The sequence below is a fragment of the Bos taurus genome, chromosome 26 (assembly GCF_002263795.3).
Source record: "Bos taurus isolate L1 Dominette 01449 registration number 42190680 breed Hereford chromosome 26, ARS-UCD2.0, whole genome shotgun sequence".
NCBI lineage: Eukaryota > Metazoa > Chordata > Mammalia > Artiodactyla > Bovidae > Bos > Bos taurus.
The window spans coordinates 32,658,191-32,802,369 of NC_037353.1; the positions used below are offsets into that span (position 1 = coordinate 32,658,191).

At 43.8% G+C, this 144,179-nt stretch overlaps 1 protein-coding gene and 1 non-coding gene across 11 annotated transcripts; both read right to left on the reverse strand.

Annotated features, from left to right (window-relative positions):
* Window positions 1-27,348: 27,348 nt before the first annotated feature.
* GPAM (glycerol-3-phosphate acyltransferase, mitochondrial) lies at window positions 27,349-94,847 on the reverse strand. 10 transcript variants are annotated; one of them, XM_059881752.1, is made up of 21 exons: window positions 94,653-94,847; window positions 67,168-67,298; window positions 65,804-65,926; window positions 62,558-62,631; window positions 60,201-60,314; window positions 58,313-58,459; window positions 51,216-51,312; window positions 50,453-50,589; window positions 47,774-47,873; window positions 47,251-47,463; window positions 45,422-45,535; window positions 44,222-44,307; window positions 40,719-40,831; window positions 38,880-38,950; window positions 37,629-37,893; window positions 36,953-37,089; window positions 35,414-35,491; window positions 34,628-34,768; window positions 33,154-33,343; window positions 31,787-31,845; window positions 27,349-31,101 (listed from the first exon to the last, which is right to left on the reverse strand). In XM_059881752.1, exons 2-21 carry the CDS (start codon window positions 67,267-67,269, stop codon window positions 30,985-30,987), a joined length of 2,478 nt encoding a protein of 825 aa, XP_059737735.1. In that variant the 5' UTR covers window positions 67,270-67,298; window positions 94,653-94,847; the 3' UTR covers window positions 27,349-30,984.
* On the reverse strand, window positions 69,097-69,166 carry MIR11981 (microRNA mir-11981). The gene has a single exon (NR_162265.1). It is a non-coding gene; the product is annotated as a microRNA mir-11981 (primary transcript).
* Window positions 94,848-144,179: the final 49,332 nt, after the last annotated feature.

The following is a 144,179-nucleotide window of genomic DNA, read 5'->3' on the forward strand; positions in this document are numbered from 1 at the left end:
ATTTTTCAGGTCTGAACTTTCATGGCATGTCTTTCGATGGGTCTTCTCAACCTCTCTTTTGGAAGCAACTCCCCTCATGCTGTCCCTCTCAGCATCCTTCCTGATTTCTCCTCCTCCTCCCCCACACCTTCCTCTTCCTCTTCTTCTTCATCAGCATAACATTGATTGGATGTTTCCTATGCGTTGGGTGGGACTCTAATCTGTCTACATGGATTATCCCATTGAATCTAGCAACAATCCTAGGTAGCAACTGGGAATCTTAATTTCACCAATAGACATGACTCATTTGAAAAGACACTGATGCTGGGAAAGACTGAAGGCAGGAGGAGAAGGGGATGACAGAGGATGAGATGGTTGGATGGCATCACCAACTCGATGGACATGAGTTTGAATAAGCTCTGGGAGTTGATGATGGGCAGGAAGGCCTGGCATGCTGCGGTTCATGGGGTCGCAAAGAGTCAGACATGAAGCTTATTTAGGACAAAAGTACATGTATTGGAGGGGTATTTGGTAACTCACAAAATAAGTAGGATGCCTAGAACCAAGCAGGACTGGATGGTCAGAGTCCCAGCCCCAAACCATAGGCAGAAACTGTCTAAGAACAGCTGCCACCAATGCTGGACATGGGCCACCATGGTTGTCACGACCACCCCCAGATCTCGATACACTTGCTGCCTTGGTCAACTCTAACTTCTCTTTCACCTCTCAGGCACTTCCTTGCTTGAGTCAAAGTATTAAGCAGGTGCATCCAATTTTCCAAGCTAAGACCAAGGCCCTTCCCTGGGGCAGGATAACATCTGGCAATGTCAGCCCACATGGATGGCAGTAGGGCTGCCTGGTGAGATGCATGGTGGGAGATTGCCAAAGCAGAAGGAGCTTCAGATGCTGCCCAGCTCTAAAAGTGGTGAATGCTCACTCACCTTGAAGCAGACAGAACATTCAAGTCCGAGTTTTTAAAAACTCCTTTCCAACACCAATGACACCCCTACTAAAAAAATACGATGAGCAAATATTTAAAGACTACCCATCTGAAGAGGAGGTCAGGTTTTTAGCCTGACAAGGGCACCCACACATTCCAATCTCATTCTGTTGATGAGGATGGGCAGAGAGGTTTTCCAGATGGATGTGTGCAACCTGAGTTTCTCGTGTTCATGTAGCTTCTGATAGCGGCAGAGCCAGACAGCTGAACCTTCTAGGTCTCACTATACAACCTGTGATCCTGGAACCAGCAGCAGTGTCACCTGGGAGCTTGTTAGACATGCATCTTCTCAGGTCCCACTACAGCCTACTGAATCCATATCCGCATTTCAGCAAAATCCCCAGTGATTCATGAAAAGTTTGGAATGTACTGTGGTAGCCCAGTGATTCTCAACCTCACCCACACGTCAGAATCACAGAGGCAACTTGTACAAATCACGAATGCCGAAGGGGCTTCCCGGGTGACTCAATGGTAAATAACCCTCCTGTCAATGCAGGAGACATGGGTTGGATCCCTGGGTCGTGAAGATCTCTTGGAGGAGGAAATGGAAACCCACTCCAGTACTCTTGCCTGGAAAACTCCATAGACAAAGGAGCCTGGGGGGCTACAGTCTATAGGGTCTAAAAGAGACTTGACTGAATACACGTCGATGTTGAAACTTCAGGAAGGCCAATGCAATGCTGAGATTCCACTCTGATTGTTGGGAGGTGTGGCCTGGTGTGGAGTATTTTGAATACGCCACAGAAAACTCTAATGAAAATCCAAGTCAAGAACTGCTTAGAAAGACATGATTCCATCCAATCTAGAGTACCCTTGGATTAAAAAAAAATAAATAACATTCTTAGCAAAATTGTGTCAACCCAGGGAGTCATTTTTCAAATGACTCCCAAAGGCTCCCTGAGCATCTAGAGGTCCATTCCTGGACACGCAATTCTGAAAATCAAAGGGCGCTGATGAGGCTCTGCCACTCTGAACTAATTATTCTAGACTTTAGTGCGTTAATTTATTTTTTCCTACAAGTGTCCAAGTTTAATAAACCCTAGAGGTCACGGGGTCTAACCCTCTCATTTTACAGATGAGAAAACTGAAGCACAGAGAAAGGAAATGAGTTTTCAAGCAAAACCGAGGATCTGAACTCTAACTGCCCAATTCCCCAGGCAGCTCCTTTTCACCACGCACACTCCTTCTCCAGTGACAGGCACTTATGAGGAAGGATGTTTGATGAGCACATGGTCAAAAGTTCATCGCCAAAACGTTTATTATTAATAATAAGGTTAAAAGCTTCAAAGCCAATCCAGTGCTGGTGGCTCCCATGAAAGCCATTTTTCAGTTTGTTCTCATCTAATTACTGGTAGGTACAGTAATTGGAAACAGACTATATCCGACGGGCAGGGTTTCAGGAAATGGAAATCTCTAATACAATTCTGCCTGGGAAGGGTCAGCTGCCACCATCACGTGAGTGCAGCTGGGACTCTCACAAGGTCTGCCCTGGATAGAAGGAAAAGGGAGCACGTTCCAGGAGAAGTGGGGAAACAGACATAAAAGACAAGACGGCTGAGGTTGGGGAAAATTATGGCCCCACCAGGAAGCAAGCGCTAAGGGCCCTCTGGGTCGTGCCAGGGCTCCAGGGGCTGTTACTATGTCCACGTTATAGAAGCCCCTGCATGAGTGTGGTTGCTGGTGGTCTTGAAGTTACTCTTACTAAGTAGGTAATGCTGGTACAAAGTGGCAGGTACTGAACTAAGGGCTCTGTTGCTATTACCCCCACTTGTACCCATTCCATGAGATGGCACTGTGCTCAGTCATGTGCTACTCTTTGCGACCCCATGGACTGCAGCCTGCCAGGCTCTTCTGTCCATGGAATTTTCCAGACAAGAAATCAAGAGTGGGTTGCTATTTCCTTCTCTAAGGAGATACCCTCTTTGACAGAGGAGGGAGTTGAGGCTTCAAATGGCTTAAGTCACTTTGCCATAGTCCCGCAGACGGGTGTTGGAGCCAGGATGGGGACCCAGAGCTCTGTATCCACTGTGCTCCACTGTCCATCCTTCCTGGATGCAACAGTTTCAGCCTGATGGTTGCAGGTGGAGGTGAGCAGAACTGACTAGGTTCCATCGGAGCCGAAGGGCAGAGGCCAGTCAGAGGAACGGAAGAGAAAGGAAGGAAAGGGCACTCACAGAGCGAACAGATGCACCTCTCAAACGCTCAGAAGATGCCGGCAATGTTAGTTCAGCTGACCCGGGAGCTGCCAACCCCAGCATCTGCCAAGGTGCGTGTTGGGACCGTGAGACCACCACCAACACTGGCGCCATCTGGTCTTCCAGTGGCAGAGATTCGCCCCGTTTGCAGCTGAGCGTGAGCTGAGCCGGCCTCCAGCGGCTACCGTTTAACAAGTTCATGGCTCGGTGGTTCCTGCGATGGATTACTGGAAGCCCCATCCTTGGGTGCTGATTTTCTGCAAAGCCGGCTGCAGGTGGTTTCCTTGGGTTGCCATCAGCCTTGTTAACAGGCCCTGATCTGTAGATCATCGCTTTCCCATCTGGTGCCCACCAGCTGGGCTGCCTGTGGCTGGGGGATTGATTTTTCAATCTCTCTCTCTCCTTCCCCCTCCCTCTCTCTCCCATCCTCCCTCCCACCCTCTTTCTTTGCATTTTTATTCCAAGCTGACTTTTCTCAGCACTTCGAAACCCCATGCCTCATTTCAACCCCTTTGGTCCTTATTTTCCACCTCAAATTTGCATCGGCTAGGTGAACATATTCCTTCTGGTCTGATCAACCTGGTGATGTAACATCAGCTAATTCAAGTCCACCCTCCTTCCAGAGATCACACCGGAGGTTCAGGAAAGCCAACGCAATGCTGAGGTTTGGTGGGGGAGGCAGGAGAAAGGCCGTCTGGATGTGGTCATCAGCTGCCCCTGCAGGTCACAGCAGAGTCATCTCCACCCGACCCCCAGGGCCACTTTTGGCCTCATGACCCCCAACAATTGTCCACTGCTCGTTTTTCATTTTAGGTTGAGGAGACACTGAAGCTGTTAGTACGTTGCTTATCAAAACCCCTCAGGAAACCATTTCTTCCCCTAGTCCGGCGGCCCCAGACAGGGCTCTCTTCTGCTCTCGGCTCCCACAAACACATCTGTGTGGCTGCTTCTCTGCAGCTCAGCCAAGCTCCTCCAAGGATCTCTCTGGGTCTACACTGGGCCTCCTTCCCCTCCAAGACTCCTCCCTGCGTCTTCTGGGCAGAGACGGGAGTAGAAAAGGGCTTCTTTTCACATGCTTTGTTTCCTCCAAAATATTTCCCCTCTGATCTGAGCCCTTTCTGGTCCCCAAAGGGTCTAGGCTATTAAAACACAAGTAAGAGGGCTCCTTTTCCTTGTCCTTTCTGCTGTCACAGGAAGGGATATGGGGAAAGGGAAGATGTACCAACCAATGAGTGGAGGGGCCAAGAAGGAAAAGGAAAAATACAAGTTAACATTTTCAAAGTGTGACACTGTCACCGGTTAAGAGACAGTCTCTGAGACATGAGGTATGTTGCCCAAAGACACAGAACACATGATTGTGGAAGGATTTGAACTGGAAATTAGCCTCAAAAGGATGAAACATGACACCTTTAATCCACTGGGTCCGGCTGTGAGCCAGAATCACCTGGTCTCACGTGGAGTCTGACGTTAACAAGAGCCACTGGAAATTTTCTATGGTAATTCTGCACTCTTTGGAAATCATTTTCCAGATGAAAACACTAAGGCCCAGAGAGAGCAGGCTCTGATAGTTTGCTGTTGTTTATAATCTACCTCTGTCCAAAAAGAGTAGATACCATTCATAACAAGTTCACGGCATCACAGCTATACAATGAGGCTCAGGATTCCTTCTTCCAGAAGCCAACCTGTTTGTCCTCCATCCTGTCCACTCCTGGCAAGGGAAAATTTTATCCATCTTTTATGATTTGTAGCCAATGTATTCCCCAAAATCATCTAGGAGGCCAATGGAGTTAGAAGAGAAATGGAAAAGCTTGTGTCCAGGTGCAACTGCAGTGAGAAAGAAGTGATGTAAGTACACAGTCAGAAGTCATCTGTCCACCAGAGGGCGTGCACACGTGTTTGGGGCAAGCAGGCTAAAGATAGGGCTTCCTCAACAGCTGTGGATAAAGAATCCATCCGCCTGCAATGCAGGAGACACAGGAGACTGGGTTCGATCTCCATGTCGGGAAGATCTCCTGAAGTAGGAAATGGCAACCCACTCCAGGATTCTTGCCTGGGAAACCCCATGGACAGAGGAGCCTGGAGGGCTATAGTCCGTGGGGTCACAAAGAGTCAGACACACCTGATCACACACACACACATACACAGGCTAAGGATAACCCCCAAACACTGATATGACCAGTAATTAATTACTGAATTAGTCCTAGGAAACTACTGATCAGTGTCACTGAATCCTCCTATGTGCTCACCCCCACACTCAGACTGGGAATACAGGTATATATGTCTATAAGACCTCTATGCTCCAGGAATTTACATTTTTATGGGAAGACAGATCAAAAATAAAATTAAACATGAAAATATACACATTGATTTTTATATGTGAGAAATGACATCAAGAAAGCAAGCAAGAGAATTCCCTGGTGGTCCCGTGGTTAAGACTCTAGTGCAAGAGGCACAAGTTTGATTCCTAGTTTGGGAACCAAGATCCCATATGCTGTATAGCTTAGCCAAAATAAAAGAGCAACTACACTCCGATAAAAATGAATAAAGAGAATGCAAGCAAGCAAAAGGCTGAGCTAGAAGAGGAGTCAGCAAACGTTCTAAAAGGGGCCAGATGGTAAACATTTTAGGCTTTGTGGGCCAGATGGTCTGTACCGCAACTACTTGGTTCCGCACTTGTAAACCCATCACAGCCAAAGTTAACAGGTGAAGGAGTGGCCAGGGGCCATGAACCAATAAGCATTGTTTATAACACCAGGCTGCGGTCACATTTGGCCCACGAAGTTTGGTGACCCCCGAGTTCATGCGTGGTGAGTAAAGTGGACGTCTCTAAGGAGGTGACATTTCAACTGAGACTTGCAGGCTCTTCAGGAAAAGCAGCCACAGGAATTGAGGGGACAGCCTCAGGGGACATCAGAGGAGCCCAGGTCAGGCGGGCTTGGGCAGCGAGACAGCGGATGGAGGCTGGTGAGGAGCTGCAGGGCTGGAAGCCTCGCCAAGGACCCTATCTGTGGGCTGTGGGAGGGGTGGGAATTTTTATTCCAAGTGCAACAGAAAATCATGGACATTTTTAAGTAACAAACTGACAGAATCTGAGTGACTTTGATCCTAAAAGCATCCCCCCTTTTCAAGCTGCTTTGTGAGACACAGATGGTATGGAAGACACGAGTGGCCACACACACCAGGGAAGAGCTTCTGAGCAAAATGATGGTGGGGCCCTGGTGATGGACAGGGAAGTGGCATTAGAGACGTGGTCAGAGATAAAACTGCAGCTCTGGGGGTGGATTGCACGTGGAAGGGAGGATAGGATAGACTCAATGATGATTGCCAGGTCTCTGCCCTGAGCAGATGTAGGAGATGGACCACATGGTCCCCTTCACTCTGAGATGCTGTACTTCTATACATGAGGGAGATCATGATGACACAGTGGATGGGTAAGTCACCAAAAGAAAAAAAAAATCATCTCAACTGCAAGTTCAGTTCAGTTCAGTTGCTTATCATATCCGACTCTCTGTGACCCCATGGACCGCAACATGCCAGGCTTCCCTGTCCACCACCAACTCCCAGAGTTTGCTCAAACTCATGTCCATTTGCTCAAACTCATGTCCATACCCTCCAACCATCTCGTCCTCTGTCGTCCCCTTCTCCTCTGTCCTTCAATCTTTCCCAGCATCAGGGTCTTTTCCAGTGAGTCAGTTCTTCACATCAGGTGGCCAAAGAATTGGAGTTTCAACTTCAGTATCAGTCCTTCCAATGAATACCCAGGACTGATCTCCTTTAGGAGTGACTACTAGTACTCAAGGCTATTCATCGACTCAGTCGATCTTAATTAAGCACTAACTGTGTCGTTCACTCGCTCAGTCACTCAGTCATGTTCGACTCTTTGCAACCCCATGAATCGCAGCACACCAGGCCTCCCTGTCCATCACCAACTCCCGGAGTTCACTGAGACTCACGTCCATCGAGTCAGTGATGCCATCCAGCCATCTCATCCTCTGTTGTCCCCTTCTCCTCCTGCCCCCAATCCCTCCCAGCATCAGAGTCTTTTCCAATGAGTCAACTTTTCGCATGAGGTGGCCAAAGTACTGGTGTTTCAGCTTTAGCATCATTCCCTCCAAAGAAATCCCAGGGCTGATCTCCTTCAGAATGGACTGGTTGGATCTCCTTGCAGTCCAAGGGACTCTCAAGAGCCTTCTCCAACACCACAGTTCAAAAGCATCAATTCTTCGGCGCTCAGCCTTCTTCACAGTCCAACTCTCACATCCATACATGACCACAGGAAAGACCATAGCCTTGACTAGACGGATCTTTGTTGGCAAAGTAATGTCTCTGCTTTTCAATATGCTGTCTAGGTTGGTCATAACTTTCCTGCCAAGGAGTAAGCGTCTTTTAATTTCATGGCTGCACTCACCATCTGCAGTGATTTTAGAGCCCCCAAAAATAAAGTCTGACACTGTTTCCACTGTTTCCCCATCTATTTCCCATGAAGTGATGGGACCGGATGCCATGATCTTTGTTTTCTGAATGTTGAGCTTTAAGCCAACTTTTTCACTCTCCACTTAACTGTGTGCCTGGCACAAAGCAGGACTTTCTGGCTCCACATGGATGGAGTGGGCAGCTTACTGAGAAATCAGGACAGGAACCGGGGACCGCAGGCCTCCTCTGGCCCGCCACTCCACCCTCTCCAGCCCCGCTTGTCTCAGGTTCCCGGACATCAGACAATCAGAAGGGCGGTGAAGACAGAAGCGGGGGCTGCAGAAGGACAGGAGTGACTTATCAGGCTACGCTGGTGGAAAAGCTAGGGAGTTTTTAAAAGTTTAACTTTTAAATGAAACAGAACTGCCACCTTTATTATCTTTAAGTAAAAGCTAGGCCTGATTGAGTGCTTTAAATGCCAACCCTGCAGACAGCCTACGGAGGGGTTCTCTGCTTCGTTTCTGATATGTTTTGTGCTTTTTTTTTAAGAGGAAAGAAAGGCCCTGGGGAGGACATATCTGCCTAGGGAGCCCTGGGTTCCAGGCCCACGCTGCCCGCCAGAGGGGACGCCCGAGTTTGACGCTCATCTAGCCACGGGCCCTCGTAGGATGTTGGTGGACCATATGCAAAATTGGAGAGGGAGCAGGCGTGCTCCGAGGCCCTGGAGTCTGGCCTGGGCCATAAATCTCTTCTATCGGGTGATGTAACTGCCCACAGTCATTTGGCCCAAATGGTCTGAGGCTCATGTAAATCATGCCCTCTCTCGGGGACCCATGAATCACAGCCCAGAGAGCCGAAGGCCTTTCCCGTAAACTCGGGGCGTGCAGAGCCAACTTCTGTCCATCTGGCAGAGAAGGCCGGCACAGCCATGAACCTCCCCGAGTTTAGGATGAGACCCAGGACTGGCACAGACCCACCTTCATCACCGTCTTCCCTGGAGGCTGTGGACTGGGTCGTCTGAGTCATTTCTGACCACCGCCCCCGCAAACCCACAGAACTCCCCTCCTCCTCGCCATGTCCCACTGACCCTGATCTGACCCTCCATACAGCCTCATCCCATGAAATACTGTCACTTGCACTTGTTGGCTTCATTTCTTCATCTGATGTTTATGAAGCCCCTACAACGTGCCAGACACACAGTACACAGAGCTGGAGATCCGGGACCAAGAAGACAGCCACACATGCCCACCAGGAGCCCACAGTCTGCTCAAGGAGCAGCACTGAAGTCTGTTTAAAATTACAACTTCTTAAAAGGTGCTATGGTGGAAGTTCAGACAGAATAAGATGTGAGAGACAGACGGGGGGACCGGGAAACGGGAGGTGTGAGAGGAGCACAGGCCCGGGTGGCAGGACAAATGGGGCCAGGGAACGCCCGGCTGGCGGGACATGCCGGTGGTCTGGGGTTTTAATCTAGGTGCAATCTTATTTTATTTTAAACTATTTATTTTGGCTGTGCTGAGTCTTCACTGCTGCACGGGCTTCTATTGCAGTGGCTTCTCGCTGCAGAACACAGGCTCTGCTTCCATAACTGTGGTTCCCGGGCTCCCAGGCATGAGCAGGTCAGGAGTTGTGACACGCTGGTTTTGTTCTTCCATGGAATGTGGGATCTTCCCAGACCAGGGATTGAGCCCGCATATTCTGCACTGGTGGGTGGATTCTTTACCACTGAGCCACCAGGGGAGCCCTATCAATACCATTTTGAATGCCATTTATGAAGCGGTGATTGGTTTCCTGCTGCTAAGTCACTTCAGTCGTGTCCGACTCTGTGCTCCTACCAGGCTCCTCCCCCCATGGGATTTTCCAGGCAAGAGTACTGGAGTGGGGTGCCATTGCCTTCTCCGGATTGGTTTCCTAGGGCAGCTTAAACTACAAAAATGTATTCTCTCACAGTTCCAGAAGGTGAAATCCAAAACCCAGGTGTTGGCAGGGCCCTGCTCCCTCTGAAGGCTCTAGGGAGGAACCCTTCCTGCTTCCTCCCAGCTTCTCTGAGCGGCTGGTGATCCTTGACTTTCCCTGGCTTGCAGGCATTAATGCAGTCCGCCACGGCCTTTATGTGGCTTTCTTCTCTCAGTGTCTCTCCATGCTCTCTTCTCATAAAGACACCAGTCACTGGGTTTAAGGCCCACCTTAACCTAGTATAACCCCATTTTAGTTACAAGTACCTTATTTCTATGGAAGGTCATATTTTGAAGTTGCAGATAGGCATGAGTTTGCGGAGGCGCGGGTCGGGGGTTGGGGGAGTGCTCTTCAACTCTCTACAGGATTTTCGGTAGAGAAGTATGATGAGATTCATGCTACAAAAATATGACTCTGGCTGCAGTGTGAGAATGGATTAGAATGAGGAAAACAGAAGCCTGGAGTTGGTGGGAAGCAGTGGGGATTTGATGGAGAGAATGGGACCAAACTAAAATTTGTTTGGGGGACTTCCCTGGCAGTCCAGAGGTTAGAACTCTTTGCTTTCATTGCTGAGGGCCTGGATTCAATCCCTGGTCTGGAAACTAAGATCCCACAAGTGCCAAGCCCGGCCAAAAAGTAAAACCTGTATTAAGGGTTGAGCTGACATAGTTGACCAGGGATTGGATGTGAGGGACAAACATGAGGGCTTGAGAACGCCTCCCTGTTCTTGGACACTGGTCATCAACTGGCTATAGTACTACATGCACACTGAGGGCACAAGTTGCCCTTTCTTCCCCCAGCACCAGTGAGGGCTCAGGAAATACCCTTGGGTAGATGGATGCTCCCAGAGCGAGCATCTCTCTTGCCAGATCAGGCATCCCTTGGAAGCTGAGCACAAGGCCTCTTTCTCCACTTTGCAGCTAACACCTCCAGTCTCTGTCTCCAGCTAGGATGGTGGTTTTTACCCAGTAGGAGAGGCGGAGAACAGACATGTGCTCCCTGCCCTGGCCCCTCTGTTTCCAGGGCATCCCCAGGGACCTCTGGCCGAGTGTTCGGGCAATTGCTGTCGCTGCAGTTTCCATGTCTGTTTGCCCCATCAGCCCAAGGGGCCTCCAGGGTTAGAAGCAGAGGTTCACGTTTAACTTCTCCACTTTGGCAGAGAACTGGTCCCAAAAGGTAGGCAGGAGCAGGAAGAGGATGCTAGGTCCTCAGACCTCGTAGGGTCCCTGACCGGAGAGACCCTGAGTCAAAACATGGGCAACAGAAGGAGGCAGGGGAAAGAAACTGGATGTAGACATCAAAATAAAATCTGTCTCCACTGAAGGTTTCTCCGAGGCAGCTTTCCAGGGGACTGGCTTGGAGAAAGTGTTGTTGTTCAGTCGCTCAGCTATGTCTTACTCCTTGTGACCCCATGCCAGCACGCCAGGCTTCCCTGTCCTTCACTATCTCCCAGAGTTTGCTCAAGCTCATGTCCACTGAGTCCATGATGCAATCCAACCATCTCATCCTCTGCCGCTCCCTTCTCTTCCTGCCCTCAACCTTTCCCAGCATCAGGGTCTTTTCCAATGAGTCAGTTCTTCGCATCAAGTGGCCAAAGGATTGGAGTTTCAGCTTCAGCATTAGTCCTTCCAATGAATATTCAGGGTTGATTTCCTTTAGGATTGACTGATTTGATCTCCTTGCAGTCCAAGGGACTCTCAAGAGTCTTCTCCAACACCACAGTTCAAAAGCATCGGTTCTTCAGCACTCAGCCTTCTTTGTGGTCCAGCTCTCACAACCATACATGACTACTGAAAAAACCATAGCTTTGACTAGACAGACCTTTGTCAGCAAAGTGATGTCTCTGATTTTTAATATGCTGTCTAGGGAGAGAGGGTACAGCTTGCATTCGTTCCTTGACAAGCAACCTTGAAGCAATTTTGTAACCTTGAAAGGAACCAGTGACCATGGGACAACAGTGGCTTCTGGGAGGTGGCCAAAGGCAGGAGAGAATAGCCCATATGCACGTGCGCGTTCACACACACGGGCATCCACACACACCATGCATTGCTCAGCAGGTGGTCGTTTAATTTTGTGCACTGAGAATGCTGGTGCTAGGAAAATTGAACCTAAATTGGTTGAAGCCACCAGATCGAAGTTCCAGGTGACAAGAAATACAGGGGACAGAGGAACAGGCTGTAAGGGACCCTGAAGACACCAACGGCCAGAGCCAGGTGGAGGGAACCACAGAGTAACTGACCAGACTGCTTAAATACGGATGTTGCAGTGGGAAAGAGAGAGGGAGAAAGAAAAGATAGCTCAAGGGAAACTGAAAAGATTTTTGCTGCCATGCGTGGCTGTTACTTGGATGCTGACCAACTGTTAAAAAAGAAAAACTGAGGCAATTGAAGACGGACTAGAATGAGTCCTGATGTTTTCAGGTGTGATAATGACATTATGATTATGGTTTTAAAACAGAGCCATTATCCTTTAGAGCTGCCTGCCGAAATACTTATGGATGAAATGATACAACATCAGGGATTTGCTCTGAAATAATCCATAGATGGTGGAGCAGAGAGGATACAGATGGAGCGGAACTGGCCCTGGGTTGGCAGCTGTTGAATGTAGGTGATGGAAGCGTGGGGCTTGTTACACTATTGTCTCCACTTGTGTGTGTGAAATTTTCTATGATGAACAGGAGTTTTTCTAAAAGATCCTTGACCTGCAGACTCCCAGCTCTCCACTGCCCAGCAGCAGCCCCCTGGCTGCCCCTGGCTCTCCAGGAGTCCCAGCCCCTTCTGGGGAGGGACTCCTGCCTTGCCGGGGCTGGATGGAGTCTACTTAGGACTCCATGACTACCACTTACTTTTTTATTTATTTGTTTGCTAGTGTTTATTCTCTTTGGGGACATTCTCAACAGGGCAGCAAATGATTGGCTTGGCCAAAAAGTTCATTTGGATTTTTCCATTACACCTTATGGAAAAACCCTAACAAATTTTTGGTCAACTCAATACTAGATTTTTTTTTCTTTCAACTACTTTTCACTTCCTCCATGAAGACTTGCTTGATACCCCATTCAACCAAGGTGAGTCCCTCCGCTGAGTCACCCTGACACCCGGCCTGGGCTCCCCACCACCCATATGTTGTAATGGCCTGTTGACTTGTCTGCATTCCCTACTAGCTGTCCTGGCCAACTCACATAAAGTGAGCACTCTGTAAAGATAATCTGACCAACTGAATAAAATGAACTCTGGGCTGCCCACCCTTCCGTGGCCTATTTTGTAGAAAGAACTTTGAAGATCGGGATGCAGAAATCTGCCTCCCCAGCCTTGCTGTGTCTCCACTTTACTGTGTGACCCTGGGCAAGAATCTCAACCAGTCTGAGCCTCTCTGCCTCTATAGTTGCGGTCACACTGCCACACAGAAAGGATAGAAAGCTGGCCACCACCCACTGCTTCTGGTTTCCTCCTGGAAGCTGCATTAGTAACACCACCCCTCTGTCATCCTCACCTTCAGAGGCATCACCATCTCCAACCCACCTGCCCCCTCCTTCACTGGATCCCTTCATGTTCCACGTGGGCTCTGCAGGAGTCCTCAGGCTCTGGACAATTGCCCTCACGAAGACTCTCATGTTGGAAATCGTCTGCCAATGACTTTTTAAATTAACATTTCAGACAAGCCCATTACACAACTAACCCAATGAGGGATTATTTTCAGCCTAGAGAAAAGGGTGTTGGAGACCAGCAAATAAGCAGGGACCTGCGGCTGCAGAGCAGAAGTGGGGAGGAGAAAGTGCAGCCTGGCCAACGTGCCTACAACCCACGTTACCAAAGCAGGAAACCCTCTCAAAATCTTAATGGAGCATCTTGATCCCCAGGTCCTGTGATGCTCAGAGATGCTGGTGGCAAGAACCACACCAACTGACACCCCTGCAGATGTGACCCCTACATCTGCAGTTCTCGGGGCTTCTGTGGACCCCATGGGGATCCTCCAGATAGCTCGGCCCCTATGGTTGAAGGCCAGGGAAAAATAAGGAAGACATTCCTCCTTGGTTGCCTAGCCCAGAGCAGCCTAGAGGTTAGAAGCTCTAGAAGCTGGGGGAAGAGCCAGTTTCATGAGTTAGTTTCCTGGGTCTCAAACAGCAGCAGCTGAGGTGCCCAGTGATTGAAACCCTCCCTGGATGTAGATTCCCCCACCCACCCACCCCAGGCTGTCTGAACCCTCCACCACACTTTCAGGAGCAGCTCACTGCCCTCCCCTGCCTCTTCCTCCTCCTCTTCTTCCTGCTCCCCCCCACACTGGGCATCAACAGCCTTTCGGCTGCTTCTGAACCCCACCCTGCACAACCACCACCTTCTCACCCACTCACTGGATTCCAAGGTGCTGCCACCACCCTAGCCAGCTGCCTGCTAGAAGCCACGCTCAGGAGGCACTGGGGCGCCCGTGGATTTGATGAGCTCCTACTTATTGCAGGATCCAGCCAGGCCCTGAAGTGCAGAGGAACAGAAAACAAATATTCCAAGACAGGTTCTCTTTCCCAGGAAACTCACCCCTCAGGGAGGAGGCCATAGGCACTTGCAGGCTCCTGGGCAGGCAGACCCAACTATGCACGCTGGAGCCAGTGCAGGCACTGGGGCGCCCGTGGATTTGATGAGCTCCTACTTATTGCAAGATCCAGCCAGGCCCTGAAGTGCAGAGGAACAGAAAACAAATATTCCAAGACAGGTTCTCTTTCCCAGGAAACTCACCCCTCAGGGAGGAGGCCATAGGCACTTGCAGGCTCCTGGGCAGGCAGACCCGACTATGCACGCTGGGGCCAGTGCAGGCCTCTGATGTTCATCACAGCAGCCCAAAGCCCCCACCTGTACCTGTACCTGGCCAAGGGGTCCCTATTCCCCAGGGCTCATACTGGCAATGGTGGGGCCAGAGCTGGTCTATGAGATGCCCAAGGAAACAGCAGCCACATGTGAGCAGCAAAGCGAAAGAGGGGGCGAAGGGGATACAAGGCAGGAGTTCCAGACAGAATGGAATTTCTGAGGGCCCTGAGACACCTCTCTATCAGTGGCCTTTGAAGCTGCACCAGCAACTGCAGGGTGCTAGCGCCCTCTAGTGGATAGAGGGCACAGGATTCACGGGGACCTTCTTCCCTTAACATTCGCAGACAGGCGCCAGCCCGGGGCAAAACTGTGACGGACAGGACAGCAGCCTTCCAGCCTCAGCAGCACTGCCCTGGCCCTTCCTCAGCATCTCTCCATCTTCCCACCAGTCCCAGATGCGGTTCCCATTCCCCCTACAGCCCTTCCCAGCTTGCTCTGTGGATCTCAGTGTTTCTAAGTTACTTGACACCGTAAGATGGACTGTGATTCTAAGTTACTTGACACCCTAAGACGGACTACGACAGCCTTGTCAGAAGGAAGTCAGCTTAGAGCTGGCCAAGTCTTTGTTAGGAGTGAAGTCCCGATTTAACTCAGGCATCCAGGAGGCATTTCTGGGAGACATGGGAGGTCCCATTCTCCTCTTTCGCAGGGCAAGCTGAATTCTAGGGCTCCTGAAACCATCAGCACCCCACCTTCCAGAAGTGAAGAAGTATGCAGGTGGACCATTAAAAGGGAGGAAGCCGGACTGGGGTTCACTGCTTAGCAGCCACCAAAAGGACCAAGAAGACTTCGAGTCCCGGGCACAGAGCCAAGGAGAAAAGTGATAGCCTGACCTCTGCAGACACCACCAGCATCCTCAGTGCTCCCAAAGGGCAGACACCACCAGCATCCTCAGTGCTCCCAAAGGGCAGACACCACCAGCATCCTCAGTGCTCCCAAAGGGCAGACACCACCAGCATCCTCAGCACTCCCAGGACAATCGCTGGTGGCAGGCAGTAAAGGGGGCCCTGCTTCGGTCCCCAGGGCACCCATGTCTCTAACAGTATCAAATCTTTACGTTTATTCTGCCAAAGGAAGGCCACCTAGGAGACGCTTTCTACAGTCACAATTCATCCAGTGCACTTCCTGCCCTCAGGGAGCTTTGCGTCCATCAATCAAATGTCAGATCCATCATCCATGCTCCAGCGCCCCTGAACCTCCCTAGATGGGGCGTGCTCAATCACGTGACTCTGCCCCTCCCTCACAGAGCCCTGGAGGCAGTGACCTCTCCACGGCCCTAGCCCCTGGAGTCAGTATCCAACTTGACACTCAGTCCCATGCCTTCATCACAGGGCAGATCTAGAACATCCCCACCCCCACCCAGTCCCAGCTGCCATCCTCTCTCTGCATAGCAGTTTCATTTCCTCCCCATCCCCCAAGCCACGTGCACAGAGAAGCAACTATACTCTCTAAAGAGCACCAACCCTGATGTTCCACTTCAGCGGCTTCCCTGCCTCCTGGTCTGGCAGCCTCCGGACTCAGGGGCTGCCCGGCCTCTTCCAGCCCTAAGCCTCTTTTGCAAAACTGGCTTTCTCAGCCTCAAGACTCTCAGCTTTGATGTCAACTTGCTCAGAGGAGACTCCCTGAACACACACCTCACAATTACCCTCTCCCACAGCGCCCAGTAGTTTCATTTACTACACTCACTACAATCTGTTTCCTCCTTTTCAGGGCTTCCCTGGTGGCTCAGATGGTAAAGAATTGGCCTGCAACACAGGAGGCCTGGGCTTGATCTCTGGGTTGGGAAGATCCCCTGGAGAAGGAATCTTGGCAATACTGGCAACCCACTTCAGTATTCTTGCCTGGAGACTTCCATGGACAGAGGAGGCTAGTGGGCTACAGTCCATGGGGTTGCCGAGTCAGACAGGACTGAGTGACTAACACTGACTGACTTTAGATCTATCTCAGCAACTAGAATGTAAGCTCCACGAGGGCAGGGATGGCAGCACTGTTTGCCTCTGCGCCCCCAGCCTCTCGCTGCGTACCGTAGGCGCTCCATGAATACTGGAACGGCTGAATGAAAGGGTCCGGGGCCACAGGAGAGATGCAGTACGGGTTCAGAAGAAGGAACAATCACCTCCAGGTGGCCCAAGGGGAAGAAAATAAGATTTAAATATGAGAGGGGGTGACAAAGAAACTCAGAAGCAAAGGAGAATGGAAAGGTGTGGTGGGGGTTGACTGCACGGAAGAGTGAGGGCAAAGAAAGGAGAGGTGGACTTGGGCTCTGAAGGTCTTCACAGAGGAGCAGAAAGGCGAATGGAAGATGCACCGCAAGGCAGAGGTGGGCAGGGGACCGGAGAGAGTGACAAAGTACCAGAGCCTGGACTAGCAGGGCGCAAGTTGCAGAAACGAGGCCACAGACAAGCCAACCCGGGGTTGCAGGAACCACTCCCGCTGCAGCCCCCAATACCTCACCCTTCCTTTCCCTTTCCTCCACTTAGGGGATTCAACCCGGAGCCTCATTTGTGACAATCGGTGAGGCGCTTCATTGCTAAGGCCCACCAGGAAGCACAAACTCCAGTCCCAGGGTCTGCGCGGCTGCGCCCTCCTTTCCGTCCCACATTAGATGCCCGAGATGAAGTTCCAGCGCCACCGCGTGGACCAAGCTGGAACCGCGGCCACATCCTGCATCCCGGTGGGGCCGGATTCAAGCAAAGTGCAAGTCGCTCAGTCGTGTCCGACTTTGCAACTCCATGGACGCATGGAATTCTCCAGGCAAGAATACTGGAGTGGGTAGCCTTTCCCTTCGCCAGGGGATCTTCCCAACCCAGGGACTGAACCCAGGTCTCCCGCATTGCAGGCAGATTCTTTATCAGATGAGCCACAAGGGAAGCAGATTCAAGCAAAGTTGCCCCTGAAACTCCACGGCCTCAGGAAGGCTTAGGAGGTTGGGGAAGCGCAAAGCACCAGGGTTAGGACCCCAGCGTCTTGCCAGAATATTCTGGGAACTGCTGGCTGAGAGAGCGAAAGGGTGGGTGGAAGTAGAAAAAGCAGAGGGGCCCAAGGAAAATTTTCTGAGTCACCAAAAAAGGGAAGACCTTTAACAGAGCTAACAGTTATGAAGCATTTACTATGTATGTGCCAGGCTTGGTATTAAATGATTCGTGAACATTCAGCACTTACTTGTACACTCGATTAAGCGGAGGCAATTCATCAAGAAACAGGCTCTAGCCACAATTACTAAGCCGGTGCTCTAGAGCCCGGGAGCTGGCAACTACCGAAGCCCCTACGCTACAGAGCCAGAGCTCCACGAAAAGAAAAGCCACTGCGGTGGGAAGTCCACGCACCACAGCTAGAGAGTAGCTTCTGCTCGCCACAGCTAGAGAAAAGCCTGTGCAGCAGTGAAGACGCAGCAGCGCCGAGAAATTAAGAAGAAAGAAGAGAGAGGCACCAGGTTGGGGCTGGTGAGCGCATAACTGGGATTCAAACCCACCAAGCTTTAGCCCGATCCTGGACACAGAATCACAAAGCAATAAACGCTTTGGCTACAGTCACAGCACAAAGATAACCCGGAAGCCCCCAGACTACCACAGGGGACATTACCTGTTCAATACTAGTTTGGTGGTAGATGGAGGCTCTGTACCCCCAAGAAAGCTGAGAAGATGGACTCACCTGTGACTTCTGTTCATCACCCAGAGGCTCCACACCTGGGACTGGCCCCCTGCATCATGCTCAAAACCAGCCGTCCCCTCCCTTCCCCTCCCCTCCCCTCCCGGAACACCTGTGGCCTCTTTGTCCTTGATTGGGCAGGTTTAATGCTGGAGGAATATGAGGAAGATGTGTCTGTCCTAGGAGGCAATCATAAAGCCCCACATCTTAGCACATCATCACTCTTTTCCTTCCCACCCTCATCCCTATCCCACCCCTAAATGTGGTCACAGAGGGGACTTAACCACACCAAGTTCAAGATCAAGGAAACTCCAGGGTGCCATAGAAAGAACAGGGGTTTGTGCAGCAGGCTGGCCAATGTTCCCTTAAGAAACCTGAAGCGCTTCCCAAGACTTCTCAAGGCTCCACTTCCCAGTCCTTAAAATGGGAGAAGCTAGTCATACCTGCGAAACTGTTGGCACAGAGATTGGCAGATCGTTTCAAGCTCAATACGTATTACTTTTTTCTCCTCACCTGCACGCTCAAAGGTCTTTCTTTCTCCACTTAGACATGTGCATTTAGAGACATTGTTGTTTGCTTTGGAAAATAAAACTGTATAAACCCATTGACTCAATGACCCCTGACCTCTGTCTAGCAGACAATCCTGCAGGCAGAAATGTAACAAACTGAAATGCGCATGCCCCTTGTAAATAACCTCGCCCCATTGTTAATCCATTGTTCCAAGTTGAGTGCAGACCCAGTGCTGCCAGATCCAAGTTTGTTTTTTTGGTTTTTTTTTTTTTTCAGGTCACTCCCAAACCCCATCTTTGTAAGGCACTGTCTTATCCTCCACACTGCACAACTGAGCCTTCTAATCAGCACATACCTAGAACCTGACAAGCGGGAGCCCCTCGGACCAGATCCAAGTTTTAACCAAAGCTACAATTTAGCTACAATTCTAGACTGCAGAAAAATCTGATGTCTTGAACTTTGACTCCATTCATTTATTTCTAAATTACCAAATGAGGTAAGTCTGCAGGCTGAATTATACCCATGGACACAGGTCTTGCACATGAGCCTTAGTATTAATTATTAGGTGAGATTTTGAAATAATTCTTTTTCACACTGTCTGGGTCTTTCCCTTCCTTCCAGGCACTATTAAAGACTGACTCTGCCAAGTGCCCCCTCAGTCACCACCCTCAGCAGGTTTTGTATTTTCCTGGACCAACTACAATATTGTTAAGTAACCTTTCTTGAGAAGAGTTGACTCATTGGAAAAGACCCTGATGCTGGCAGGGATTGGGGGCAGGAGGAGAAGAGGACGGCAGAGAATGAGATGGCTGGATGGCATCACCTACTCGATGGACTTGAGTCTGAGTGAACTCCAGGAGTTGGTGATGGACAGGGAGGCCTGGCGTGCTGCGATTCATGGGGTCACAAAGAGTCGGACACGACAGCAACTGAACTGAACTGAACCTTTCTTGGGTAACATCCTGGTCCCTAGGAGATGGCACTGCTCCCAGGTGAGCATGTGCTTTACGCTTGGCATCCTCTCCGCTGCCTACCTCTCATGCTGGTGCATGCTCATTTGCACAGTCATGTCTGACTCTCTGCCACCCCATGAACCATAGCCCACCAGGCTCCTCTGTCCATGGGATTTTCCAAGCAAGAATACTGGAGTGGGTTGCCATTTCCTTTTCCAATGGATCTTCTTGACCCAGGGACCGAACCTGCATCTCCTGCATTGGCAGGTGGATTCTTTATACCACTGCACCATCTGGGAAGGCCCCTGCCTACCTCTAGTCTGTCATTCTTGGTTACTGATAACTGTAACACTCCCCGAATCTTTACCACCCTGAGTTCTAATCTCTCTAACCACCATGTGGATCTTTCTCACTGGCAGCCAGCAAAGGGGGCAGGACGGTGTTTACCGATCCAGTCCTCATCACCATCTTCAAACACAGATGTCACACTGGGAAGTAGAGGTGTCGTGTTCTCTCCATCTCTACTTATTCTGCGTCGACAATGCATTGCTGAGTCCAGCTTAACAGTCTTTGAACAGTCTTTGGATAGCACTAGCTCTCGACATCACTTTGTGCTCAGCATCCAGTCAATGAAAAGTCATGAGGACTGTCTCAGTCTAAATTCCCCCCAAAAACAGCTCCCGAGACCACATTCGCTCCAAGTCCTTGATGTGTGAGCTCAGGTCAGGGAGCACAGGTAAGGGACAGGCAAGGTTAGACATGGGAGGGGAAGAAGGATTATTATACCCCAAGAAAAGGAAATAATGAATGGATCACTGCTGTGGCCAACTGGACTTAAACCCCATTGGGACCCTCTGAATTGTTCCAGTGGGGGGCTTTTTATCTTGTAGTTCCCAACTGTCTCTGATTGAGGGTCACTCCTGGGGTGTTGACCCCACCCCACCCCCCAGCAACTTCAGCAGGCTCTGTGGGCTCCCCATGCCCCCAAATCAGGGGCCACCCTCAGCAGGGACATCCAGGCAGACAAGGTGCAGGAATGTGCAGGTGACCTCTAGGTGGCCACAGGCGTATAGGCAGTTTCCTACAGAAGCCTTTGCCAGAACTCCACCTCAGGAAAACCCAGCACCTCACAGAAGCCTGTGTTTACATTTAGAGAATATATGACACTTTCCAAGCACCGCCCACTGGCTCTGGTGGCCTTTCAACTCTCCTGGTGGGCTGCCGTCTATGGGGTCACACGGAGTCGGACACGACTGAAGTGACTTAGCAGCAGCAGCAGCAGTGATAGACATGTGGGATGTTAATCTTTGCCCTAATTTACAGCTGGGAGAAAGTCGTGTAACCAGTTACTAACTCTTAATTTGCAGACCTGATGAACTTCATATAACTAAAGATCTTAAAATTGTATGTTCAGTTTACCATTATGATTGGAAAAAGAATATTTTAAGCAGAAATGTGTTTTTTTTACTTTCAGTGAGTGATATTTTCTATAATATTTAGAGCAATAAATATTTGTGGGATGCACTAAAGCTTAGACAGGGGTTAGAGAAACACTGAGCTTCCCTGGTAGCTCAACCACTAAAGAATCCGCCTGAAAATCCGCAAGCATGAGACTCAGTTTTGATTCCTGGGTAGGGAAGTTCCCCTGGAGAAGGGATAGGCTACCCACACTCCAGTATTCTTGGGCTTCCCTGGTAGCTCAGACGGTAAAGAATCCATCTGCAATGCAGGAGACCTGAGTTTGATCCCTGGGTTGGGATGATCCCCTGGAGGAGGGCATGGCAACCCACTCTAGTATTCTTGCCTGGAGAATCCACATGGACCAAGGAGCCTGGTGGGCAAAGAATTGGATACGACCAAATGACTAAGCATAGCACAGGGCGTTACTTTAAATAGCAAAGCACGTAATACTTCGAAATTATTTTGTAATTTTTAAAACTGATTTCCTAACAGCTTTTAGGAAATTCACCTGGTTCTTGGTGCCATCTGTCTTGGTGTGCTTGTGCGATGGGCTTCGCCGCAGTGACACCCATGTAGAGGGTCTGCCACTTTCTGGCCCCTCACAGGATCCTGAGACCCAAATGCCCTCTCTGACAATTACTTTTTCAACCTCTGTACTTTACCTTTATTTGTCTAAAAGTATTTTCTGGGCCCTGACAAGATTTTATTGTTAATAAAACTGACTTAAAACAGGAACCATGGATATACCGTGTAAACCTACCCTCTTGGTTCAACAGATTAGAGAAACAATTTTCATCAAGAAGGATCTAAATGCAGGTTGCTGGCAATGAAAATTAAGTTTTATCCTGATCAGAGACAATGACTATGTTTCATCACCCATTTTAGACACACTTCTCAAATTAATTTTATTGCTTTATGCCTGCATTGTGCCAACGAAAGAATGTCACCATCTGGCTTTATAAGGATTAAGTCACCAGGCACTGCCACTGCTGACCTTTAACACATTCTGAAAGGAGATCAGGCCAAAGATCAGAAATGAGGCACTCTGTGCTCCGGGAAAACAGACAGAACAGGCCTTCAGAGAGTTAGCTATCTCCAGGAGAAAATTTTATGAACGTAATTTCTTGCACCTTCTCATACTTAGACAAGCTGCCCGTTTTATTACAACCAGCGGCAACCTTCTACGGTGATGTGTGCCTGGTTGCACGCACCCCTTCGAAGTCCAAAATCACACTCAGGCCAATCTCCTCCCTACTTCTTTGGGGCAGTTCCTCACAGCTACCCAAGAGACCATCTCCCAAGATATCATCATTAGGAAGTCCCCAAATAAACTGAAATTCACAGCTCTCACACTGTGCATTATTATTTCAGTCGACTATTGGGAGGAAAAGTTTTCCATGAGGGAAAGTGAATGAGGCTGCAAGGCTCCAACAAAAGAGATTTTGTAAAAATTCCCAGTTCAGAGATGGAAGCAAACTTTATGGAAAACCTGACTTGCAGTTTAGAGCCTTACAGCATTACAAACGTGTGGGCCTGCTACCACCATTACTGTCTCAGGATTGCAGATTTAGAAGTGATTCATGCAGTGTCCTGGAGGGAGGGGACAGCTCCTGACTCCAGGTAGAGGGGCCAGGACTGAGTCTGCAATGAGGGCGGCCAAGCTGGAACTACATCTTCTTCGTTCTGCACAATAGGCAGAGATTTTCCAACTCAGCGAACATAGTGGAAGACGTCAGAGCAAGCACAGACAGCCTGTCCTGTGCTCGATACACCTGTCAAAGAAACGCCATCTCCAGATCCTGTTCCAGTATTATTCTCTCTTCTGGACATGGACCCTCAGAGAAGCCTGAGTGCCTCTACAGAGTGCTTATAAAACACAGTTTTGAAGCTCAAGTGGTCTGGTATTCCCATCTCTTTAAGAATTTTCCGCAGTTTATTGTGATCCACACAGTCAAAGGCTTTGGCATAGTCAATAAAGCAGAAAATAGATGTTTTTCTGGAACTCTCTTGCTTTTCTCATGATCCAGAGGATGTTGGCAATTTGATCTCTGGTTCCTCTGCCTTTTCTAAAACCAGCTTGAACATCAGGAAGTTCACGGTTCACATATTGCTGAAGCCTGGCTTGGAGAATTTTGAGCATTACTTTACTAGCATGTGAGATGAGTGCAATTGTGCACTCATCTGATCTGCCTCTTGAGAAATCTGTATGCAGGTCAGGAAGCAACAGTTAGAACTGGACATGGAACAACAGACTGGTTCCAAATAGGAAAAGGAGTATGTCAAGGCTGTATATTGTCACCCTGTTTATTTAACTTATATGCAGAGTACATCATGAGAAACACTGGACTGGAAGAAACACAAGTTGGAATCAAGATTGCCGGGAGAAATATCAATAACCTCAGATATGCAGATGACACCACCCTTATGGCAGAAAGTGAAGAGGAACTAAAAAGCCTCTTGATGAAAGTGAAAGTGGAGAGTGAAAAAATTGGCTTAAAGCTCAACATTCAGAAAACTAAGATCATGGCATCTGGTCCCATCACTTCATGGGAAATAGATGGGGAAACAGTGTCAGACTTTATTTTCTGGGGCTCCCAAATCACTGCAGATAGTGAGTGCAGCCATGAAATTAAAAGACGCTTACTCCTTGGAAGGAAAGTTATGACCAATCTAGATAGCATATTGAAAAGCAGAGACATTACTTTGCCAACAAAGGTCCATCTAGTCAAGGCTATGGTTTTTCCTGTGGTCATGTATGGATGTGAGATCCCAAGATGAGTGGATCTCCACCCCCATGGGCCAGAATCTTAAGTTATATTGGAGGCTTTAACTGGGTTCAGTCACGTACTCACTCAGTTCAGTTGGTCTTGACAGCATCTTACTCTCTTAAGGTCACATCCTTGTCACAGCTGCCAGCATGGGAATAGTAAGCAGCATGGACATTCCAAGGAAAAGGAGGGGATGAGGAACCTCCTATTGCTGAGATATAGCTCTGCAATCAACCAATGATCTCCTCTCCGTGATCTCCTTGGAACCCATTGCTGAATTTTGGCTCTGCACCATGACAAATTCACAGCAAATGGTCACAAATTCTAGCCATCTTTTCAACCTCAGAAACTCTCCTCCTGCTTAACTCTGGGCAAATGAGAGCTTCTGAGAAATCCTTTGAGCTGGACACATCACCTGAGTGACGTGGTTGCTCTCTGAACTGTACAGGGACACCCTCACAATGGACTTTTAAAGATGAAATTAGGTGGGATGAAGGAAGACAATGCTTACATTCTTTCCCCCCAGCCCGGATGAGATGTACTGCTTTCTGCCTTATTCCTCTGAGCCTGTCAGTCGTTCCAGGACAAGGGCAGAATTTACAAACCCAGGAAAACGTGTGTCCCTATGATGGAGAACAAATCTGAATTCTGCCTCGGCAGAAGCCCTCAGCAAATTGCCTCACCCTGAGCCTCAGTTTCATCAGTGGAAAGATGGAGCTAATTAATGGTACCAACCCTAGAGGACCGAGATGATACCTAGAAAGTGCTGGGCACAGTGCCCAACTCTGTACCCACAAATAAGTCCCAGGTACCAGCATGTCCAACACATGGTTTTGCTGGAACCAATTAACTTCCTTCCACTTTCACATCCTTATGTAACTTGCCAAGTTCCACACCAAACACAAGGATTGTCCTACTTCACCGGATGGGACTTGATCATTTTATTTTCTTGTGCTTTTTCATTTGGTTGGTGGTTATGGGACTTGTCGGGAGCCACGTTAGGCATTACTGACAAAATGGAGGCATGGCCCCAGCCCCCTCTCCTCATTCCGCAGGCATGGACCCGGGATGAAGGAGTTAGGCCTTGCAATTCTGACTTGTTTTTTCCTCTCCTCGGCTGAGTTGACTGAAAAGGAATATTAAGGTGCTTATTGTTCTTGAGAGGAGCATGAGAAGGCACAAAGCCTTCTGCAGCTGTGCTCAGAGAATAATTCATAAAGTTAATCATTGACATTTGTTTAAGGACTTTTACAAAAGAGTGTTCCAGGATGAGCACGTAGGCCGCAGCTTGAGGCCATGGGAGGGATTGCTATCTGAAGCCTATTTGTGAGGAAAATGTTTATGGCAAAGGAGTTTACTGAATTCAGGGCTTAGAAATAATTAAAATAGTTAGAAGTTAAAGATTTAAGGAATGTTGTAAAGTTATTATAGAAGTTAGGAATTTTTAGAGACACTATAGCTAGAAGCCTTTTTAAGAGATAGTGAGCTCAGGATGTTAGGGGCAAACAGGATTTAGGAAGATAAGTAGTAAACTGAGGAATGTAGCATGAGTTACAATGTAATCACAAGTTAACTATAGGACACATTAGAGGAAGTAGATAAAAGATGGTAAGGCTGATTCCCAGAGAATCACTGAAGCAGGAACTGTTTGAAGAGAAACAATGATCTACGGACATAATAAATCTGGGTGAGGGGGAACTGAAAATGTCAAACCTCTGACCATTTTGTAAAAGTATAAAAGAAAATCTTAAACTTGAAATAAATAGGCAGTCCAAGAAAACTGAGAGGCTGCTTCATCACCGACACCGTTCATTTCTTCAGGTTGAATCCCTGGCTGCTGGAGCTGGACTCTGGCAGGGACTGAAGAGTCAGACAATGCTGCTTCTGTTCCAGATTCTGTCATCACTTACTGTGTGAGCACCAGTGGTATTCTCTACTGTAAAACATGAGTGCCGAATGCCAAGTGACTCCTAAGTTCCCTTTCAGAGCTAAATTTTCTTTCCTAAATATGAAATGAAAATGAAGGTGAAAGTGTTATTCACTTAGTCTTGGTTGGCTCTTTGTGACCCCATGGAATGCAGCCTGCCAGGCTCCTATGTCCACGGGATTCTCCAGGCAGGAACACTGGAGTGGGTTGCCATGCCCTCCTCCAGGGGATGTTCCCCACCCAGGGATTGATCCAGGTCTCCTACTTTGCAGATTGATTCTTCACCATCTGACCCACCAGGGAAACCCTAAATATGAAATGGAGAAAACAAATACCACACAGTTGCCACACTTTTAAGTTTACAAAACACTTCTGCATTCATTCCACCTCATTTCATCAAAATCCAGGTGTCCCCATACAACACAGAGGATGCCCAAGTTCACTGGGGCGAGGTGACCAGCTCAGAGGCTTCCAGCACGTGCCAAGCCAGCCAAAGTCAATCCTCTAAGTTCTGTTCCCCAGACCCCATGCTCTTTCTGCTATACATTCCTTTTCTTTAAAAATAATAAAAACTGATCCGAAAGGCCATATAAAATCCACACACAGAACACAACTTTGACAAGTTTTTCTTTTCCTCAATTGAGGGCTGAGAACCGTCCAGATGCCAAGCTTTCTGGTACAAGTCACAAAGTGCAGGCGCTACGCTGGTATCTACAGAGATGGCTAATACTGGCCATCCTATGGCCATCACAGGTGCTGTGGACAACATGATGCTTTGTATTTGGAGGCTAGAATTTTACTAGCTGTGTGTGTACCAGACAAGTGTTTAAAAAGGGAATAAACAGGACTAAAATCAGTGAATACAGGACTAAACATGAAAAGACCAGGCTTCAAAATTAATATCCAGTTAAAGACAACGAGTGGCTGTAAAAGTGGGCATTTTGCTTTGATCAAGGGAAGGCCGTGTTTGGCAGCAACAAGAAAGTTGCTAATGCAAAGGAAAGAACGAGTACACCCAAGGGTGAGGACACAGTCATGGCAACAACACCCAGAGGAGACCAAAGGGGCCCAGGTACAAAGTTCAGACGGAGGGGCTGGCACAGAACAGATGGGATGGCCCTGGGTGTTGCTCGTGTTCACAGCTCCATCAGGCGCTGTCATGCACCCCAAGGGCATGGATGGTGTCGCCAGGCACCCACACTTTCCAGGGGGCACACTGTCGACAGAAGGCTGCATCTAAGCAACCCAAAGCATCCACTGAAAACTGCTCCAATAAAGAACTTGTCGTATTTGTCAAAAAAGTAACCTATTTTGAGCAACTATTATGAACTAGTGGGAAAAACCCAAGACTTCCATTCATACTTTTATAAACTTAAACATATTAAAATGACAGAAGCACCATGTTTAAAGGAATATTCACAGAAACCCAAAGAATATTTCTGTGATGTGAATATTTACTGAGAAGGGCAGTAGCTAAGCTGTAGATATCTACAAACCCAAATGCTTGATCAAATTTGAAGAGCTCTGGCTCAATAATAAAATCATGCACTGCAGGTTCACAAATGTATTTAAGATTGTTTCCTATAAGCATTTTAATCATGGTCTATGTGAAGTCAAACAAGAAGTGTTTGTATAACGAATTATGTAGGGAACTTTTAACTACAGATACAAGACATCAAGAATATATTCACTTTTTGGTTTATTAAAACAAAGCTACACCTCTGTGCTTCTTACAATATATTAACAGGCATAAAAATCAATCCACATTTCCAAATCAGTTCATTCACATCATCACACCATGCTATTTTATGGTACTCTATAATCAGCCTTTTTACAACAATCTAACATTTCTTTGTACAACAGGCAAACAGTTTAACATATTCCATCAAGGCATTTCAGAACTCTAGATGTTTAGAAATAAAGTTGAAAGTCTCTTTCAAATGCCATCATTTTATATTAAACTGAAATGCCAGATGCCAAGTCTCAAGTTCCTAAAAAGAGTGCTTTAAAAAACAGATTGACATCCAAATTAAGTCTTATGAACCTCAGCGGTAGGTCCTGTCATTTCTAAACACTAGAACTATTTGTGGATAAAAAGCTGCATTTGATTGTGCAATGTCTTCTGCCAGGTCTGACTTAAAATCTTAATTTTTTACCCCAATTAATCCTAGTGTTAATTTTGCTCCTTTCAGGTAAAAACCCAGACACATTGAGGGCTGATCTTTCATCGAAGAGTTCTGACCACCTATATGATAGTTTCCTGTGCTTATTGTCTCCAGAGGAGGAAGTACACATCCATGAAACACAATGTTTGATCGTACAAGACGATGCAGATGTGCCTCTGTTGCAGTTGCTGTCTTGTCCTCTTACAGAAATACATAACATAGTGTTTCCCGGAATGTTTTCTGTGAACCTCAGGAGAGGTCCGTAGGGGTGTTGCAAAGGGGAAAAAGGCTCTGGGGTCGCACAGATTCGGAAATGCTGGGTTAATACAGGCTTGGGACCGGCGGGCCCTGAGCCCTTACTGTGCTAAAGTGCACTGTGAGTTTCTAGGAATGAGGGTTCATGTGCAAATTAATTTTATCAGCAACACTTTTTCTACAAAACACCTAGGAACATCTCATAGAGCCTTCGTACACACGGAGAACTCTGGGAAATGGTTTGTTCCTCAGACTGGAAATGCCACAACCTGAGCTTACACTCACCGCGGTCCCTGGTATGTTTTCTCGTCACCCTCATGACTTCAGAGACTTCAGACTTGTGGTCCTTTCTCTGTTACTAGTTCTACACACCTCACGCTACTTCCTTCCTCTTAAGAGGAATTTCTTGAATTTCTTAGGACTTTCTCATTTTGAAAGAGTGTAGCTTCATATTGCTTATTATTGGGTCCTTTTGTTTGCTTTTTAACTCGACTCACAGTCTGTCTTCCCCTGGAGGGCATGCATTTCAGTATTATAGAAATGCAGTAAACGGTAATAAATTATTTACAAGCACCTAGTTCGTTTAATCTTACGTGAAAGCCATTCGCTTTTGGAAAACAAGGAGAATAAATCTTTTAGCAAAACAGTGGTATCTGGAAGCCTTACTGGGATGATGGATGTTTGTTCAGTAACGAGGCACGAAAGAATGAGCTGTGCTAAAATTAACTAGAGGGTGAGCTTGTCTGGATGAGCAGAACTTTGGTTGAGATTTGTCTTCCTTAAAAAAGGTTTTCAAAGCACCAGTTAATTACAGAAAGCATGCATATTTATTCTCACAGTGAGTTAAGTGGTGAGAGAGCTAGCAAATCATACATTGCATTCCCCAAAGCATCTGAGTAGATTTCTAGAAAACAAACCAACTGAAAGGGCAAGTTAGAGCCAGAGAAGCCACTGCTCCTGCTCAGGCTGGCGGAGCAGCAGCTCTTAGTGGAAGTCACAGGCGGGGGCAGCAGAGTCCAGAGAGGTCAGTCCCAACCTTGACTCAGACAGTCTGAGTAACCCTTGGTCTACAATTTCATGGATGAGTAAAAAAGACTAGTGGAACGTTTGCTTACCTAGATAAGGAACACACAAGGGGATAAATAAGCTTCCCTGGCTGTTCCCCAAAACACAGAGCTCAATCCTACTTCGAATGTAAAATGGAATGTAACACAGTGAAGATCCCACCCCACATCAGAGCCGCTGCAACACTGACAAGGCTTAATGGGATGTGAGCTCCTATAAAGAAACATGTTTTAAATGCGGAATTTGAGAAGAGTGGAAGAAAATCACAACGGCATGGCATTATTGCTCCGAGTTTCAAAAATTTCATACAATGTGAAACACCAATCAGTATTTTTCCCTCTCCCAACACACACAGAATACTCACAAGACATTATTAGTGTTTAAAATCCAAGCTGATAAAAGTACAAACTTAATTCTCAGTACCTTTCTATTAAATTCAAAGATTACCTGCAGTATTTGTCTGGAAAAATTCCTAATTCCATAATACTACGGAGAGAAAAAGAAACAGTCAGCTGTTAGAAAACGTTTTCTATCACATGATCTTTAAGAAATCACCATCATTACCACAATTAGTGAACAATTACGATCCCTGCTCACAAAAAAGGCACCTACCTGTTATGAACAATTTTTCATAATTATCTGCCACTATATGGCATCAGGGTTTAGGAAAATAACCCATGCGTATTTTTAAAGAACCATGGTTTTCTTTTTCTCAAAGCTAAAAACATCTACAAATGCCAGTCCGCAGGGCCATCACATATGTGATGTACAACCCACAGGTTGGTACTCTGCCCAACTTGAGTGGGTACCAGCCACTCAAAAGCGTACAACCAGTCTACAGGACGTAAGAGGCCTGGGCCATGAGGCTGCAGCCAGAGTGCTTCACACTTACACAGGCAATCAGGCCAAGCTAATAGGTTAGAACAGTTGCTATCTCCAAGAAACAACTGTACCTGAGAGGCAGGTACTGCCTGAGGCAGGAGGTGGGCGGAGGGTGGCAGGGAAGTGACACAGACACGAAACAGGAGTTGCTCCCAAACACTTGCCTGTCATTTAAAACTCAATGGCACTTTTTCACATGAGCAAACATTTTCAAAGTCAATTTTCCGGCTTAGTTTATCTTGAATTTCACCAGCCAAATTTATTTCCTGGTACAAGCTGACTGGTCAGATTATCTCTATTTCTGACCTAAATTAATATCGTGTTTTCATTTAGCTCTTAAACACTTCTATACCTGACTACAACAGACAGCACAGTGACACCTATGTGTGAATAGCCCATTCATTTGTAAAGCACTTTGTGAGGGAAAAAAATGCTCCCATTTAACAGTTAGCTACAGTTGACATAGATAAAACCGAAAAAAAACAGAAAAAAATGAAAAAAACAAAAAACGGTGAATGGATGACTCAATTATTTTTAAAGGAAGCATTAATCAGAACATATACTAATAAATTACCTGACAGCATTAAGTGTACTAAACAAGATTCAGTTTTAGAATCAACTACATTTGTGTGTCCATCACAGTAATAAGTCCCTAACTGTTATATTTAGAATGTAAATCTTTAATAAACTCCAAAATCTCATTTTGCAATCTATTGATCGTGAACTGCAAACGGAGGCTGGGGCCCCCGTGGTGTGATCTGCAGGCTGCGTGTCACCTCAGTGCCCAGCGATCACAGATCACGGAGGGGAGAAGGCACTTGTCTTCCAGGAGGTCGCGTCAGGACAGGTCAGGCCCGACCACACGGTGGCGCCGTCCACTCTCGTGCCACAGGCGGGGCCTACGAGGAACCGGTCCCGCTCCCTTCACTTGCCAGAGGTGCCCGAAGTTACCTACAGCACCACAAAACTCAGAATATATTCCAGGAGTTTTTGCCGGTTGCATTGAGGTAGAAAAGTGTTGCTGAGTTCTAAAACAGACACTCTCTTTTGTTTGGTCTCTTTGAAAACCTAGAGAGAAAGTTTAGATTAAATTAAAGACAAATGAAAAAGGGTAAGGGGGTGGGGAGACATTCCTGTCACCAACCCTTACTTGATGTGCAGTAAGGTACATAAAGCCATATCCAGGCTTTAAGAAAATGTACGTGTAGGGTGTGTGTGAGCACGGGGTAGGAAGGTTACGGGGGTGGGAGATTATGGGCGCAGGAGTGGGGTTTACTAGTGTACTAGATTTTAAATTTTATGTTAGAGTAAAGTCACAGAAGAGTTCCTTACAAAGACCACTAGTACCTCCATGGAACTCATGTCCCAAGTAATTTGTGACGATAAAGGATAGCTGAGGATACTTCTAGCAATACTGGTAAAAACACAAGAAAATAACTGAAAATCATATGGCATAATTAACATTCCCACCAAAACTGTAGTAGAATCTTGAAACACATGGACACCTTCATTTAGGATGAAGATGAAAACCAGGACAATTTTGGAACATTCAAGTAAATCTGTGCAGAGGGGCCTCACCTTCAACATGCCCCCCCTCCTCCCAATCCCCAGAAATGCCTGCATGATTAATCCTGCAGAAACTGCTTCTCTCAGGGTCCAGCCCAACACGAAGGTGACTCAGACAGCCTAGATCTAAACAGAGAGAGGACAGAAGTGAACACGCGCTCTCGTACCATAAGCGGTGGACACTCACCCCGATATCCTTAAACGTCTTCACAGCATTCTTCACAAGACAGTAAGTGGCGCTCTCAGCTGTGGAGACAGAATCAGGCCCCGTCAGATGTTTAGGCCCAGCGACAAAGAAAACCCCAGTACCCACAGGAAGAGAGTGTAGGAGGCTGGGAGGAGGTCAGAGCAAGTCCGAGGCCTGCGCCATGCTCCCTTTTCTACCAGTCACCTGTGAGGCCGTGAAGGGTCTGCTCTTTCTTTAAATTTACTGTCATCTTTTTGGGGAGGGGGGTGGTGGGGTTGGAGAGAGGGGTAGGGAGAGAAAGAGAAAAAAGGGAGAGAGGAAGGGGAGGAAGCAGGGAAGCACAGAGAGAAGAGGAAGGGAAACAGAAATACCCAAAACATCCATCTTGAAGGCCTTTTGTGAGACTCAAATGAGCCAGAAGGTAGAAGTTCTTTTAAACTGTGCAGGAATGCATAGGTGACTCCTACTGCAGTGAAACCAGAAACAGCGCAAGCCCAGAGGTCAGAAAAAAGGAATTCTAAACCCAGGTTGCCCTTTAACTAGCTGCATGATCTGGAACAGTGTCCTCATCTCTAAAGTGAGGTGATTCTGGGTCTTGATCTCAATCTAGAGATACAGCTATAGATGTAGCTATACATCTCTCTATATACCAATCTGTAGAGTTCTAGATATCTCTAGATAAATATCTAGTCATCGATTATCTCTAGATCCGTCATGGCTTTAAAAATTATTGAATCAAAGTAGCTGCAGTCCTAAAGCATAACTGTAGAGAATGCTACTCCCACCCCAATCACACCTTTTCCATAAAAGACAGAACCAGGTGTCAGCCGGGGGGAGGCCACAGAGGCGCACACTGCTGCTGGGAGTTCCCGGGTTTAGCACTCGGGAATGTTGGACCACACCTAACTAACGCCAAACACACCACACCCTGCCAACAGGCAATTCTCCTACACAGGCCTACATAAATAAGTCCATTTGTTCACCCAAGGACACACTCAAACATCTTCACGGCAGCACTATTCAGAGGAGCTCTGAACTGCAAAACCCAAATATCCATCAGTGATGGATACGAATCAGCGAAATGTGGTAAACATTTATACAGTGGAATACTACAACACAGCAAGAATAGACAACTACACGCAACAGCACGTATGAATCTCGCTTACAGTGTTAGGAAAAAACTGCCAGACATGAGTATATAATCTGTGTAATTCAATTTATACAACACACCCAAAGAGGAGCGATCCATGGAGTGAGAGGTCAGGATAAATTCTGCATTCTTTTTTTCCAACTATCTGCAATGAGCAGATTCCTGTAAACAAAACCGACATAGCTTTCAAAAGAAGCCAAGAGAGGGGCACACATACCGTACACGGCAACCCTCCTCTCGGTTCTTGTGATCAGGTACTTGTGCAGCTTCTGCAGGAATTCAGGCTCGGGGACAGGACCGCCGAAGTTGTGAATGAAGACGGCGGCAGAGCTGTACGCCTCCAGCAGAGGCCCGAGGAGCCTCTGCAGGAAGGTGATGAACTGCTGGTGCTCCTTGGACTGGCTCACCTGGGAGGCGAGAGTGGGAGACCCAGTTGTGGGGGGACAGATGCACCGCCTTGGAGCACCAGCAGCTCAAGAAGGCGGTCCCTCGCTGTCCCACACAGAAGCAGCCTACTGCTCCGTGGGCTCAGAATCGCCCCTGGAGACAACTGCTGGTTTTGAAATGTGTTCTTTATTGTAACCGGTGACTTTCGTGGTATTTGAGGTTTACGTTCATTGAATAGCTGCCTAGGAAAAACGGTTGTACATGAATGACATAATTATGACATACTGTCATCACCGAAAATGGCTGGTCCCCAGGCTGGACCCTCTGGGCTTTGAAGCCTGGCTCAGCAGTCACTCAAGTGCACAAAAGACCACGTGCTAAGACCCCTGACGTCATCTCAGTCCCTCCCAGCCCTCATGGCCCGCCACTCCCACGTGGCCTCTGGCCCAGTCCAGCACCGCAGGAAAAGGTGGTGGTGGTGATGGGGTGCATAAGCCTCCCTGGGGCAAGATTACTGCCCCATTTTGAAACTAATAATACCTAAAAGGAAAAAACCCCCAAAGTCACTTGGACTCTCCTGACTCTGTATGCACATGTATGTCTGTGTGTGCCTGTGCATGCACGCATGCGTGTGTGTGTGTGTGTGTGTGTGTGTGTATTACCCACTGCAAAGAAAGCAATCCACTTAGGGTATTCAGGGAAGTAGGGTCATTATTACTAATTGCTAAAATTAAAATTAGACAAAATCGCTTTTACTAAAGCAGGGACAATCAATCTTTTAAAAATCAAATTTTCTCATAGGATTTGTTTAAAAAAAGGCAAAGAGCCTGATGCATGAAATTCTGGAAGCGATGGCAAGATGGAACACGACTCAAGCAGAGCAACTGGGCCAGCGGCAGCGGAATGTGAACGACTCCTCTCCCTCACCTGGCACAGCACTGCCTTGCCTTGGTGATGCCTGAACAGAACCTCTGCCTCTTCAGCGGTGAGTGCAGGGATGGCTACCGGTCTGTACCCGTGCATTCTGGTGAGAGTGTCACGAAGGGTATCATCTATGACGTTCATCTTCCTGAAAGCTGAGACTTTCATCTCTTCTTCCATTTATCTATACCCCAGACTGAATCGTTTCAGGTATTAATTCAGTTCAGTTTCATTGTCTTAACTGGGCAGAAAGTGCCACGGCCAGTTTGTGAGCTCTCTGAGTACATCACCAGAGGCCCAGTTTTTAAGCACCCTGTCAATCTGTGGCAACATGAGCCTCAACTCAGCACTGTGGTGTCCACCCAGATTCTTCACCCAAGTACCTTCAGGTAGCAATCTCGTTGCTCCTCACCAAAATCGCTGTCTTCATCTTCTTCATCACTTCTCCAAGACAAAGGTTCCGGAAGCTTCTTGTCCCACTGCTGCTCGGCAAGACCAGGACTGATATCTTCCTGATCATCTTGCTATGCCAGGGAAATGACCAACAGTTAATAAATATGCACAGGCACACAAACACCCGCCCGGCTGGACCCCAAAGTTGCCCTCTCTCATGCCCTCCCCTACTCTGTTCTGTCCAGCCAGTCATGAGATCAGCCCACCACCCTCTCCAAACCTAAAATCACTCGGGAGACAGCAGGAGAGGAAAGAAGAAAGGAGAGTGAGGGTGAAAGCTACCAGCATGTCAATTAAAGTACCATCAGCTCTGCTAAACTGGTATCTATTTTCCCAGGCCACACCCTTTATACAAAAGCTGCCAAAATTAAAACACAATCTCAAAAAAGAAAAATGTACACATGAAAGCTACAAGCACATAGATATGCAGAAGATCTGGTCTTGGAACACAGGCTTCTGGATGCCATGGAACCAAGTCAAGATATGCTTTATGCAACACCAGTTACATAAAAGGACCCAAAATAATGTTAGACCATTTCAAAAGACATTTACTCTCCATTCCTATTTTTCTCATCTCATCTTGGACATGACTCTCTCTCTCTACACACACACACACACACACACACATCAAACGGAATCATTGGTAAAGCGGGTGGTAGAAAAGATAATAAAGAATAAGAAACTAAAGGCAAACAAAGGCAAACTCGTCTTCTTACCTCCGCCACTATAAGAATGCCATACTGGATAAACCTGCCCACTGTTTCATGGCAAATTTGGTAAAAGGTCTGGCAGGGCTGCAAAGAAAAGGCATTTCAGTGTAAATGTCATGGTCTCCCACTTATTTTTTTAGAGACAGAAGACAGCGTACAAAGTGGCTGCCAAATACTTCCATGGTATCCCCTGCCTCACTCCACTAGTCAAGCACTAAGATTTCCGACGCCACCCTCTTGACAAGCTCACACTGTGGACAAAGTCTGAGAAGAGACCTTGTTATCTGACTGGCAGGGCGCCCAGTGAGGCACCACCTGCAGACGGAGCTCCTGAGCTGAGTCCCCCGAGCCCCACCCCTCCAGGAGAGTGCGGCCTCCGAAGGGCTATGTGTCCGGCCCCTACACCTATTTTTTCCCATTATAAGACAATTTCCCTGCAAAATCTATCTTACAGTAAATGCTGTGCACAAGGTGGTGGATGAGGAAATGCAATATGTATTCAAGTAATTAAAAAAAAACCCAAGTGAAAGACAACACCACCTTGAGAGCCTTATCTACCCTTTTCTCTCCCATCCTGCCCCCCAGATTCATACAAAACAGATTCCACAACAGGACACAAATATAACATATACAGACAATGCTGTGGAGGAGGGCAGTACTCCCAACACCCGTGCTCAGAAATGTTGCAGGACACATTCCCATAAGTGGAAAACAACAGACTTTAAAATAAGAATTTTACTCATTGATGACTTTGAGGGAAAAAAAAAATCTCTCTACTGCTTAATATGTATGCCTCATTATAAATGTCTGCTGCTGCTGCTGCTAAGTCGCTTCGGTTGTGTCCAACTCTGTGCGACCCCATAGACGGCAGCCCACCAGGCTTCCCCGTCCCTGGGATTCTCCAGGCAAGAACACTGGAGTGGGTTGCCATTTCCTTCTCCAATGCATGAAAGTGAAAAGTGAAAGTGAAGTCGCTCAGTCATGTCCGACTCTTTGCGACCCCATGGACTGCAGCCCACCAGGCTCCTCCATCCACGGGATTTTCCAGGCAAGAGTACTGGAGTGGGGTGCCATTGCTTTCTCCGTATAAATGTCTAGAAGTGTTTAAATATAACATAAATGCTCGTTAGTTCTGGTGGGCCTTAGTTTCCCCATTTGGAGGAGGGGCTGAGCAGATGAGTTTTAAGACTGTTTCTGACTCTCATCGTCTAGGTTTCTCTCATCTGTGGGTGGGCATGTTAATCATTTGCAAACCCTTAACCCAGTGGCTTATGCATGATAAGAGGTTCTGTGCCTCTGGATCTGAGTGACAGAGAACGCTGAGCCCTTGGAGCCATCACAGCACAGGAAGGGTTCTCTGGAGCAGTGACCCCAAGAGCAAACCAAGACAGTAACAACCCAGTGGTCTGGTGGTCAGTGAGACCCAGGAGGAGGATGTAAAGCTTCAGTAATAGACCAAAACTTCTCTAAGAGGAAAGCATTTTATGTTTTCATTAAGATGCTCAAGAATAAGAGAAGAGGACACACTAAAGAGTCTTCACTTACGAGAGAGATGGTGCCTTCATTGGAGAGCAGATAGCACAGGCTGGCAGCCTTGTGCACCAGCTGCTCCTGGCTGACCAAGCTGGGAGACGCGGGTCCTCCTGGGCCCCTCTTCTTCAGAACTGCATAAAGGCTGCAGGCTGAGAAAGTAAAAGCATCAGCAAAGCTGCAGCCTTAGATCTCCAAGAAAAACCTCAGAGAGGCTCAGACTGGCTGGACTACCACAAAAGATCACTGATACATCCAAAATAATTATCTGCGTTCACTGGAGAAATTTAAGAAACTCCCTCCAGAATTTACTTCTTCGGATTCCATGTGCTTCCAACCCTGTCAAACCTTCCATCCCCTCTGCTCTCCGTCTCCCCTGTCCCCCAGCTCACTCCACTGCTACAAGTATGTCTCATCTCACCTAGATTTCCAGCTCCTGGGCAGCAAGACATCTGACCTCTCCTACTTGGTAAATCAGGTAATACTATGTATATAGTAGTTCAGTTACTACTCACTGAATAGCAAATACAAAAATAAGCTATAATCAGTGAAATAGCAGATGACACTTTTATTTTAAAACTATAGCAACACATTCCCTGAAACAAGGGACTATCATCCAAACTGAAGTAGACACCATCACGTGCTTCTGGCCACTTGATTTGCCATGAAAATACTTCAGGGCCTGACATACCTATGATGGCCTCCATGATAAAGACATGGAGCACCCCATTGCTGTAGAAGTTGAGTTCAAAGACTGATGGGATAGTTGTGCTAGGAGTAATAAAAAACTCATCATTCTTGCTGGTGTGGGTGATTGTGATACAATTTCCCAGGAGCTGTATGGCATGCATGACTACATCTTCTGAATTTCCTGAGAAACCCAAGTCAAAATCACGAGCCAGGACTTCCTCCTTCATCACAAAGAAGTCTTCCACCAATGTGGAGAGGCCAATTCCCTATAAAAACAGACAGAAGTGGTCTCATGAGAACACAAAACCCACTTCTCAAAAGATGGAAAGACTGCCCCATGGATTTTTTTTTTTCCCCTTGCCTTGGCTTTCCTAAAGTTTGCTGTCAGGAAAAAAAAAAAAAAAGCCAGAACACCAGTGTAAAGAAAGTTAGAAAACTGGTTAAAAAGCTGTCCCCCAGGAATGTCAAGATATTTCATGTCCAGAGCATACTCTAGCCACAAAACATGATGTAGCATGTAAGATCTCAAAGGAAAAAAGCCACCTTCTGGAGAGAAGCACTACTTATTTCTTAGCAAGAATTTCTCAAATTTCTTAGCTGGTATTTACGTAATGGTACTGCGTTTGGTGTTCAGAACATGACTGTGACAGAGACAGGCAGTCTCTTTCCCATCACAGGGCTTAGACAAGTGTGTTGTAGGAAAGCAGAGCGCAAGTCCTAAATACAAGTCAAATAGCTTGGAAACCATTAGCAATCAGAATACTTTCTATGTGTCGAAAGACATGCCTTATTTCCGTTAACTGTATTCCTCAAAGAATGCCTTCCTGTCAGATAAAACAGTTCTGAGGCTTTTTTCAGATAGATGTCTTCCTCCATTGGGTTGTAAGCCCCTGTGGGCAGAGTCCTTAGATTATTTTACTGTTCACCTCACAGGACTGTGCTTCCCTGGTGGCTCAGATGGTAAAGAATCTGCTTCCAATGCAGGAGACCTGGGTTCGATCCCTGGGTTGGGAAGATTTCCCTGGAGAAAGGAATGGCCACCCACTCCAGTATTCTTGCCTGGAGAATTCCATGGACAGAGAAGCCTGGAGGGTTACAGTCCATGGGGTCGCAAAGAGTCGGACACGACTGAGTGATTTTCACTCACAGGACTAGCTGAAAGGGGGCCAGATCTATCAGTGGACAAGCATCTGAAAAGCTGACACAGCATTTCCCTGCTTCCGGCTGAACTCCAGCGACGCTGCAGACGTACCTGCCTGTGTCTGTAGAGGAGCAGACAGGCCACGATGTGCGTGGACATAATAGCACAGGACTTGCTAGCAGCTGGAAGGCAAACACAAATCTTTTAGTTCTGCTTTTTTAATATAGCTGAAACTTTTTTTTAAAGTACCTAAATCTTGGAAAAAAAAAAGTATCATAATTAGGAGCATATAAAACTATAAAAGACCTCTACCATATCTCTTATATCTGATTCACCAAAGGGAAATCACAATTTGCTCTGGACCAGTGGAAGCTCATTAGAGATCATTGCTCATATAATAGAATTCAGTCTAAGATAGGTCTACCCTCAACCCAGAAATCGATTTTAACTTCCTCTTTTCAACCTGGACCAGAGGCAAGTCAGAGGTAGGAAGGAAGGGTACAGACAGACATCTGAGAATGACTATAGTCCCAAACTCAATATTCCAAATTGGTAGAAATTTATAATCATACATATCAAATATGAGAACGTCTATGGAATAATCTAAGACAAAGACACCATTTATGGGTTTTCTGAGATGATAATGAATTCACGAATACTTCATTCATAATTAATGTTACCTCCAGTGTTTAAGAAACGAAAAAGTTCCCAGTACCACATATATTTGGCCTTTAAAAAGTATATTTAAAAAGCTTTCAAAATACTTGTTTTATAAATGGAAAACAGCACAAAACTGCAAAAAAAAAAATATTTTTATACACTAGTCAGCAACCCATCTGGTCATCTGGGTAGTGGGTTTTATCTTTACTTTCCAGTTTTTCAACATTTAAGGATGTATTATTTTTGGCATCCAGGATTTAAGCAGAGACTCCATCAGACATCCTCAGAAAAGAGGATCTTGGTCCAGCGTAAAGCAGTAGCAGCAGCGGCTAGACAGAAAGGAGCAAGATGAGGTGAGGATGCTCCACACTGACAGCAAGAGCGGAGGGCCCAACCTGATGGGGAGGAGGCACAGGGGAGGGTGAAGAAATCCCAGCAAGAGCGGAGGGCCCAACCTGATGGGGAGGAGGCACAGGGGAGGGTGAAGAAATCCCAGCAAGAGCGGAGGGCCCAACCTGATGGGGAGGAGGCACAGGGGAGGGTGAAGACGTCCCAGCAAGAGCAGAGGGCCCAACCTGATGAGGAGGAGGCACAGGGGAGAGTGAAGACATCCCAGCAAGAGCGGAGGGCCCAACCTGATGGGGAGGAGGCACAGGGGAGGGTGAACACATCCCAGCAAGAGCGGAGGGCCCAACCTGATGGGGAGGAGGCACAGGGGAGGGTGAAGACGTCCCAAGCTGTTGCTGCTTCGGACCTTACAGCAGCCTCTACAATGTAATACAACGCTGCCATCTGCAACTTAAGAATGGCTAATTCTGCATGTAACTCACTCCACTCTGATTCACTCCCACTTGCATTATTAGTGTACAACCACCCCACTGAGAAGAGCAGAACCTCTTTAGGTACAGAGCCAATACTCAATGTGTAGTCCCCACAGGCAGAAAAAAGCTTTACATGCAAAAGACACACAATATTTACCAAATAAAAAGATCACGAGGTCACAGGGGAAAGGGACATGCACCATAAACCCAGAAGCTGTGCCACAAATGGGTTCAAAGAGACTAATTCATGAGCACCTACTAATTATCTGGCACTGTGTGAGATGTTTCATTTAGTTATCTCAAATCCTCTCAGCATGATCTTCCTTCTAATAACTTACTTAGTACCCCCCGCATGTTAGTTCTAGAACCAGAAGTAGAATCTAACTTTGGCAGATTCCAAAACCTGTATGGTTTACACTGCATCACACTGAATCTGAATTACGGAATGAAAGAGTGGAATTCTACTTACTGAAGAGAATGTGCTCAGCCAGATGTGCAATCAGTCTTCGGCGGGATTCATCTGTTGCATTTCTGGACTCATTAATGGACATGTCTGTACCTTCGTCAGCAGCATCACTGGGTCTAAAAAGTTTTTTGTGTTTTTTTTAATTAGACTTCTATAACCCCAATCTTTCACAAAGCAAATGACATGAGATACAAATGTATTAGATACTTTAAACTACTACATATTCTAAATTTAAACCACAAATAGATTATTTCTATGAGTTGTTTTACTCCAAAATATACTTCATTATAGGCTTCCCTGGTGGCTCAGATGGTGAAGATTCTGCCTGCAATGCAAGAGATGTGGGTTCGATCCCTGGGTCAGGAAGATCCCCTGGAGAGGGAATGGCTACCCACACCAGTATTCTTGCCTGGAGAATTTCATGGACAGAGGAGCCTGGTAGGCTACAGTCCATGGGGTCGCAAAGAGTTGAACACAACTGAGTAACTAACACACACATACCTCATTATATTTAAGACAGTCTCCTGAACACATGTTATTTATTTATGACTAAGTAATCTGTTGGTACATCACTTTAAGAACTCACTGGCAGAAAGAATGCATAAAACAAGATGCTCCATTTTAAAAGTTTCAAAAATTCGATATTTGAACATATAAAAAGAAAGGCTTAATATTTCTCTCAGTGACCATTTGATTTGAATTCTGGAAAATTCACATAAGAAACTCTTTTACATGTTACATGAATGTGCAATATGGATAAGCTAAATTACTACCAAAAAGAACATTTCAAGTATTCAAAAACAGAAATCAAATAAGAACTCATATATGATTCACAAAATCAAAAGGATTTTAAGATCCAAATAATCAAAAACCTTCAAACTAATACACAAAAACATTATTTCAAGATCCTTTACTAGACCAAGAGAAAAATTACTCAAGTGAGGAAGTAAAAACAAGAATATAAACGTCCTTAACAAAGTTAACCAATTTTTTCCATGCAATATAAGAAATCTGTGTGTGCTGAGTCATTTCAGTCATGTCTGACCTCTTTGCAACCCTATGGACTTTGTAGCCTCCTCTGTCCATGGGATTCTCCAGGCAAGAATACAGGAGTGGATTGCTGTGCCCTTTTCCAGGGGATCTTCCTGACCCAGGGATCAAACCAGTATCTCTTATGTCTCCTGCATCGGCAGGCAGTCTCTTTACTACTGGCACCACCTGGGAAGTCCGATAAAGAAAATAACAGATATTCAGTATAAAGAAGTTCCATAAATCTTCAGTTCAGTTCAATTCAGTTGCTAAGTCACGTCTGATTCTTTGCGACCCCATGGACTGCAGTGCGCCAGGCCTCCATGTCCATCACCAACTCACGGAGTTTACTCAAACTCATGTCCATTGAGTCAGTGATGCCATCCAACCATCTTATCCTCTGTCATCCCCTTCTCCTCCCACCTTCAATCTTTCCCAGCATCGGGGTCTTTTCAAATGAGTCAGTTCTTCGCATCAGGTGGCCAAAGCAATGGAGTCTCAGCTTCAACATCAGTCTTTCCAATAACTGATCTCCTTTAGAATGGACTGGTTGGATCTCCTTGCAGTCCAAGGGACTCTCAAGAGTCTTCTCCAACACCACACTTCAAAAGCATCAATTCTTCAGCGCTCAGCTTTCTTTATAGTCCAACTCTCACATCTATACATGACTACTGGAAAAACCATAGCTTTGATTAGACGGACCTTTGTTGGTAAAGTAATGTTTCTGCTTTTTAATATGCTGTCTAGGTTGGTCATAACTTTTCTTCCAAGGAGTAAGCATCTTATAATTTCATGGCTACAATCACCATCTGCAGCGATTTTGGAGCCCAAAAAAATAAAATCTGCCACTGTTTCCACTGTTTCCCCATCTATCTGCCATGAAGTGATGGGACCAAATGCCATGATCTTAGTTTTCTGAATGTTGAGTTTAAGCCAGCTTTTTCACTCTCTTCTTTCACTTTCATCAAGAGGCTCTTTAGTTCTTCTTCACTTTCTGCCATAAGGGTGGTGTCATCTGCATATTTGAGCTTATTGATATTTCTCACGGCAATCTTGATTCCAGCTTGCGCTTCATCCAGCCCAGTGTTTCTCATGATGTACTCTGTATATAAGATAAATAAGCAGGGTGACAATATACAGCCTTAATGTACTCCTTTCCCTATTTGGAACCAGTCTGTTGTTCCATGTCCAGTTCTAACTGTTGCTTCCTGAACTGCATACAGATTTCTCAAGAGGCACGTCAGGTGGTCTGATATTCCCATCTCTTTCAGAATTTTCCATAGTTTGGGGTGATCCACACAGTCAAAGGCTTTGGCATAATCAATAAAGCAGAAATAGATGTTTTTCTGGAACTCTCTTGCTTTTTCCATGATCCAGCGGATGTTGGCAATTTGATCTCTGGTTCCTCTGCCTTTTCTAAATCCAGCTTGAACGTCTGGAACTTCACAGTTCATGTACTGTTGAAGCCTGGCTTGGAGAATTTTGAGCATTACTTTACTAGCGTGTGAGATGAGTGCAATTGTGCGGCACTTTGAGCATTCTTTGGCATTGCCTTTCTTTGGGATTGGAATGAAAACTGACCTTTTCCAGTCCTGTGGCCACTGCTGAGTTTTCCAAATTTGCTGGCATATTGAGTGCATCACTTTCACAGCATCATCTTTGAGGATTTCAAATAGCTCAACTGGAATTCCATCACCTCCACTAGCTTTGTTCATAGTGATACTTCATAAGGCCCACTTGATATCACATTCCAGAATATCTGGCTCTAGGTCAGTGATCACACCATCATGATTATCTGGGTCATGAAGATCTTTTTTGTATAGTTCTTCTGTGTATTCTTGCCACCTCTTCTTAACATCTTCTGCTTCTGTCAGGTCCATACCATTTCTGTCCTTTATTGTGCCCATCTTTGCATGAAATGTTCCCTTGGTATCTCTAATATTCTTGAAGAGATCTCTAGTTTTTCCCATTCTATTGTTTTCCTCTATTTCTTTGCATTGATCACTGAGGAAGGCTTTCTTATCTCTCCTTACTATTCTTTGGAACTCTGCATTCAAATGGATATATCTTTCCTTTTCACTTCTCTTCTTTGCACAGCTATTTGTAAGGCCTCCTCAGACAGCCATCTTGCTTTTTTGCACTTCTTTTTCTTGGGGATGGTCTTAATCCCTGTCTCCTCTACAATGTCAAGAACCTCCGTCCATAGTTTATCAGGCACTCTTTCAGATCTAATCCCTTGAATCTATTTCTCACTTGCACTTTATCATCGTAAGAATTTTGATTTAGGTCATACCTGAATGGTCTAGTGGTTTTCCCTACTTTCGTTAAGTCTGAATTTGGCAATAAGGAATTCATGATCTGAGGCACAGTCAGTTCCCAGTCTTGTTTGTGCTGACTGTATAGAGCTTCTCCATCTTTAGCTGCAAAGAATATAATCAATCTGATTTTGGTATTGACCATCTGGTGATAAATCTTACCTTGAGGGAAGTATAGCTGGCAACAATGCTTGCTCCAAAGAAAGTGGAGCAGAAACAGGTTTCTGACTTTGGCTTTCTAAATATTCCTGGAAAAATAAAACACAACCATTTATTCCCACTGTTTCACTTCCATAAACATATATAAAATATAATTTCATCTTCAAAAAGTTAAAAGTGAGTTGTTAATAAAATGTGCCATACTATTGATCTATAACATGAGAAATACTTTCTATTAGCCTAAACTATCTTCAGAAGTGCAGAATGACTCATAGAATGTTGTTAAGCATGAAATCAAAGAACTGAAGCTCCAAAGACAGGATGACGCTTAAGAAAAATCATTTAAAAATTAAGTGCAAAATTTAACTTTTCTCACGTCTTCATGAAATTAGTTGGCATTCCCAATATTAATAACAGTGATAATTGACCAACTATACCCTTTTAAAGGAAATCTGACAACCCGAAGGTCATATTATATTCAAAAAATCTCAATTCAAAAGCAAAAACACGAGAAGCTCTGCAGCATTTAAAAAAAAAAAAAAAAAAAGTGGTAAGAAATGACAAGGTCCTTAACCAGAAAGCATATAGCATAGCAGTTAGACTTCCTTAAAATAAAACCAAGTGGAACAGAAGGAGAGGCAGGACCTCTGTGCCTTATCTTGGGGTTCCCAACTCCCCATCCTCCTTTCTCCTTTCCCAATTTGAAAATCTGAAGAATTTAAAGCTGCAGGACCTCCAAGACCCAGCAGCCCCAGGCTTCTCATGAGGATGGTACTCTTCCTCTGAACATGTGGGTATCAGACTCCACCCAGTAGAACAGAGCATCACCCTGGACCATCAGTGTTACCCAGCTGCGAGACATGTTTTTAAAAATGTCTCCTGAAGGCAATTTTAAGACATAACATATAAAATATTGATATATGTAAAGCAATATGCAAAATTCTCATGAATTATAAAAGATAGCAAAAAATTATGAAACTGGTGTTTCCCAAAGACAGACATTTAGTCTCCTTTGTCAACAGGCATATTTTGGTGGGAAAATTCAGTTAATACTACTCTTGTCTGACTCTTGTTCTACAAGAGAAGAAACTGAGGCCCTAACTCACATGGAGAAGAGGCATCAGAGGCTGGTCTGGAGCCCAGATTTTCTGACACTGAGCTAGACTGATGCTTCCACACAGCTTCAGCTCAATAGACACTCACCTTTAAGGAAAATGGTTGTGCAAAATCCACTCTGACACATCCGTAGTTTTTTCGTAACATTCTGATAACGCCTCTTGCTATGCTCCAGAGGCTCTCATTCTTCTTGGGTTTTCCCTAGTTTGCAATTTTGAAAGAATAGTATGGTAAGCAACAAAGCTAACAAATATGCAAATATTATTATCCAAAGATAAAGTTTACGAATTTTTTTATGGAAACTGAAGGTTTATCTGGAAAAATAATGAACGAAGGAGGAAAATACCTATCCATTTGCTGAGACCTGTCAGAAAATGTTGAGCATTCAAAGATGCTAAAAGATGTAATGATATTATTGCGAAGGTAATTTGGCCAATGAAAAAGGAAACATTTAACACAACTTCTTTTAATGCATTGTTTACATCATTCACAAAAATACAATTGCAAACTACTGAAGGGTAAAGATGACATAATGGCCTGAAAATCTGTTCTACATTCTCAGATAAAATCAAAGAGACCACCTTATTGTGATCTGATGATCCTGATGGTCCAAATTCAAAACATTAAGCAACCAAACACCAAATTCAGCCCCAGAGTGCATTCAGTGAGTGTTTCCTGAATATTTAACATGCATAAGGCACAATGACAGCTGTAGAATGGACACAGGACTCAAATATGACATCATGAGACCCCATCAGGGTGCGGGAGCATATGTTCAGGATGCGCACAGGCAACACAAGGAGGGGGTCTCACAAGAGAGATACAGATAACTATCCAGGTCTATCACTTTATTTTTTATTAGGAGTCCTTGAGTTTTTAGTATGTTTTGAGCAATAAGCTTGACCTAAGTACCATGACCAGGACTTTCACACTAAATAAGAACAAAACTAAACCCCTCTGGAACTTGCAAACTGCTGGGGGGAACAGTAAGTTGGTAAAACCATTCTGGAAAACTGGCAGCAACTACAAAACTGAATGTACCTATGCTTTATGATCTATCAATTCCACTGCTAGGTACATACTCAACAAAATGCATACATATGGTCAAGAGAAAGGTTTAAGAATGATCACAGCCAAAACCAGGAAACCAAACCTTTTTTTCAACAGTAGAATATTCATACACTGCAATATTACACAGCTATGACAATGAACAAATTCTAACTATCTGTAATAAGTTGTTGCTTGAGCAAAGGCAACCAGAGACAAAAAGTCCACACACTACATAATTCCATTTATATAATGATCAAAAACAGGCAAGTCAATCTATTCCGTAAGAAGTAAAGATAACCGGCTACCCATGAGGGGACAGCAATGAGAGAAGGGATAAGGGGGATTTCTAGAGTCCTCGACCTCAGTGCGATTATGTAGGTGTGTTCACTTTGTGCTAATTCAAGCTACACGCATATGATGGATGCATTCTTTCATAACTGTTCAACAGAAAGTTCAACAAAAAAATCACTGCCACTTTTTAAATTAACTTGTAGCTGCTTTGCCAACATGATCCCACCAATTCTTCAGGTTTAACTTAAAACTCTACACATAAGCAACAAGCTCTGACTACACCAAGCCACATATACCCTTCCCAGGGCAAAGATGGTAACTCAGTATCAAGTATTCTTTCATTTCCCAACTCTATGACTAAGGCTGGTGTTGATTAATCTAATGGCAATTCCTCCAAATGCAGGAAGACACATTAGCACTACCAACCAGGCTGCGATAGGAGATGAAAGCCCAGCCTACCATGTCTAATAAAATTAGACAGTACCAAGAATATTCTCAACTAATTCTAAAAGCACTTGTCTAAAAGCAAAAGGCTAAAAAAGCAAAGATGACTTTTGTGCAGGTGGTCTTCTTACCAGTTGTTCGCCATTGTAATGACCCTCAATAATGCGATCGTAAGAGATCCCAACAGGTATTATCAAGATGTCTGGGATCGTATTGGTGGACAGCGTATCTACCACAACTGACAGAAGTCCTGCCCGAGCACAGGAGATTTTTCCACTTCTTGAGCGTGTGCCTTCCAGAAAAATCTCCAAGAACTGCTGCTGTCGCAGTAGTTCAACTATATGCTGGCATATAAGAAGAAAGGAAAACATGAACTCATGAACTCAGAATAAGCTCAGCAAAGTCAAATCTTAAAAACAAAAAACCCTTAAAATTCACTACAGACAAAATATTTTACACAAATAATAGCAAAAGAGCATCTCCAATGTTATATTTTGATGATAACAAAAAGTAATCGGCAAACTCATACCCAAGCAATAATCATTGAAATAATTACTCAGACAACTGTTTTTTAAAAATCTCAATCAAGTCTCTCTTTCTTCTGCTATAATCACTACCATAACAACTTTAAGGATAATTAGAGATTACACATACCCCATGGAGTAAAGCTCTATAGAGAATATCTTTCCGTCCATCTGGCGTCTCATCTAGCCTCCGTCGTATGAAAAAGCCTCCAAGCTTATGGATCAAAGTACTATAAATTTAAGAATGCATTAATTTAAAAAAAAATGTAAAAAGAAGACTCAAGTTCCAGTGTGGATATAAGCCACAGGTGTTGTTTGAGCTGCTGATTATGAAAATCTGGACATTACCCATATAGTTGACACATTTCTGTCATTTACATTATGCATTAGCTTTCAGAATGTCGCTGTGTATAATGAAGCTCTGTTACATCTGTTATATGCCAAAAGGAGTTTCCATGATACATTACCCTGCAAAGGTGCTGGTACAGATTTTAAGAAGATTATAAAATACTGCTCAATTTTAAAACCCTGTCCAGGGTCTCAAGACACTGATCTTTAGACATCCCCAAATTTTCCTATGGCACATTCACTTCAAGATGAATGTGATATTAAAAAAGCTCCTTTGGGGAAATTTTCTCAAATAAGTTATTTCTTAGAGAGTATCCCAGTGAGATAAGGATAAGTTTATCAAACTGGAACCAAGCATAACCATCCTCCCAAAGCATGAAATAAAAATTTGCTTCATTTACGCACACATAGAACAAACAATTCTTATAACCCCATGTCTCTGCCTACAAAACTGATGAATTATTTTGATAGGAGGCAGAATTTTTCCAATACTTGTCAACCTTTCCAAGCTCAGAGCCTCCTCCTCTGTTCAAATAGTGTGATATTAATGTAAATATTAATACACAGTTTTGGCACCTTCTATAGTCAGCAGTCCATTCTGAAGGAGATCAGCCCTGGGATTTCTTTGGAAGGAATGATGCTAAAGCTGAAACTCCAGTACTTTGGCCATCTCATGCGAAGAGTTGACTCATTGGAAAAGACTCTGATGCTGGGAGGGATTGGGGGCAGGAGGAGAGGGGGACGACAGAGGATGAGATGGCTGGATGGCATCACTGACTCAATGGACGTGAGTCTCAGTGAACTCTGGGAGTTGGTGATGAACAAGGAGGCCTGGCGTGCTGCGACTCATGGGGTCACAAAGAGTCGGACACGACTGAGCGACTGATCTGATCTGATAGTCAGCATAAGGAGGACAGTAAGATATCCCTGGAACTTAATGTCTTTGAAAGTTAACTTAACTCTCTGAAAGTTAAACTTTGCAGAACAAATTCTTAAGGAGATGAACCATCCACAAAAATAACCCCTCCTGAAAAGTGCTTTGTGACTGTACAGACTGACATGCAACAAAAGAACACTGCAAATAAACAGGTCAGATTATTTAGAGTCTGTCATAGCTGAAGGAATAATAAGCTAACTGGCACAGAGGTCACGAAAAGGGAAGAAATTACCAGTGTTTATTAGGCAATTCCGAGAGAGCCACCTTGAGAACCAATCCAACATAGAGGGAATGAGGACATAAATTGTTCTGATTATAGAAGACGCAAACTATTATGGGCAAGGCTCTCTAGAGCCCAGATGAAATAGCCCTCTTCATGCTCAGTCTATGCCTAAACACTTTTTGGAAAAAGTGAAAGTGAAAGTCGCTCAATCATGTCCAACTCTTTGTAACCCATGGGCTATACAGCCCAGAATAATGGAGTGGGTAGCCTTTCCTTTCTCCAGAGGATCTTCCCAACCCAGGGATTGAACCCAGGTCTCCCGCATTGCAGGCGGATTCTTGACCAGCTGAGCCACAAGGGAAGCCCAAGAATACTGGAGTGGGTAGTCTATCCTTTCTCCAGCAGATTTTCCCAACCCAGGAATTGAACTGGGGTCTCCTGCATTGCAAGAGGATTCTTTACCAACTAGTTATCAGGGAAGCTCCCTTTCAAAAAAGACATATTTTTTGATGACTTTCTAATTCAACTTTCCAGGTTCCTTGATGCTAGGAAGAGGTATCCATGAGGAAAAGCATAGATATTCTGATCCTTGGAAAAGCATGATACTTGGAAAAGTCTGTACCATCATATCACAGTGGATTAGAGTTAGCTGTTTGTCTATATTCCCCACTGTTTTATATGAACTATTTGAAAGCAAGAACTATGTGTCTTATTCACCCTTGCCTGGAGAACATGTGGGCAAGCATCGGCTGACTGCACGTATGAATGGCTTCTCTTCACTCATGTGAGTCAGATTAGCTACAGAACTCTGAACCGAGGGAATTACGAAGGAACTCCTTGGACTGTGAGGCTGAGGATCAGACTCCCTGGCATGCAAAGCAGTGACCGCCCCCTTGTGAGGCCCTGCCTGCATGACCCGCCAGCCTGCTCCCCTCGGGTCACTCTCACACTCATCCTCCTCTCGCTCTCTATTCCTCACACAGCTGACCTGAGCGATGCTTTGTGCTCCGAAGTTTGAGACTAAACACTTCTCAAATCTATGACCGCTTCTCTGAGAGAACTATTATACCTTTAAGCCTTCATCATCTTTTGTCTGAACTAATACAGTCAGAATTGATCTAAGTGTTAGTTGCTCAGTCTTTTTTGTACTTTTCAAATTTCCCACAACATGCATTTTTTTAAAATAAAGCTAAAAATCCTAATGTCCTCATTACAATAAAATGTATCTAAAGTTGTAATAGAAAAATAAAAATTCAAAACATAATCTTCATACCTTAACTTTCAAAATAAGGTGATCTTACCTGAAGATGGGGATGTTGAGATTATTGCCTGAAGCAATGTACGGCGCTTTGATGTTATGGCAGAAGAGAATGAAAGTGAGCAGGAGATAGTCAATGTGTGATCTATGAACTGGCAGAAATATAAGCGGCAAATTCATCTAGCAAAAGGAAAGATGCCAAATTTAAAATTAAAATGGAAAATTGAATTACAAATTCAAACACTAGCTAATTAGTGACTCATTCTGTAAAAACATTTTTCAGTAAATAAGAATGGCAATTAATATTTCAATTATATATTATCTAGCTAAAAACAACTGCAACAATGAAAAATAATCAGGGAAGAAAGAGAGCAATCAAGAATTCAAGGTGACTCCATCATATATCTTCTGAGAGGAAGCCCTAATTATATAAAAAGAATGTAGGTTTTGGACACAAGGTTGGTTTGGTTTGAAATTCTAGAGAAATGACTTATTGGCCATAACTTGGGACAGTTTCTTAATCTATATGTGCCTTTATTTCCTCATTCATAAAATAAGGACTGTTCTATCTGATTTTCAGAATTATTGCAAGGTAACTTACAGAAGGAATCCTGCATGTTGCTGACAGGTCCTTCTTTACACCACTTGTCCCCCCAGATACAAAGCTACTGTAGTTATCTCACATGGGGGAAACTTGCAAATGTGTGGGACTGCACAAGAGTATACAAAAAAACATTCCCCCAAAATTCCAAAATCACTCTGCAAAATGTGGAGAGAAAAGAATGATAGATTCCCATAATTCTTGCCTCAGTCGCAGCTTTAACCATCTCAAGTTGACCCTTGTGAATCTGAATATTCCAAAAGAAGCTGTTGAACAGTTTCAGCAGCACCCATCCAGTCAGTCTGAAAGGAAGTTTAAAAAGTTTTTTAATGTATACACATATTTATATATATACACATACATAGTTTGACAGCTATCTACCTAAACTTTTGAACCTAAAACCTAAGCGTGATTGTAACTGACTTCAAGTTATGAGCACATGTGCGTGTATATATGTGAATATGTACATCTGAATTATGGACTTAAAGAACTGATTTTACATACGTACTACTCAGAAGCATCCATTTATTGTGTACTAAAATCTTATATTTTACTCTACTTGCATAATTTATACTTCAGAAGCTATAGTCAAGCAAATAGTTAGGTGAGCAGAGTGATCCCATTCCTGAATACAAATCACTCCCTTTAAGACATAAGTACGTGCAGATTCATCAAGAAAAAAAGAGGGTGGGCTCAAATAAATAAAATTAGAAGTGAAAAATGAGAAGTTACAATCAACACTACAGAAATACAAAGGTCATATGAGATCACTACAAACAACTGTATCCAAATACTGATAAAATGGACAACCTAGATGAAATGGACAAACTCCTAGAAATGTACAATCTCCCAAGACTGAACCAGGAAGAAATAGAAAATATGAACAGACCAACTACCAGTAATGAAACACAGTCAGTAATAAAAAAAAAATTCCAGCAAACAAAAGTCCAGGACCAGGTGGCTTCACAGGTGAATTCCGCCAAACATTTGTAGAAGAGTTAACACAAACCTTTCTCAAACCATGCCAAAAAATTGCAGAGGAAGGAACACTTCTGATTCTGCCCATCCTAAGAGGGCAGCATCACCTGATAGCAACACCAAAGACATCACAAAAAAAGAAAATCACAGGCCAGTATCACTGATGAACTAGATGCAAAAATCCACAACAAAATATTAACAAACCAATTCAACAATACAGTACATTAAAAGCATCATATACCATGAAAAGCAGAATTTATCCCAGGATGCAAAATGATTCAACATCTGTAAAATTAATGTGATACATCACATTAACAAATTGAAAAATTAAAAAAAAAATATGATCGTCTAAACAGATTCAGAAAAAGCTCCTGACAAAATCCACCATGCATTTATAATTAAAAACTTTCAACAAAGTGAATACAGAGGGAACATACCTAAACATAAGAAAGGCCATGAATGACAAGCCCGTGGCTTACATCAGACTCAACGGTAAAAAGCTGAAAGCGTTTTCTCTAAGATCAGGAACATAACAAGAATGCACTTTCCTGCCACTTTAATTCAACACAGTATTGAAAGTCCTGGCCATAGCAATCAGAAAAGAAAAACGTATGAAAGAAATCCAAAGTGAAGACAGCCTCTTGATGAAGGTGGAAGAATAGAGTGAAAAAGCCAGCTTAAAACTCAACAATCAAAAAACGAAGATCACAGCATCCGGTCCCATCACTTTATGGCAAATAGATGGGAAAACAATCAAAACAGTGACAGACTTAATTTTCTTGGGCTCCAAAATCACTGCAGATGGTGACTGCAGCCATGAAATTAAAAGATGCTTACTCCTTGGAAGAAAAGCTATGACCAACATAGACAGCATATTAAATAGAAGAAACATCACTTTGCTGACAAAGGTCCATCTAGTCAATGAACAGTATCAAAAGGCAAAAAGATATGGCACTGAGAGATGAACTCCCCAGGTCAGTAGGTGCCCAATATGCTACAGGAGAAGAGTGGAGAAACAGCTGCAGAAAGAATGAAGAGGCTGAGCCAAAGCAAAAACAACACCCACCTGTGGTTGTGGCTGGTGGTGGAAGTAAAGTCTGATGCTGTAAAGAAAACACTACATAGGAACCTGGAATGTTAGGTCCATGAGTCAAGGTAAACTGCAAGTGGTCAAACAGGAGATGGCAAGAGTGAACATCGACATTTTAGTAATCAGTGAACTAGACCAGGAGCTGACTGTGGCTCAGATCATGAATACCTTATTGCCAAATTCACACTTAAATTGAAGAAAGCCGGGAAAACCATTAGATCATTCAGGTATGACTTAAATCAAATCCCTTACGATGATACAGTGGAAGTGAGAAATAGATTTAAGGGATTAGATCTGATAGACAGAGTGTCTGAAGAACTAAGGATGGAGGCTCGTGACATTGTACAGGAGTTAGTGATCAAGACCATCCCCAAGAAAAAGAAATGCAAAAAGGCAAAATGGTTGTCTGACGAGGCCTTACAAATAGCTGTGAAAAGAAGAGAAGCTAAAGGCAAAGGAGAAAAGGAAAGATATACCCATCTGAATGCAGAGTTCCAAAGAATAGCAAGGAGAGATAAGAAAGCCTTCCTCAGTGATCAATGCAAAGAAAAAAATAGAGGAAAATAACAGAATGGGAAAGACTATAGATCTCTTCAAGAAAATTAGATACCAGGGGAACATTTCATGCAAAGATGGGCTCAATAAAAGACAGAAATGGTATGGACCTAACAGAAGCAGAAGATACTAAGAAGTGATGGCAAGAATACACAGAAGAACTATACAAAAATGATCCTCATGACCCAGATAACCACAATGGTGTGATCTCTTACCTAGAGTCAGACACCCTGGAATGCAAAGTCAAGTGGGCCTTAGGAAGCACCACTTTGAACAAAGCTAGTGGAGGTGATGGAATTCCAGCTGAGCTATTTCAAATCCTAAAAGATGATGCTGTGAAATTGCTGCATCCAATATGCCAGCAAATTTGGAAAACCCAGCATTGGCCCCAGGACTGGAAAACGTCAGTTTTCATTCCAATCCCAAAGAAAGGCAATGCCAAAGAATGCTCAAACTACAGAACAACTGCACTCATCTCACACGCTAGTAAAGTAATGCTCAATATTCTTCAAGCAAGGCTTCAACAGTATGTGAACCGAGAACTTTCAGATGTTCAAGCTGGATGTAGAAAAGGCAGAGGAAAGTGAAAGTCACTCAGTCATGTCTGACTCTTTGTGACCCCGTGGACTGTAGCCCGACAGGGACCTCTGTCCATGGAATTCTCGAGGCAAGAATACTGGAGTGGATGGCCATTCCCTTCTCCAGGTGATCTTCCTGACCCAGGGATTGTACCTCAGTCTCCTGCATTGCAGGAGGATTCTTTACCATCTGAGCTACCAGAGAAGCCCAGAAGCAGAGGAAACAGAGATCAAATTGCCAACATCCACTGTATCATAGAAAAAGTAAGAGAATTCCAGAAAAATATCTTCTTCTGCTTCATTGACTACATTAAGCCTTTGACTGTGTGGATCACAGCAAACTGTGGAAAATTCTTCAAGAGATGGGAATACCAGACCACCTTACCTGACTCCTGAGAAATCTGTATGCACGTCAAGAAGCAACAGTTAGAAAAGGACATGGAACAACAGACTGATTCCAAACTGGGAAAGGAGTACGTCAAGCCTATATACTTTCATTTTGCCTATTTAATTTATATGCAGAGTACCTCATGTGAAATGCCAGGCTGGATGAAGCACAAGCTGAAATCAAGATTGCTGGGAGAAATATCAATAACCTCAAGATATGCAGAAGATACCATCCTTATGGCAGAAAGTGAAGAGGAATTAAAGAGCCTCTTGATGAAAGTGAAAGAGGAGAGTGAAAAAGCTGGATTAAAACTCAACAATCAGAAAACAAAGATCATGGCATCTGGTCCCAACACTTCATGGCAAATAGATGGGGAAACAATGGAAACAGTGACAGACTTAATTTTCTTGGGCTCCAAAATCACTGCAGATGGTGACTGCAGCCATGGAATTAAAAGATGCTTGCTGCTTGGAAGAAAAGCTGTGACCAACCTAGACATCATATTAAAAAGCAGAGATATTACTTTGCCAACAAAGATTCATATAATCAAATATATGGTTTTTCCAGTAGTGATGTATGGATGTGAGAGTTGGACCGTAAAGAAGGCTGAGCGCTAAAGAACTGATGCTTTCAAACTGTGATGCTGGAGAAGATTTTTGAGAGTCCCTTGGACTGCCAGGAGATCAAACCTGTCAATCCTAAAGGAAATCAACTCTGAATACTCATTGGAAGGACCGATGCTGAAGTTGAAGCTCCAATACTTTGGCCACCTGATGTGAGGAGCCAACTCAATGGTAGAAGGCCTGATGCTAGGAAAGATCGAGGGCAGGAGCAGAAGGGGTGAGAGAGGATGAGATGGTTGCATGGCATCATGGGCTCAATAGACAGCTTGAACAAACTCTGGGAGATAGTGAAGGACAGGGAAGCCTGCGTGCTCTAGTCCATGGGGTCATGAAGAGTCAGACAAGACAGAGCAAGTGAATAACAACAAAAAATGAAAAGGAAGTAGTGAAACCATTACTGTATGCAGATGACAAAGACACTAGGGAAATCCTAAAGCCATCCAAAAACTACCAGAACTCTTCGATGAATTTGGTAAAGCTGCAGAATACAAAATTAATATACAGAAATCAGGTGCATTTCTATACACTAACAACAGACTATTTGAATGAAAATTAAGCAAACAATCTCATTCACAAATGCATCAGAAAGAATAAAATACCTAGAAATAAATCTAACTAAACAAGTATAATACCACACTTGGAAATATGTAAGACACTCATGAAAGAAATTGAATATGACACAAGTAGATGGAAAGATATACTGTGTTCATGGACTGAAAGAACTAATATTGTTAAAATGACCATATATCCAAGGCAATCTAGAGAGTCAATGCAATCCCTATCAAAATGCCAAAGGCATTTTTCACAGAACTAGAATAAGTAAGTCTAAAATTTGTATGGAAACACATCTGAAATAGCCAAAACAATCTTAAGAAAAACGAAAGTGGAAGCATCACGCTCCCCGATTTCAAACTATCCCCCAAAGTTACGGTAATCAAGACAGACAGCATGTACTGGCACAAAAACAGATGCATAGATCAATGGAACAGAGAACCCAGAAAGAAACTCACACTTGTATGGGCAACAAATTGGTGACAATGGAGGCAAGTATGTACAATGGGGAAAAGAGTCTCTGAACGGTGCTGGGGAAACTGGACAACTACATGCAAAAATCAAACTGGACTACTCTCTCACATTATGCTCAAAAATAAATTCAAAATGGATTAAAGACTGAAATCTAAGACCTGAAACCATAAAACTTCTAGAAGAAAACATAAGCAATATTCACTTTGCAATCAGTCAGTAATTTTTTTTTTGGATACGTCTCTTCAGGCAAGGGACACAAAAGCAAAAATAAAGAAATAGGATTACATCAAATTAAAAAGCTTTTTCAGAGTGAAAAAACTCTCAACAAAACAAAATGGCCACCTATTAATGGGAGAAGATAATTGCAAAAGATATATCTGATAAGGGGTTAACACCTAAATAGACAAAAAACTCAAACAAGACAATAACAACAAAAAACAATCCAATTAAAAAGTGGGCAGAGGATCTGAATAGACATTTTTCCAAATATACACAGATGGCCAACAGGCAGATGAATAGATGCTCAACAGCACAAATCATTGGGAGTATACAAATCAAAACTATAATGAGTTATCACCTCACCCATCAGAATGGCTGTTATCAAAAAGACAATAAATAACAACAAGTGTTGGAGAGAATGTAGAGAAAAAGGAACCCCTGTACGTGGCTGGTGGGAATTTAAATTGGGGCAGCCACTATGGAAGACAATATGGAGATTTCTCAAAAAATGAGAAATAGAACTATCATAATCCAGCAATCCCACTACTGGATGTTTATCTGAAGAAAATGAAAACACTAATTAGAAGCCATATATACACCCTTATATTCACTGCAGCACTATTTATAATAGCCAAGATGTGGAAGCAACCTAAGTGCCCATCAATAGATGAATGGATAAAAAAGATGTGGTGTGTACACACACTCAAAAATGTGCAATGGATTATTACTCAGCCATAAAAAAGAATGAAGTTTGCCGTTTGTGACAATATGGCTGGACTTATGCTAAGTGAAAAAAGTCAGACAGAGAAAGACAAATACTGTATGATTACACGTGGAAACTAAAAATCAAGACGAAACTATAAACATAACAAGACAGATACAGAAAAAAACAGGTGGTTGCTAAAGGAGAGGCAGGTGGGGAGGTAAGAAATAGGTGAGGGAGATCAAGAGCTACAAGCTTCAGTTGTAGAATAAATGAGCCACAAGTATGAAATGTACAGTCTGGGGAATTTAGTCAATAATGTAGTATCTGTGTGTGTTGGCAAATCATAACTAAACTTATAGTGGTATCATTTGGAAATGTACAGAAATACTGAACTACTAATGTTGTGTAACAGGAGCTGGTTACACAACATACAGGAGCTGTATGGTGTGGTAGATCAATTGTACTTCCATGCAAACTCAGAAAAAGCGGTCAGGTTTGTAGTTACCAAAAGGTGGCCCGGGGGTAGGAATTGGATGAAGGTAGTCAAAAGATACAAACTTCCAGCTATAAGATAAATAAGGACTAGGGATATAATATACAACACAATAATATTAATTAACACTGCTGTGTGTTATATAAGAAAATTGTTGAGAGTAAATCCTAAGAGTTCGCATCACAAGGAAAAAAAATTTCATTCTATATCTTTAATTTTGTATCAATATGAGATGAGAAACGTTCAGTAAACTCATTGTGTTTTCATAGGGGATGTGAGTCAAGTCATTATGCTGTATACTTTCAACCTACAGAGTGCTGTCTTTCAGTTATATCTCAATGAAACTAAAAGAAAATAAAAAGACACGAGCATGTGAAACCTAACTCACAACTAGTATAGAAGGCAGCAGCAGTAATACAAGAGCTGCTATCAACTGACAGAGACTGAGGTACCCTGAAGCATCCCAAGCGCCACTTCTCCTGAGAGTTAAATAAGAATATATGGAGGAGTCAGTTTTTAACATCAGAATATGTTAAAAACCTCTTTTGGACCAAGAGCAGTATATTAGGAAAGTCCAATGGTTCCGTCCTATCTGATCAAAACCAGATGACCCCTGATTAAAGTTTTTTGCTTTGCCTTTTAATACCTGATCATTGCCGGTGAAACGGTGGCAACCATTTCTTGAAGGATCTTTCTGGCTTTCTTTTTCACTTTATTCACAGCTTTTGATTGCTGCTGAGCAGAACCATCAGGGTTTAATTCACCAGCCACTTCTGCAATTGCCTCTTGTACTCTGATTTCAAAATGGAAAGACAGACAACGTAACTGGCTCTATGCTACAGTCTGTATTATTTTATAAACTACAGATACAAATCACAAAGCAACCAATACAATACTGTAAAGTTAAAAAATAAAATAAAACAAATCACAAAGCAAAATATAGTTTCTCTTTTAAATGTGATAACACAGAAGAATAAACTCAAGTTAGAAGTGCTTTCTTTGGCTGTTTATTCAATATCAAGTATATTATATTCCTAAATCAATGACTCCCTGAGGAAGCTGGAAGGCATATTTAAAATTTTAATTCAAATTCACTGGGTAACAACCATGTGAATTTAAATGTTCCAGCTATGCTGTGAGGGACACAAAGTTACACTCTGGCAGAAGGGAAGGAAAGAAAGATTATCCTTCTAGATATGTAATTCAGAGGTACCCCAAACCCACTGCCAAAGTAACATAATTTTTTCTTTTACTTATTATTCATTTATATTATGACTCTATGAGTGGGATATCTGCAAAACTCTCTAGGAGGGATTGAAGGTGGACATAAATAGTCACAAGCGTTTTCCAAACCAAGTCAGTAATTTTAAAAGGCACAGCTTTAGATTTAACAGCACAGACCAGTAAGCTATAAGGTAAAAGGGAAGATTTAACCCAATCTTGTAAATCTCCCACATAACTTAGGGAAGAATGCATGAGGTTTAAACCTCCTAAAAATAACTTCTAACATCCTAGTTACAAGTCAAAACATCTGGATGAAATGAAACACACTTGATGGGCTTTACCTAGAAAACAGAATACAGAATAATCCAAAGGAGTTTCTCAAACAATTGTTTTTTTCTTTTCACTGCTGCTGATTTTAGAATAATGTACAGCAAAACTCCCCATCATTCATTACTACAAAAAGACCGATTCCACAGGACTCTGAAATACCATCCCTAAGCCTATCCTTGAACAGCATTTATATCAGTATGACCAGGAATGCTTTCACAAGTAATTCACGTAGTTATTACACCACCATGATCAACTATTCACTTGTTCATTCAGTAAATATCAAGGTACCTACTACACGCCACTACTGCTCAGCCCTTAACAACTGTACCACTGGGTTTGCATTTCTAAGCATTTTTCAATCCACTCTGGTCTCCAGCTCCCCAAATCCAGATAGGTATCTAACACGGGCCACAGCAATGCGGTGGAATAGAGATCAACCTTCACCCAAACTCCCACAGTTTAATGATTTCCCCACTCCATCAGAGTTCAGGTAGGTCTCTCCAATTTTTAATCAAGATCCTCTGAGGGCAAAGACAATTACTTTATTCTCTTCAAATTTCTAATAATGCCTTTCTAATAAAACAATTTGTGCCTACGTGCTTAACAATTATTTGACAGAAATATGAAATGAGCTTCTCTTCTGGCTGTAAAGTAGGAATTGCATGGTCTCCAATATTCACATTACAGAACACTTAACAGAGAACTCTGGAAATATCTGCCTATCTGAATTCCAGCTCGCCTTTCATATTAGAACCCCATTCCACTATTCATGCATAAAACAAGGCTGCTCTTCCCACATGGCACCAAAACCATCTGTTCTCTTGCCTTTCCTTGCTTTCTTCTGGAGCTATAACGTTTAATGTTTGGAAACACAAACTGCTCTTGGGACAGAGTCCCAGAGAAACTAAAGGTTAATAAAGGAAATTACTTCCCCACTCCCATCCCTGCCTTTCCCCCTTACAACAGTATCCCACCCTTACCGACTGCTGTTCAGCACGTTTTCAGTTACGTTGGTGGCAAACATGCCTTTATGGACATCTCGCTCTTGAATGAAAAGCACATAAGAAAGACGTCTTGCCAGCCACCCTCGGTGCCTGCAACATGAAAACGATTTAGCAGAGAAGTACTCTAGGAATACCTATTATTCAGAGGCTTCCCTTTTGTAAAAACAAATCCTCATTTCACCTGTTCCAGAGATTTAGGGTTTTCCTGTAGCAAATTCTCCTTAGTAAGTAGTTCAGGATGCTATGAAGACAGTTTTATTTCTTTTCTTTCATGTACTCTCAGCTAAAATTTAAACTTGGAATTTGTGTATCAATGCTTGAATAGTATTGCTCTGCAAACTAATAATCCAAATATAAAAACAAAAGAAATGTAAGCATCTTACTTTATTAATACCACTTAAAAACTAAATATGTTGGATGCTTTATATGCAAGCTTATATAGCTTATAGCTACAGCTACAGGCTATAAAAAGTAATCCGGCAATCTTTTTGTACCACAAAGGCTAATTTTCTTTTTGTTGTCATTACAGTAATTCTTCTAAGGTGATCACTGACTCACAAATTGAATTGATAAGGCTGATCAGTTGACAGAAGTCAAGGTTAACTAGACAGCAGTCTGAGTACTTGTACTCTGGACTTATGAAGCCAGAAGCTCTTACTGAGTTTTCTTGCTATGTTTTTGTTTTTGGCTTTTTTATAAAACACACTCAACATACCTAAGAAACAGGACAAACTTCCAGCAGTGACAATGACTATGTGTTAACTGAATGAGGGTTAAAGACAGGGATCTCAGAACAAGAATCCTGTAAGATTTCATTATGCAACGATTTGAAACCATTTGTAATGATTATATAATGCCTCATTATCATTTCCTCCATAAAGATATCCAGACAGTAGAAGATTTCAATTACAAATTAATTCTGAAAATACACAAAAGTCTTCAATCAAGAAAAAGTAATTTGGGGGAGAATTGTTTATGAATCACATGTTCCTTCAACTCTCCTTCCTGGCATTCTTTTTCTTCCTCCTTCCCTTTGTCTCAGTTCTCTGAACAACTTGGCCCAATATGTTAAGTGTTTAATTCTAAAATCTTTCAGTGAACAGTTTACTGGAATGTACAAAGTCCACACTCTTGATGAAATCCCTTTGCAACAGACTGAAAGCGGTGTGTGTGTGTGTGTGTGTGTGTGTGCAAAAACTGTTTAGGCTTTGCTCCCTGCAACACAGAGAAGGGCTAAATAGCCAATCCACCTGTACAGGAAGCTTATTACACTGAATAGTTTCATATTGTCTAGTCAATATAACATGCTAAAAAGTGTATGTTTATCTCACATGTTTTTTGTTTTTTTTTTTCCTTGACTGCCTCCAAGTGAAGACAACAAATGAACTCCTCAGTTTTGTATGTAAAATATCTACTTACATAAGGAAGAGACTGAATGGGATTCTTTTGCTTAGGATTTTAATCATGTCAACCAGAGGAAAAAAAATTGCTCTTTCCTTTTAACTTAAGAAAACAAGAGAGAAAGGAAAGGAAGGGTAGCATAGAAATTGGCAAAACCACATCTCTTGATCTTAGTTCTATTAAAAAAAAAAAATTTAGCTAACATATATGCAAGTATATGCTCATTTATAAAAACATTAAAATATGAGCAGTAACATCAGAAAGCCTTAAAATTTAAGTATCTGACTTCTTGGGCCAGTTTTTTCATGAGATTTCACGTATTTCTCATCTCCTGAGCCTCCAGGAATTTACTCTTGGAACTACAAGGACTGGTAGTGGTTTTGGCTCCCATTCTGCTCTTGTCTTGCAGACATTCACCCTCCTTCCTCATCCCCCAGCCTAAATCCACTGAGAATAAAGCCTCTTTTTCTCTCACTCTGATGCCTAGAATTTGGAAGTAAGAATTCTAAAAAAAGACTTAAGCCAGTAATAAATCAAAGAATACTCACTCTATAGATCAGGCAGATTTCAGAAAGTGATACTTTTTTAAGTATAAAATAATAATATAACATAAGACATTCAAACCTACACCTCTCCTCCGACAAATTTCTATCACATTTTGGCACATTTCAGCAGCAACATCATTATATAAATAAGTTAAAGAAACCTCTAAGTAATATCTATAGTCTCATGAAAATATTATATAATACAGCAGGAGAATAGTAATAGGTCTCTCAGGTTCCAATTTTTAGATAAAGTATTATATGTTAGAAGTTAATACCCTATTAACTCTTCAAAAAAAATATAAAGAGATTCATCTTAAAGTACACTGGTTGGTTATTATGGAGTCTTTCTCTTGACATGCATTAGAAATATAAGAAATTTATTTTTACCTTGTATGCGTTTCATTGATATAAATAACATTCCGCAAACCCAAAGACGGGATACTGGGGTTGAAAAATTTATCCTATATAAAACAAAATAAATATAGACATAAATATACAACTGGATTGTTGAGCTCACTCAAATTAATAGTTTTTGAGGACTTTCAAAAATCAGAGATGAAGAAAAATGTGTTATTGAAAAGTACTTTTTAGCTTTCAAAAGTCACAAACTCAAAACTACTCCTCAGCATCTTGCAAGGAAATAGTGCCTCTCCCTTTGCCGAGCCCCCCACCCTCAATCAGAAAGAGTTAAAGTCACGATGGCTTGTCGCTGAAAGGAATACTGGAAATTTCACTGTTTTCAAAATACAAAAATACTATGCTAAGTAGTAGTAGTGAAAATTGCTCAGTCTATGCTAAGTACCATGTATTATTATTTTGAGATTACTAAATCTTCCAATAATCCTGACACATAAGAATTATTACCCTCATTTTATTTTATTTTTTTGCCTTTCTCAGTTTAATGGTATTTTAATATTAAGAGACATTAGAAGTCTCTTTTTAGGAACTCTCTTTTCTGCCAATTTTGGTTTAATTCACTCACTTTACTAGCTGAGTGGATAATAATGTATTCTAAATCAACATCTTATCTGTGGCCGTCAGAGAAATGACTTCTGCCCATAATTGCTAACATATTCTTCAGTTTATTTAGAGATTAAGAGGAGCATGATTTTAAAACTTTTCTTAATGTAGTAAATGGCTTTATGAAGTATATGAAAAAGTACAATTGGAAGAATGGAAAATCATAAATAAATATCTTCACATTCCATCATAATCAGACTAGCAGTAGAGAGGGGAGATGAATCCCAACTATGCCACTGATCAGCTATATGACCTTGAGCAAGCTTTTCCTCCGTTCTCTCATCTGAATAAGGAGAATTATAATAATAGGACTTTTGTGAATATAAGAACAGTTTTTATTTTTAATATTATTTGTCTGTTTTTATATATTTTATATGTTTCTTTGGGCTTCCCAGGTGGTTCTAGTGGTAAAAAATCCACCTGCCAACGCAGGAGATATAAAAGATGCAGGTTCAATCTCTGTATCAGGAAGATCCCCTGGAGAAGGGCATGGTAACCCACTCCAGTACTCTTGCTGACAGAATCCCACGCACAGGGGAGCCTGGCAGGCCACAGTCCATGGGGTCGCAAACAGTTGGACAGGACTAAAGCAACTCAGCATGCACACATGTATATTTCTTTTATATATTAAATGACTTGGCAAGGACAAATCATTCACTCTAATAACAGTAATTCTTGAGGACTATAACATACATTATCTCATTCATCCTCAGGGTAACCCATATGCCCATTTTAGAGGAGGAAAACTGAGGCTGGCAGAAGCTAGTAGTCAACCCCAGATCTTGCTTCAAAGTGTGGGGTCTTTCCAGTCCCCTAAAATGATTGTCTACTTAATGAGAAAACATATGACTAAAGGTCACCCTTTTTGTGAATAATCCTGGAAGATAATCCAGAAATAGTTCTGCTAAACAGATAAAGGCCATAACTTTAACAATGTAGGCAAAAAAGGTAAACCTTCCACAAATAAATGCTGAAAGCATAATAGACCCACAAAAGAAGATGTCAAAATACTTAAGTGTTATCTCTTTAGAGAAATAGGACTTCAGAGAAAAGGTAGCAGAAAATCACTATAAAAATACTGTCAAAAATTATTTTATATAAACAGGCCGTGGAAGAACTTAAGATCAAGTTCAGCACCATCAGGTACTACATTTAAGCAAAAATCATTTATCTATTATGCTACTCATCTCTGCCCACCCCAAACCATTACCACCACCAAATAATTTCTGACTGAAGAACACATTAAAGTATTGTTTTGCTCTTTTAACCATTCAAAATTAGAATTAGATGAGATGCCAGATCTAAAAGAAAAGCCACATGACCTTCTACTTAAATCTTTATTTCTACTGGCCTATTAATCAGAACTGGCCTTACTCCTAGACTAGAAATTTCCATGATCCTTCACGTCCACCAAACTATTTCAACAAGGTTATGTGTGATTTAAGAGGAACACTATTTCTATCGTGATGTTCTTGAGCAGACCTGAATATTTAACATAAACCGCTTGTTAAACAAATCTCTCCCAGATTAATAAACTCCTTATGCTGGGTCAGAAATTCTACTTCCTGCCCAGCCAACCCTGAGTGGAAAACTCACACAGCACCAGTAGTTATCCACACAGGTTAGAAGCAACCTCAATAAATGGCAGGGTTAATAAACAGCACTTAAACGCTCTAATAACTAGCCCATCCCAGAGAGAGTTTACCATCCAGGTGACTCTACTGCCTGAGATCACAGCCATATTAGAGTCTACATTCCGGAACGAGCTCACACTTCTTGGCAAAATGCCCTCAGATGCATACTTATCCAATCAACTGAGATACTATGTGGAAGATTTTGCATGGCTTTTTCCCACCAAAATACAAACAACAAACCCATCACACCCTTTCTTAAATCTTCATGCTGACATTTTAATGACCATCCTTCACTATCACAGAGTCAAAAGAAACCCCCTTGCACTCCCCTCCACTGTGGGAACAGACACTTAGCAAAAGGGTAAAGCCACAGTTTTACTTTCTTTTTCTGTCCCACTCACACTCACATGTGTGTGTATGTGCATATGTGTATGCACACTTTCTTTCTCTCTTTCTCGTTCATCTTGCTAGCATTTTAAAGTTCAGTGCTAAATTTCAATGTCTTGAAGTTACATGAAGGATCCCATTAACTCTTTGGAAGAGTTATCTGAAAGGAAGACCTACTCTCCCCCTAAAGTCATACTAAGACAAAAACAAAACAAAATATTGCCTGGCACCAACTATTAGACCAATATTCATTGAATAAACGAATAGAAAGAAAAATTAGATCAACATTTTTACTTGGGATATTTGGTTCATAAACGTGGACCTAAGTTCCAAAAATGCATTAAGTCCATTAAGACTAAGCAAAAATAAAGTTTACACAAAGTTGGAAATCCATGTCACATATTTCACTCTGTTTTTTTGGGCTTCCCTGGTGGCTCAGACGGTAAAGAATCTGCCTACAGTGCATCCCTGGGTTGGGAAGATACCTTGGAGAAGGGAACGGCAACCCACTCCAGTATTCTCGCCTGGAGAATTCCATGGACAGACTCTGTTTATTAAAGGTCGACAAAGGTATTAAAGGTAACATTCTTACCCAGCTCTGAGGAGTACAGGAATAACAGCACCTTCCCACAAAGGGCCTCTTCCGGCTCATTAGGCTTTCTTTCCACTTCAAGGTTGCAGATCTGAAGACAGTAGGCCTGGAACCACACTCACCCTAATAAATATTAAGGAAAAGTAGTGTATGAATGGGCAAGAAAATTCTACTTGTCTACTTGATCTCAAAACTCTAAAAATCTCTTAAAACTAAGCTGTTCGAGACAGAAGAGAAATTTCTGACACATTTTCCTTTTGGTAGCCCGCATTTCTGTTTTTCGTTTCAAGGACTCCGTCCACGACCGACACCTGGAACAGAGCTTGGACCATAAGCAAAAGCCGAGCACCTAAGAATAGCAACAGCCGGCAACACTCAAAGCAGCATTCAAAGGTTTAAACATTAAGTTGGAAAAGGTCAGACAGCCTTCTGACAGTAGCAGGAGGAATAAAGCCAGACCCCTGGAGCCCTATGCTAACAGTTCATCTCCCTCCCTCTTAAATCACACACTCCTACAAAAGAACTACAAAGACCTTACTTAAGAGTAAGCAAGTTGTTATACCATAGCTTAAAATAATTCACTTTAAATGAAAAACAAGGTCAACTTATATAACATTCCTTTATCCTAACAAGTGAGTTTAAAGTCTAGAATTGAATTTACAGCCATACTATCCAATTAGGGTCAAATTCTGCTCTTCTGTCTAAAAAATTTTCTCTTAACTTTGAATTCATCAGTTGCTCAAATCCCAGTGATATAACATTCTCAAAAAGAAACGCAAAGACCACCTAAAACTCCAACCCCCCCAAAAAAGTTTTGTTTTTAATCTGAAGCAGACTGAAGAAATATCTGAAGAAATATTGAAAACATCCCATGTTATGCTGACATAGAGAAAACAATACAAGAACAACAATAACAAAAAAAAAAACCGCCAAAAAATGCCTTTTGGATTGGGATTCATACTAAAATTTCTATTTTCCATTATTTAAATAAACTTCATTTCCACTACAAAATTCACACTTCTGAAATGTAATTATATAAAACAGATACAGAATTAAAAAAAAAAAATTCTGGTTAAATTACACCACCCAAAAGAACAAACAGGCTTTTTTCCTCTGCAAAAGTATTTTGCTTTTTAACATAATCCCCGTCCTTACACTTCTTACCCATTTTTTTTCTTCCCAATAACATAATACCATAAGAACTTTTAAATATTAGACTTCATAAACTAACCTTCAAACAGCTGGAGGCAGTTTCTGTAGCTATTAATGTCTATTTGAATTTATGCTTCCCGTACATCCTCCTTCATTAACACTGAGAAGAACATCTTTAGGCTGGATGCTTTTAACCTGTATCTTAAACTTACCCATTCCTCGGTGGCATGCTTACACCGACCAATGCTGTATTCAGAAGAATTTGGCAAATAAGATACATCTATCGTGCCAAGGGTCAATGCAGATTCATCCATGTCACACAGCGTAACTCCCGAATCATGTGCTGTAAAAAATGTATACCGTTTAAGTTAATAAGGGATCCAGAGGGTAAATAGTAGAACTCAAAATTCTGATTTCTATGTTATTTTGCTTCAGGGTAGGATGTCAAATGAACTAAGGAGGACTTCTTAGTCATTGTATAAAACTGGACTTTGATGTATATATATGAACTCAGGTCATCCAGATTTTAAAAAAATTTTTGTATCTTTAGACTTCATGAACAAAACAGCTATGAATTCACAAGGGTAATTATCACCCTATTTCAGGTATGTGACAAATAATATTTTATTTGTGTTAAGTGAATAGTTCCTGGAAGGATACAAATATGCATTTACTAATTTAAAGTTACATGTATGCACACAAGTAGATAATTTTTGAAAAATTATGTGCTGGGAATTTTTGGTCATACATACCATGCAATGTAAAATGGACAAAGGTAATGAGTGCACCTCTAACGTTTCCCACTTAAACTGAATTAAGTTTATTTTCTTGTGCTGCCTTAAATGAAATGGTATTTGCACTTTTAATACATCTACAAAGCTCTAAAACAAGAAAACACTGTTCTGAAATATCTGATTTATAAGTTTTCATATCTTTGCAATAAGCCTTTTCCCACCCTCAGAAAAAACATTCACTAACAGTGAACTGCTAAAAAATAAATAAATAAATAAGATATTAAAATATAAGAATTTTCTAACCTAATCCTCAAATTATTTCAGCTTTTGATTATTTCTCACCTGGCCTTAAATCAGTTTTTAAAACCTTAAAAACTCATGTTCAGGTTAACACAGTTCCTTGGAGGGCAGATTCCCATTTCTTTACAATCCCCATCTGGATTTATAGTGGTAACTGTAATTCTCAGGATAACTATACACATTCTTCACAATTTTACCTAGGTAACAATCTAACAAATAGGCGAGGGGAAGGAAGAGTAAACCAATGCACTTGGCATGAAAGCTCTTCTTATTATAAAATAAAAGTCAGCTATCAGTTTCAGGCGCAAAATGTAGGTACGACAGGGGGAGCCGGTGGCTGCCTGGGAAAATGAAGACTTGGCTGGCCCCAGTGATGAAGGGAGGACGAGAGGGGGAAACGGTCCTGTGCCAATAAGAAGCCCACGCTTCGCTCCTCCCTCCACACGTTTGTCCAAGGTTGAAAAGTGCCCCGATCCCACCCCACCCAAAAAGAAAAGCCAGCCTATGCGCTGAGGGGAGCCAACCGTGGGTTTTGAAAGCGAGAGAGGCAGGAGGGCCGACTCTGAAGCCAAATACATCCGAGCTCGAATCCCTCCTCTGTTTACCATCTGTGGTCACCAACCAGATGGGTTAACAACAACTTAGACAAGCTGGTTCATTCCCATGCCTTGGTTTCCCCATCTGGCAAATGGGCATGATACGATAAATCTTACCTCCTGGGTTGCGGGAGTTGTGCATAATACCCCTAGGGCGCCTGGCACTGTGTCTGACGCCCAGTGAGTGCTCAGCTCAATCAGTGGTCATCTGTCATGGAACTGTCCCCTGCACCAGCTTGCTTTCAGCGTACCCCTGCAGCCTCAACCCCAAAGTCAATGCCTCCACGTCCCCTTCGAGTGTGAGGGGGGACTGAGCCGAGAGGGACTTCCCTCCCACCCGGGGGAAAGCCCTGCCGCAACCCGGGGTTCCCGGGAGAGAACGAGCTCGACCCCCACGCCGGCACGAGCCGGGCCCACCGCTCAGGGGGAAACCCGGAGGGAGCTCGAGAGAGAGAGAGCGCCGAGGCGAGCGAACTGCCGGGCAGCTGGCGGGAGCCGCACTGGGTCCGGCGAAAGGGCGATCACGCACCTGTCCCGGCGCTCCCGGCCCCAGCAGCCTCCCGCAGCCCGTTCCCGCCCTGGCCGCTCGCACCCGCAGCTCCGCCGGCTATAGCGCTGCAGCTGCCAGCATTTCAAGCCTCAGCCGGCGCTGCTGCGCCGTCGCGCCCTGATGACGCAACGAGGGGGACGAGAGTGACAGGCGCAGCCCACACTGGCCAGTTCCGGGCGGGCAAGGGCTGGGGACCCACGCTGCGGGCCACTCGGGCGTCGTGCACCGCAGGGGGTGGATCTGAGATTAGCAGGTGTGCTCGCAAGTGTGTCTGTGTGGTGTGTGGCCAGGCGTGTGCTGCCTAGTCGCGTGGCGATTCTGCCTGGGCGCGGAGTCACGTGAGTGTGTGTGGGCCTGTCTGCGTCTTGTGAACGCTGCTCTTCGGAAAGTTTGAATCTCTGCCCGGCTCCTCTGGGAGCATGCACGTGGGCCGTCTGAGTTTACTTGTATAGGTGTGGGCCGTCTTCTTTGTGAGATTTGTAAGACTGCAGAACTTACTGGGCATGAGAGAGGTGGGGACTGGAAAGGCCCTGTTGGGTAATTTTCCGAGGAATTCAAATAGAAACAAATAAGGCTTGGAAGAACCTGAGTCCAGATTTCTCGGCCTTGAGTCCTTGAAACAAAATAGCAAGGAGCCTGAAGAGTTTTTTCCACAATATTTGTCTTGCCATTGACAAGGCCAGTGGTTATAAAGAGATTAATCATTTATTGATAGAAGGTAAAAGATAACCTTTTACCTGCACTTGAACAAAGGCATGCCATGTGAAGTAGCAAATGGGGAGGGGTGATGGGCTTCCCTGGTGGCTCACAGGTAAAGAATCCGCCTACAATGCAGGACACATGGGTTCAATCCCTGGGTCAGGAAGATCCCCTGGAGGAGGGAATAGCAACCCACTTCAGTATTCTTGCCTGGAAAAATCCCATGAATAGAGGAGCCTGGTGGGCGACATAGCATAAGAGTGGGACTGGACTGAGCACCCACATAGGCAGCAGATGGAGATACAAAGATGATTAATCCCTGTCCTGGCGCCTCTGCCACCAGTCCTTACCTCTTCTGCACACATGAACCCTAACCCTCTCTGCCAGACAATCTCTGTCTCTGTCCACCCATCAGAAACCATCCAGAGCTCCCCACAGTCCAAATGCCTAAGCCTAGCATCGAAGACTTTCACAGAGAAGCCTCTTCTTTCCCCACCGTTCTCCATCAGGAGCCCCTTCTTTTAGCCTCTCTGATTTTCCCTCATCAAGCCCTGGGCACTGGTACTCCTAATTGTGCTCACACCACTCTCCCCTAAATTTGACAGTTCTTTGCTAAACTAGGTCTCCAAGCCTTCCCTCATCTTGTCCGCCCTCTATACTCACACTGTCAAGTGAAATCTCACAGATTTCCTGTGGTACCACACCTTGGGTCTTTATCAGTTTGTGTAATTCCTCCACAAGATCATGAACTCATCATCAGTGCTTGTTTCCCAGGTAATGCTACAATGTATTCTTGTAGGAAACACTAAGTAAATACTTGTTGAAGCTGAGGAACAAGAAGTGAAAGAAGCATTACTTCACTTGCACTTTCTACTGTTTATAAATCCATCCCCAAACAATTCAAAACAGCAGGAGTGCTTATTCATTTTAAAAAAGATTTTGAGCTTGAAGTCAAGGACCCTGTTTTTATTCAACCCTTCTCCACACAAACACACACAAACACACACACACCTTTGCCCCAAGCACACACCTAAGTATTCAAGGCCAATGTTGACTAGAATAAGATGAATTCTCATCCCCAAATATCATGAAATTTGTGTACAGACTACTGGCCCCTGACATGAAAGAAAGAAAAGGAGGGAAGAAAATAGAGGAAAGTCACAGGATTTGAAGTCACTGTTAAAGAGAAAGTAATGAGAAATGAAGTACAGTATCACAGGAATGAAAATGTAAGCTAGAGGGGAAAATTAGTTGTCTTACATAGACTTCATTTGTATGCAACTCTTCTGTAACACCCGTTGCACAAGAGTTTACTTCACCCAAAGGAGATGTGGATTGTGAAGCACAGATTACTTAATGAGGATTGTTTTGGAAACAAGTGACAACCTTGGCAGTCTTTCATCAACAGAACAGCAATAATTTATAGTAATCTAGATGCAGTCTAGCCAGCCAAGGCAGAGCAACAAGAACTAAATTTACTCTCCTGCTAACACGAGAGCAAAAACAAAACAAGCAAAATATATTAAAAAAAAAAAGCAGCTGTGCAGGACAGTGCTCCATAAGGGAAGGGAGATGAACAAGGTTAAACATTGTGATTGCCTCAGCTTACTGCCTAGAAAGAGTTGCCAGGCTATAGTGCAGACAGAGTAATCCAGGAAGAACTAGGCAGACTTTCTGAGTTGAGGAGTTAGAACCAGGAGACCAGGAAGACCAAAACAGTTGGAGTTGGGAGAAGAGTACCAGAGAGGTGTTCTTGTTCCCACAAGGCAGAGGGAAAAGATGCCCAGTGAACCTACAGGACCAGGAATATAGGGCTTGATTCTGGCCCCTAGACTGGAGAATCTCATAATTTGTAACTCAGAAAGTCCCTCAGTGCTCAGTTGCATCTGACTCTGTGACCTCATGGACTGTAGCCGGCCAGGCTCCTCTGTCCATGGAATTTTCCAGGCAAGAATACTGGAGTGGTTTGCTATGCCCTCCTCCAGGGGATCTTCCTGACCCAGGTATCAAACCCATGTCTCCTGCATCTCCTGCATTGGCAGGCGGATTCTTTACCACTGAGCCACCTGGGAAGCCCCTTGCCTCAGTAGTGGGGTAAAACTAATCCTAGAATAAACACTGCTCTGGTCCTACCTAACAAATAAAAATAAAATCAAACTTTCCAAAGCAGAATGTCCCAAAACAAAGCACAAGAATACTTATAGGAAGTCAGAAATATTTAGCATCCAACAAGGTAAAATTCAAAATGTTGTCCTTCCAATCAAAAGTCATCAGGCATGCAAAATGAAGCAGGAAGCAGCAATGAACCACAGTGAGCAGAAAAGTTAATTAATTGAAAGAATCCCAGAAATGACAGAGGTGATAGAATTGGTAAATACAGACACTAAAAAATACTTACAACTATATTCTGTAAGTCCAAGAAAGTAGAGGAAATATTAAGCGTATTAAGTAGATCTGGAAAACCTAAAAAGACCCAAGCGAACTTTGTGGCCAACCCAACTCTTGAAGGTCAACTGTGGTAAGTTAAAGATGTATACTCCAACTCTTAAAACAACTGCCATAAAAGCAAAATAAAGAGTTGTAGCTAGTACATCAATGAAGAAAATAAAGCAGAATCGTTTTTAACAAGTCACTCAATGAATCCAAAAGAAGGCAGTAAGTGAGTAGAAAGGGGGAGGAATGGATTGATAAAGAGAAAACACATAGCAAGATGGCAGATTTAAATTCATGCATGTAGGTAATTATCTCAGTCAAAAGGCAAAGATTGTTAGACTGGAGAAGAAAGAAAGAAAGAATCAGCTGTATGTCAGCTATTAAAATCACTTTAGATGTAAAGACAAATTGGTTAAACAATTGAAAAATAAGCCTCCAATTAAAATAAATAAAATTATATTAAAAAAGAAAAATAACGTACCATGCTAATGCTAATCAAAAGAAATATGGGTAGCTATATTACTGTCATAAAAAATACATTTCAATACAAAGAATATTATCAGAAATAAAGAAGATCATTTCATAATGATAAAGGAATCAATCCAACAAGGGGGGAAATGATTTTAAATATTTACGTCTAATACAGAGCTTCCAAATATATGAATCAAAAACTGACAATCTTGCAAGGAGAAATAGAAAAATCCATGACTATAAACAGCAGTTCAATCTCTCTCTCCATGACCGAGCAAGTAGGCAGAAAATCAGTAAAGATATTTAAACCTTGTACAATACCATCGACCAGCTTGGCCTAATTGACATTTATAGAACACTACATCCATCAATAGAATATCATTTTTTCAAGTGAATACAGAACGTGTTTTAGTAAAACTTGCCATAAAACAAGACTCAATAGATTTAAGGTTTCAAATCACATGAAACATACTCTGACCACAATGGACATTAGAAATCATTAATTTAGACATACCTGGAAAATTTCCAAATATTTGGAAACTAACATGTTTTAAAAAAACAAAAACAGACCAAAAAACACCCCATGGTTTGAACAAATAAGAATGAAAATTAGAAACTAGTCTGAACTGAATGGTGGTGAGAACACCCCTTATAAAGGCTGGGACTCTTAACACCTTGAAATACCACCTTGAAATCAGTGATTGGAATTGAGAACTGTATTTTCTTCTAATACAGATATTTTACTGCTATAAACGTCTCGCTGAGTATGGCTTCAGCTACATCTGTCAAATTATGACACGTGCTTTTTTTTCCCTCTGTGAGAGTATTATGAGCAACAATGTCAACTGACTTGCCAAAATTCAGTGATAAAATATCTATGACATTCCATGATCTGAGATATAACAATTACTCTATCAGAAACTTTTATAGGAAATAAAGTTTGTCCTGTCTTACTCTTACTGAATCCATGCTGTTCTCATCATCTGCTTTCCTCTAGATTCATTTCCTTTTTTTATAAATATGTATAGAACTCCTACTGCCTGCCAGGCAGCATAGAATGAGACCGTCTAGAAAACAAACTCCTGTTTGATTATTGTGTCCCCAAAGATTCTAAAAGCAGCATGAAGTTCAGTAGACTGTGGCCTCTAGAACTCTGTTGATTTGGGGCAAACACTGAGACCCCTCAGTCTGCCATCCATTCCTTGCAGGTTCCTGGCTATCTGAAGCCTGATTTTATTCAGGGTGATCTTTTGTCCAGCCCTGAGATAATAGTGAATCAAAGTATCTGAGTTAATGATGATACTCTTGCTTTCTACTATTCTAACTGTTCCTGCAGCCGAGATTGTCTTATGATCCAGTTCTGGGCAATGACACCTAAAAGAAAATCAAACTTGAGGATTTCTGGAAAAGCCTTTCTTTCCTGGTAAAGATAACCGATACATTTGGCATATTTCTTTTTCAATCTTTTCCGTATTTGCTCTGCAACTTATTATCCAAACCCCACACTACTAATCACACAAGACTGGTTTTTAAGCCACTTAAATCTTGTTTTCTGTTGCATGTTCTGTCGCTCAGTCATGTCTTACTCTTTGTGACCCCATGGACTGTCACCCACCAGGCTCCTCTGTCCATGGGATTTTCCAGGCAAGAATACCAGAGTGGGTTGCCATTTCCCACTGCAGGTTATCTTCCCAACAAATTGCATTCCTGACTCATCTTTAATTTTTAAGCACAGTCCTGGCTGCTAGAGTAACTCAGGTATATGGAGGGGAAAGAGTGTTGAGAAATAGTCCCTGCTAGTGTATCACCCTGGGGAATGGCGATGGATGTGACCTTGGAGCCTGCCATTTAGAAAATACCTTAGGCCAGGAGAGAATGGGACCCCGCCCCCTTCCCTGATTCACATTTACAACATTTATGACAGAACCGGTACTTCAATTTGACTGAAAATGGCTTCACAATAGACTAAGTTAAAAACTTCAAATAAGCCAGGTAGGAGGCAATCTAGCTTCTGGGAAAGTTGCCTTGGCAACTTCCTTCAAGCTTGGCAGAAGCCTTCAAGCCTCTGCTTGACAGAGCTTCTGCTTGATAGCCCACCCTGACCCAGGAAGGAAGGTGGGCAGAAACTAGGTAGGGTTCCAGGCTTTTGGTCACTAGCAAGGCCTCAGGCCCTGATGGCTCAGCAGGTAAAGAATCCTCCTGCAATGCAGGAGACACAGGAGATACAGGTTGGATCTTTGGGTTGGGAAGATCTGCACTACAGGAGACACAGGAGATGCGGGTGGGATCCCTGGGTTGGGAAGATCTCCTGGAGTAGGAAATGGCTACCCACTCCAGTATTCTTGCCTGAAAAATCCTATGGACAGAGGAGACCAGTGGGCTACAGTCCAAAGGGTCACAAAGAGTCAGACATGACTGAGTGACTATGGATGTTAGGGCCTCAGGGCAGGACACTGGTTCTAGAGTTGGAAGTGGGACACTGGATCAGTAACTGCTAGAACTGGGAAATTAAGGAATTAGCTTCCCAGTTACTTGTGTGTGTGTGTGTGTGTGTGTGTGTGTGTGTGTGTGTGTGTGTGTGTGTTTTCAGTTTATAACTGTTAGCTCATTCTTAAGAAAGGAAAATTATTTCTCCTTCTTCTAGGGGTGTAGCCAGGCTCTGTGGTTTAAGTCCCAAGGTTCTGTTGAAGGAGCCTAAGTCAGTGCCATTAGCAGTCTTTCTGTTCCTGAAAGAAGACAAAATCTGAAGGGACCTTTGCTTTCCCTGTGCAATCAAGCTAGATTGGGTGAGAGGGAGAGGTTGTCTTGAGTAGGAAGGGGTGGGGTGGGGAGAGTCCACGAGGCATGGACGCTGCAATGAAACTCCAAGAGCACCTGGTCACCTGTGACCAATATTAGATAAAGTAATGGGAAGGGCCTCTCCAAGTGAGGAGCAGCTACGTTGAGGCGAGGATGTGAGAAGCATGGGAAAGAAGACCAGAAAAGATCTTTCCAAGAAGAAGGGACTATACCTGCCAAAGCCCCAAAGGAAGACAGAGCTTGGCAGAGAGAACTGGACAAAAGCCAGTGCGGGTTGGAGGGAGTGAGGGAGAAGGTGGTGGAGGGAGGGGTTGGGAAGACGGAAGGGGCCAGATAGAGCAGGGCTTTTTAAGCCATTGTAAGAAGTTTGGAAAATCAGAAAGAAAGTGATGACGTGTCACAAATGTTGAGGAGGAATCCACATGCCCTTTACCCTATAAAGATTAGAGAAGAATGCATCAAAACAAACCCAGGTCTCAGGACTCAGACAGCCTGGAGAGAGAAATGAGCCTTGATTCAGGAGCTTTGGGGGAAGCAGAGGCCTGCCTGGTGCAAATTGGCCTCAGAGCATCTAGGTAAGAGGTAAGTCAGTACATTTTGTAAGCTGCCACTCACAAGGCAATTATTACATGCCAAGCACAGTTCTTAGTACTTCATAGGCATGATCGCAAGCAATTCTTTGTATTAGTCACAGTGCAGTATGGAAAAGAGCCCGTGCCAGACAGCCACTAGAGAACTTGAGTAGAGTTCTACTCAGACAGTTCTTAGAAGAACAGAAAGGACCAAAGGGAACGTGATCTTCTTAGCAATAGAAGATCACTACCTTCCCTGGGGCTGGAGGGACAAAGCCAGGTGCTAACAGAGCCAGGAACCAGAACCAACCAGGCAACAGCTGGGACCAAGGAGAGACAGGCCGCCCACGAAGAGCCGAAATCACACTGGACATGTCCCTAGAGAAAGAGGAGGCCACCCTCCCTGGCTTTAACCCCTTTCCGGCCTCCCATCACCTGCCAGTCCTCCTATTGGCTGAAGTAAACATCAAGGGAGTCTAAGGAATGAAGGTGCAGGGGTTACCTCCCCCACTCGCTCCCCAGCCCCTCCCCAGACAAGCAGTAGAGTCGAGGAGGGTGGCGACTGGATCTGAAAGCAAACAGGCAAATAAGGTGCCTGTCCTCCTGGCAGCCCCAAGAGCCAGGAACTATAAATCCCCATTTTCCATATGGGAAAACTGAGGCACAGGGAGAGGTAGATCTGGTATGTGGAAGAACCCCAATTTGAAATCAGTTGCCTCCAATTCTAGAGCGCAAATGTACGACTGATATGTTATTTAGTCAGTGTAGATGAGAGCTGGAGAGTTAGGACTGGGCCACCAGATCCCAGGTGTGAAAAGCATATCTTCATGTTAAACTGCACTCCATGAAGGAGCTGAGGATAGTGATACTCAGAGGGGGTTGAGTATCACTCAGCTGAGTAAAAACTGAGCTGCTGCCAGTCAGGATATCCCCAGTGGACTAACCCCGAGTCCTTCCAGCAGAATGTCTGAGAGTTATACCAGGACTTTGAAGACAGACCACCTAGGTTCCAGTCATGAAAGTGAAGTGAAAGTCACTCAGTCATGTCCAACTGTTTGTGACCCCCGTGGACTATACAGTCCCTGGAATTCTCCAGGCCAGAATACTGGAGTGGGTAGCCTTTCCCTTCTCCAGGGGATCGTCCCAACCCAGGGATTAAACCCAGGTCTCCCACACTGCAGGCTGATTCTTTACCAGCTAAGCCACAAGGGAAGCCCAAGAATACTGGAATGGGTAGCCTATCCCTTCTCCAGCAGATCTTCCTGACCCAGGAATCAAACCAGGGTCTCCTGCATTGCAGGTGGATTCTTTACCAACTGAGCTACTAGGTTCCAGTCAGAGTTCTGCCATTTACCAGCTGTGCGACCCTGGGAAAGTTATTTAACCTCTCTGAGTCCCTATTCTCTCATTTAAAAAGTGGATTTGCTACATATGTACACCTATGGCTAATTCATGTTGATGCATGGCAGAAATGAAACCAATATTGTAAAGCAATTATCCTTCAATTCGAAATAAAGAAAAAATTTTTTAAAAGGTGGATTTGCTAACAAAACCTTACTTACTGGGTTCCTTTGAGGTAAAATGAAATAATGTATACAAATAATTAGCATATTGCCTGCCAAGTGGTGAGATTTACTAGATAGAGGGCAATGGCGCCCCACTCCAGTACTCTTGCCTGGAAAATCCCATGGACGGAGGAGCCTGGTAGGCTGCAGTCCATGGGGTCGCTAAGAGTCCGACACAACTGAGTGACTTCACTTTCACTTTTCACTTTCATGCATTGGAGAAGGAAATGGCAACCCACTCCAGTGTTCTTGCTTGGAGAATCCCGGGGACGGTGGAGCCTGATGGGCTGCTGTCTATGGGGTTGCACAGAGTTGGACACGACTGAAGCGACTTAGCAGCAGCAGCAGCAGCTATTATTATGATTGTTGTTAGTCTCCTCTTGCATAGACTCAAGAGACAAAAGAGATATCCTATTCCTTTGAGCTGAAATCCTGGCAAAGTATTTGTCCTGAAACCTTCCAAACTCATTTGAGCCATTAAGGTTACTTTGTTCGGGAGAGAATGTCATGGTATTGGTCAGGATGGGCTAGGTTGCAATTCAGTAACAAATGTCTCAGAGTCTTGCAACAAAGATTATCTACCTATGCTACATGGAAACTGTGGGTTATTACAAGGGCTTATAAGGTCACTGAGGGAGGCTCCAACTTGACACGTGCTTCCTTGATTGCTGAGGCTGGGACCAGAGAGTGTAGTGAGCCATGCAGTAGGTCTTAATTCACATCACTTCTGTTCCCATTTCATTAGATAAAGCATCATATGTAAGCAAGAGAGTGAAGAAGTGTAATCCCACCATGTGCCCAAAACAAGGTAACTAAACATTTATGAACAACCCTAGTGACTATCAGAACAACCTCAGTGAATCTTTTGATTGGGCTGGATAAAGCAAAGGCCCCAGTCTGGAATGAAAAGATTCAGGAGCCTCTAACAGGCCAGAACTACCCTATATGACATTATAAAAGTCTGTCTCTTTTGAGAAATGTTTTTGTTGTGGTAAAAGTCACACAACATAAAACTATTTTAACCATATTTAACACTACATTTCAGTGGCACTAAGTACATTCACAATGTTGTACAACTCTCACCATCATCCATCTCCCAAATTTTTCACTAAACCGAAGAGTTTCCTAAACTGAAACTCTGTCCCCATTAAACACAAAGTCCCCCTTCCCCCATCCCATCCCCCACTCCCCCACGCCAGTCCCTGGCATCTACCAATGTACCTTCTGACTTTATGGATTTGGCTATTCTAGGTACCTCATATAAGTGGAATCAAACAATATTTGTACCTACTGTGTATTAGAATGCAGTTTTTAGGTTGACTTAATGTATGCCCTACAATTAGGTTTCTTCTTCCCCCCTCTGCTACACAGTAGGTTCTCATTAGAAATCTATTTTATGCATAGCCATGTGTACATGCTTATCCCAGTCTCCCAATTTATCCCCCTTTTTTCCCTGTTGGTGTCCACACATTCTTTCTCTATATGTGTGTCTCTATTTCTGCTTTGCAAATAAGTTCACCTCTGCTATTTTTTCTAAAAGTTTGCCTTCGTTGTGCCTAGAATTGCACCTCTGAAGACATTATGTCTTTTAGGAAAACCTTTTCTTTCTAAATATTGCTTAAGACCACTTCTCTGAAAATCACTGTCGGTTGTTGGAACATATGATCCAAGATGGTTTGTGGAGCTGAGTTGCTGACTGAAAACAAAGCATCTTGTCTTCTGAAAGAGGGATCCTAGTGTGGGCTAGATTGTGCTTGCCCAGACTTACCGAGGACTTTTGTACTGTTGCATAACCTGCTGAGTAGTGTTGAGCAAGCTCAAGCTATGGGTGTAAGCCTTTTCTCAGCTTTCACAACCAACCCCATGTCCTGCTGGATTGCTTTCTACCTACCTGAGTATTTTTTCTTGGCATCTTTTGCTAGCTCAAGGCCCTCCTTCATTCTCATTTCACACTCTGTCCTTAGCAGACCAGGAACCTAGGAGTTGTTCTTAACTTCTTCCCACATTCAATCCAATACTAACATCTGACAATTTTACCTCAGCTTTCAAACTCATCTCCTTTTATCTTCCTCTCTACCTGAACTGTGTTGTTTGAGGACCTCACCATCTTCCCTGGAAGCATAACAGCTAACGACTAGGATGCCTCAGGTCTGCTTTCTACCCATCACCCTCCCAAACATGCCACACATCAGCCAGGATGAACATTTGAAAGTACAACACAGACAGTGTCAAACACCTCCATTTCTCTGCCTGATCCCCACTCCAACTGATGAAAATCTTTTCAATTATTCCTTTAGAACTGCCAGTGCCTGGCACATTCCATCCTTGTTAATCTCACCACCCTCATCTCTCTCCACCTGCCCTCTTTTTCTCTGACTTCAGTCACTGTGGCTTTCTTTTGGTTCCTAAGAAAAAGGGACTCTGCTCTCCCTTTGCACAAACTACCTTCTCTGCCAGCAGTGATCTCCCCCACAACTCTCTTTTTCCTCCCACTTATGCTTCATAACATAGTTCAAATCTCACCTCCTCATGAAAAGCTTTTTGACCCTCAGACTAAGGCAGGTCCCCTGTCATATGCTTCTTCTCCAGGGAACGTATCACAATTATAATGAACGTTAATTAATTGTAGAATTAGCCATATATAATTAGCCATCGTCTCTCCCTCTTAAATGTCTATCTTAACATCTCCCATCCCCTTCCTTTGTATCCCTAGCGCCTAATAGTGCCGTGTGCAAAACAGATGTTTAAGAATCTATTTGTTAAATGTCTAAATACAAGACACAATTAATTAACAATTAATAAAGGAGGTGTGAGTGGCTATTACACCTGTCAAGAGTCCTGGACAGATAGCTCCAGGGACAGAAGTATTCAAGGAGAGGTATATGAACCTAGAGTTTTAGGGGCTCAGGACTTACGTGTCTTGGGGAAGGCATGTACCCAATCTGATAGGAAGGTAGGAAGCAGATTTCCCATTCCTCTCCCACACCCACTTCCTGAGCCATAGTAGTGGGAACAATATAATGCAAGGGAGAACAGGGGCCCAGCTCCTCAGTGGTAACCAGCAACACAGTGGGAGGTGGCCCACCATGGATAAGAACGCCACGACCGAGAGCGAGGCGAAGCGCACAAGTGCCCTATAAACCTAAAGGAAGGAACTGGAAAACACTTAAAAGGGAAAGCTAGACATGGCTGGAGACAGACTTATTTTTATTTTCTTCTCCTAGAATCAGTCTTTGTCAAAAAGGAAAAAAAAATCATGAAGAGGACAAGGAGAAACAAAACTGCTGCTGCTGCTGCTAAGTCGCTTCAGTCGTGTCCGACTCTTCACGACCCCAGAGACGGCAGCCCACCAGGCTCCCCCGTCCCTGGGATTCTCCAGGCAAGAACACTGGAGTGGGTTGCCATTTCCTTCTCCAATGCATGAACGGAAAAGTGAAAGTGAAGTCGCTCAGTCGTGTCCGACTCTTAGTGACCCCATGGACTGCAGCCCACCAGGCTCCTCCGTCCATGGGATTCTCCAGGCAAGAGTACTAGAGTGGGGTGCCATTGCCTTCTCCGGAAACAAAACTACTCTGCATTTTTTTCTTTTTTTCTAATGAGTTCAAAGTCAGCTAGCAACTTACTTATTAAATCTAATTAGAGGAAGGATCAATTGCAGTTTAACAAAGGCTCATTTTTAGAACATTTTTAAATAAATTTACTTTCATTACTTTTGGGGACATAGACGTTCTAAGATTTTCTTTTGGGAAAGTTATTCTCCTGTGTATTCTAAACATACTCCTTAAAACTATCTCTTTTAACTTACAGTTTTCCCAAAAGAAAATCTGTTCAAAGTAAAGAGTGTTATCAACCCAGTTGCCAGTGATCTAAATTACCTGATATAAAGTGAAACCCCAATAAGCATAATACAGTTGACTGTGGCTTTAACCTAATATATTCTGCTGGTCATCATCATATTATTCCATAAAATATTTGAAATTTGTTGCAAGGATGACCTTCAACATGAAGTAAGGAATTAAATAACAGGCTTTCCGTAATTGAGGGTCATAGGTTGAAATCCTCTCTCCACTTTGTCATTCTGCTGGCTTGGTGTGGGATTAAGTCTGACCCTTCACTCAATTAAGATGATTATACATCACCTGTTCCCATTGCATATTCAATTTTGCTTAGAAGATGGCAAAACATTTCCCCCTTTATGAAATTATGTCAAGTGATTTTTTCTCAGGGTCTCTGTTCTAGCCCTGTGTTCCTATCTTACCTCTGTATGTAAATTTAGCCCACATACATGAATTGTAGAATTCCTAGTAGCCACTAGAAGATATGAGTGGGATTAAACAAACCTTAATATCCACAATGTTGGTTTTCCTATAGATTATTTATACGTGATTTTCTTAGCGAACAGGCCATCTAAATTTCTAGGTCACCTTCTCATTAATTGTTGAATAAATATAATCTAGGCAAAGGGTGAATTATGTCTAAAGTCCCATCAACTGATCAACTCCTGGAATGAAAGAACTTTAGCCTCCCAAAGATAAGGCTTAGCTATCTTTAAGCTCTACAGGGCAATAGTATGCCTTACGTACACAGCAGAAATTTCTTAGTGATAATAATAGCTACAATAATAAAATTATCTACTTGCTCACTCACCACACTTTATAAACCATTGTGATTCAGCTAAATTCAAACTAAGTAGTCAGCTGGCTCTCCTCTTCACATGACCTGCAATCAGGTCATGACCTTCAATGACCTGTTTTTATTTATGAAACCAGAGCTGCCACCTTTAAAAATCCTGTCATTAATGAATTCTGGGCTTCATGGTTACAACATGGCCACTATTCAGACACATCCAAAATGATACTTATTCTGAACTATTAATTACAGCTGGACAAACTATATTATCCAGAACAATGAAGGGTCTTGGGATGCTGAATATAAAACTTAATGTATGGTTTTAATCTCTGCGTGCTTCATTTCCCTCATCTGTAAAATGAGACCAATAATTGTGCAGGCTTTATAGAGTTACTCTGAGGAATAAAAGTTAAAATCCATACGGCTCTAGGACGATGTCTGTGAGAACTATATAATGTTTGCAGTCATGATAAATATTCCCAGGAAAATGTGCGGGTCCTCTAAAAGGAAGGCTGCATTTGATCCAGTTATCAATCCCACTTGCTTTCACAGATCATGCTTGATAAATGTGATCTTTGAGAATCACCGGCTTCCCCAGCTCCAACTCAACAAATTTTCCTTTTCCACTTACAAAAGTTCTAGAATTTTCCTTTGAAACTCACACTATAGATTGAGTCAGTAAAGTCTTTAAAGCAGTAGTTTGTAACTTCTTGGAATCAGGGAAACCTTTGAGAGTCTAATGAAACTCTAGACTTTCTCCTTTTAAAAAAATGTATATGTAAAAAGTTTCTATTCCATTTCAGGGGGTTCGTGACCCCCATCCGTGATCATTTATGGACCCCAGATTTTAAGAATCAGTGTTTGAAAGCATAGCTTGGAAGAGAGCCACCTTCGTATCTTGCTCTTTTAACAATGTCTGAAACCAAATGAGACAGAAACACATACTCGCACATTGTAAAGGAAGTATTAATTACTGTTAGCCAGGAGCGAAGAGGGTCAATAAATAAAGGGTTTTGATGAGGATAAAGATGACAAAGGAGGAGGAGAATGAAGAAGAGAACATGAGAGGGAGGAGGAGTCACCCCAAGTGAATCAAGGTTGATAAACTAAATGCACATTTTTATGTGTAAGTGAGCCACATAAGCAGCAGGGCTTTGAACTGGCAAATACTGTATGACTGTTATTATTGGCAACTCAAGGCAGTTTATCTGATTGTATCACAGCTTTCTTTTCAACCCCAAACAGGTACAATATTATCACTAGGATTCTTCACCCCTGTTCCTTGGCTCACATACAAAAGAAATGCTAATTATGGGAACTGAGCTATGAATTTTGAGTGACCCTAGGGACCAAATGATTATCTGGATGTCTTAAGTTGTGGGAAATTTGTTAGGAGGTTTTAAAATTACATTAACTGTTTTTTACCTTAAGTGCTCCACCTGGAGAAGCATTCAAGTCTCCTGATAAAGAATGATTTCAAAGAGGTAATAGCATTGGCCAGAAGACCTTTGGGGTGAGTCAAAGGCACTGTAAGGAGAAAAGCCCAAGCAAGGCAGGTGTGCCCAGCTGGGGTGGTGTGATGTGTTTGCCACTCTGATTCCAGCTCACTAGGCCCCCTACTCTTCTCCTGTTTCTAACAGTGATGAATGCCGAAACCAAAAAGGAAGAATAATATATTTACAACAAAGGTCACATAACAAGGCCAAGGACTCGGTTACATTTCTGCCCCATTACGATCTTAGATTGCATCCATTCCTCTAAAAGCCATCTTCCCAGGGTCTCCAAGCAATGACATATTCTTACCTGCGCTGACTTCTGCTCCTTCATCTTCTACCATCATCACCCCCTGCTTACTGTGCCCCAGTCCCCAAGGCCATCACTTTGTTCTTGGACCATCCCAAGCTCACCTCTGGCTCAGGGCTTCTGTATTTATTGTCTCGGCCAGGAACATTCCTTCTCTAGATATTTGCATGGCTGACTCATTCTTACATTTAGGTCTCAGCTCAGGTAGCAACTGAGCTGACTCTGTCCCCTGCCTTCATACTATCCTGTTTTATTTAAAGCACTCGTCACTAGCTGGAAATAACCTCTTGATTTGTTTTCTTCATATTGTCTGTCTTCCCCACTAGAATGTAAGCTCCATGAGGGTGGGGATCATCTATGCCTTGGTCACAGCTGCAGCAGCCGAGGCTTAATGCAGAGAAAGCACTAGACATGTATCTGTTGGCCAAAGGAATGAATGATCATCATAATAGCGACATTTATTGAGCCCTTGCTCTGTGCCAGGCACAGAGCTGCAACTTTTTATAAATACTATCTCACTGAAGTCTCACAGCTACTCTCCAAGGTGAGTCTTTCTTATCCCCATGGTACAGATTAGGTATCAGAGAGGTGATGAGGCTTTTCCAATGTCAAAGTGAGTGAGTAACTAAGACCTGATTTGAACCAAGGTGTATTTAACTCCAACGCAGACACTCTAAATTAGGACTCAGTAGGCTTTTTTTTTTTTTCTGTAAAGGGTCAGATCATAAATATTTAAGGCTTTGCAGGGTCTCTGTCACAACTACTTGACTCTGTTGTAGAAAACAAGCATGACAAGACATAAACAAAAGGATGTGGCAGCGTGCCAGCACAACTTTGTTTACAAGCGGGGGAAGGGTTTGGCCTCCAATTTACAGACCCCTCCTTTAAGTCATAATTCTAGCTATGCTTTCCTAGAAGGGGATTAAACAAAAGAGGAGGAGGGGAGTCCAAGAAAAACATCACAATGTGTGCTCATCAAATAAGAAAGACAGCAAGTGAATTAACTAAGTTTAAAAAGGCAAAATAGACAATGAAATTCTGGTGGGAGTTATGACTCTCCTGATTCAACTTTTCAACTGAATTAAAACCATCACTGAAGATAACAGGAGAGTTTGATGCAGACAGGGAAGCCTGGTGTGCTGCGTCCATGGGGTCGCAGAATCAGATATGACTGAGCAGCTGACCCACAACAAGGTATTCTGTTTGAACCACGGTCCTATTTTATTGTAATGACAGGTTATCTCACCTGCCAACATGCGAACAGACCCACATAACCTCCATCCCAGCAGGCCCAAGGTAGGCAAGATTGAAGGACAAAGTAAGCCAAGGCATTCTGATTGCTAAAACTCTTCCTCTCTCCACCACCAAGCCTGAAAACTTCAGTCTTTTCTTCCCAAGCAAATGTCTGAGTTCACTGGCAAGAGGTGAAAGATGTGACTCACAGGTCGCAGCCAACCCAGAGACACCTCTTGAAGCCTCGTTGAGGAAGTGAACATATGGGTTGCCCAGCTGTTTAATCAGAGTGGCTCTGGAGACTGAATATCAGCATTAAAGCAAAAGATCAGCTCTCCAGAACCTTGAGCCTGGGTTGAAAGGTAAGAGCTGAACTTTGGGAAGGTGGGAGGCAGGAACAAGGTGGTTTCTGTAGTGCTTAGCTGGTGTGTGAGCAAAGGCTGGTGTGGGCTGGAGCCGTGGAGGACAAGGCCTCCTCACTGCACAGCTTTTCTCTCGGGCAGCCCTAAGGCATTAGAAACACGGTAGATAAAAATTCTTATTTCTATCTTACGCTGAAGAAAGAATCCCTCTGGAAACAACATATGATTCTTATCTTAGACCAGTAGGTGAATTTTCCTCAGTCTGTATGCAATTTTCTAAATATGGGCTTTAAATGTTTGAAGAATGACAAAGATTCAAACCTTAGTCAGACTCCTGAACCTTCTCTTCTCCAAGGCCTGCATGTGTGCTTTCTTATAAAATCCAATTCTCATAAGAATGCTGCTGAGTCAGTTTAACCAGAGTCCCCACCTTTGACATCTGATTAGGTTCCTTATCCTCTGCCATCACCCCCAGGTGACATCTGACACCTTAGACTTTCAGCAAAGAATCCTATGAGGTCAGTCCACCCAGAACCCCCCTCATCCATGATGTTTCCTCTTGGCAATTTTCTACCCACTGATCCCCAACCTGCTCCTTAGCTATAAATCCCCACTTGCCCAGGCTGTACTTGGAATTAAGCCCAGTCTCTCTCCCCTACTGCAAAATCCCATTACAGTGGTCCCCATATTTATCACAGTGGTCTTGAGTAAAGCCTGCCTTGTCACCTTGAACAAGTGCTGTTGAGTACGTTTTTTTTTTTCTTCTAACACAGAAAGGCAGCTCCAGCATGGTAGAACCAGCATCTGAAGGGGAATCTAGAGATGCAAGATCTGCATTAACAAGCAATGATGTCCTGGGTACCTCTTCCTACTCTCTTTCTTTTTCTGAGCCTATTTTCTTATCAGTAACATAGCAAGTCAATTTCATACCTTTTCATCCACGTTTTTGTTGTCTGTTTAACATCTACTATATGTATTGTTATTAATAGTCATATTTAATTTCCTTTCTACTATTATAAAAATTGATTTCTATCAAATACTTGGTATTTACCAGAATTGTGCCATATGTTTTCCATATGTTCTTATAGTTAATTCTCACAACATCCCTATGAGAAGGAACCCTTCTGATTGCAGACTCACCAGTATGACAGCTCAGGTTCAGGACGGTAACATAAATTGCCCAAGATCAACTGGAGAGTAAGTGGCAGAGTTGGAATTTGAGCATGAACCTTTTTTCTTTGGGAATTGCACTGTCTTCATGAGCCCTGGCGCCCCTGGTCAGGGTCTAAATGGAGAGGAAAAATGCAGATTCAAACTCTCTTACCTAACTTTTTATTACTACACCACAATTTCTCTCGCTGGGTCAGTCTACAAAAGCCCAGGGTGTTTTTCCTGGAGAGATAGTGCTGGACCTGCCAGGGATGTTCAGTGCATGGTCTTTGCCCTTTGAGACACTTAAACCCCAGGAGAGATGATAAAACCCATGACTTTATCCATGCCCCAGGAGTCCTGATAACCCACAAAGTGAGGGTTCTCTCATCCTCAATTCCTTATAGTCATTTTTGTGCTAAACCAACAGCAAGCAATGGCATCTGCAAATCTCCGGATACTGGAGAAATCTTTTCTCTCTGCTAAGGAGAGGCAGTCCCTTTATGGATGGACCAAGTCAACAGTCTAGTGATACAAGCCCTCCTTGAAACAAACAGTTAGAGATTTATTTTTTGAAATGGCATATCCATATTGGCTTGACAGGGAGGAGTTGCAGGCACGTGGTAGGATAAGAGCAGATTCCCAGAAACAGAAGAGCAAGGCTGGCAAAGTTACTGCTTTGTGCAGAGCTGGCGCTTGGGGCGGGGGAGAGAACCAAGGAATGATTTTAATTATTGAATGTCTACTATGATCTACGTGCTTTTATATACACTAAGCATTAGGTCCTCACAATAATGTATAACGTTTCTATTTTACAGATGAGGCTAGCAAGATAGACAATGGGAATTTGCTGTATGACTCAGGGAACTCAAACAGGGGCTCTATAACAACCTAGAGGGGTGGCATGGGGAGGGAGATGGGGGGGGGGTTCAAGAAGGAGGGGACATATGTATATCTATGGCTGATTCATGTTGATGTTTGGCAGAAACCAACAAAATTCTATAAAGCAATTATCTTTCACTTAAAAAATAAATATTTTTTAAAAAGAACATCGTTTCAATAAAAACTAACAACAACAAAAACAAAAAAAACCCAAATAGGACTTCTAGCTCTTTTTTTTTTTTAATCTTTACCTCAGTGCCTGTGTAGACACTTTCCTACTCTAATTCAGATTTTCATGAAGCAAATGGCAGTAGAACATCAGTATATTTAGGCTGTAAAAACTAATACAGTACAGAACATACAGTCAGAGCTCAATAAAATAGGATGAATTAACAACTCCTAATGTGGTTTCTCAAACTTAGATGTCATCTGATCCAATAGTTCCCCACTGAGGATATTTGGAAATATCTGGAGACACTTCTTGTTGACACAAAACAGTGGAGGTGTACTACAGGTATCCAGTGACTAGGATGCAATGCACAGGAAGTCCACAAAAAAATGATGACCTTTAACGTCAATAGTGCCAAGGTTGAGACATTCTAATCCAACCAAACGTGTTTCACTAGGACACCATGACCCAGATATGAAGAGACTTGTCCAGGGCCATACATCAACAGCTGGTTGGTGACAATCCCCTGGAACCTTCTACAATTGTTTCTTGCCAGACCTCAAGGCTAACCAGCCAGAAGGCTGCCTATGGTAAGAGAGATGGGTTCAGTGGGAAGGAAAGGTCATGTTGGCATAATGGCCCAGGTAAACCAAACATAATCACACCAGTTCAAAAGGACCACAACTCTTCAGTCTGGGCCATCCCCTGAATAAGCAGCAAGGAAGGTTCTGGAACTAGGAGACCAGAACTCAGAACAGAGTATTCACCTGGAAGCCTTTACTGCTCACCAGCTTCATCTTCCCACTCCTTCCTTTCCTTAGGGTTCCAAACCAAACACAACCATCAAGTCAAAAAAAAATTGTTTTTTTCTTTTAATAATTAAATAGGCAAGTTAAAAATATTAATGATTAAGTGGTCATATTAGGTCAAGTAGAAATTGCCAAAAACTGAGTCTCTCTAAAACATATTAGTCATTTGCATTGTCATTGTCACCATCAACAATTTTTTGACCTCTTATGTGTTAAGAGACATGCTGGGACCCAGGGGAGAGATGGGCAGAAGGAGAAGAGGGTCTCCACCAAAAACACACAGAAGTCATATCCTTGACCCCAAAACGCACTAAGTCCAAATGTGAGGGTCTCCTTTGCGAATGCCAGCACAGAGCAAAGCCCACATTGCAAAATAGGTCAAACAAAGCACTTCTTACAGCTAACTAGCTAGACCTTGTATGAGTCACTCATTTTAAACACCTTTTAACACAAACATTCAACTTTAGCCCAAGAATTTGGACTTTACCACCTTGTATAATATTACTGGGATTTGGTTTGCCTGGTGGACATTTTCTTCTATCCATCAAGCTTCGGGGGGGATTTTCAATGCCCTAGTAATACCTGGAATGGCAGGGTAAGCAAGTGCAATATGAGACTTCATCTAACCAGAGCAGATGCTTGCACCCCAAGGCCCTCTAACCTAAGAATGTAGACAGAGGGCAGAGGCAACTGTGAGCTAGAGTACCAGCATCTTTTCCAGTCAGTCTCTAAGCTGCATCTCCGTGGAAGATGGGGATCTCAGTTAACACAATTCTGCAAGATCAACTTTTATCTTGAAATTTTAATGAAAAATTAAACATCCTGATAACAGTGAGTACTAATGGCTTTTATTTCCATTGCAACTGCTTTCTGAGATGGATAATTCCCTTTTAGATTTTCATGAGTTTGACCCAGAAATTGGATATTCAAGGCATTAAACATACAGGAGCCTGGGCTGCCAAGAAAACAGTAGAGTCTATTTAAGGATTGGGCTGCCACAGGCAGCTAAGTGTCTTGAGAAAGTGAGTGGAATTTGAATACAGCAGCTCGGCCACTCTGCTGCAGACTGGAAAATCAGATACTAAGACAGACGCCCCAGGGGCTCCTGCTTGGGTTTGGACATAGGTGCTAATTTCAGTGATGAGCAGCTTTTTGGGCAGTGATTCCCAAGCCTTGAACTATTGCTTTTTTATTCAGCCCAGTCAAAACATTCAAATTCAACTCAGCAGAAATTGACAGTCTACAAACATCATCATGTAATAAAAGAAAAGAATGTTTTAACAGCCCAACAAGCAGGACGACAGCTTCTCAGAACAATGGGAAATTTCTAAAATTGAATATCCATGGCCATCTTAAAGAGCTGCTACTTTGTCCTCAGTTCTTATGTCACCATAGACTAGAAAAACCTCAAAGACCAGCACCTATCTTCAGTCTGGAGTCTGGGTACTGTGAGCAGCCACTGGAGTTGTGTGAAGAATTAGGCTTGAGACTCAGCTTAAACAGAGAAGATATTCCAGGGCAAGGATAGGGAGCAGTGAGGGGGTGAAAATGGGGGGACAGCAGTTTCCCTGAGAATAAGCTGCTCTGCTCTATGGAGGCACTCTGCACACTGTAAGGCCACGGTACGTTGCTTGCTTAATTACCCATCTCTTCCATTGGGCTTTGAGTTCCTTGAGAGCAGTGTCTGTGCCTTGTTGCCCCGAGTCACAGAGCTAATTAGATGTGGTTGTGTGGCAAGGGGGCACTGGAAGGAGCAATGGCAAAGCACAAGGGACACAGCGTGCTGCTCCAAGGACCCATATGATCTGAGGATTTGGAGGGCACATTTTCTATTATCTAATTATGCATGCAGTTTCTGCCTGCTGGAGTGAAAGGGGCTCCACCTCCATCCTACCTGGCAGACTCATCCTGAGTATCAGCCCACAAGATAATTAAAATGTGCCCAGAGGAGCTTGGTGGGGGTCAGGATTGCTGCTGCTCGGGGCAGGTGCCAGGGGACCACTGAGCGATGGCTCAGGTCGCATCCCTTGATCCCTGAAGCTGTTTGGGCAGGAGCAGGGCTACAAGTGGGAGCAGCCAGCCTCCTGCCCACTTGCTGCTCGATCCTCCTGTTGCCCTACTGCCAAGACTGAGAAGCGTTCTCAGTTCCAAGGTTTACACTTTTCCCAGGCCCTTGTTCCTCATAGTCACATTCTGGAATTGACTCAAAGGAAAACGCCACTGACGCTGTTACCAGGAGCTCCCAGGGTGAAGCTCCACAACAAGCTCCCCTTCCCTGCAGAGAAGGTCAAGCCCACAGGGAAATGGATGTTGCTTTCTTTCAAGACTCATTTTGGGTGTTTTGTTTGGTTTGGTTTGGTTTGGTCAACCTGATTTCTGGCAGGACGCTGAAGCCCAATAGACAGAGCCAACCTCAGCTGAACTTCCTGCCAGCCCCACTGGCCACTGGATGGAAGCCAGATGCAACACCCAGCAAATGAGCTGAGAGAAGGGGAGGATAGGATGGGGAGACAGCACAGGAGCCCAGGAGTGATGATTGAGCGTTTTCATTAGCTGACTCAGTGTGACACCAGGAGCCCCGTCAAACATCTGAAATATTGCTCAGCGGCTGAAGAACTAGGTTCCACGTTGATGGGATTAGCGATGGTGTGGGTTCTGGGAACTGAATGCTGAAGCTGAGTTTCCCATTGCAAACATCCTGCCATTTTCCTCTTTTGACCTGTTGGGGAGAACTGACCTCAGGGTACCACTTGCTATTTAAAGTCTTATTGGAAATGGTCTTGTCTAGTGTATTATTTACGGGATGGCATCTCTTTTCCTTTCTCAACATCCAGTCTTCTGTGACTCTCCCACCAAACAGGGTCTGAAATTCTGAATCCAGGTGAAAACAGTTACGTGCCTTAAGATATCAATCCTGCTGCCTGCTACCTATTGCCATGCCTGCTCACTTCAGCCATCACTGGCTAGAACACTGATGGCCCTGGGAGGTCCTACGAAGCCTTGTTGTGACCAGCAAGCAACAGGTGGGAGTTGGCTAGCAGACATGAAAGCAGATAAGGGAGAGGGAATGGGCAGAGAATTGATTTGTTTCTGAAGGTCATGGGCACAAGGTCCCCAGTGGGAAGGTGGAGAAGAATTGAAGATGTTGACACTGTTCTTTCAGGAACCTGAGACTGACCATTTCCTTTCATCACTCTTTGCAGGCTCAGGCTTCCCGTCACCTCCCGGAACTTCTGGCTTTGTCTGGAAAAAATGCTAACCAGCTCCTTTACAAGAGCTGTCACTGAAGCCCCGGCCAGAGGGCTCACAAAAGACACTGTGTGCAGTGGGAAGGGAACGTGGTGCTCCTGGGAGGCTGAGTGGGTGGGGAAGGGGGGCAGTCTGAGTGCACTGCTAGGCAGCCGGAGATGATGATGCGCCCGCCCCGAAACACTCGCCCCTCCCCTGCCGCTCTCCTCCCAGCCTGTCCATGCTTGGCATTTCACCTCCAGAGATGACCGCCCCGGGTGGGTTAATCATCCAGGATGGAGGTGTAGGAACCTGGGGGAGGAAGACACAGAGAACCTGTTTTCTGCACCTCCAGTCACCCCTGCCATCCCTGGGAAGGGGTTAGGGATTTTCAGCTGATAGAAACAATCCCAGGGGAGAGAGGATACTGGACTCCAGCGACCAGCCAGCTCTTCCTCTATCCTCCTGGAGTTTGCGCCCGCCCCTCTCCAGCAGAGGAGGCAGCCAGGTAGAAAAGCACTGGACAGGGAGTCAGGAGGCCCCTGTTTCATCTGCCTCAATCCTGCTGCAGGTCAAGGAATCGTCAAACACCAGAGAGCAGCAACTCAGTCAGGAATCATTCAGCTCATCAAAGAGGACTTTCTCAACTAGCTCTCCACCCTCGTCTGAATCAAGTCCTTTGTTCTTGTTTCTCATCACAAATGGGAATGACCTATTTATTTATGTGATTGTTTTGTTCGTTTGTTTACCACCTCTCATCCCCCATCCTGTTGAACTGTAACCTCCCTGAGGGCAGGGAGCTTTCTCTGCCTCATTCTCCACTACATCCCAATGCCCCTCACACAGTAGACACACACTGCTATTTATTGAAAGCAGAGTCTCTATTACCAAGGTAACCCCATGAAAGAAGTCTTAGAACCCTTTTACAGATGAGGAAACAGGGGCTTAGACAATTTAAACAGTAAGTGGAAAAGGCAAACATCAGCCGTGGATCTGAATGGCCCTTCCCCCATGCTCTACTACCTTTGTAACAAAAATTACCAGATGACCAGACAAGGGAGATACCCTTAAGCTGTGGGCATTGGCTTAGGCTTATCAGGCTGTGATGCTGTAGGACCAGACGCCCAATATGGCTGGAAAAGAGGAGGCGGGAGGAGGGAGAGGGGTCTCTTGAGAACAGAGAGCAGCTCAAATTCAGTGTCCCCAGGTTGGTGCCTGGTCTCGCCACGTCAGGTGCTAGATCAGGATCAGGAGCCATAAGTCTGTGCACTGGGCTCACCCTCTACCTCTTCACATTTCCCTGAAAATTATGAAGCGGAAGCAGGATTCACTTTGATGAACTTCTCAGACCAATGACTCTGAACAGTCTCAAGAAATCCAGCGGGCTCAGTAGAGAAAACTCCCTGGGAACCACCCAATGTCAGCAGGAAGAACAAACTCCCATCCTGTGGGGCAGCTTTATGGGACTAAGCCCTGATACCCTCCCACAGCAACTAACAGCAGGGACAACCTGGATACCAACACCTGAGAATTAAGACAACACAGATGGAAACATCTGGAGATTAAGACAGCCACGGAGACAGGAGAAGGGCAATGCACTCGGCATGGCTATTTCTTCATCTAAAGTGCATAGGGAAAAATCAGTTTTAAGAATAACCATTTACTATTCATCATTTAGTTGCTAAGACATATCTGACTCTTTTGTGACCCCCATGGACTGTAGCCAGCCAGGCTTCTCTGTTCATGGGATTTCCCAGGCAAGAATACTGGAGTGGGTTGCCATTTCCTTCCCCAAGAGGTCTTCCTGATCCCATATCAGGATTGAACCCATATCTCCTGCATTGCAGGTGGATTCATTACCACTGAGCCACCTACCATAAAAGGCTTCTTTTCCACTTAATGCCAAAATAAGGTTTTTTGTGTGGTTTTTTTTTTTTTTTTTTGCATCACATCCCCCCTCCTCAGCCACCTCCAGATAAACCTAATAATTAGACAAGACAGAATCCATCCTTTCGTCTCTCTTTCATCTTCACTCCAAGAATGGTTGGTTACGTCCCTCCTCACACCACAAGGAGCCCTGCTTCCATCCGTAGCAAGGAAGTTCTTTGACATCAAGCTCTGTCTGTCTATCTCAAGCTCGAAACACACCACTGAGGTGGGACTATGATGAGGGCAAGAATGGACAAAGCACATCAAACACAGATCCCAGACAAAGTGGGAAACAAATTCTCCTAAACAAGGAACTCAGTCCACTCTTCCTTCTCTGATGCCAATATCACAAGGATCGGTACCACCAAGAAACACTTCTGAAGATCAGATGTGACAATGTTTCAAGCTGAAGCAAATGGATTTCTCAGCAAGTGTGAAAAACCCTCTCAGCAGTGAGCCAGGGAGGAGGATGACAAAGAGACCAAGGGAGCAGCTAGACCTGGAAGGATTTCATGGGGATAGCAGCACGCAGCCCTAATGGCGGCGCATTACCTACCATTGCACTCACACCTCTACAGGTGCAAACATCTCATGCCTTGGCTCTGCCTTTCCATAGAATTCAAGATTCCTGACATCTCTTTCCTTCTACTTCCTTCTTCCACGTCCTCTGCCTTTCCCGGGCAGTTCTCCACCCCAGCCCTGCCCCAGCCCTCCCACCCCAGCCCCATTTCCTAAGAAATCAGAATCCCCTCCCCACCCTACCCCCAATTTTTTTGTTTAAATACCTGTATCCTTGACTCTGTGCTGATTGAGGAATTACTTCCAAACAGCTGATGAGCAAAGCCGATGGAGATTCTGAAGAAGACTGCCCCAGTCTGAGTGGGGAATGAAAGAAAATCTCCTCTGGGTGCTTGTTTGTATGGCTAGAAATGGAAGGACTTTGGGTGCTCAGTAGTAACCTTGGAAAAAAAAAAAATCCCCAGGCAGCAACAAACTCTCCCAACACAGTTGTCAAACACTACAGGAGGAGGAAGCCCCCTTTGATCAAATAATAACCAGCCAGAGATAAGGCCTGCTAGGCCGAGCCCAGCCGGCCAATCACATACTCCCTTCCCACTGCAAGGACAAACAGACCCAGGCTTCTCATTCATCCCGGAGTGAGTTTCAGGGCTTGTGATAATTTAATGATGCTGCCACGGGTGTCTTCTGGACTTTGCCTGGCCGGGCTTTCTGACTAGGAAGTGAAGCTCGCAACTCAGGAACCTCACTCTCACGGGAGGCACCCGGCCAAGGGGCTGCAGCTGAGGACCCCGCGTGATCACGTGACACCCGGCTTCCCACGCTGGCGCTCCCACCTCACCAGCGAGAGTCCTCGCTGCAGCTGGGGTCAGCAGGGGGTGAACATATTTGACTCATTGACTGTGACCCAAAGAGGTGGTGGGGACCCCTGTGACTCACCCTCGTGTGTTTGAGATGCTTCACAGGCATTTCTTAGGGGTCCTTTGTTAGCAGTGACTTTGAGCTTTTCTCCATCCTCCAGCCTTCCCAGTCACCCTCCCCTTCCAATACTATCATTGCTCCCTTAGGCCACAGAGGTATAGATAGAGAGAGGGTGGGTTCTGGAAACTTAACAGGCCTTGGAGTGAGTAATGGCCCTCCAGCTCTTTTCCAGGTCACTATGAGGTTCTTACAGGCCCTGAGGAGATGTAACAAACCCTTCAGTAGTACTGTTATATTAGAGATTAATATCTAAAGGAACCTAAGGAGCACCCTCTTTGGCTTTTTTGTGTTTTTATTTTTTGATCTGGACCAGTTTTGAAAAGTTTTTATTGAATTTGTTACAGTATTGTTTCTGTTGTATGTTTTGGTTTTTTGACAGCAAGGGAGGTTGGATCTTAGCTCCTCCACCAGGGATTGAACTCGTACCTCCTGCGTTGGAAGGCAAAGTCCTAACCACTGGACTATCAGGGAAGTCCCAAGCACCCTTTTGTTAGTAACATTTAGCATCACTACAAACAAAGCCAGTAGAGGTGATGGAATTCCAGTTGAGCTCTTTCACATCCTGAAAAATGATGCTGTGAAAGTGCTGCCCTCAATATGCCAGCAAATTTGGAAAACTCAGCAGTGGCCACAGGACTGGAAAAGGTCAGTTTTCATTCCAATCCCAAAGAAAGGCAATGCCAAAGAATGCTCAAACTACCGCACAACTGCACTCATCTCACACGCTACTAAAGTAATGCTCAACATTCTCCAAGCCAGGCTTCAGCAATATGTGAACTGTGAACTTGCTGACGTTCAAGCTGGTTTTCGAAAAGGCAGAGGAACCAGAGATCAAATTGCCAACATCTGCTGGATCATGGAAAAAGCAACAGAGTTCCAGAAAAACATCTATTTCTGCTTTATTGACTATGCCAAAGCCCTTGACTGTGTGGATCACAATAAACTGTGGAAAATTCTGAAAGAGATGGGAATACCAGACCACCTGATCTGCCTTTTGAGAAATCTATATGCAGGTCAGGAAGCAACAGTTGAACTGGACATGGAACAACAGACTGGTTCCAAATTGGAAAAGGAGTACGTCAAGGCTGTATATTGTCACCCTGCTTATTTAACTTACATGCAGAGTACATCATGAGAAACGCTGGACTGGAAGAAACACAAGCTGGAATCAAGATTGCTGGGAGAAATATCAATAACCTCAGATGTGCAGATGACACCACCCTTACGGCAGAAAGTGAAGAGGAACTCAAAAGCGTCTTGATGAAAGTGAAAATGGAGAGTGAAAAAGTTGGCTTAAAGCTCAACATTCAGAAAACTAAGATCATGGCATCCAGTCCCATCACTTCATGGGAAATAGATGGGGAAACAGTGGAAACAGTGTCAGACTTTATTTTTCTGGGCTCCAAAATCACTGCAGATGGTGACTGCAGCCATGAAATTAAAAGACGCTTACTCCTTGGAAGGAAAGTTATGACCAACCTAGATAGCATATTCAAAAGCAGAGACATTACTTTGCCAAGAAAGGTTCGTCTAGTCAAGGCTATGGTTTTTCCTGTGGTCACGTATGGATGTGAGAATTGGACTGTGAAGAAGGCTGAGTGCCGAAGAATTGATACTTTTGAACTGTGGTGTTGGAGAAGACTCTTGAGGGTCCTTTGGACTGCAAGGAGATCCAACCAGTCCATTCTGAAGGAGGTCAGCCCTGGGATTTCTTTGGAAGGAATGATGCTAAAGCTGAAACTCCAGTACTTTGCCCACCTCATGCAAAGAGTTGACTCATTGGAAAAGACTCTGATGCTGGGAGGGATTGGGGGCAGGAGGAGAAGGGGACGACAGAGGATGAGATAGCTGGATGGCATCACTGACTCGATGGATGTGAGTCTGAGTGAACTCCGGGAGTTGGTGATGGACAGGGAGGCCTGGCGTGCTGCGATTCATGGGGTCGCAAGGAGTCGGACACGACTGAGCGACTGAACTGAACTGAACACTTAGCATCGATTTTAGGGCATTTCATCACCCCCAGTAGGAACCCCTTTCCACTAGCAGTCATTCCCCCTCCCCCAACCTCCCCATCAGCCATCACTCAACAATATGTATTCGGCATCCATCGCTGGAGGAGCGCCAGGGGTGAGTTCTCCACCCTCATGAAACAATGTTATAGTACAGGAGGCAGCAGTTTTAATAGAGTTCTCAGTGCATGGAGCCAACGGCAGGGCAGTAAAGGGGGCTTGTCACAGAGGATCTGCTCCCCTCCCAGGGCAACAAGGGAGAAACCAGCAGCGGTGCAAGGGAAATGGACTCAAGTCAGAGGGCTCTGTGCAGCCAAATCTTCCCCAAGGGAACTTCCTGCAGATATCTAGGAAGGGAAAAGAGGGAAAAGAAGGGAAAAGACTAGGGGGGGGAGAGGAAAAGCAAAATCGTATCTTCTCTCCTTAAAAAAAAACAAAAAAAAAGACTGTCCTATATATATTGGGCTTCCCTGGTGGCTCAGAAAGGAAAGAATTCACCTGCAATGCAAGAGGCCTGGGTTTAGTCCCTGGGTTGGGACAATCCCCTGGAGGAGGACATGGCAAGCCACGCCAGTGTTTTTGCCTGGAGAAGCCCCATGGACAGAGGAGCCGGCAGGCTACTGTCCATTGGGTCACAGAGTCGGACACAACTGAAGTGACTAAGCACAGCATATATATATACAGTCTTGTGAAGAATAATTCCCGTACGATGCAATTCTCCCATTTAAAGTATATCGTTCAACAATTTCTAGTATATTCACACAGCTGTACAGAATCAGTTTTAGAACATTTCATCACACACCACCCCCCGACCAAAGAAATTTTTTTCTCATTAGCAGTCATTCCCCATTCCTGCCCTCCATTCCCAACTCTGCAGCTCTCGGCAACCACCAACCCACTTTGTCTCCCTCGGATTTGCCTCTTCTGGACGTTTCACATAAATGGAATCATATACTATGGGGCTTTTGTGACTGGCTTGTTTCACTTGCCACGATGTTTTCAAGGTTCACTTCATTGCTTTTTATTACTAAATAATATTCCATCGTAAGAATATATGACAATTTGTCTTTCTATTCATCCATTGATGGATGCTTGGATTGTTTCCACTTTTTTTGCTGTTACAAATAATGCTGCTGTGGACATTCACGCTCACATCTCCACTCCCTTTTTCCCCTCAAATTCACAATCTCATAGCAGGGGAATAAGAAGGGAACAAAGCAAGTGAGAGAACTAGCTTTTGAAAGACATTTCTCTAACTGGAAGGTAGATTAGCACAACAGTGGCTCGGCCTCCTATCTGTGTACATTTTCACAACGCGTAAAGCACTGTCGTATATTCTCTCTTGGCATATAGTCTCTCTTCAGCCCTAGGGATGAGGGAGGTTTCATGTCTATTGCCATTTTAAAGATAAGATCATAAAGAATAAGAAAGTTGAGTAACTTGCCAAAAGTCACTCAGTAAAGAACTGAGCCAGAATTGAGTGCTCTGTTCTTTTACTCCAGCTCTTCACACACAAAACAGGCTTTATTCTTCTGTTATATACTCAGACTTGGCTTCCAAGATGCATAGCTCAAGGGTGTAGGGGTGCAGAGGAAGAAGAAGAGAAATGAAAGAAAAAGAGATTTGGCATTATTTATGGAGAAAGTGGAAATTAGGCCAACAAATAGTTGTCATTGTCTGCATTTAAAAAATTTGTATTTAAGGCTCAGGAAGATTAAATATCTTATCTAAAGGCACAAAACTAGTGAGCCAGCCATTGCTGATTTAAAGGCAACTACGTGATTTCCAAACACAGAGCTCTTGGTTATTCAGATGGAAGGATTAACTTCGGAGAGAGCGCTGCAGGTAAGGGTGGGCCTGGGTGATAAAGAGGCCGTACACAGTAGGGAGTGCAGAAGGGGGTAAAACAACACAAGAGTCTGAAGATGCAGAGAAAAGACAACTATGGAGGAAAGAGCAGTAAAGCAAAACAGAAAGAATGTGGAGCGAGTCCAGTTGAAAGGCTGGCCAAGTTCCCAGCTTGTCCCGTGGCCAGGAATGTTTCATCCAAACCCTTGCAGTCACTTGATAAACAATATGAACAGATGTTCTGGGTGCAACAGTGTGGGGAAAATATCAACCAGGGACAGAGCTAGAGAATCCATCCAGCTTCTCATCCCCTGTCCAGTCCCAATCGAAGAGCCCAGTCCTGCACCACCCAAGAGGGATTCCCCCAGAAGCAGGTGGGCAAAGAACTCTGTGGGGGAGAGATGAGGTCAAACAGACCGGGTGAGCACAGGTGATGGCTGGACACAGCTTACCTCCCTGTGAGGTGGGGATTCCAATGCAAAGCGCTTCTCACCTGGGAGTAGGGATGACAGCATGAACAGCAGGGGTGTGGGCATGCCAGAGGTCTGGAACCAACCAGGCTTCTCGTGGCTCTGGCTCTTGACTCACTGCACCAAGACCATGCCAACTGTACTGGGTTTCCTTGGGCCCATTATCTGCAGAATTCAGTACACAGCAGGCAAACCACTGTCAGGAAAAGTGGGTTAGAAAATCTCTTTAAGGTTAGGAAGCAGACCTAAACTAGTCCCAGGCCCCTCAAATCTGTGAGCTGTCTACAAGATCCACTTCTGGAAAATGATGGACTATCTTTGGAAAGTCTGCATCATGGGCCAGGTCCCAATAGATGCTTTCCCTGTCACATTTTCTCTTTACAAAAACCTATAGGGTAGAAATGGGCTTCCCAGGTGACTCAGTGGTAAAGAATCCACCTGCCAAAGCAGGCAATGCATTCCCTGGGTTAGGAAGATTCCCCTGGAGAAGGAAATGGCAACCCCCTCCAGTATTCTTGCCTGGAAAATCTCAGACAGAGAAACCTGGCAGGCTACAGTCCATGGGGTTGCAAAGAGTCAGAACAACTTAATGACTCAGCATACATGCATGCATAAAGTAGGAATATTTATACCCATTTTGCAGAATAAAGGGGTGCCCTGGTGGTTCAGATGGTGAAGAATCTGCCTGCAATGAAGGAAACCTGGGTTCAATCCCTGAGTCGGGAAGATCCGCTGGAGAATGGAATGGTGACCCACTCTAGTATTTTTGCCTGGAGAATTCCATGGACAATCCATGTGGTCACAAAAGGTCAGACACAACTGAGGGACAAACACTTTCATAGGATGAAAAAGTAGAGCTCAGAGAGATTAATTAGTTCACTTGAGGTCACACTTAATGGGTGGCAGAGCAGGAACTTGAGCCTAAGACCATCTGACTCCAAAGCCTATAATCTTTCTATTTCTTGTTACCACTCTTTTCTTAGATTCATTTTTTTCTGTCTCTGACAAGTTGCCACTTATTCCCATTCTTCCTTCAGTGATTTTTCTAGCACTCCCCAAATCATGTGTGTGCATGTGATATATAACATACGCATCTAAGTTCATACTCATACGGATCTGTGAGAATATATATCTGTGTACACATATTCACATGTATGCCTCCTGCTTTTAGCTATGTGTGTTCTGTTGCCTTCATAGAAGGGAACAAGTGCCTTTTCTTTTAACTTCCTTGGGGCTGTGGATAAGTCTGTCCTGAGACGTCTGAATGGATGTCAGCTGTTGGAAAAGACCCTGATACTGGGGAAGATTGAAGGCAGGAGAAGGGGACGGCAGAGGAAGAGATGGTTGGATGGCATCACTGACTCAATGGGCATGAGTTTGAGCAAGCTCTGGGAGTTGGTGAAGGACATGGAAGCCTGGCATGCTGCAGTCCATGGGGTTGCAAAGAGTCTGACACAACTGAGTGACTGAACAACAGCAAAACCAAGTAGAGAAACTGGCTCCTGTGACCAGGGCAATTTCCCTACTGCAGGCATCTTCTGAAGATCTGGTCCTGGGATGGGGTTTTCCTAAGGGTTTCTGAACCTGAAACTCAGGCTTAAGATTCTCAAAAACAGAATTTTCAACAAACAAGGAAAGATCAGAGAATCCTGGCCCAAACCTAGAACCAGCAAAGGCAAACACTGGTCCACAGTGAAATGGTTCTACTAACCTCAGATACGGCGCTCCCAACTTCTGTATCAAGATACGCGATCTTGGGCAAGTTCTTAAGTGGAGTCCTCACCACTAGACCACCAGGGAATTCTTTCATCTCCTCATCTTTAAAACAGGTGTTTCATAGGATTGCTGTAAGCATTGGCTGCGTTAAGATATGTAAGTTCTTAGAAGAGAGCACAGCATGTGCCAAGCTCACAATAAATGTTGACAACGTACCCTCTCAGGTCCACTGGAGACTCCTGACAAATCTGCCCATGGAGCTTCAAGCTGTGGCTCTCCACTTCTCAAGCCAACCTATCTGGCAGTAGTCGGGCCAGACAACTTCTGAAAGCTTTTGTTCACAGGAGCAAGTTTGCACTCTGATTGTAGCCTCTTCTCATTTCAACAGTTGATGGCATAGTCCTGCCTTGAATATGAACTTACAGTGCCTCTGCAGTGAGTCCATGCACTGGGATCGGGTCCCTGAAACCACAGATTCTGGAGAAAGATGCTGCTGCTGCTGAGTCGCTTCAGTCGTGTCCAACTCTGTGCAACCCTATAAACGGCAGCCCACCAGGCTCCCCCATCCCTGGGATTCTCCAGGCAAGAACACTGGAGTGGGTTGCCATTTCCTTCTCCAATGCATGAAAGTGAAAAGTGAAAGTGAAGTCACTCAGTCGTGTCCGACTCTTAGCGACCCCATGGACTGCAGCCCACCAGGCTCCTCTGTCCATGGGAGTTTTCAGGCAAGAGTACTGGAGTGGGGTGCCATTGCCTTCCCCGTGGAGACAGATGGCCAGTCTTCAAACCCCAGTGTTGCCACTTATGTTATTACAGTCACACCACTCTACCTCTTTGTGCCTCAGTGTTCTCATCTGTAAAATGGGGATAATAATGGTGCTTATAGGATGACTGTGAGGATCAAATGAGTTAACTTATGAAAAGTTCTAAAAACAGCTCCTAGCATATATTAAGGTCTATATTAGTATTATCATCATGACTCTTATTTTTACTGTAGAATTTAAAATATTTTAATTGTGGTAAAATAGTTATTGCATATCAGCATCATTTCTATTTTAAAAAAATTTTATTGAAATATCATTGATGTACAATATTATATAAGTTACAGGTGTACAATATAGTAATTCACAATTTATTGTTATTATAAAATATTGGCTACATTCCCCATGTTGTATAATATATCTTTATAGCTTACTTTAAATATAATAGTTTATACTTCTTAATCCTCTTTGCCATGTGATGCAAAGAGCCAACTCATTGGAAAAGACCCTGATGCTAGGAAAGATTGAGGGCAAGAGGAGAAAGGGATGACAGAGGATGAGATGGTTGGATGGCATCACCGACTCGATGGACATGGGTTGGAGCAAGCTCCAGGAGATGGTGAAGGACTGGGAAGCCTGGCGTGCTGCAGTCCATGGGCTCACAAAGAGTTGGACACAACGGAATGAACAACATTTCTTAATCTCCTACCCTTTTTTGGCCCCCCTTTCCCTCCATCATCATCACTTTTAAGTGAGAGTTCAGTAGGATTAAGTATATTCACATTATTGTGCAAACATCATCACATCCTCTCCACATGGAAACATTTTTCATCTTACAAAACCGAAACTCTGTACCCATTAAACAGCAGCACCTCATCTCCCCTCTGCCCAGACCCTAGAATTCATCGTGCAATTGACTCTTTCTGCTTCTATGAGTCTGATTATTCTAGAGACCTCACAGAAGTGGAATCAAACAGTATTTGTCCCTTTGCAGCTACTATATTCTCCTTAGCATTAAAGTCTTCAGGGTTCATTTATGTTGTAGCATGTGTCAGAATTTCCACTTTAAGGCTGAACCATATTGTATGTATAGACCACATTGTGACTATGCACTCATCCGTCCACGGATTCTTGAATTGCTTCCGTCTTTGGCTATTATGAATAATGCTACTATGAGCAGGGGTGTCTAATATTTCACTGAGTCCCTGCTTTGTATTCTTCTGGGTTTATACCCAGAAGTGGAATTTCTGGGTCATGTCACAACTCTGTGTTTAATAGTTATGAGGAACCGGCATATCATTTTCCATAGTAGCTGTACCATTTTACATTCCCAACCAACAGTGCTCAAGGGAGCCAATTTCTCTACATTCTTCCCAACGCTTGTTACTTTCTGGACCTTTTGTTTGTTTTGTTTTTATAGAATCCATCCTAATTAGTGAGAGATGGTATCTCATTGTGGTTTTGACTGACACTGTCCTAATAATTAGTGATGCTGGGCATCCATTCATGCACTTATTGGCCACTTGTATATCTTCTTTGGAGAAATGTCTATTCGAGCCCTTTACGCATTTTTAAATCAGGTTGTTTGCTTATTTGTTGTTTAGTTCTCATCATGATTCCTAAGCACTGACCCCTGTAATTTATATTATTTGGAGCTTGGTAGCATTTAGAAAACAAAAACTGCTTGTTTTCCAAATAGTTTACAGGGAAACAAACCAACTTCTTAAAACTGCTGACAGAAAATGAAAAGAAAGTCCAAGTTATTGAATTCAGTGCCTTTCCTTCTTTGTACTTGTATAAACTCTGAGACATCAGGGTATTAGCATGAAATAGCATTTGCCACCAAAAGAAGAACACTTCCTGCTGATAAATAGATGTCCAGGGAATTTTATACAAATGGCCAATACGCTGAGGCAATTAATACAGATCTTGAGACATAAGAACGTTAATAATAATATAAACTGAAAAGACTGGCAAAATTCAACTCAAAAGGCCCATAATTGGAAGTAATAAAAGCTACCACCATTTCCAAATCTAAAGTGCAAAAAAAGATGCAAGGTCTGTGTGTGTGCAAGACGGATTTTGTATGTTTGTGTGATGTTATGTATAGACTGTGCAAGAAAGAAAGACTATATTGTGTACATGTTAAAACAATCAGGTGATATAACTTAATTCTGGAATAATCGGGCAATTCAAGAATTGGTACTCTGTTTGGTCTTTTGTCAGCTAGTTATTTAAGCAAGCGTTTCTCCCTTGACATATTAATAGATTCTGAACATATTAAAATGTCACTGCATTTCATGGCAGAAAACCAAATGCACCAAATATCATTTCCTGTCTATTCCGTGAAAGCAGAAAACACAACCAATACATTTCTTATCTTTCTAGTTAGACTGGAAAGTATGGGGGCAGAAATCATGCTCTGGGGCTCTTTAATTTTCCTCCACATTGCCTAGCAGAGATCTTCCACATTATAATATGAACATGATTGCGACTAGCTACTGGGCTAAGCTTCTTCAGCGTTACTGGTTGGGGCACAGACTTGGATTACTGTGATATTGAATGGTTTGCTTTGGAAATGAACAGAGATCATTCTGTCCTTTTTGAGATTGCCTCCAAGTACTGCATTTCGAACTCTTTTGTTGACTATGATGGCTACTCCATTTCTTCTGAGGGATTCCTGCCAGCAGTAGTAGATATAATGGTCATCTGAGTTAAATTCACCCATTCCAGTCTGTTTCAGTTCGCTGATTCCTAGAATGTCAACATTCACCCTTGCCATCTCTTGTTTGACCACTTCCAATTTGCCTTGATTCATGGACCTAACATTCCAGGTTCCTATGCAATATTGCTCTTTACAGCATCAGACCTTGCTTCTATCACCAGTCACATCCACAGCTGGGTATTCTTTTTGCTTTGGCTCCATCCCTTCATTCTTTCTGGAGTTATTTCTCCACTGATCTCCAGTAGCATATTGGGCACCTACTGACCTGGGGAGTTTCTCTTTCAGTATCCTATCATTTTGCCTTTTCATACTGTTCATGGGGTTCTCAAGGCAAGAATACTGAAGTGGTTTGCCATTCCCTTCTCCAGTGGACCACATTCTGTCAGAGTGATCTCTGTTCGTTTCCAAGGCAAGCCATTCAATATCACAGTAATCCAAGTCTATGCCCCAACCAGTAATGCTGAAGAAGCTGAAGTTGAACGGTTCTATGAAGACCTACAAGACCTTTTAGAACTAACACCCAAAAAAGGTGTCCTTTTCATTATAGGGGACTGGAATGCAAAAGTAGGAAGTCAAGAAACACCTGAAGTAACAGGCAAATTTGGCCTTGGAATACGGAATGAAGCAGGGCAAAGGCTAATAGAGTTTTGCCAAGAAAATGCACTGGTCATAACAAACACCCTCTTCCAAAAACACAAGAGAAGACTCTATACATGGACATCACCAGATGGTCAACACTGAAATCAGATTGATTATATTCTTTGCACCCAAAGATGGAGAAGCTCTATACAGTCAGCAAAAACAAGACCAGGAGTTGACTGTGGCTCTGGCCATGAACTCCCTATTGCCAAATTCAGACTTAAATTGAAGAAAGTAGGGAAAACCACGAGACCATTCAGGTATGACCTAAATCAAATCCCTTATGATTATACAGTGGAAGTGAGAAATAGATTTAAGGGCCTAGATCTGATAGATAGAGTGCCTGATGAGCTATGGAATGAGGTTCGTGACATTGTACAGGAGAGAGGGATCAAGACCATCCCCATGGAAAAGAAATGCAAAAAAGCAAAATGGCTGTCTGGGGAGGCCTTACAAATAGCTGTAAAAAAAGAGAAGCAAAAAGCAAAGGAGAAAAGGAAAGATATAAATATCTGAGTGCAGAGTTCCAAAGAATAGCAAGAAGAGATAAGAAAGCCTTCTTCAGCAATCAATGCAAAGAAATAGAGGAAAACAACAGAATGGGAAAGACTAGAGATCTCTTCAAGAAAATCAGAGATACCAAAGGAACATTTCATGCAAAGATGGGCTCGATAAAGGACAGAAATGGTATGGACCTAACAGAAGCAGAAGATATTAAGAGATGGCAAGAATACACAGAAGAACTTATAAAAAAGATCTTCATGACCCAGAGAATCACGATGGTGTGATCACTCACCTAGAGCCAGACATCCTGGAATGTGAAGTCAAGTGGGCCTTAGAAAGCATCACTACGAACAAAGCTAGTGGAGGTGATAGAATTCCAGTTGAACTATTCCAAATCCTGAAAGATGATGCTGTGAAAGTGCTGCCCTCAATATGCCAGCAAATTTGGAAAACTCAGCAGTGGCCACAGGACTGGAAAAGGTCAGTTTTCATTCCAATCCCAAAGAAAGGCAATGCCAAAGAATGCTCAAACTACCGCACAATTGCACTTATCTCACACGCTAGTAAAGTAATGCTCAACATTCTCCAAGCCAGGCTTCAGCAATATGTGAACTGTGAACTTCCTGATGTTCAAGCTGGTTTTAGAAAAGGCAGAGGAACCAGAGATCAAATTGCCAACATCCACTGGATCATGGAAAAAGCAAGAGAGTTCCAGAAAAACATCTATTTCTGCTTTATTGACTATGCCAAAGCCTTTGACTGTGTGGATCACAATAAACTGTGGAAAATTCTGAAAGAGATGGGAATACCAGACTACCTGATCTGCCTCTTGAGAAATTTATATGCAGGTCAGGAAGCAACAGTTGAACTGGACATGGAACAACAGACTGGTTCCAAATAGGAAAAGGAGTACATCAAGGCTGTATATTGTCACCCTGTTTATTTAACTTATATGCAGAGTACATCATGAGAAACGCTGGACTGGAAGAAACACAAGCTGGAATCAAGATTGCCGGGAGAAATATCAATAACCTCAGATATGCAGATGACACCACCCTTATGGCAGAAAGTGAAGAGGAACTAAAAAGCCTCTTGATGAAAGTGAAAGTGGAGAGTGAAAAAGTTGGCTTAAAGCTCAACATTCAGAAAACGAAGATCATGGCATCCGGTCCCATCACTTCATGGGAAATAGATGGGGAAACAGTGGAAACAGTGTCAGACTTTATTTTGGGGGCTCCAAAATCACTGCAGATGGTGACTGCAGCCATGAAATTAAAAGACGCTTACTCCTTGGAAGGAAAGTTATGACCAACCTAGACAGCATATTGAAAAGCAGAGACATTACTTTGCCAACAAAGGTTCGTCTAGTCAAGGCTATGGTCTTTCCTGTGGTCATGTATGGATGTGAGAGTTGGACTGTGAAGAAGGCTGAGTGCCGAAGAATTGATGCTTTTGAACTGTGGTGTTGGAGAAGACTCTTGAGAGTCCCTTGGACTGCAAGGAGATCCAACTAGTCCATTCTGAAGGACATCAGCCCTGGGAGTTCTTTGGAAGGAATGATGCTAAAGCTGAAACTCCAGTACTTTGGCCACCTCATGCAAAGAGTTGACTCATTGGAAAAGACTCTGATGCTGGGAGGGATTGGGGTCAAGAGGAGAAGGGGACGACAGAGGATGAGCTGGCCTGATGGCATCACTGACTCGATGGACATGAGTCTGAGTGAACTCCGGGAGTTGGTGATGGACAGGGAGGCCTGGCGTGCTGCGATTCATGGGGTCGCAAAGAGTCGGACACGACTGAGTGGCTGATCTGATCTGATCTGATCTGACTGGGCTAAGCACTCTATATTAAACTCCAGGAGCCCTGCAGAATAGATATCATTACGCCCACTTGACAGATAAGAAAATTGAGGCTCAGGAAATTTAAATGTGTGATAGTATCGTGGATATGTTTTAAAAGAACAGTGTCCTTATTCTTCAGAGATTTCACCAGTGAAATTATAGGAGGTTAGGATAGGAGGAGCCTGGTGGGCTGCAGTCCATGGGGTTGCTCAGAGTCTGACAGGACTGAGTGATTTCACTTTCACTTTTCACTTTGATTTATTGGAGAAGGAAACGGCAACCCACTCCAGTGTTCTTGCCTGGAGAATCCCAGGGACGGGGGAGGCTGGTGGGCTGCCGTCTATGGGGTCGCACAGAGTCGGACACGACTGAAGCGACTTGGTAGCAGCAGCAGCAGCAGGGATTTGCTCCAAAATAATACAAGAGGGGGGAGCTGGATGAGGCTAAAGGTAAAACAGAATTTGCAGTGAGTTGATAATTGTTGAAGCTGTGTTATGAGTGTGTTGATGGTCTATTATATGATCTGTTAATCTATTTTTTTAATGTCTTTTCTATGTAGTTTTTCCCTATTTTGTGTGTGTGTGTGATAAATGGAAAGGCAAGACTTCCCACTACTACCTCATGCTTCCCAGAGCTTAACAGATACATGGTAATGAATAGCTTCGTCCGTTGTTTGCACCCACCATGTATATCAGCAGGATTCCAATCATTAGGAGCCCCACACAGTCTCACATGCCTCTATAGGTTTTTTTTTAATGACTCATCAGTCTACAAGGCCCTTCAATATCGTAAGCTTGTTGATGATCCACCTAATTACTGTACCTGGCATGGAGCCTGGTAGTTGATAGGTATTGGGTGAATGTCAAGTGGATGGAGGCAAAACGTGGGAGTGGGGCAGGCTGAAATGACGCAGAGTACCTGTACACACACCTATCACATTGCCTAATGGGAACATCCTAAGCTCTCCTCCAGCACACATCACCTTTGAACCACCAGCACACATCACCCCCCACTGTCTCACACTGCTCCGTTACTCTCCTGTTACTATTGCCTTGGCCACTATTTAATGCACATTCCATCGCTGAGGGGCGCATGTTTGGTCCTCTGAGCTAGACAATGAGCTCCGAGGGATGGGAACCATGTTCCTCAGATCCCTGTAGCCTCCAGGCTGAGCATGGACCCTGACACAGGGGTGCAGGCAAATACTGCACATCATGTAGCCGCGGAGGTGCACAGCTCAGCTGCACCGTCATGGGAACCTGCTGCAGCAGCGTGGTTGACTGACAGCCGCTAGGTGCCGCCCCCTTGGACCACAGCATGTTCCCACCAATGCCACACTTCCGGGGGCTGCTGCTGGCCGGTGGCTGGGCATGGCAGGGCCCTGGAGCCAGTCCCTTCCTGCCCGCTGTGACATTCTTTCACCAGCTCAGCAGAGATGTTCCAAAGCTGCTCTGTGGTCTGAGGCTCTTCCTACCGAATACGACCGTCCCCGTCTCCTGCCACAGGGCTCAGACCTGCATCCTGGTCCAAGGCTTGCCTATGTCTGCTCCTTCCTCTTTATCCTTCAGAAGCATCCCCCTAATAAATCTCTGGCATATCTACTCCTTTAGCATCTGTTTCTCCAAGGACCCAAAATACCTGAGCTCTGATAATATCCAGGGACTTTCACAGTTCCATACATGTGTAAAAAATGCTATCGACCCCAGGTGACACCAGAACCAATGTAAATAAATTAAATAAATTGCACACTACACTAAGCTGCTCTCTTCTATGCTGAAGTCACAAGCCGCAGTAGAGTGAATCAAGGTTCCCTATTCAGTTACATGTGACCATGGAGACCTTGAGCAGAGCACTTTACCTCACGGTGCTTCAGTTTATTATTATTATTATTATTATTTAAGTGAGGCTAATAAGATCTTCCTTCTGTTGAAATAAATGTCTAGGCTCAAGATGGAGACACTCCTGTCTTGGATGCCACATCAGCAACCTGAATCTTAGGTAATATTAATTTTCCTGTAATGTTCCTCTTGTATAACCACTCGCCACTCCTCAAGCACCAAGCCACCTCCAGGCTCTATATTTATTTCCTTTTTCCTTATTAATGAAGGCCATCAGTGGGCAGAGGATGAGAGGGGAAGGAAAAGGGATTTGAAGAGCACAGGAATTAGAACCCAGAGGTTGGAGGGGAGTGGGGAGCTGTTTCTCATTGGAAACATAGAAGGAGGCTTGGAAGAGATGTGGGGAAGTTTTACGATGCCTGGCATCCAGGTTACACCCTAATCCATATGACCCTGGGCACACCACTCACTCTCTTGCTGCTGCTGCTGCTAAATCGCTTCAGTCATGTCCGACTCTGTGCAACCCCACAGACAGCTGCTCACCAGGCTCCCCCGTCCCTGGGATTCTCCAGGCAAGAACACTGGAGTGGGTTGCCATTTCCTTCTCCAGTGCATGAAAGTGAAAAGTGAAAGTGAAGTTGCTTAGTAGTGCCCGACTCTCAGCGACCCATGGACTGTAGCCTACCAGGATCCTCCGTCCATGGGATTTTCCAGGCAAGAGTACAGGAGTGGGGTGCCATTGCCTTTTCCAACTCACTCTCTTAAGCGTCTCCATATCAGAAAGGGCAACTGGTGGCCTAAATGACCTCCAAATCCCTTTAAGTGCCGACATCTATGATCCTATCTACCCCAGCCAGCATCTTCCGCAGGAAAAATGACTTAAGGTGTTAACTTAATGTGGTCCTTGAAAAAAGGAGAGTCTTTAAAACATTTTACTTCTTAAGGAAAGTTAGTTTGGGGGATGAAGGAGCATAACAGAGTTGATTTCTCTATTCGATTCTTTTCAACTAATCCCTGAGCCCTCTCTCCTGCTCCATCCTCCTCCCCTGCACCTCTCCTTCCTGGAGCCCAGTCATTGGCTGTCCTTCTTCTTCTCTTGCTCAAGTGACTCACCTGATGGGCTGTGAGGTCAAAGCCCCTTCAGCTCCTACAGTCACCAAGGGGCCTTGGCTTTTAGCCCTCTGGCCTCCCACCAAGCGGAAGCTAAGATTATCCTCTCAAGAGATTTCTTCCTGGTCATGCTGTTCCCCCTGGATGAAGAAGATGGATTGAGCCAGGCAAACGAGACATGAACTAAAGGCATTCACTGAACAGTTGGCTCTCATCCTGCTGCTGCAAGTGGCCAGGCAGAGGTCAAGGTTCCCACCCCCACCCCCAACCATTGCGCAATGGCACACCAAGGAGAGCCGCATAGCAAGCACTTGGTGACTTTTGAAACCACAAACAGTTTGGGTCAATGTGATCTGAAGACTTATTGGGCAACCATACTACCCTTGCCTTCTTTTTCTGCCTTGCCACGAGACTTCCCTGATGACTACCTGCTCAGACAGGCAAGAACACCAGCTCCTCAATTATAAGAGAGCACATCACCAAGCATATAGTTCAACTAACTGACCACCTCCTGTTAGTAGACATGAGCAGAACCGTAGCCTCCTCACTAATCATTTCCAGATCTTTTCAAACAAAACCTTTCTTTCAAAAGGTTAATCTTACCCCTGGACTGAGATATGAGGTAATAACAATGGATGATGGGCAGCTGAAAATACCCCTTAAGTGAAAGAGTACTGTAGTGTCGTTTTGACCACTCTGCTTAACATTTTAAAAAACATTGTTCTGTGTTCATGCATTCTGTGAAGACCTCTAAATCAACAGTCTCAGAAATTCTGACTAATTCAGACATTCTGTAACCAAGAGATCAGAGAGTTAAAATCAGACAATCAAACCACTAATTTATTGAGTATCTACATTTCACAAAGCACTGTGCTATGAGCTGATACACTGAAATATAAAGCTTCGCTCTTGATTTGGGGATGGTGAGTGGGTCACTGAAGGAGGTTTAAAGGCATAAAAATCACAAACCTACATAAAAATCATTGAATGAAAATAGCCAGAGGTTATGAACTCCCATTGAAATGAACATGTGAATAGGTTCCTTCCTGGATTAAGTACATGACTGTGAACATGGCCCCACCAAGTTCAATAATAGAAAGAAAGAAAGTGAAGTCGCTCAGTGCCTGACTCCTTGCGACCCCATGGACTGTAGCCTACCAGGCTCCTCCGTCCATGGGACTCTCCAGGCAAGGTTACTGGAGTGGGTTGCCATTTCCTTCTCCAGGGGATCTTCCCAACCCAGGGATCGGACCCGAGTCTCCTGCATTGCAGGCAGACGCTTTACCGTCTGAGCCACCAGGGAAGCCACTAATGAGAGTTGGTAATTTTGCATGGAGCAAGGAGAGATAAAGGACAGACTTATTTAATACTGAATTCTATATGAATCTCAAATCAGTTAGGAGGGAAATCATAAATAGTGGCTGTAAAACTCACAATGACGATTTAAACAAGTTCTCACTCAATAAGAATTCCAAAAGTAGACAGCTCAGAGCTGGAGACGCTATCATGATATTTTATCAACAATTTCTTCTTTGCTAGTGGATTTGTCCTCATATTTTCAAAACGGCTGCTACACTCTAGGCATCACATCCACATTCTAAGAAGGAAAAAGAAAGGGTAGTGTAAACAGCAAAAGTTTTCTAATTTTATTTTCTTTTTATTTGGGAAGAGAAGCCTTTCTCAGATATATGCTTTCATTCTCTTGATCAGAAGAAATAATGTGACCACACCCAGCAGGCTTCCCCTGTGGCTCAGATGGTAAAGAATCCACCAGCAATGCAGGAGACCTGACTTTAATCCCTGGGTTGGGAAGATCCCCCTGGAGAAGGGAAAGGCTAACAGCTCCAATATTCTGGCCTGGAGAATTCCATGGACTGTATACTCTATGGGGTTGCAAACAGTTGGACATAACTAAGTGACTTTCACTTTCACACCCAGCAGCAAGGGAAACAGTACCTTTCATTTTCCAGGTTCCATAGTAGAGAAAAAAGGAAGAAGGTGATTTAAATAGGTTTCACTGGACCAATAGCATCTTCCGTATTCTATCACATAATAATCATGTTATGTATGAAACACACTGAATTTTAAGTGGTCGTATTATAAGAGATTATTTCCCTGGCCTTACTAAATGTGCAACATGGCCCAATTTTTATTGGAATTTTTATTAAGGCTAGCTTTTAGACATAATTATATTTTAGGAATATGTTTTTAAAGAATAGTTAGGTATATATTTTATAGTCATTATCTTTGAATTGTGAAATCATAGATTTTTAAAATTTCTTTGTGCTATCTGGGGTTTTTATTTCATTTTATTTTTTCTAGTTATTTTATTATTGTTATTTTACAATAGGAAAACAAAATTTCTTAAATAAGAATACTTATGAAATGAAAAAGCAGTACATGACATGTTCCCAATTTTCATAAGCATATATGACAGAAGTAAATAATATGTATATGAAAGAAGTAAAAGCCTGGAGATTTCTCTGAGTGCTGGGAATATGGATAGTTTTAATTTTCTTCTTTCTGCTTTTTTGCATTTTCCAAAATAATCACAGTAAAAAATATTAGAAACAAACAGCTATCTCAGGTTAAGCAGTTCTCTGCCTAGTCTTGAAGGAAAGACAGCCTTGCTTATCACTGAACAACAGGATTTGCGAATGAAAATTGCAGCAAAAAAAAAAAAGAAAGAAAGAAAAGCATTCACCAGAGTAACAAGCCTGATTTGCTGATAGCAAAAAGGATACAGGAAAAAGCTTCCCTCATTCCTCTTTTCCCTTTTCCAAAAGCACTTTCTGCTGAGAAATATTAAACCCTTTTAGCATCTTCAGGGGATTCTCAAGTCCGAGGCTCAGAGCCCAACAGAGGGGTGTCTGTTCCTTTCTGGTACATCAGCTGTGAAACATGGCGGATTGTTTTTTAGCAAATGTGGCCACTGGAAGGGACATTTTCCTAGCCTCCTTTCTTCCCAGGAGCAGGAGAAGCTGGGGACCAGAAAGATGGCTGATGGCTCCTTTGCCCTTCAGATGGCCCAGTCCATATTCAAATCCAGCAGCCATTCCCTTCTCTCTCTGGTTCTCTCTCTCTCTTTACTGCTTTCTCCCAGAAAGTAAAAGGCCATCTACAATTCTCCTGAATATGCAGAGGCAGAGGCTGTAATCCCAAAGGCCTGGGAAATTAACAGTCCTGCCCCCACTGGCTCCATCCCAATGATGGACAGCCCATTCCTCAGGCATTCGTTCTTTCTTTCATCTACTCACTCTTCCATCTAACCATTCAACAAGAGTGCCTGGTGAAGGGATGCAGTAACACCAAGACAAACAAAACACGGGACTTCACATTTGCAGGGCACAGGGGCGTGGGGGGCCAGACGATAAGAAAACAGGAAACACAGCAATACATGCTTTCATAAGAAATGTAAAGAACTATATTCATACTGGATAGGAATATAAAGCAGGGCAAGTTTCTAGAGAGTCACAAAAGAGCACAGTAGTCAGGAAAGGGTCTTTCAGGAGATGATATTTGAATTGAACTTGAACAGTGGGAATGGGGGAGCCGTGAGGAGCTCAAGCATGCTACAGACAGGCTGCAGCCGGAGGTGAGATCAGAGCACTGTGAGCACGGGGTCTTATAGGGAGGAGGACAAGCGGCCATCAACAGGGTAATGGAGAACAGAGCGAAGGAGAAAAGCTCTCAGCGACTTTTTCCAGCCCTGCTGAGTGGGAACACAGAAGACTTCTGATTAAAAGTTTCTTATTTCCTAGGAGTATCCAGTCTTAGGAGGCAGAAACGACACCTAACACAACTATGGAAGAATTCAAGGCCAAATTGTGTGGCTCTGGTTCTACGCAAAGGCATCTGGAGATACTGAGATCAATGTGAGCAGAAGCGGTCAGAGGATTTCATGACTGGGGTGGGGAGTGGGCTGGACACAGGTGAGGGGAAGGTCAATCCCACGGTGAAGACTGTGCTGCACACATGCCCCTCCCCCCACTGCAAACTCCTGCACCCCTTCACTGCTCTCTTTTCTATTCACTGGGGTCTCCAAAGCCTTCTCAAACCAGCATTCAGGCAGATGCCTTCAGTTAATCAGAGTTAGCACAGGAGGAGAAATTGCAGCCTAAGCCCAAGACAGTGGGTCAGGAAGACTGGGTGGAGAAGTGAAAGTGAAAAGTGAAGTCGCTCAGTCATGTCCGACTCTTTGCGACCCCCTGGACTGCAGCCTACCAGGTTCCTCCGCCCATGGGATTTTCAAGGCAAGAGTAAAGGTGCCTCCCAAACAGAGTGGCCTAAGGATCAGACGGGAGTTTCCCAAGTGAAGTTGGAAAAGATAGTGGTCCCAGCTAGAAGCAGGGCCCGTGTGAGGACTAGGAGTTGGAAAGGGGGCAAATGATTCCATGTGGCTGAGTTTATAAAGTGCAGGGGGCAGAAGAGGCTGGAGACATGAACACAGAGGGCGGTGAAGGTCCTGGGAAGAATTGGAACTTGACAGGACAGCAGTGAATAGTCTTTGAAGGGCTTATGCAACAAAACACAGGGAGATGGACAATATCATAGTTTAACTTCAACCATCATTCTAACTACTCTACAAACCAGGGACAGTGCAGGAGAGGGGGCTATTGCAGGAACCAGGGGGTGGGGTGGGGGGTTGGGCTAGAGTGGTGTCTGGGGAAATGGAGCTAAGTCGGTGACTTGGAGGAAATTTAGGACAGGGAATTGCTTAAAAACAGTGATTAGACTTGAGCACAGAGAAGAGGGTTGAGGACAGAGTCCGGCTTCCTCACGTGAGTCCACAGGTCCTCCCACTGACAAGGGAGAACTGAGCTGGGTATTCATATCTGCAACACCCCCAGGAAGCATCAGTGCCTGAAGTTTTTGCAAAAGCTGTCTACATCTCTACTGAGAACTTTACACACCAGACACGCAGCTGCTTCTCACTTCCACTTTAGGTGTCAGGCAAACTGAACACAAAGACCTGTGTGTCCCAGGCATCTCCTTGTACAGGCACCGAGCAGGAGCCCAGCCTTTGAAAACCACTTGATATTGTAATTTGCCAATGGATGATCTTTGCAGAGGCTCATCCTAAGGCTCAGAAAGGGTAGGGATGTCATTCAACGTCACACAGCAAGTTGGAGATGAGCAGAGAATTAGAACAAACCAGTCCCAATCCATTAGACGGCTTGCTACTCAGGCTCCTAACCAACCCAGCATCTTAAGTTATTATGCCTCTTCCTGCCTTAGCATGTTTAAGCAATAGCACCACACACAGGAGAAAATGACAAAGCTCTCACCCTCTGTGCGTTGTGCCAGCATCTCTACTAGACTCCCTTGTACATTATAAACACCCTTCAGGGTTTGCCTGAAGAGATAGATGGGTGAGCAGGGATTCACAACATCTACATGCATCCCAGTTCCTCCAGATTCTACCTCTTCCTTCTTTGATGGACTTTTAAAACCTGAAAGAAGGTGGAGCGGGATGTGTTCAGATTCTGAAACATGACATTGGAATGGGACCTCACTTCTGAGAGCGAGCTGTGAGCTGAGGTAACACCTCTGACTCCTCTTTTCTAGAGACTCCCCCAGCAGGCATGTGAGCACTTTCTGTGGGCAGGACTGCCGTCAGCACTGCACACTTGCTACCCTTGCACTTCTGTTCAGGCCTCTGCACTTTATGCAGACAGGAAGCAACAAAAAAAGATTTTGTAAAGTTCACCTTCTCCTGAACTCTAGGCCCCTTTTGACTGACCTCCTCGTGTGGGGCATGCAAATTCAAAGGAGCTGAATTATAGTGTGAAGGGAAACGATGAGACATCTAAAGATCTGGGGGTGGGAAAGATGAGGGGAGGGGAGGTCCTGGCATCTCAGAGGCTGGGAAATCCCCAGTGGGGTTGAGCCCACAAAGTAGAGAGTGAATATTGACAAGCCAGACAATATAGGCTTTCCCCATCCTCTACATCATTCATGCATTCAACAAATACTTTCACAACATCCTATAAAGCCTTCTGGATGCTGGAACAATACTACGAAACTCAAAAGATCAAAATCTGTTCTCATGTAGCTGATGTTATGGTGGGGAAGACAGCTGATTAAGAAGAACATCAGATGTTAGGTAATGATATGTGCTGGGGGAAAACCTAAATCAAGGAAGGAGACAGAAGGGGAGGGTAGTATGTGAGGAGTAGAGGGGTGGTGTGGGGGCAGGGAATACAAGGGATTCTCCTACAGGTTTTACAGGGAGCATGGCTTGCTGCCATCTTTTTTTTTTTAACACAAAATCAAACAAGTAGTTGTTTTTTTTTTTTAATTTTTGAAATATACTTGATTTGCAATGCTGTGTTAATTTCTGCTGTACATCTACTGACATCCTGATTTTTGGAATTCTAGCCTCCAGAACTGTGAGACAATAAATTTGTGTTATTTTAAGACAAAAAGAAAGAAATGAAGAAAAAGGAAGGGAAAAGAGAAAACTCGGAGAACAATGAACCGTCATTATTATCATCCTTCTGTAGATGAAGGTAAAGCAGCATCCTTCAGGCCCCAAGTGAATTAACTAAGAAACCTCTGTTAAGAACAGGGCTCCTCATGGGCTAGAACTTTTACGTAGTTCAGGAAAACCTTGTCCCTGATCCTGACCTTGGCCAGAACAAGAGTGGGTCCCCCTAGTGATTTGCTCCTCTTGGTGCTTGGCTTACACAACCTTGTATTGCAGCTGTTTCTTATCACTTCATCTTCATGGTGAGTGCTTCAGAGTCGTGCTGTATTTATTTTGAATGTTAAAAGCATACATCACATACTTAATATTTGGGGTAATATTAAGGAAATCAATCCTGAATATTCATTGGAAGGACTGATGCTAAAGCTGACGCTCCAATACTTCGGCCACCTGATGCGAAGAACTGACATTGGAAAAGACCCTGATGCTGGGAAAGATGAAGGCAGCCGGAGAAGAGGGAGGCAGAGGATGAGATGGTGGGATGGCATCATGGACTCAACAGACATGAGTTCGAGCAAACTCTGAGAGATAGCGAAGGATGGGGAAGCCTGGTGTGCTGCAGTTCATGGGATCACAAAGAGTCAGACATGATCGAGCAACTGAGCAACAATTGTGTTGGGTGATAAGTTTAAAATGCATTCAGTATCAGACCATCTCTCCCACCCCAGCTGCTATCACTCTGGTTGAGCCCTAAGTCCCTGCAATGTTCTGGCCCCTGGTACCAACAACTCTGACCTCGTATCCTGTGTGACTTCTCCCTAAGGCACTGACCCAGCCACATTCCCCTCTGGGCTAGTCTTCCATCTGCCAGGACGGCTCTTGTCTCTAGAACTTTGTGCTGCTTCTTCCCTCTGCACGAAATAACTCCTCCCCAGTCACTGATGTGGCTCCTTCTCCAGCCTCCTACAAGTTTTTGTCCCTTTCTCGGTGAGGCCTACTCTTAACTCCTCATCTCCTGAACTTCCTGTCACCTTCTCCTTATCACTATTAAATATTTTACTTATTCATTTATGATCACCTCCCTCCATTAGAAAGGTCTACGGCAGAGCTTGGCAAGAGTAAACATAGGTGCTTGACAAACACGTGCTGAATGAATAATCAGTGTGTCTCATCCATAGCTCACTGTATCTATACTGCATTTCACTCCCGTGACCTGACTACCAGTTCTAAGTTTAACTCAGGCTCTGAGACCAGACAGCATCTTTCACAACTAATAATGTTCAAGCAGCAAAGTGTAGTTGTAGTAAAGCATTCTTAGCTCGTGTGAATGCCAAGTGTCCCAGAGCCCACCTGACTCTGCTTACCCCAAACCCAGAAAGACAAGTCCGGGACATAAACACAATCCATTAAGTGTTACCAATAATCATCTCAGCAATGCTGAAAAGTGATCTCTGAACTTCTCCTTGAATGATGCTCTCAAAAGAGGCTTTTCCTCTCCAGATTCTTCTTCCCTAGTCAGACACACAGGCACACACAGAAGTATGGAATGATGGAGCAAAGGAGCAAGGCAGGTTTCAGGGTCCAGAGGGTTAAATTCTAGTCTAGCCTCTTATACTTTGTAGCCATGAGTTTGCACAAGTCCCCTGTAGTCTCTGAACTTCAACTTACAAAACAGCATCTAATCTTAATCATCTCCATATGCTCCTTTTTAGCTCTGAAACTATTAATCTCCTGTGAAATCTAAGTCTCTGTAAAGAGGATGCCAGAAAGATCCAGGATTGCATCTTCTCTCCTCTTCCACTTGACCTGTCTCTGCTCTCCATCTCTTCCCTCTGAAAAGATCATTTTCAGTCACACTCAAGGGGAATTTTGATTACAAGTTTCTTGAAAGGGTCTCTTGAGCTTCAGGTAGATTATCTCTGAAATGCAATAAGCATACTGACCTCTTGGGATGAAACAAACTCATATACACAAAGCACCCCTCTCAGTGCATGACATAGAGCAAGCTCTTGGCAAACATTCATTCTATCCCTTTCAGGGCCCCTCACGATTGGTTTGGATGAGTCCAAGGAAAGAGAGAGTATACCAGATCATTAACTCTGGCCTCCATCTGATCTCTTTCCCATCTTCTCTTTAGAGATAACAGGCCAGGCCAGTTTGCCTTGGTCTGTACGCTTCCTCCTGAAATCACCATGATGTCAACAGGCATTTTTGTGGATCACTCACAATGGCAACCCACTCTAGTACTCTCGCCTGGAAAATCCCATGGATGGAGGAGCCTCAGAGGCTACAGTCCATGGGGTCCCTAGGAGTCGGACACGACTGAGCACCTTCACTTTTACTTTTCACTTTCATGCATTGGAGAAGGAAATGGCAACCCACTCCAGTGTTCTTGCCTGGAGAATCCTAGGGACCGGGGAGCCTGGTGGGCTGCCGTCTATGGGGTCACACAGAGTTGGACACGACTGAAGTGACTTAGTAGCACAATATTTATTTAACTTACATGCAGAGTATATCATGCAAAATGCCAGGCTGGCTGAAGCACAGGATGGAATCAAGATTGTTGGGAGAAATATCAATAACCTCAGATATGCAGATGACACCACCCTTATGGCAGAAAGTGAAGAGGAACTCAAGTGCCTCTTGATGAAGGTGAAGGAAGAGAGTGAAAAAGCTGGCTTAAAACTCAACATTCAAAAAACTAAGATAATGGCATCCGGTCCCACCACTTCATGGCAAATAAATGGGGAAACGATGGAAACAGTGACAGACATTAATTTTTTGGATTTCAAAATCAGTGCAGATTGTGACTGCAGCCGCGAAGTTAAAAGATGCTTGCTCCTTGGACAAACCTAGACAGCATATTAAAAAGCAGAGACATTACTTTGCTGACAAAGGTCCATATAGTCAAAGCTATGGTTTTTCCAGTAGTCTTGTATGGATGTGAGAGTTGGACTATAAAGAAAGCTGAGCGCCGAAGAATTGATTCTTTTGAACTGTGGGGTTGGAGAAGACTCTTGAGAGTCCCTTGGACTGCAAGGAGATCCAACCAGTCCATTCTGAAGGAGATCAGTCCTGAATATTCATTGGAAGGACTGATGCTGAAGCTGAAACTCCAATACTTTGGTCACCTGATGCAAAGAACTGACTCCTTGTAAAAGACCCTGATTCTGGGAAAGATTGAAGGCAGGAGGAGATGGGGACAATAGAGGATGAGATGGTTGGATGATATCACCTACTCAATGGGCATGAGTTTGAGCAAGCCCCAGGAGCTGGTGATGGACAGGGAGGCCTGGCATAGTGCAGTCCATAGGGTTGCAAAGTCAGACACGACTGAGCAACTGAACAATAAGAACCCAGTGGCTTGGTTTTTTGCAACAGGCAGTCTCTCGTTTAATCTTCACAACAGCCCTCTGTGAGACAGATATCATATCCCCATTTTAAAGATGAGGAAACTGAGGATTTGGATGTTAAGTAGCTATTCACAAGTTAGTGAGTGAAGACTGGGAATGAACTTCTAGTTTCCAGGTGCCCTGTTCCTTCCTCCTTCCCAATGCTGTCTGGTGAAATGGGTTGGAAGGAATGAGTGGCTGCCTAGGAAGCTGGGCAGACAGGGGACAAGTTGAAGGAATTAACATCACCCTGGCCCCTGACCTACTAAGGGGAGAAAACTAACACACCTTAACCTGTTAGGCAGCCACATGTCTATGGTATGACATCTTATTTCTAATTTTTCCAATGATCTTACAGAAAATAGGGGTTCAGAGAAATTAAGGAACTGGCCTGAGGACACCCAGACAGTGACTGATGGGATTCCCACCCAGGCTGCCCTGGCTCCATGACACCCCCGATCACTCTGTAATTATTTCCAGTAATATTGGATGCTGGGTCCTAGGGGTGAAGTCTAACAGCTGCATTATTTGAGCACTTACCCCACATGAGCCCTGCTCTGAGTCTCATCATAGGAACCAACAGCAAGGATTTGACCTCGACTTCCCCTCCTCTCACCTGAGCCCACCAGGTACCCTCCCTCTCACCAGCTGTCCCGCTTACCAGGCCTTGAAATGGCTCTGCTTCAGTACCACTGTCCACACTTTCTCAGAGACAAAGGACAGCTCGGGGCAGAGACTGTCTGGGTTCCATCTTTGCCCCCTCTGTGGCACCTGGCTTAAAGTCTCTTTCTTAAAGCTTGAGAATGAATGGCTCTCCTCTCAATACCATGGGAACTGTAATGAGAAGCACATTTTACTTCATTACCAGATTGTTGTTGTCAATTCTGAGATGAAATGGGCTGTGAAATTCACAGTTAAGCAGTAAATACTCAGATTAAGAGTGACTTGAGAGCTGAAACCATCTGATTCAAGGTTGAGCCCTTATCCATGACCTCAATGCACAAGCTCTGGCAGGTCTAATAACCCTTTAAAAATGTCTGTGAGTATTTTTGAGGATGTTCATTTGTCCACCACAAGAATTTGTAGCTTTACTCAGATTCCCAGAGTGGATGAAGACCCCCCTCCCTAAGTACACAGTACACACCCAGTCATCCATCTAACCAATGAGGAATGAATGCCTCCTTAATAACCATTTGCTGCCTGGATTAATGGGCTTCCCAATTGGCTCGGAGATAAAAGAACCCACCTGCCAATGCAGGAGATGCAGAGTCTATCCCTGAGTTGGGAAGATCCGATAGAGGAGGAAATGGCAACCCACTCCAGTATCCTTGCCTGGGAGACCCCGTGGACAGAGGATCCTGGAGTGGCTGTAAGTCCATGGAGGGATCCAAAGAGTTGGACATGACGAAGCAACTAAACAATGACAACCTGGATTAATAGCTAAAGGAAGAGAAGCGTGCAAAGTGCAGACTATTTATTTCACTGGTCTTAGGTAAAGCCTTTGGGGTTCTCCTAGGTGACCAAATTCTTTTCCTCAGTCCAAGTATCATGTAAATCAACATTCACAGGCCAAATCTTAAAAGTGAAAATGTTACACAGTTTTGGACTGGAAACTGGGAAACCTGAATTCTGATTAAAGTCATTGCTTAATCAGTCAAAATAGCCAAAGGTAAATCCTTGAAAGCAAGGTGATTCATGGCAGTTCTTAACCTGTATTCTCTAAAGGAGATCAGCCATGGGATTTCTTTGGAAGGAATGATGCTAAAGCTGAAACTCCAGTACTTTGGCCACCTCATGCAAAGAGCTGACTCATCGGAAAAGACTCCGATGCTGGGAGGGATTGGGGGCAAGAGGAGAAGGGGATGACAGAGGATGAGATGGCTGGATGGCATCACTGACTCGATGGACATGAGTCTGAGTGAACTCCAGGAGTTGGTGATGGACAGGGAGGCCTGGTGTGCTGTGATTCATGGGGTTGCAAAGAGTCGGACACGACTGAGCGACTGAACTGAACTGAACCTGTATTCTGCCACAACCAAATGACAGATGACTTTCCCATTGGAAAACAGGTATGTGTGTTTTTTTTTAATGTACAGGAAAGTAAAATATGACAAAAATTCCCACTCAGTCTGCATGCATCAACAGCATATTCCAGAACAGTCTTTATGACACCACACACCTGCATCCTTCCAGGTCCCCATGCTTCTCACCCACTTCTGTCCTTCCTTTTGTTTCTATCCAAGAAAGCATATGAACAGGTGAGCAACAGAACTCCCTCCCAATTTAATTTAAAAGTTAATCGTTTCCAGATGCAAGTGCTCCGGTGAGTGTGTGTTACAAACTCATGTAATATCCCTCCAGCAGACTGTGAGCATACAGAGCTAAAGAACCACAATATGCGTGGATGGCGAGACTGTGACTTTATAGTCAGGTCACTAGGAGAGCACATCTCAGCTTTGATGTTGGGCTGTGTGACTTCAGGAAGTTAAGTGACTTCTCTGTTTTTTCCATCTGAAAAACGGCAATGATGGCCCCTTACTCATAGGATTGTGAGGAATAACCAAGACTGGTGTGGAAAGGACTTACACAGTCCTGTGCTCAGCCCATGGAAATGAATTTTGGTGCCTGTCTCCTCCTATTCCCCTCTCTGGGCCTCAGTTTCATGGTCATCAAGATGAGAAAGTTAAATTAGATCGAGGTCAGAAGACATGTGTTGGCCTCTGTCACCTCCTGCCTCTAGCGTGGCTCCCAGTTACTTTGGGAAGAGTCTTTCCTAAAATGGAGGAAACAGACAGAAACCCTGTCAGCAAAATGATGCAACAAAAATTTGCTACTTGAAAACGGGCCGATATTTTTAAGTGAATCTTTGTTGCAGCTATTTCTCCCTGAAGGACAGGAAAGGTCTGCCTTCACCCCTCTAGCACCCACAAAGGGAACACATTGTCCAGGCTTTCCACACTTGACAGACAGAATTAAGTGGCTACAAACCCTCATTCTCAAATTAAGGGACCAGTATCCTTGCAGGAATATGGCAGGAGCTGAGGACACGCAAAGGCACAGGGCAAGCAACTCACCCTCCTGAGACACCAGTTTTATTCTAATTCATTTTTCAACTTTAATTTTTCATGCTAAGTTTCTAAAGTGGCTGTATAAAACCTTAGTTTTGCTTTTTAGAAAAAAACACACACAGAAAGAAATAATGCAGTGTCAAAAGTTTTTATGGCTGTTTAAGACCAGGGAGGAGGCATAATCCATGCATGTATTCCACTGTGAGGGAGAAAATTTGAGAAACATAGCACAGAACAGTCTCCCTCAGATCTCCTGTGGTCGTGTATCTGTGTCAGGTCCAGGCCTGCCTTGGACTATCAGAGCTTACTAAAAGTAAACAGATTCATTAAAATACACAGCTGGGGGTGGGGGTGGGGAGTGGGGATGAGGGGAGATGCAAGTTCACCTTGAGAAGAATTAGCTCTGAAGGCAACCAAAGCAGGGACAGCTGGCATACTAAGAGCTCCTGGCACCAGGCTGTAGGATCCTGGGGGAATATCTCCATTCTGTACCCTGGATGAAAGGCTTTCATGGACATCCCACAGCCTGCCTTTATGATGTTAAAGGCAGGTAGGGAATGGGTCCATCCTTCTTATAGTGTGTGAAAGGAAACCCAGAAGCTATAAATGTTGCCATGGAAAGAAAGCTCACAAGTCAACTAAGCATCAAGGATGACAGAAGTCTTCCCATTTCTAGGCACTGCTTACATTTTGAAAGCAACTCATTTTCTTATGTACAATTGGAAAGTATAGGAAAGCATAAACCAGAGGTAAAAGTCACCCACAATCCTTGTTTTAGTCCGTCTAAGCTGCTATATCAGAATACCAAAGACTGTTGTTTAGTTGCTAAGTAGTGTCTGACTCTTTTGTGACCCCATGGACTGTAGCCCACCAGGCTTCTCTGTCCATAGGATTTTCCAGGCAAGAAAACTGGAGAGGGTTGCTGTTTCCTTCTCCAGGGGATCTTTCTGACCCAGAGATCAAACCCATGTCTCCTGCACTAGCAGGCTGATTCTTAACCACTGAACCACCAGGGAAGTCCTACCAGAGACAGGGTAGGTTACAACAATAGAAACTTATTTCTAACAGTTTGAGAGGCTGGGAAGTCCAAGATCAAGGCACCAGCAGATTCGATGTCAGGTGATGGGTGACTTCCTGGTTCATAGAAGGCTATCTTCCTGCTGTGTCCCCATGTGGTGGAAGGGGAGAGAGTTCTCTGGGCACTGATTCCATTCATGAAGGCTGAATCCTCATGATCCAGTCATCTCCTAAAGGGCCCACCTCCTAATACCATCACACTGCAGGGTTAGAATTTCAACATAGGAATTTTAGGGGAACACGTTTAGTCCATAACTATCTCTTCTCCCAGAGATAACAGCTGTTAGCATTTTATATAGTATATATATATACAATATACATATGTGTATATATATAATGTATATGTGTATGTACAATCTAAATTTGGGATCATACTATACCTAATGTTTTATAACGTAACCAATTTTTTTCACTAAGCATTAAATTATGAGCATTTTTCCATGTAAATATTCTGCCTTCTCAGAGGTCTCCAGAAATATCCAATCTGCTTTCAGGAAAAAACAAACAAACAAAGATTTGGTTTTATTTCTAACTAGGTGAGCGCCGAAGAATTGATGCTTTTGAACTGTGGTGTTGGAGAAGACTCTTGAGAGTCCCTTGGACTGCAAGAAGATCCAACCAGTCCATTCTGAAGGAGATCAGCCCTGGGATTTCTTTGGAAGGACTGATGCTAAAGCTGAAACTCCAGTACTTTGGCCACCTCATGCGAAGAGCTGACTCATTGGAAAAGACCCTGATGCTGGGAGGGATTGGGGGCAGGAGGAGAAGGGGACGACAGAGGATGAGATGGCTGGATGGCATCACAGACTCGATGGATGTGAGTCTGAGTGAATTCTGGGAGTCGGTGATGGACAGGGAGGCCTGGCGTGCTGCGATTCATGGGGTCACAAAGAGTCAGACACGACTGAGCAACTGAACTGAACTGAACTGAGTAAGAGACAGAGATGCTGCTCCTTAGATATTTTTGAACCCAAAAATTGACCATCCCAGGGAGGTAACCACCTTCCTCGAGGCCCCAGGACTTTACTCAGATGGCGCCTTAGGAAAGTGGCATCTGTAAGAAGTGAGAAGGCGTTAACACTCAGCTTCCAATGGCGCTTGGCACTGCGGTTGCTGAACCAACTCACCATTTCCCTGCATCTTTCAGTCACTCACAACCTTCCTGAAAAAGTGGAAGCAGCGAGAGGAGGCCCTGAAACCAGCCAAGAGGAAATGCTCGCCGTGTTCCCCCAGCCCCCGCATCTACACCACCCTCACCCTCTAGCGCTTTTACAAATCTGATAAAAATCGCATTTTCCTTCCTTCCAGTTTCTCATGTTTTCTTCTAACACAGGAGGCTGTTTCAGAAGTTGGAAGATGGCCACTTTTACCCCGAAGCTCCCCTGCCCTCCCACCCAACTCTGAGAAGAGTTTTTCTTTTGGAAGCCAATGCAGACCTTTCTCTATTTTGGCCTTGGGACAGAGGAGGAGGGGGTGGTCACACTGGAACAAGGGAACAGGCCAAACCTGTCAGCTTCTCCCTCAGGACCCTCTCTTTCTCCCACCACTTTGGGAGGTTAAAAGGGGGCTTTTTGAAAAGCAGAAGAAAACAGAAAGCCTTTTGGAACAATGCTTTAACTGTTACCAGATCCCTCTCATAATATTGGGACAGGAGCCAGGTGAAACCAGACTGGAATGTTCCATATATTCTCACACATTTCCCCTCCACCCTGCCCCACAAAGTGTATCCACTTGCAAGAGAAAAAACAAAAAACACCCAAGAGTAGTATTGTAGTATTGTTCACCACACTTCCTGGTCCTCGGCTCCCCGCAAAGTGGGCAGATAGGACGGGCTTGCAGAAAACCAGATTGCTTCTCATACAAAACACTGCCAGGCATTTTTTTTTTTTTGCATATGTTTGTTTTAAGGCAGATTCCTCCTCCCTCGGTAGACTTTTAAAACCAAGCCAAAGCACCAGATTTATTTGTAAAATAATAAAACACTGACTCTATCAAGTGTTTTTAGAGAAACTTTATTCCAAATTCTTTGTTTTGCTCATTGGAGACACCAGGAGATGTGCCTCGTTTCAGGGTCAGATAGGGACGTGGTGGCCAGGAAGGAGGTGACTCCTCAGCATTTGTGGAGGAGGCCAGGGCTGTGATAGTGACCTTGGCAATGCACAAGCCTCCTCCACCACCTCACCACCCCAGAAGAGAGTTTTGAAAGAATTTGCTTTTTTTTTTAATATATATATTTCCAAAAAAAAATTAAAAATTCAAAACTGCGTTGGATTCTTGATATCTATCTTGCTGTTTAGTATTTATATTTGAATTACAAATAGGACAAGAGGTGGCATAAGACTTTAAGAGCTTCAAGCCCTGCAGTCTTAACACAGCCTGTGCTTAACCACTTCACCAGGCCTCAGCTCTTCCTACCTCAAACATCGCGCTCCTGCCTCCTGCCTCAGTCACGTCCACAACCCACTCGCGGGGGCAGGTGGGGGGTGCATGCTGACTTCCTGTGACATGTTCCTCCTTCAAAAGGCTGCCCGTGATATTTTCGTGGACCTTCTGCTGTGGAAAGTGCTGGAAGCTGGTGGCGGAAGGAGAAGCGGAAGGTGCACGGGGATTTCCCCTGTTGCCCTGAATGGGAGGGTTCAGAATTAATTCTACGCGGAGATAAAAGAAGGTGGGGCCAGGATCTCTGCGTGCCATCCTCCCACTGCACAAGTGAGGTAAGAGAAACCCAAGGGAGGACTCAGCTCACCTGTGGGCAGAGTCAAAACTCAATCCAGGAATCGCTCTCCTATCAGTTCCTTCCCTTTTAGTTCCATTTGTCTTTGACCAAGAAAAGCCTCCAGCCATGAACTTGATTTCTTTTTGGGCAGGACATGGTGTAACAGTCACTTTCAATGAATTTTCAGTGCCTCCTTCACTGAAGTGCAACCTTTTCCCATGTTGCAACAGACCATAGAACCTGGGACCTTTCATTAGGTCTCTTTCTAGGCTAGACAAATCTTGTCCACACTGGGCAACCCCCTAGAGCTGGAGTCCTCTCTGCCTTCCATACTCCACATCTCATTCTTCGTGGTCTGCCCACATAAGTACTGGTGGGCCCCAGCCAGAATGGGAAGATTCAGGCTTTCCTCAGATCTCAACCCAGACATCTCCTCCAAGTCTGCAAAGTCATGTTCTAGGTGTTTAGTAATTCTTTAGAAGATATCCTGAGTGTCTTGGGCTTCCTTGGTGGCTCAGATGGTAAAGAATTTGCCTCCAGTGCAAGAGACTGGGTCCAATCCCTGGGGCGGGAAGATCTTCCCCTGAAGAAGGGAATGGCTACCTACTTCAGTATTCTTGTCTTGAGAACTCCATGGACAGAGTGTGTCTTACTACTACTACTACTAAGTCGCTTCAGTCGTGTCCGACTCTGTGTGACCCCAAAGACGGCAGCCCACCAGGCTCCCCCGTCCCTGGGACTCTCCAGGCAAGAACACTGGAGTGGGTTGCCATTTCCTTCTCCAGTGCATGACAGTGAAAAGTGAAAGTGAAGTCACTCAGTCGTGTCCGACCCTCAGCGACCCCATGGACTACAGCCTCCCAGGCTCCTCCATCCATGGGATTTTCCAGGCAAGAGTACTGGAGTGGGGTACCATTGCCTTCTCCGAGAGTGTGTCTTAGTTATATGTTATTTTCAAATTTTTATTGTTTCACTTAAAGCAGGAGTTGCAAACACAAATGCCTTAAGAATTGAGACAGGAAATAGGAATGTGAGAGCCAGAAGCAAGTGGAAGCACAGCTAGAGACTCTGAGTGGCAGTGACAACTGGAGAGTTTGTGATCTGTCAATGGGGGCCAGGGGCATCTTTGCAACCACAGCTACCACTGTGCACAGCTACCACTGTGGGCACTGTATTGCAAATTAAAAGTTAAGTTGTTATGTAAATTCTTATTTTAAAATGTGGGCTCAAATTCATAAAGCCCTATGAGAGCCAAACAAGTCATGTCACCTGCTGGCTAAATCGGCCAATGGCCTGCCTGCTCATGACCTCTGATCTAGGGAATGCTCTTCTGTAAATAGTTACAGATTCAGTAAGTAGTGGGAAGTGACCCTGGAAAGAAAATAGGGAACAACTATCAACAGAGTGGAAACACTTGAGCAAGAGTTGGGGGGTTATTAGTCCATGGCACACAGCGGAGGAACTGTGATTAATTTACTAAGAGGGATGGAGAAGAAGGAAATAAAACCAGAAGCATAAGTTAAGGGAGGCCATTGAGGGACCTTAATATTGATATCCAGGGATTTGATTTGATCCTGGAAATTCACAAGGAGCCATTAAATATGTTTGAGCAGGAAAATGATTGGCATTGTCCTGCAGAAAGATCTTTGAAAATCTGGCCATCCCTGCTGCTAAGTTGCTTCAGTCGTGTCCGACTCTTCACGACCCCATGGACTGCAACCCACCAGGCTCCCCCGTCCCTGGGATTCTCCAGGCAAGAACACTGGAGTGGGTTGCCATTTCCTTCTCCAATGCATGGAAGTGAAAAGTGAAAGTGAAGTCGCTCAGTCGTGTCCGACTCCTAGCGACCCCATGGACTGCAGCCTACCAGGCTCCTCTGTCCATGGGATTTTCCAGGCAAGAATACTGGAGTGGGGTGCCATTGCCTTCTCCAGGCCATCCCTAGAATCTCCTTTTCTGAAGAATGAAACTGCCTCCCTCCCCTTAATTAAACCAGTTGACTACAATTAAAGGAAAGCAGTGGAAGCTGCAGCCTCTTTGGCAGTACAGGCACAGCTGAAACCCAAGCGCAAACTTGCCAACTTGACTTTGTTCTTTTTCCCAAAAGCCACTTTCTGGTCATTCTCTCACTTGCAATGTGTAAGCCGCCTCTAAGGGCCACCTAGGAGTTACTTAATATGGGCTCTGAAAGGCCTGGGACAATGGGGATGACGTGATCAGCTCCCTTGAAACCATAAATGTAGAAAAACAGGGATTGCCCAGCAGGATAATGGTTTCAGTGTATTCAGAAAAGGAGGCCCTGGCGCAAAGTCATGGGCTTGAGTGATGCGAAGGAAAGAATTCCGATCCCCACTCAGGATAAGCTCAGGGGCACAGGGGAGAGACTGATATTTGCATTTTTTCCAGTGGCCATTTGATAGGGACCCTCTCCTGGACCCTGATGAAAGATTCAGGCATGTAGTTTATGGTCACTGTGCTGTTATCCCTACCTCAACCCCTTTCACCAGCTGGGAAATAAAGATGTGTGCTCCCCCACTCCCTGGATGGCTATGAGGCTAAGTGAGGTGATTCTTCAAGGCTCCAATTCCCCAAACTCCACCTAGGAGATGAGAAACAGAATCTGGTACTGCCCCTCTCCTACTCAGCAGTGTGGGGACGCGGGCATTCTTGACACAGGAATATTTGAGGTTGAAACTATTCACAAGTGATCCTGAAAGTCCAAGACATGGAGTCATTTGCTCTTTCGAGTCAAGTGAATTGAGTTTCAAGTAGTGGGGGACTAGGTTATTGGATCTGATTCCATAGTTAGTGGTGGAGCCCCATCAACAGGTCAGAGTGCAATGCAGTTTATTGTCACGTGGGTACTAGTTAATGACAAGTTGTGGAAAGTACCCTGAACAGAGTCAATTGCTGGTGAAATAGAGAAGTTTTATTTAAAAGGTGAAAGTGAATAGGGCTTCCCTGGGGGCTCAGATGGTAAAGAATTTGCCTGCAATGTGGGAGACCTGGGTTTAATCCCTGGGTGGGGATGATCTCCTAGAGAAGGGAATGGCGGCTACTCACTTCAGTATTCTTGCCTAGAGAATTCCATGGACGGAGGAACCTGGAGGGCTACAGTCCATGGGGTTGCAAAGTGTCAGATACTACTCTTATCATTATTGGGGAAACCATATTCTATGCAAGTATTATCAAAATTGGGATTCAAGAAGGTGTGGGGGACTTCTTTGGTGGTCTAGTGGCTAAGACTGCTGCTCCCAATGCAGGTGACTTGGGTTCAACCCCTGGTCTGGGAACGAGGTCCCACGTGCTAACTAAGAGTTTGCCTGCCATAACTAAGACCCAGCATAGCCAAACAAACAAATAAGTAAATATCTTTATAAAAAAAGAAGTTCCTGAGATCCATCCCTAAAGATTATCAAGGTTCTACTACAGTAGAAATAAGAAAGATCAGGATACCAAAATTTCATAAATAATAGACTCTTTATGATGTTTTTTAAATGCATAGCTTAAAAATAATAATAAAAACAACAAAAGAAAGAAAATACAGAATAGTGTAGGAGTTGCCTCAAGGGGCTAGAATTATTCATTTTCTCAGCTTAATATTTTATAGACTTTCTAGATAGTCTGCAAAGAGAAAATATTACTTCTGTAGAAAGAACAAGTAAAAAGGAAGCTAAAGGGGAGAGAGAATGAAGGTAAGAAATTTGAAAGAAGAGGACAATAGAGGATGCTAAGAGCCATGTCTTAACCCAACCTAAACTTAACTTTAACCTAACCCAAGCCTGCAAGCTCCAGCTCAGAGTCACTACTTAAGCCTTATCTCTATTTGCACATTCAATAAATTGTAATGTGCACAACAGTCTAGCCTTCCCACAAGATAAAAACACCACCAGCCACAAGGCCAGCTTTAGTGTTGGAAATGGTGATCTCTGTAGTGTGTGTGAACTTATAGTTTTTAAAGTGGAGCCATTTGCCCAAGGATGCACAGAGAGTTAAGAGCAGAACCAAACTGAGCATGAGGGCTGGGTTGGAGGAAACTCAGGCTTCCCAAGACCAAGGGCAGACCATGATGTCCTGTGGTTACCTTAGAGTGTGCACAGAGCAGCAAATGGATTTCCTATCAATTTTAACCATCTTTTAAGTCCACTGGGGAGGATAGATGTCCACAGCTTTTTAATCCAAAGTAAGATGTAAGAGAATAGGGTTGATTGCAAATCCAAAACTAAAGCTGTGTAAATAGTATGAAGTAACTAGTGAAGGCCATAGGGTGCAAAGGTCAGGGCAGGAAACCACAGAACCATTCAGCATTTGCAATACTTGAAACAAGTCCAGGCCTGATCATGCAACTCTCCAAATTGCTCAAATTCAACTTATTGAGCTACTCTTTTGTTTTCAAAAGGAAAAAATATATATTATTGTACCACATACTCCCATAAAATATCTCACAGCTTGAGAAATATTCAGTGACCACAAAAAATCACTTAATCAGCTGGCTCCATAAAGACAGCTAATGACAATAAAAACTTATGGGAATGAAACCAGAAAGACAGCTCATTGGTGTCCCAATCTTGCAGGTGAGAGGTGGTAGGGATTTGGACCAAATTCATCCTATAAGTTCTAACTATGCATGTTCTTTTGCTTTGACCCAATTTCCCAACCGATGAGGAAATGTGGGCTGACAAGACAGAGTTGGGGGATAAATGGTCCCTTAGGATGGGATTTGAAAGTGAACTCAACGTCAGAAATACTGGACTGCAGGCCAGAAGTACCTTAAGGTCTGAAGCTCACAGAGTGTTGAAGACAATGGTTTGGATTTCGTGCAAAAGAGACTCACAATACCACATACATGGGGACCTCTGAGCCTCTCCAGTGGAAGCTCTGAGAGTTCAGAAGAAAGATGTCTTTTATTATTTTTTTTATTGGAGTATAATTGCTTTACAATGTTACGTTCAGTTCAGTTCAGTCGCTTAGTCGTGTCTGACTCTTTGCAACCTCATGAATCGCAGCACACCAGGCCTCCCTGTCAATCACCAACTCCCAGAGTTCACTCAAACTCACGTCCATCAAGTCAGTGATGCCATCCAGCCATCTCATCCTCTGTTGTCCCCTTTTCCTCCTGCCTCAATCCCTCCCAGCATCAGAGTCTTTTCCAAGATCAGACGAGATCGGGCGTGTTCAGGGTGGTATGGCCGTAGACCAGAGTCTTTTCCAATGAATCAACTCTTCGCATGAGGTGGCCAGAGTATTGGAGTTTCAGCTTTAGCATCATTCCTTCCAAAGGACACCCAGAGCTGATCTCCTTTAGAATGGACTGATTGGATCTCCTTGCAGTCCAAGGGACTCTCAAGAGTCTTCTCCAACACCACAGTTCAAAAGCATCAATTCTTCAGCGCTCAGCTTTCTTCACAGTCCAACTCTCACATCCATACATGACTACTGGAAAAACCATAGCCTTGACTAGACGGACCTTTTTGGGCAACGTAATGTCTCTGCTTTTCAATATGCTATCTAGGTTGGTCATAACTTTCCTTCCAAGGAGTAAGCGTCTTTTAATGTTACGTTAGATTCTGCTATAACCACCCTGAATCAACTGTGTGTGCTAAGTCACTTTTGGTTCAGTTGCTCAGTCATGTCAGACTCTACGACCTCAAGGACTGCAGCAAGCCAGACTTCCCTGTTCATCACCAACTCCTGGAGGTTGCTCAAACTCATGTCCATCAAGTCGGTGATGCCATCCAACCATCTCATCCTCTGTCATTCCCTTCTCCTCCTGCCTTCAATCGTTCCCAGCATCAGGGTCTTTTCCAAGGAGTCAATTCTTCGCATCATGTGGCCAAAGGATTGGAGTTTCAACTTCAGCATCAGTCCTTCCAATGAATATTCTGGACTGATTTCCTTTAGGATGGACTTATTTGATCTCCTTGCAGTCCAAGGAACTCTCAAGAGTCTTCTCCAACACCACAGTTCAAAAGCATCAGTTCTTCGGTGCTCAGCTTTCTTTACGGTGCAACTCTCACATCCATACATGACTACTGGAAAGTCCAAAGCTTTGACTAGACAGAACTTTGTTGGCAAAGTAATGTCTTTGCTTTTTAATACACTGTCTAAGTTGGTCATAGCTTTTCTTCCAAGAAGCAAATGCCTTTTTAATTTCATGGCTGTAGTCACCATCTGTAGTGATTTTGGAGCCCCGAAAAATAAAGTCTCTCACTGTTTCCATTGTTTCCCTATCTATTTGCCATGAGGTGATGGGACCGGATGCCATGATCTTAGTTTTCTGAATGTTGAGTTTTAAGCCAACTTTTCACTCTTCTCTTTCTCTTTCATCAAAAGGCTCTTTAGTTCTTCTTCACTTCCTGCCATAATGGTGGTATCATCTGCATACCTAAGGTTATTGATATTTCTCCCAGAAATTTTTATTCCAGCTTGTGCTTCATCCAGTCCAGCATTTCGCATGATGTACTCTCTATATAAGTTAAATAAGCCAGGTGACAATATACAGGCTTGATGTATTCCTTTCCTGATTTGGAACCAGTCTGTTGTTCCATGTCCAGTTCTAACTGTTGCTTCCTGACCTGCATACAGATTTCTCAGGAGGCAAGTCAGGTGGTCTGTATTCCCATATCTTTAAGAATTGTCCACAGCTTATTGTGATCCACACAGTCAAAGGCTTTGGCATAGTCAATAAAGCAGAAGTAGATGTTTTTCTGGAACTCTCTTGCTTTTTTGATGATCCAGTGGATGTTGGCAATTTGATCTCTGGTTCCTCTAAATCCTCTGGTTCCTTTTCTAAATCCAGCTTGAACATATGGAAGTTCACGGTTCACGTATTGCTGAAGCCTGGCTTGGAGAATTTTGAGCATTACTTTACTAGCGTGTGAGATGAGTGCAATTGTGCAGTAGTTTGAGCATTCTTTGGCATTGCCTTTCTTTGGGATTGGAATGAAAACTGACCTTTTCCAGTCCTGGGGCCAATGCTGTCTTCCAAATTTGCTGGCATATTGAGTGCAGCACTTTCACAGCATCATCTTTCAGGATTTGAAAGAGCTCAGCTGGAATTCCATCACCTCCACTAGCTTTGTTCATAGTGATGCTTCCTAAGGCCCACTTGACTTCCAGGATGTCTGGCTCTAGGTGAGTGATCACATCATCATGGTTATCTGGGTCATGAAGATCTTTTTTGTATAGTTCTTCTGTGTATTTTTGCCACCTCTTAATATCTTCTGCTTCTGTTAGGTCCATACCATTTCTGTCCTTTATTGTGCCCATCTTTGCATGAAATGTTCCCTTGGTATCTCTAATTTTCTTGAAAAGATCTCTAGTCTTTCCCACTCTACTATTTTCTTCTATTTCTTTGCATTGATCACTTAGGAAGGCTTTCTTATCTCTCCTTGCCATTCTTTGGAACTCTGCATTCAAATGGTATATCTTTCCTTTTTTCCTCTGCCTTTAGCCTCTCTTCTTTTCTCAGCTATTTGTAAGGCCTTGTCAGACAACCATTTTGCCTTTCTGTATTTCTTTTTCTTGGGGATGGTTTTGATCACTGCCTCCTGTACAAGGTCATGAACCTCTGTCCTTAGTTCTTCAGGCACTCTGTCTATCAGATCTAATCCCTTGAATCTGTTTCTCACTTCCACTGTATCATCATAAGGGATTTGATTTAGGTCATACCTGAATGGTCTAGTGGTTTTCCCTACTTTCTTCAATTTAAGTCTGAATTTGGCAAGAAGGAGTTCATGATCTGAGCCACAGTCAGCTCCCGGTCTTATTTTTGCTGACTGTATAGAGCTTCTCCATCTTTGGTTGCCAAGAATGTAATCAATCTGATTTCAACATTGACCATCTGGTGATGTCCATGTGTAGGAGTCTTCCCTTGTATTATTGGAAGAGGGTGTTTGCTATGACCACTGTGTTCTCTTGACAAAACTCTATTAGCCTTTGCCCTGCTTCATTCTGTACTCCAATGCCAAATTTGCCTGTTACTCCAGGTATCTCTTTACTTCTTACTTTTGCATTCCAGTCCCCTATAATGAAAAGGACTTCTTTTTTGAGTGTTAGTTCTAAAAGGTCTTGTAGGTCTTTGTAGAACCATTCAACTTCAGCTTCTTCAGCATTACTGGTCGGGGCATAGACTTGGATTACTGTGATATTGAATGACTTGCCTTGGAAATGAACAGAGATCATTCTGTCATTTTTGAGATTGCATCCAAGTACTGCATTTCAGACTCTTTTGTTGACTATGAGGGCTACTCCATTTCTTCTAAGGGATTCTTGTCCACAGTAGTAGATATAATGGTCATCTGAGTTAAATTCACCCATTCCAATCCACTTTAGTTCACTGATTCCTAAAATGTCAATGTTCAACTCTTGCCATCTCCTATTTGACCACTTCTAATTTGCCTTAATTCATGGACTTAACATTCCAGTTTCCTATGCAATATTCTTCTTTATAGGATCAGACTTTACTTCCATCACCAGTCACATCCACAACTGGGTGTTGTTTTTGCCTTGGCTCCATCTCTACATTCTTTCTGGAGTTTTTCTCCACTGATCTCCAGTAGCATATTGGGTACCTACCAACCTGGGGGGTTCATCTTTCAGTGTCCTATCTTTTTGCCTTTAAATACTGTTCATGGGGTTCTCAAGGCAAGCATACTGAAGTGATTTGCCATTCCCTTCTCCAGTGGACCATGTTTTGTCTGAACTCTCTACCATGACCCATCTGTCTTGGGTGGCCCTACATAGCATGGCTCATAGTGTCATTGAGTTAGACAAGGCTGTGGTCCATGTGATCAGTTTGATTAGTTTTCTGTGATTGTGGTTTTCATCCTGTATGCCCTCTGATGGAGAAGGATAAGAAGTTTATGGAAGCTTCCTGATGGGAGAGACTGACTTTAGTCGTGTCCAACTCTTTGCCACCCTATGGACTACATACACTGCCAGGCTCCTCTGTTCATGGGATTCTCCGAGCAAGAGTACTGGAGAGGGCTGCCATGCCCTCCTCTAGGGGATCTTCCCTGACCCAGGGATCAAACCTGTGTCTCTTATGTCTCCTGTATGGTAGGCAGATTCTTTACCACTAGTGCTGCCTGGGAAGCTCCTATATGTATACATATATCCCCTCCCTGTTGAACCTCCCAATCTCTCCATCCCACCCCTCAAGGTTATCACAGAGCACTGAGCTGAGCTCTCTGCACTACGTAGCAGGTTCCCACTGGCTATATGTCAATGCTCCTCTCCCAATTCATCATACCCTCCTCTTTCCCCCATGTATCCACATGTCCACTGTCTACATCTTTACCTCTATTCCTCCCTGCAAATAGGTTCATCTGTACCATTTATCTAGATTCCATACATATGCATTAATATACAATATTTGTTTTTCTCTTTCTGACTTATTTCACTCAGTATAACAGACTCCAAATTATTTGCAGTGAAATATGTCCTTTAAATGAAGGGAACAGAACTCCATAAAAGAAGGTGCCAGATAAAACTTCCCTCCTACAAGGACTTGGAGAAACAGGGATAATGTTTCAGCAATACTGCCATTTACTGAGTGCTTACTGGGCGCCAAAGTCTTTATCTACCTTCTCTCATTTTGTCATTACAACACTCTTTGGAGACAGGTGTGGGGATTCCTGTCATTTCCCAAATGAAGGAGGTCAGAGAAAAGAGAGGTTAAGAAATGTATCCAAGGAACCACAGTTGGTTTCTCTCACTTTCGTGCCTTGGCTCTAACAACCACACATACCTTCCTATCAACATGCCCCTCCATCACTCCTGGAACAATTACATCATGCTCAGGTACCCAGGCTGGGCTGCTTTCTCCCAGTCAGGATGAGACTCAAACAGCAATCACTGTATTTCATGTCATCATCTAACACATATTTAGTTAGCTGAATGCTAGACACCAGATAACGGAAACTGGGCTGCAGATTATCCAAAGATGGGCCCCCTGCTGTCACAGCACTTACGGCAGAGTGGGAGAGAGAAGCAGTCAACAAGAAACAATAATGTGATTGTGAAAGCACGCAGTTGATAGCTTCAGAGTGCGTAGGAAATGATGACACAAGGGATTTTTGTTTTCAGGCCGTTTTGAGCTCCCAAGACCATTTTTGGGAGTAAGTGAGGTGAAAACATTCCAAAAACAAAGATCATGGCATCCAGTCCCATCACCTCATGGCAAATAGATGGGGAAACAATGGAAACTGTGACAGACTTTATTTTCTTGGGCTCTAAAATCACTGCAGATAATGACTACAGCCATGACATTAAAAGACGCTTGCTCCTTGGAAGAAAAGCTATGACCAACCTAAACAGCATATTAAAAAGCAGAGACATTACTTTGCCAACAAAGTTCCATCTAGTCAAAGCTATGGCTTTTCCAGTAGTCATGTATGGATATGAGAGTTGGACCATAAAGAAAGCTGAGCGCTGAAGAATTGATACTTTTGAACTGTGGTGTTAGAGAAGACTCTTGAGAGTCCCTTGGACTGCAAGGAGATCCAACCAGTCCATCCTAAAGGAAATCAGTCCTGAATATTCATTGGAAGGCCTGATGCTGAAGCTCCAATACTCTGACCATCTGATATGAAGAACTGACTCCTTGGAAAAGACCCTGATGCTGGGAAAGATTGAAGGCGAGAGAAGAAGGGGACAACAGAGGGTGAGATGGTTGAATGGCATCACTGACTCAATGGACATGAGTTTGAGCAAGCTCTGTGAGTTGGTGATAGACAGGGAAGCCTGGAATGCTGCAGTCCACGGGGAAGCAAAGAATCGGACATGACTGAATAACTGAACTGAATTGAAAATCCTTTTCATAATAATACTAAGGCATTAATTGCCTTTTTCACTAAGCTGACATTTACACGAATAGTGCAAAAACAATGGTGGATAAAACTGGTGCCTCAGCAAGAATCAAGGCTCTAGCACCCAACAATATCAAAAGTCTTTGTAACTGTCAAAGCAATACACTCCTAGATTTGCAAAAAAGCTGTTTTTCACTAAAGGATAATATATGCTTAATGAAGCAGTAAAAATTATTAATTTAAACAACCAACACTTGAGTACGTAACTTTTTAACATTAAATTAATATTGCATATAACAGAATGGGAGGCATGCATAAAGCACTTCCGTTACATACCAAAGTGTAAGGATTATTTTCAAGAAAAGCTGAACTAGTCACTTTTTCAGGGAATAGCACTTTTACTTGAATAAACAACTGGCAGACAAACTACAATGATTCAGACTTGGATCTTTGGCAGGAATTTTCTCTAAAACAAACTAAGTGAGCTTATCACTACAGGAAAATAATTGATAATATTTGTGGTCAATGATAAAAGTTGAACTTCTGCTAGAGAAGTAGAATTTCCAAAATCTACTATCCACCATCAGGATTTCAACAGCTTCTTGATAGTCACTGAATTTTCCAAAGAGATGTTGGTGATCTTAATGAATGTGATTTTTAAAAAATACTTACAATGAATGTGTCAGCATTTGGAGAATTTGCAAAACTTCATGAACTAAGATTTTTGAAAAGACCAATTCAAAATGTTATAAATCATGCATAAGTAAAAATCTCTTAAAGTGTAAGGTAGACCAATGAACTCAGAGTTGCAGAGTACAAAAAATTTATTTATAGGTTTCAGATTCCATGCTGTGACTCTTTTGCAGTCGTGTCCAACTCTTTGTGACCCCATGGACTATACAATGCATGGAATTCTCCAGGCAAGAATACTGGAGTGGGTAGCCTTTCCCTTCTCCAGGGGATCTTCCCAATCCAGGGATCGAACCCAGGTCTCCTGCATTGCAGGTGAATTCTTTACCAGCTGAGCCACAAGGGAAGTGCAAGAATTCTGGAGTGGGTAGTCTATACCTTCTCCAGCAGATCTTCCCGACCCAGGAATTGAACTGGGGTCTCCTGCATTACAGGTGGATTCTTTACCAACTGAGTTATCAGAGAAGCCCCATGTTGCAGCTAACTTATAGGAAATTACAATTCATCGAGTTTTGGTGTTATATCAGAAAAGAACATCCACAACTATCCAAAGACTCTATCAAAACACTCCTTTCTTTTCTAACTGTAAACCTGTGTGAAGTCAGATTTTCTTCTTATGCTTCAACCAAAACAACACATCACAAAAGACTGAATGCAAAAGCAGGTACAAGAATCCAGCGATCTTCTACAAAGCTAGATGCTAAAGAGACTTATGACTATCTGAAACAGAACTTCTATGAAATTTTTTCTTTTCAAAAATATGGTTATTTTTCAGTAAGATACATTATTTATGCTAACAGTGTTCAGTATTGTTATATTTGGGCTTCCCTGGTGGCTCAGTGGTAAAGATTCTGCCTGCGAATTCAGGAGATGTAGGTTTGATCCCTGGGTCAGGAAGATCCCCTAGAGAAGGAAATGGCAACCCACTCCAGTATTCTTGCCTGGGAAATCCCAGGGACAGAGGATGCCTGGTGAGTAATAGTCCAGTTCAGTTCAGTCACTCAGTCGTGTCCAACTCTTTGCAACCCCAAAAACCACAGCACTCCAGGCCTCCCTGTCCATCACCAACTCCCAGAGTTTACCCAAACTCATGTCCACTGAGTTGGTGATGCCATCCAACCATCTCATCCACTGTCATCCCCTTCTCCTCCTGCCTTCAATTTTTCCCAGCATCAGGGTCTTTTCAGATAAGTCGGCTCTTTGCATCAGGTGGCCAAAGTATTGGAGTTTCAGCTTCAACATCAGTACTTCCAATGAACACCCACGACTGATCTTCTTTAGGATGGATTGGTTGAATCTCCTTGCAGTCCAAGGGACTCTCAAGAGTCTTCTCCAACACAACAGTTCAAAAGCATCAATTCTCCTGCACTCAGCTTTCTTTATAGTCAACTCACATCCATACATGACCATGGGATAAACCATAGCCTTGACTAGATGGACCTTTGTTAACAAAGTAATGTTTCTGCTTTTTAATATGCTATCTGGGTTGGTCATAACTTTCCTTCCAAGGAGTAAGCGTCTTTTAATTTCATGGCTGCAGTCACCATCTGCAGTGATTTTGGAGCCCCCCAAAAATAAAGTCAGGCACTGTGTCCACTGTTTCCCCATTTATTTGCCATGAAGTGATGGGACCAGATGTCATGATCTTACTTTTCTGAATGTTGAGCTTTAAGCCAACTTTTTCACTCTCCTCTTTCACTTTCATCAAGAGGATCTTTCGTTCTTCTTCACTTTCTGCCATAAGGGTGGTGTCATCTGCATATCTGAGGTTATTGAGATTTCTCCCGGCAATCTTGATTCCAGCTTGTGCTTCATCCAGCCCAGTGTTTCTCATGATGTACTCTGCATATAAGTTAAATAAGCACAGTGACAATATACAGCCTTGACAAACTCCTTTTCCTATTTGGAACCAGTCTGTTACTTCCTGACCTGCATACAGGTTTCTCAAGAGGCAGATCAGGTGGTCTGGTATTCCCATCTCTTTCAGAATTTTCCACAGTTTATTGTATTCGACACAGTCAAAGGCTTTGGCATAGTTAATAAAGCAGAAATAGATGTTTTTCTGGAACTCTCTTGCTTTTTCCATGATCCAGCGGATGTTGGCAATTTGATCTCTGGTTCCTCTGCCTTTTCTAAAACCAGCATGAACATCTGGAAGTTCACAGTTCACGTATTGCTGAAGCCTGGCTTGGAGAATTTTGAGCATTACTTTACTAGCATGTGAGATGAGTGCAATCGTGCGGTAGTTTGAGCATTCTTTGGCATTGCCTTTCTTTGGGACTGGAATGAAAACTGACCTTTTCCAGTCCTGTGGCCACTGCTGAGTCTTCCAAATTTGCTGGCATATTGAGCACAGCACTTTCACAGCATCATCTTTTAGGACTTGAAATAGCTCAGCTGGAATTCCATCACCTCCACTAGCTTTGTTCATAGGGATGCTTCCTAAGGCCCACTTGACTTCACATTCCAGGATGTCTGGCTCTAGGTGAGTGATCACATCATCATGATTCTCTGGGTCATGAAGATCTTTTTTATATAGTTCTTCTGTGTATTCTTGCCACCAATATCTTCTGCTTCTGTTAGGTCCATAATCGAGCCCATATTTGCATGAAATGTTCCCTTGGTATCTCTAATTTTCTTGAAAAGATCTCTAGTCTTTCCCATTCTATTGTTTTCCTCTATTTCTTTGCACTGATCACTGAGGAAGGCTTTCTTATCTCTCCTTGCTATTCTTTGGAACTCTGCATTTGGAACTTGCTATTCTTTGGAAACTTGCTGTTCTTTGGAACTTTGTAAGGCCTCCTCAGACAGCCATTTTGCTTTTTTGCATTTCTTTCCTAGGGGATGGTCTTGATCCCTGTCTCCTGTACAGTGTCACGAACCTCCGTCCATAGTTCATCAGGCACTCTGTCTATCAGATCTAGTCCCTTAAATCTATTTCTCACTTCCACTGTATAATCATAAGAGATTTGATTTAGGTCATACCTGAATGGCCTAGTGGTTTGCCCCACTTTCTTCAATTTAAATCTGAATTTAGCAATGAGGAGTTAATGATCTGAACCACAGTTAGCTCCTGGTCTTGTTTTTGCTGACTGTATAGAGCTTCTCCATCTTTGGCTGCAAAGAATATAATCAATCTGATTTCAATATCGACCATCTTGTGACATCCATGTGTAGAGTCTTCTCTTGTGTTGTTGGAAGAGGGTTTTTGCTATGACCAGTGCATTCTCTTGGCAAAACACTATTAGCCTTTGCCCTGCTTCATTCTGTCCTCCAATGCCAAATTTGTCTGTTACTCCATGTGTTTCTTGACTTCCGACTTTTGCATTCCAGTCCCCTATAATGAAAAGGAAATCTTTTTGAGGTGTTCATTCTAAAAGGTCTTGTAGGTCTTAGAACCATTCAACTTCAGCTTCTTCAGCGTTACTGGTTGGGGCATAGACTTGGATTACCATGATATTGAATGATTTGCCTTGGAAACAAACAGATCATTCTGTCATTTTTGAGATTGCATCCAAGTACTGCATTTTGGACTCTTTTGTTGACTATGAGGGCTACTCCATTTCTTCTAAGGGATTCCTGCCCACAGTAGTAGATATAATGGTCATCTGAGTTAAATTCACCCATTCCAGTCCATCTTAGTTCACTAATTCCTAGAATGTTGACGTTCACTCTTGCCATCTCCTGTTTGACCACTTCCAATTTGCCTGGATTCATGGACCTAACATTCCAGGTCCTATGCAATATTTCTCTTTACAGCATCAGACCTTGCTTCTATCACCAGTCCTATCCACAACTGGGTGTTGTTTTTGCTTTGGCCCCATCCCTTCATTCTTTCTGGAATTATTTCTCCACTGATCTCCAGTAGTATATTGGGTACCCACCAACCTGGGGAGTTCATCTTTCAGTGTCCTATCTTTTTGCCTTTTCATACTATTCATGGGATTCTCAAGGCAAGAATACTGAAGTAGTTTGCCATTCCCTTCTCCAGTGGACCACATTCTGTCAGACCTCTCCACCATGACCTGCCCATCCTGGGTGGCCCCACACGGCACAGTTTAGTTTCATTGAGTTAGACAAGCTGTGGTCCGTGTGATCAGATTGGCTAGTTGTCTGTGATTGTGGTTTCAGTGTGTCTGCCTTCTGATGCCCTCTCTCAGCACCTACCGACTCACTTGGGTTTCTCTTACCTTGGACGTGGGGTATCTCTTCACGGCTACTCCAGCAAAGCGCAGCCACTGCTCCTTACCTTGGACGTGGGGTAGCTCCTCTATAACCTCATGGGTTATAGTCCATGGGATCATAAAAGAGTTGGACATGACTCAGAGACTAAACAGCAAGAACAACAAATTATGTTTAAATACATTTTTAAATATTTTTTAAATTTCTCAGATTTAATTTCTAATATGGCAAAATACTAATGGACATAAACCACAAAAACAAAGCTCTTCAACAATTTTTAAGAGCTTGAAGGAATCCTAAGACCAAAACTTCTGAGAACTGATGACTTGGATCTATGTGGTCAATAATAAAATTATTAAAGAGAGGAATAACCACTTGAATACCTAAGTATTGCCATTCCAAGGCTTCTGTGTTTTGTTCATTTCTGCTATTTTATTCATATAATAAATATTTACCAGTCACCTGATATGATCATTATTAACTACTACTTTTGCCAATAAGACCTACAGAATTTTTTGCTTTCCTTTTCCTCTTACAAATTGAATTGAATTCATAAGCACTTTAGTTAATGCCTACCCCAGAGTCACACAGCATAGGGTCATCTTTAGGCTTTCATTATTAACTGTGTGATGTAGGCACGATTCTTAACCTTTCTGGGTCTCAATAGCCTCACTTGTACATTGGAGATAAATATACATATCCACCTTATTGGGTTGTTGCCAAGAATAAATTGGTTAATACACAAAAAGTGTTTATAATAGTGCTAAGCTTGTAAATGTGGCATAACTATCAGCTGGGATTATAAGATATCTTACTAACATCATCCAACTTCAAAAATAAATCTCTTTCAATAACATGTTTACTTTGAAGATAAGGAAGCCAGTCCTTAGGGCCTGTTGAATGTCCTAGACATAACAGTCTGAGGGCCTCCCACTTATAACCCTCTTCTGAAGGAAAGGAAAGGCAACATTGCCTTATGCCTGAT

What these genes read in the sequence shown, in the direction of transcription:
- GPAM (XM_005225720.5), bottom strand. Translation starts at nt 84,143, where the DNA reads ATGATGGTAGAAGATGAAGGAGCAGAAGTCAGCGCAG. An exon ending in AACGTGCTGAACAGCAGTCG is followed by an intron (nt 58,460 to 60,200) that starts GTAAGGGTGGGA and finishes TTTTGAAATCAG; the next exon opens with AGTACAAGAGGCAATTGCAG. An exon ending in TCCTCTACAGACACAGGCAG is followed by an intron (nt 37,894 to 38,879) that starts GTACGTCTGCAG and finishes CTGTTTTTATAG; the next exon opens with GGAATTGGCCTCTCCACATT.